Genomic DNA, 129,885 nt, shown 5'->3' with positions numbered 1-129,885 from the left:
GTATTCTTAAGACCCTACTCTTTCATGCCCTGTGTCGGGAAGACGTTGACCACAACGATTTTGGCTTTGACCGCAACGATTTTCCGACCAAGTTGGTCAAAAAGTGGTCGGATCTCGTAAATTTGCTGATTTTGCTGACTTTGGGTGGCCACTGTGTCTAATCTAGTCGCCGTAAAAGGCCTCCCTCGACGTCCTAGTATTCTTAAGACCCTACTCTTCCATGCCCTGTATCGGGAAGGCTATTGACCGCAAATAGTTTGGGAGCAGTAGCCTCACAAAGTTGGTCATGAAGGGTAAAAACATAATGATGATTGGGGGCCTTTTGCGGTCTTATCCACTGGGGCCTTTTGGGGGCCAGTCCGAGCCTGACTGCACTGGGCACTGCGCTGGGCACTACACTGGGCACTGCCGAGGACGACAGGCCGGTCGTATTCAGCACGTGTACGGCGCTGACGACGTCATCGCTCAATCCGGGACGCGACGCGGATCGGCCGCCCCTTGTCGACACTCCATGAAAAATAAGCGGACACCATTTTCTTCGCGTCTCGAGCCCTCTCCGCCTTGACCCGCGCCGAGGGCCTCCGCCTCGGCCTCCGCTTCCACGACGACGGCACGTCGGGCTACTCCGGCATCGCGGACATCGTTTGTTTCAACGTGCCCTCCAGTGTCTCCGACGCGCTCCATCATCGGGACGCCGTCCTGGAGGGCGCGGACCAGCGCCTACCCACGGCGCCTGCAGGGTAGGCAGTCCCGTCGAACTGGCGGCGTCGGCGGGCTTGCCTACCCTCCAGGCGCCATGGCCCCGAAAGTGGCAGCAGTGGCCCCGATGGAGTAACTGCATCGCTGCAGCCAGGATGACGTTGCATCGAGCCTCCGCACTCCGGATCGCCAAAGCTCCGGAAGGGGCAATAATTGGACTGGAATCGCTGAAATAATGAATGGAGAAATGATAGGCCGCCTGGAGGCCAGAGGGTGCGGGTGGCGGCGCGGTGGCGGCGCGGTGGCCGGCGTGTAGTGGTGTGGGACTGTGGGGTGGCAGGAGCCAGATGACCACAGGAGATGGATGATCGGACTCGGACCTCCACCACCCCTTCGACGCCCCCACCCCCTTTCCCCGCTCGGCCGCTATGCACCGATCCCACGCTGAATTCGGGCCGAGCGGCCGCCTGGCTGCCGCCCTCTGGGAAGAGGAAGAGAAGGTTTCCTTGGCGCCGTCCTCGCCGTCCTTGGTGACATCGTGCTAATCCCTGCCGTGTTTTCAATCGCGTGCTGTCCAGGCCGGCTCCAGGCCGCCTCCAGGCCGGCAGGGTTGACGCCCTCGGTGCAGCAGCATGCCCCGCCGGGGGTGGGCGCCGCACCGCCGTCCTGGAGAAGGGCCGGGGGTGGGGGCAGCAGGCTGAAGTGCGCGGCGCGGCGGCGCGGGCCTCTCAGTCCAATTTCGCGGACTTTAATGTGACAAATGGTGGTGGCAACAGCGGCGCGGCCTGGCTGGCCCCGCTGGCCCCGCGCTGACCCGGCCGGCAGGACGACGGGGCGCTCGGGGACGCCAAGAAGGGCCAAAGCACCCCGCCGCGGACACGGCGTCCCCGCAGGGCCCAGCGTCGCCCCGCGCCTCGCCCCGCGCCCCACGACGAATTACGCGTGCCGACGACGACATCACTCAAAGCGGTTTCGCTGCTTTCCCTCCCTTCTCCCTTTCCGAGTCTGTGTCGCCGCGTCCCCCAGTCGTTTTTCTTCTTTCTGCTGACGCGCTGACGAGCTGACGCCGACCTGGAGGCTGCCTGGAGCCTTCCTGGATGCGCCGCCATCACTCAAGCACGCCGACGACGGTACCCGCCGAGCACCCCGCGTCGCGCTTTTGGGGCCAACAAGCGAAACACGATAATATCGGTTGGATTTCTGCTTCGGCCAAGACGAAAACACGACGGAAAAGGGGAGGATCGAAAAAAGAGTGGGGCTCGCCTCGCCGCGGCGTGGTGTGGTTCGCTGCGGTCCCCTGCAGAGACAGTTTAACCCCCTCCCCTCCCTGCCCCGCGGCCTCGCGACCGGGGGTGTAGCACTGATGTCAACCCAGTTCGTCTTCCCTCTCTCTTCCCTCCTCCCTTCTCTTTTTTCTTCCTTTTTTGTTTGTTTCGCTTTGCTGCAAGTTTCTCCGCGGCGGGATTAAGGCGCCATCCACTGCCGCTGTTGTTGCTGCTGTTGTTTTTGTTCTTGCTTCTGCCCTTGTTCCTCTATACATCCTCGCGCGCCTTCTGGTGGCCACTGGGACGCCGGAGGACTCGAGAAGTAGGAACTAGGAACTGTACACGGTGTAGGTTTAGCCGACTCCATTTTTATCTCAGTTTCTTCGCTTCTATTCTCCCGATTCTATTTTTTCGTCCAGCGGAACCCGCGACAGCGGCAAGAGCTTCGTGATCGGAGCGCTTCTTGCCAGTTTGAAATACGGCGTGTAACACCCCAACCCCCGGCCGGCCCGGCCCATTAGGGCAGAAGGAAGCGCCGCTCGCCGACTCGGCCCGCAAAGTTTTCACTTTGTAAATAACGAATGGCACTCCCATTCGGCCATTCGGCTATTCGCCCCGCAACAGCCATGCCACAGCACTCCTGTCGCAAAACGCTGCGATGCGTAGCGGAACCACCGCGCAAAAACCAACAACAACCAAACAAAAACCAGGATTGAAGCGAAAAGTGAAGGCAAAACTCTGCAGCACGCGACCGGATTATTCAGCGTGCTTGTCCCGGAACGGCTCGTGAAGGCATCTCGGCACTTTGATTGGAATAGGGACGGTGGGGTGGCGCCGTGTCGCCGGGTGGGACGTGGCTGGGGTGGCGGAGGCACCGGTTTGCGACTCTCAACTAGTATGAGACCGGAGAAGGCCTGCCGGGCACCGCGACACGGAGGGGGCGGCGGGGGCGGCGGTGAGGCGATGGACTGAGGCGGCCAGGTAAACACGCTGGAATAGCAGGGCCGGCAGAGGCCGCGCCGCCACTTCGGGGCCGCCCGGTCGGCAGAGGCCTGGCAGAGGCCCGGGGCGTGACCCAGCGCGATGTCCGACCAGGAGCCACTTGTAGCCATGTGAATGAATTAGCACGGCTGAGGCCACGGGGCCCTCCTCCGGGCCGAGGCCGTGCTGGAGGCCCTGCTGGAGGCCCTGGCCGCGGGGGTGGCGGTGGATCGCCTGTCAGCATCTGTCAGGGGGCGTGGCGCGGCGTGGCGCGGCGGTGGGGGTAGTGTCGCAGCAGCCTGCTTGGCCTGCTTGGTATTCAGAGCCCGTTACGGCTCGGCCCTCGGAGAGAGGCCCGGCCGCGAATGTGTGAAGGGCCGAGGGGCCGCAGGGCCGCAGGGGGAGGCCGTTCCTTGTCAGCACTCGCCGCCACACAGCCCTCCGTGATCCCCGAGATGACAAGCTGCCGGCCCGGCCGGCCTGCAGCACGGACATTGTAGCGACCGGGACGAACGGCGGGAGTGTCTCTCGGCACGGCGACGAGACCCTCGGCCACAACGACGGCCTCCTCGCCGACCTGCCCTTCAAGCACTGCGAAGGGCTGCCACAGGGCTGCCGAAGACTGTCAACGCGCTGCTGAAGGGCGGCAAAGGGTGGCTGCGACGCGCGGCGACGCGGCTAGTGAGGGGAGGACACCTTGCGGCCCTCCATATACGCCCTCCTCCACCCCAAGCCCCAAGGCACGCCGACAAGGAATTGCTGGCTGTCATTTTGTGGGACACCAGGCCGCGCCAGGCGGCTGCGTCAACGTCGGCGCCTTGCAGCGCTGTGCGCAGGGCGACGCAGGGCGACGCAGGGCGACGCAGGGCACTCGGCAGACACTGCCGGCCTCTGCCCCCCACGACGCCATGACCCTGCTGTAAGTCTACTTTGTCGGGAGGCGAGTCCGTCGAGTCCGGCGTGGCGGGGACGAGGAGGACGAGGGGCAGCAGTCCCTGCGGCCTGCGGAGCCTCGGCGCCTCGGCGCCTGCGGTGCGACGAGGCCGAGTCAAAGCCGGCCTCCTCCCTCGGGAAGGGCCGTCCCGTCCGCGTCCTGGCTGCCAGCCTGCCCGCCTGCCTGGCGGCCAGGACGACGGCCACCTCAGGACCCTGGTCGACCCAGCCCGCCATCCATCAAACCATTAGTGGACGCTGGCCGCCCTCCGCGCCCCCACGGCCCTGGACGCCCCGGACGCCGCCCAGCCCCCGGAGTAGCCCTCGTCCAGCAAGGCTCCCGGCAGTCCGACCAAAGTCTTTTTCACTCTTCTATTTTTATTTTTATTTTCAGAGTTTATGCCCGCCGCCCCTATGCCCTGCGAGGGAAGCACTGCTGACCTCTGGCCCAGCACCCAGCGCCCGGCCAGGACGAGCGAGATCTGGAGGGGTGGGCCTGACCATTGAGTCAGAGCAAGGCACGGTTGCCGAGTGCTGCCGCCACTGGACCGCAGGCTTTTTGCACTCGCCCCCCCCCCTTCCCCCGCCCCGCCCCGGCCGTCTCAATGTTCGCAAGTCGCGGCCACGTCGCGCCCTCGGGCAACAATGTAAGCAACTTTCAACAAAACGCGAAAAAGGGGCAGACTGCCGGAGGAGGGGGTCGTCCACTCTTCTCTCCAGCCACCGCAGGCCGGCCAGCACGCCCCCCCCCCCCCCCCCCTCGCGGAGCCCTGAAAGCGGAGGGAGCGAAATCTGGGGTGCGCACGTCGAACGTGTTCTAATTTGGAAGTGGATACCCGTCCGCCACAGGCCGAGAGGGAGTGAGAGAGAGACGGAGTGAGTGCAGTTCAATAGTGTGTAGGGGCGAGAGTGTACGCTTGTGTGTGAAATTGTGGCCGGAAGAAAACCTGGCTTTGCGTTAACAAGTAAAGAACTGACACTGCACCAGAGGGCGCCCCGTCGCCGTGGGCACGCGGGCGGGCGCGGATCAGTCGTACCAACGGAACGACGAGGAACCGAGGAGAAGGAAGGGAACAGAGGGGTGGAAACGGACGGCCGAAACGTGGACGACAAGGAGCCGGAGCGGAAAAGAGAGAAGCGTCTCCTCTGTTTGAGACATGGCGACCAGGTGTCGAACACCTTGACGAGGGAGGATGCGTGTCGCCCCGCCCGCAAGGCCGCAAGGCCCGGCGCGGCCCGGCGCCTGTCCAAAAGCACGACGGACACGGACAGGGCGAGTGGTTGGCGCCGCAGTCGCGCCGCGTTGGCGTTGCCGGCGTCGCCCCGAAAAGAAACAGAACACAGTGCAGGGGAGGGGAGGCGGTCGCAGCAGTGCCGAGGGTGGGAACACAATTAGGAGCGGATATACGTAGAAGGAGATCTCAACACAACACACATACAACGCAACGTACAGGCCGGCCGGCCTGTCACGCCCCTACAGTGGCGCGGCAGTGGCGTAGCAGTGCGGGGGCGGCTGGACGGCGGGGAGGGTGGGCGTGCGGCCTCGCCGAGGGAGAGCCGGGCGACGGCAAGGACACCAAGGTACCCGAGCGCGCCCCCAGCCTTGCCCGGCCGCGGCCCGGCCTGCCCTAGGCTCGGACCGCGAGGGTGGCCGCGCCGGCTACGCCCATGTCCGCCACGCCTCGCCCCGCCCCGCCCCGCCGCCCCGGCCTGGCTGCCCTTCGCAAGGCTGGCGTTAAGTAGAAAGCCGTGTAGCTCAGCTTTTGATAGCGGCCAAGTCGGCGGAGCGGCCGGGGCGGGTGGGGGTGAGCGATAGGCGCTGCCGGGCGCTGCCCTAACACGCTGACAGCTGACCACAACCCCTCTGTGTGACCAGAAAGAAAAGGGTGGCGTTGCGTGGCGTGGCGGGGCGGGGCGGGGTGGCTGGAGATCGCGGACAGCAAGGCCACGCGGCTCATTCCCGGGGCGGCGTGTTTACAAAACTTGGCCGGCCGGACTGTCGCAGGCTCAGGCTCCGCTTCTGCTGCTCGGCGCGCACCAAGTTGAGTTTGCGGACCGCCACAGGCGAGAGGGGGCGCTCGGTCGTCGAGGAAAAAGGAAAAGGAGCGGGGAATCGAACCCGATCAGAAGCCCTGGTGAAGATGGTGAGCGTTTTATTGCGACCGCCTTCAGGGACAGCCTCGGCGCGCCTCGGCGTGCGAATAAGTGACAAGCAGGCCGCCCAGTGCCCCGGCCAGCAGGGCCAGCAGGGCCAGCAGGGCCCACACGCGCGCGGACTCGCCAAACACCTCTGCCGCTGCTCAACAAATATTTCGGGCGCTCCGCTCCGCCGCTCGCGCGCCGCGCAGTAAATCGCAGAGGACCGCGGCGAAGCAGCCGAGGCAGCGCACCGCCGGATGAAACGGAATATATTCAGGAACAAAGAGGGACAATCATTTTTACGATTCGCACTGAGAACCTCAACAGGCGGGAAGCGTAGCGCCGCGTACGGAGCGGCAGCCTTCTTCTGCAGGCTCCTCGAGTCGAGAGGCAACGCCGAGGCGCGGGTTCGATCCCCACGCGATTCCGAAATTAATTATTTTGCTCGTGTGCGCCACTATTTTGTCCTCCCCTCGGAGCGAGTGCGGTCACGCGCCCCGCCGCCCAAAATTTTTGTTGTACGCCACAACTTTATGAAGGCGCCCCGCTGCTCTGCTCCCGGAGCACGATTCGGCGTGTCCGCCGCTCGGCCCCGGACGCCTGTCTCTCTCGCACTGCGGTCTGGCGCCGTGGGCGCGAGAGAGACGGCCGAGGCCGGGCGAGCAAACACAGAAAAATTATGTCGCCACTGTACCGCGCTCTGCGTGGCGCTGCGGCGCTGCGGGCTGCGGACCAGCGAACTGGCGTATAACACGCGGGGCCCGTCGGCCAGGCGGGGCGGCGGGGCGGCGCCGCAACGACGCCCCGCAGAACGACGCCGACGCCGGCTGCGTGCGAATTAGAATCATGATAGTAAAACGCCAACGCGGCAGGTATTGCAGGCCGCCCCCGGCCGCCCCCGGCCCGCACTCGAAGCGCGGACCGCCGCCATCTTCCAGACCGCAACCAGCAAGCAGTCGGCCACCGCCCCCCTCCCGGCCGGGCCGCCCTGCAAGGCAGACCTCTTCCTCCTCGAGGAGCCACTTCACTTCCATCTCTTTCATCTTTTCGCCCGCTGCTGCCTCCGCAGGTGGTGCTTGTGCCGCAGTAACTTTGCGAAAGGGAATTAAAATTGCCGTCGTGGGTGCGGTGTGTCCCGCGCAAAAGCAGTTCGTGCGTTCACCGCGGCGCGACAGATTTGGACGCCGCGTCCCCCGGCACCGCCGCGGCCAGCACCCCTTGCTGGCCGTGCCGCCGGACAGTCGTATAACGCAAACGTATGGAGATTGCACCGAGCAGGCCGAGCAGACGGAGAAAGAAGGAGAAGAATGCCCCTCAAAGCCAGCGGGCGCCAGGCCGAGTGCAAGTTTTAGTGTTTGCGCAAAAAGCATGTGTGCTACACTGCCCCCCGCCCGTCGCCTCATAAAATGCAAAATTCTTCCAAATAACACACTCGCGCGCACACACACGCATACTCACACACACACACGCTCGCAGCAGGGGCGGGACGGACAGCCTGTTGCTGGAGGACTTTGTTGATCGCGCGCGGGGTCCAGGCGGGGCGGGGCGGGGCGCATTTAGTCCCAATAGTGGTGGAAGATGTAAAGCCCCAGCACCCGCGGCGAGGCTAGTCTAGGCCCCGAGAACAGAGGGCCTGCAAATTGGCTAGTCCGGCCACAGTGCAGTGCCACGCAGTGCCACCACCACCCTCGGGCGGGGCGCGGCCGCGGTCGCCTCCACGGCGGCACAGGTGTATTAAAACGCCGCCGCCCCCGGCAGCCCCCCGCGCCGCCCCCCGCGCCACCCCTCGCCCTCGTCTCCCTTACACACTCGTACATAAGGGCTGCGCAATTTTACGGGCCCGGCTTTTTACGACTGGTCCAACATAATATACGGAAGTGCATGAGATAGCCTCGCGCCACCCCCCGATCCCGAACAGCGCTTTCGTCGCCCTGTCTCTGTCGCACTCGTGGGTCGCCCCGCAAGGCCCGCAAGGGTGCGAGAGAGACAGTGAGCCCACCGCGCCCCGTCTTTCCCTCTGGCTGTCTTTGGCCGCCACTTGCAAGCAGCGCAAGCAGCGGAGCGGACTTTTCCGACCAGCGTCGCGACGGTGGCGCTGCGGCGCTGGCTCAGCACGCGGCGGCAAAGTGTACTTAAAGTTGCAGCGGAGGGAAGGCCGCGAAGCCGCTGGTGTATCCCGTGATTGCCCAGGACAAGAATGTTCAGGTTGTCGCACCGAGAACGAACAAGAGACTATTTCATTTGCGGATGAACAGTGCGGAAACCATAAGTCGTACCGCGAACCTCCCAAGAACGGTCAGGGCATTTCCGATAAATCGTTTTGCCAGCGAGTTCTCCAACCAACAATCGAGGCTGCGAGCTCTAAAATGGTTTGGAAACTTTCTTTTCTTCCCTCGGCTTTCATGAAGGAGCGGCCACTCTGCTCCGGGCCGCATTTGCATTTCCCTCCGAGTGTTCCAAGGCGCAGGACTACTTGCTGTTCGACCGCGCAGAGCGGCGCAGAGCGCACTGCTCCTATAAATCCCCGGCAGGAGCGGCGCGTAAAAATTTTGATGGCACGAGGATTCATTTCATCCGCGCGATAGCCCGCCGCGCTGCACGGCCGCGCTCTCTCTCTCTCTCTCTCTCTCTGCATCCCAGAGCGGAGGCTCCGCGAGAGAGACAGAAAGCGTGCTTCGGAGTGAGCGTGGCCCTGCGAGGTCCGGCCGTGCTGCGCTGTGCTCGCAGGAGGAGGGTACTGTGTAATTTATACGCGGTCATAACGCGAGCTGTTATGCATATCTGGGCCGAGGCTGGCCGAGGCGCGGAGGAGCGCGCGGAGAGCGTCGCCTGCAAGTCGGACAAAATGATTATATTTGGACGCGTTGATGAAATTCCCAGGTGAGCGGTCGCACACTGGGCGCCGGGCGCGTCGTCTGGACTTGCAAGTCCGTCGGATGGAACAGTGAGGAGGACAAGAAGAGAGGCGTCCACGACTGCAGCGCTGCACGGCACCACGGCCCGAGTGAGCGTGGAGCGCGCGCAGTGCGGTGCCGCCATGGCACAGGTGGCGCCTCGTAGCGGCGCGACGCCCAACTAGCATGCCGCCGGAGGGCCTTCCCTCTCTCTCTCTCCCACTGCCGAGGCGGCCGAGGCGAGGGGGTGGGGGAAGCGCTCGGGCCGCCGGGCCGTGACAACCGGCGAGAGAGATAACGAAAACTTTTAACACGGCGGAGCGAGAGCAAGCGAGAGGGAGCGCCGAGCGGAGCGCGCAGCGAGCGGTAGGAGGGGCCTTGTTACAGTATAGAGGGCAGTGCTAAGGTCGACAGTGGCGCCCCAAGCGACCAATCTCTCAAACGTCGGCGGCGCGAGAGAGAGGCGAGCAGCGGCGGCGCCGCGCGCGGGAGTGGGACGGCGCGAGCGGGACGCCGCGGCCGGGTGGCCGGGGTGGGGGCGCAGGGTGGCGGCAGGGCGGCCGGCAGCTGGCTCCACCTACTTGTTGTGTGTCGGAGCACGGCGGCACGGCGGCGTGTTTTTTGCCGGCCTGCCTGTCGGCGTCGCGGCATCGCGGCGTCGCCTCCACGATTAGGACTCGCGGCGCGCGCGCCCCGCCCGCCTCAAACTGCTTGAAACTCAAACGCGCCGCCCGGCCGGGCCGGCCCGGCCCCGGCCACCGAGGGCGCTGGCGTCTTGAAGGATCCCCGGACTCGGCGAGGCAGACTCCCAGGGCCTTGCCCAGGGCCGCGGGGGGCTCGGTGAAGTAAAGCCCTACACGCGGCTCTGCGGCGCCCCGGACACGGACACCACCAACTACACGGTGTGGTCCGCGTCCGCGCTGATACCCGCCGCGGCGCGCCGCCATGTCCGTCGCGGTGGTTCCGCCGTTGCGCCGCTTCGCCGCTCCGCCGTTCCGCGCGGCCCAAGCTGGAGGGCAATAATTTTGTAACGACGGGCATAAAGTGGGAACATGGCCGGCGTGCAAATATCTCTCATTTCGCAGCATTTCGCTCGCAGACCCCTCGCTGCCCCCTCCTCCCCCTTTCTCGCTCCGCTTCTGGAGACGGCGCCGAGGCATTCAGCGGACTGAAAAGCATGGCACGGCGAATTATTAAGAAAGAGCAGCTGTTGGGTGGGAGGGAGAGGGGGAGAGAGGGGGGGAGCGGGAAGCGCCAAGCCAAGAGGGAGCCAACGGCAAGACGAACGACGCGATTACTGCGACATTGTTGGCGATGGCGACACGCAGGGAAGGGAGGGGGGGAGGGATGAGCAGTTTTGCGGAGGATTCTGGCTACATTTCAGACGAGGGCAGAACATCGCAGCGCCACGCAGCGCCCCGCCTCGTCCTGCGACGGTCCGACAGGAAGGAGGAGGAAGTCCTTGAAGGAGGCCTTCCAGCTCGCCTTCCAGCTCGCCTTCCAGCCTGCGACACCACACTGTAGCGACAACGGCCTGCAGGCATGCCTGCCCCGCGGCCCCGCTCGGCCCCTCGAGCTTCGTTCTGACTCGGAGTCCGCGGGACCGTGCCCGTCCAATGGGTGGCCTAGCTTTGCCGCAAACGAGTGAGCGCTCACGTGTGGGAGTGTGAGTGCGAGGAGTGTCGCCTCGCGGATGAAAAATAGATTGTTTTTCCAGCGGTGGGCACTAATGCTGCACCGCTGGCTGGCCACTCGTAAATAATGCATCGGCCGGAGGTCTTTCGGCTTTTCAGCGCGGCCCGAAAAAAAAAAGAAAGAAAAAAACGCGACGAATGATTGGAAAAGCGCGCGGCGAAAAGAGAGCAACACAGTTTGGATCTGTCAGTGACCGCAGCGAGAAGCGCGCACACACCAACACACACACACACACACACACACACTCATACACCGCGGGGAATTGAAGTGACACCGCGCCACATCTGTCAAACTCAATATGAGCGGCGAGACAAGTGAAAAGTTTTTAAAACCGCAGCAGTGTTGAGTCTCTGCTAATGGACGCGCGTTTCGCTTCACTCTCTCGGTCTGTCTCTCTCGCTCTCTCTATATCGGGCTGGAGGCAAAAAGCGGACGCGGGATGTATAAAAACAAATGGAAACAACGCGCGGGCTTGCGCCGCTCGCGCCGCTCTAACAGCGCGACTATTCGATTCGTGGAGCGACAGGGCGGCGAGCGCGTCACAGAATGTTTATGTATGACAGCGGGCGGCCGTGGGTAATAACGACTAGAACGTTAAATGCAGCAGATACATCAGCTGTCAGGGAGAGGCCTGGAGAGAGAGAGGGAGAGAGAGAGGCCCGCGAGCCAGCGGGAAATGGAGCGCCGTGGAACGGTGGGACGGGCAGGTGCGCGGCTGTCAGCCCAAAACTACACAGCGAGTCCATATTCGAAACGGACGCAAAAAAGGTGTGTGTGTGTGTGTGTGTGTGTGAGCGTGCCGGCCGCGGCCAAGTGCGGTGTCGGCGGGCTTAGAGTAACGTGATACGTCACAGCCCATCAAACGCGGCGTCCAGATTTACTTCCCTTAAATGGTGGCAAATATTGACTCCTCCCTGAGTGCCTGCCGGCCGAGCCGCGCGGCCTCCACGACGAGAGGGTGTGAGAACCAGCAGGAACCCAACACTACCCCCGGCCCCGCCCCGAGCCCCGGCCACCGGCCCCGGTCGGCCTCCACCGGGACCTCCTGGGCCACCTTCGCCGCCCTCACGCCTGACTCCGCATAGGTGTGTGCGTGTGTGTAAATTGGCCGCGAGGTGTAGACAAGTGTAGACACGGCGGCCCGGGTCCTCATCGCCCGGATACTCTCATGCACGTCTTCGGAGTCTATGCTTATATCGCTCAAACACACTCACGACACTCTCGGCGGGCGGCGGCGTCCTCTGTGTGAAACACGATAGGTATCGTCAAACAGGCTGTGTCGGTGAGGATGTGTGTGGAACCCCCTCCCCTCCCCGCGCCGCCGCGGGTCAGGCTGCCCGCCGCACTCGTCTGCGTCGCGGTCCGCTGGAAAGCACTAAAGCACCATTACCATTACCATTAAGGGCTAGACCACTCATGATCGTATGCCATTTCGGGCCCGACTCATTCTCGACGCTATTGCTGGCGGGCTGGCCCAAGGGCTGGCCCTGCAGTACGCAATGCTGGGAGGTCGCCGTGCTCGCTTCGCCGGTACGTATGCCAGATTAGCAGCCAGATTCAGAACGGTGCTCCGTCTCCCTCACACGCGTGGCGGGCGAGAGCGGGCGAGAGAGACAGAGCGGTGACGGGCCGGTCGGGGGCGGCGGGGAGAGGCAGCGGCACACGGCAGCTAGGCTGACTAGCGAGAAGCCTAGCAAAATGAGCCTCCTGCCTGCACGGCCTGCACGGCCTGCACCCTGCACCGCCGGGGGCGTGCGGGGCCGTGCGGGGCGGACTAGGAAGACCGTGGCGTTTTGTGTACGTATCGCACTGTAAGCCTTGCGCTTGCCGCCCCCGCCGCGGCCACGCCGCACCGCGCAGCACCGCGCAGGAATGAAATTAAGAAGAGGACGAAAACTAGGCGGCAAAAATATACGGTCGCGTGTATTTGGAAAGTTTGTCGAGTGGAGGCCCGGCGGCACGAAGGCTCGGACGGGCTGCCCGGCCGGCGCGCTGGCGGTGCGCACGCCAAAAGCCAAAAGTGCAGCGGCAGTCGGACAGGTGCGCGAGCAGCACGAGAAGCACGAGGACGCGCATGTCGCCGGGCAACGCCAGAAAACGCCAGGCAAATTACTTTCAATTACAGTGGCCAGCGGGCTGCTGCCGACCGGGGCTTCCGTCTCTCTCGCACCCCTCCGGAGCGCCGCCTGAGTGCGAGAGAGACGGAGCGACGAAAGCTCGGTTCGGCACCAGCGTGCAGTGCAGAGGTCGGCGACGGTCGTGACGCCGTGCTGACGGCGCGACGGTTACTTCAGTTACTGCACGAGTTCTGACGCGGAACGTTCTAATCCCGGTGAGGGTTGCGTGTGGCCGCGGGGTAATCCTGGCCGCCGCGGCACAACCAAGTGACACACGACGTGGCACACCGAGTGGCACACCGAGCGGCAGGCGGGGGCGCACGGCGAGGCGGGGTCACTTTTTCGGCCAGGCGACACCGACCGGCACCCTCGCCTCGCCCCACGGCGCGCCGCGGCGGGGTGCTAATGCCCCAGGTAGGGGGGGGGAGGCACTGCGGATCTTGTTGGCCGTGTCCAGCTCAGGGGAAGACAGGGCATGAACAGATCACTGGTTGTTGGGGCTGCCATCCCGAGCCGCATGGCCGGCCAGGGCTCCCCCCGGGGGGCGTGGGGGGCGTGGGGGCACAGCGCCGAGTGGGGCTTCGCGCTAACACAGGAAGGTCATGACAAGACAAGGTGTGCCGTGCACGGCCGTGCAGCGGGCTCTGCTTGCGGCTTGGGCTCTGCTCATAAGCCCTGCTGACGGGGCAGTGCACTGTGCCGGCCAGGGCGCAGCACGGCCACACCCACACCGGGCGGGCAGCGCGCCGTCACGGCGGGGCAGTCACTCTGCGTGCGCATCGGCGTGGCTGCACTCTCGCAGGGACACTGCACTTGCGCCTCGAGTCGAATAAGTTGCCTGCCTGCCGGGCGGTGGCCGCTCCCCGCCGGCCTCGACTTGCACTGGCGGCGGTCCGCTGAGGCTGCCGCTCCAGTGGAGGGCAGCCCGCTAATCGGCTTGTTTCCCTGACGTGTAAAATACTCGTGGCCCAACAGGCCAAGCCTGGCTCGCCGCGCCGCCCGCGCCTTGCCGCTGACAGGGGTTTAATCATTCTGTTATTGCGCTAAGCACCCTCGGCCAGTGCCACCACCTGCCGCCGGCCCGCCGCTGTCGCGGTGCGCCACTCGCTGTAGCACTCCTTCGCCTCAAAGTGGATCACCGGTACACCGGTGCGGGTTGTTTCGCAAAGTCAGTTGCTTTTCATGTTTGCGGACGCGGTCTCTCCGCTGCAGACAGGGCTCTCCGATCGCGCTGGTGCTCGCTTCAACGCCGAAAGGCAGAGCGGGGTTCGTGACACTCCCCGCACGTTCAACAATGACGTGCAGCTATCGTCGGCTCGCATGACAAAACAGTCTATCTCGTGTTCGAATCGCTCTTCTATCGTTTGCTCGCGTGGGGCGGCATATGGTCGTCAGGGCCATCGGCAAATACACACACACACACACACCCAAGGGACCACGATAGGGACCCAAGGATGCGTGTCACCTGCCGTATTTTTGGGGCCTCGAAAAAAAAGGGACAATCAACAACACGTTCCGCAAACACGGTCGGGGTTTCGCGAGGCGCGCTCTAGTTATCTGGCTGCGTTGTCGAGGACGTCGAGGACGTCGAGAACGTCGTGGAACGGGTGGTGACGGAAACACCAAGTGCAGAGCCTTCGGCCACGACCAGGGCAGGGGGAGCACCGCGAGCAAGCGCGCCGTGCCCTGGCCGTGCCCCGGCAGTGCAGCCCCACCTCCGCGCGGGGGCGGCCATTTTGCCGGCACCGTCCGCGATCGCGGGGGAGGGGGAGGGGAGGGGGTCGGATGTGCCCCGCGCCATGCTGGCCGCGCTGCAGCACCGCTGGCGTCGCGATGCACGCCACGACCGCGGGGCCGCGACGCCATTGGTGGACAGGGCGACGCGACCCGCTCTTCCTTATTCACAAAGGAGACACCACACCTGCAAAAAAAATAAAATCCGTCCGTAGAGCAAACCAAACCAACATTTTTTGGAATTTTTGCTTGCCTGTCGCCGCGAATTTTTCCGCAGTGTGGCGGTAGTGCTGCAGCGGGGCATGCGATGCGGCGCCGGCTATCCGGTAGCACACCGCAACAGGATGCTCTTGACCCGTCCTGCTCCTCGCCGCGCGGCCCGGGAGCCAGGCGCCAGGCACGCCAGGCGGCGGGACTCCTTGCCGAGCAGCCAAGGAAGGAGTCCCTGTTTGGCAGGAAGCATGAGAAGATCGCACGCTGAAGTCAATCGTCCGCCCGCTGCAGGCAGACCTCGCGCGGGTAGGCAGTCCCGTGAAGCAACGGTGCCGTCGGGTTGCCTACCCGGCAGGCCGCAGGCGGTCGCACCCGAAAGCCTCTTTTTCGCGCGCCCTCCCACAAATGACGTTAATGGGGACGGTGCCGCCCCCTCGTTCCCCCCCCCCCTCCCTCCCCTCTCTCGCACGGCAGGTGGAGTGCTGACAGACACGACGGCCCGATGTATAGCCGATGATTAAGACGCCTTGAGCCGTGGCGTGGCTTGCAGTGGCGTGGCGTGCAGTGGCGTGGCGTGCAGTGGCGTGGCGTGCCGGGCCCGTACCGGTGTTCTCACACACGTAACCGGAGCAAAAACCGCCTCGCTGCCGTTGCCGCTCCTTGCGATACAACACCCGCGATCCCTCACCGAGTAGTTCGGCTTCGCTCCTCTGTTTCTTCGTGCTCAAATCAAATCCTTCTTCGATTTCGAACTGCCGCGGCGACGTGCGCCCAGGCACGGCGGTGATCGACCAGCGAGTCCACACCGCCTCGTCACCCGGGTGAAAGGGCCCAGCGAGGACACTGTTCGAAAACATGAATCGGACCGTCGCTGTTATTCTTGGAACGGTTGGCGCCGGCCGTCTGAACCATGAATGGCCAGCCCGGCGCATTGAACCGGAGCCCTGGCTGGAACGCAACGCTCGCGTCAATCAATATATCTTCATTACTGCCAGTTTTTCATTGTATTCATTCATCTTGTCGCTGCTCTTCTTTCCCCCACGTGTTTACCTTGGTTCGTGCGGAATATTTTAAGCGGGCGTTTCGGACGCCGCCGCGCTGCCGAGACACGGCCAAGGCGGCCGAGGCCCCGGAAGCCGGGCCGGCCGCCCCGGAGGCGTCCGGGCGGGGCAGGGCAGGGAAGGCGCGGGGAGGCCCGGCTTGCCGGAGGAAGTGAGCTGTTTGGGACTTGTCTGACACCTCCCGCTTGTCCGGGCCGTCCGGGCTGGAAGGCTGGAACGAGTCAATCAGCGTGGCTCGCCATGGCGTGGAGCGGGGCCGCGCGCCGTACGCCCTCGCCGAGCCCTCGCCCAACTGTTCCTGTCAGCCGTGTGGAGCTCGTCGTTTTTGTTGTTCCGAGGCGGATTAGTACCAGCGGCTCCAACTACTGCAGAAAGAAAGCCCCGGACGGACTCTGCCAGAAAGGTGTTTATTTTCCCCGTCGATGTAATAACACCGAGGTGTGATTAATGCCGTCCGCGGTTCAATAGTTCAATAGCCGCTCCCTTCGTAATCAGCGTGCATTGTTACACGTGTAGCGGCATAAACAATAACACGAGGCGGGCCGGGGCAGCGTAGGGCCGAGGCAACAACAACAACATTGATTCATGGTCCTGCACTGCGAGGGCCGCGTCGCCGCGCGTACAGGCCGTAGACCATCATCGCGACCCTCCGGAGCACGATCACGTCTTATTTTCGAGTGGCGCGCACCGCGGGCATAACTCCGCATTCCCAAAGCCGGGGCTCTGAATGAACTTCCGTCGCTCTGTCTCTCTCGCACGGGCTTGGCGTCCCGGGCGGGTGCGAGAGAGACAGAGCGAAGGGACCCGACCGCAGCGCCATTGACGACAAGCGTCGCGCGGTCGGCTCCCCCCCCACCGCACCGCTGTTATTGCTAACTATTTATTTATTTTCGGCCCGAGGGGCGGTAATTGCAGCCAACAAGGTAATGACGGGGTGTGAGCCGGGCCGCTCGGTCTCTCTCGCGCTCCTGGCAGCGACCCTCGAGAGCGAGAGGGACAGCAGCAAACGGGCTGCACGGCTGTCTGTTTGTCGCCCCGCTCTTGTCATGGCCGTGCCGGCCGTGCCAGTGTGCCGGCCGTGCCGGGTGACCGAGCTCGCGTGCGGCCGTGTCGCCGTGTCGCATTGGTGCAGTGCCACTTGGTGGGGCCGCCGACGGCCGCCGAGGGGGGTCCGGCCAACCCGCCAAGCACTCGGTACTCTGTGGGCAACAGTTGGGAAAAGGCAACAACTAAGGACGACAAACCCACTTCGGGCGCCTGTCTCTTTTAGACGGGAATGGTTAGTAGGAACAAAACTAGGGCACTGAAATTTAGAGTGAACAATTCTCTGCATGACGTTTCCTTGCGTTACCGCCGAATACATCAAGGCACCGGAAGTTGAAACTTTTGCTTTCGCTGAAGAGTCGACACTTCCTATGATGTGATGTTGTCGGATCATGCGTTTACGTTTTACATAGTACCTCCTTCGGCCTGACGGTACGCCCGGTGCGTGTGCGCAGTGCGCTCTAAACGCACAGTCGTTCCCGAAGTCGGTTAGGCTGATGTGCGGGGCTGGCGGGGCCGGCAGGCTGGTCATCAGCACCTCTTTTACCTGCCTAATTAGCTTTTCATGGTAGGATTGGCAGGCCTCCTCTCGTGTCAGCGCGTCCCCCGCCAGTGCCCCGCACCGCCGGCACCGCCACTCAAAATCCGAATTAATTGCATTTTAATTGAGTGAAAATTGAGAGGACGGGTAAAGAGAGGCTCCAGCCACCGCAGACGGTGTGTGCGTGGAGCATGTCGGCCCCGCCCCGCCCCGCCCCGCCCCCAGCGCGCACCTCCCCGACGCGTCGCAGCTCGGCCGATCGCCGATCCCAGCGAGGGGCGCCGAAGTCTGCTTTTCGAGAGCAAGTTAGGCCGCGGACTCGGCGGGCCTGGCTTGGCCGTCCCGCCGCGTCCCGCCCCCGCAGTCGATAGTGGCCCCTCTCTAATAACAGTAATTTGTCCCTAAAAACTGCGGGTGCAGTCACCCCCGAAATGAACAATCCTGCCGATAGTCATCTTCCGGATCATCTCTCTCTCTTTCATTTCGTAAACATAGCCCGGTGGGGGCGGCGGGCAGTGCGGCCGAGCAAATTAATTGAAAGCCGCACTATGGATTCCGAGAAGTGGCCAGTAAACGGCCGCCCCGCCCACACGCCCCGGCGGGGTGCGCGCCCTCCGAACCTCGTTCGACCTCCTCCGACCTCGTCCGACCTCGTTACATCGCTCGCGAGGGGAAAAGTACCGCCTGAAAACAAGTACTTAGCCAGTCTCTGAAGAACAATTAGCTCGGAGTAACGAGAATTTAGTTTTAAAATTCGGTTAATTGACGCTTGCCGTTTGCAAAGTTGCTCTAAAACCCCCTCAGCCTTGGCTAGACTCCGGCTCTTCCTTGCTGACAGACCAGGGCCCGGTTCCAAAAAGCGTCTCCGCCGTGGCGGTCCCACGTGAAATGTGTAACGTAATAATTTGGACTTGGCGACTCAGGTAGTCACTTTTAATTTTGGAGTAATGACAGAGTAAGTATGCGGTCACGCAATGGCCGGGCTGTGTCTGCGACATCTATTCTGGAGATCTGTGGTCGCTAATGACGGCCTTATTGAATTGTAGAGCCGTGCCGTGCGACACGCCAAAGTGAGACATCGCGAGGGCACAGTGTGGGCACAGTGTGGGCCCAGTGTGGCGCGCTATCAGATGCAAATGGTCCGGCCAACCACCTCCAGTGGGACCCGACCCGGGCAGTTGTCACCGTTTTACCCAACTTTGCGGCTACACTGCTCGCTAACTATAAGCCGGCTAAACGCGCGCCCTAGCAAAGGCAATGCACAACGGTCCAAAGATGACCGTTTCGGATAGGGACCAGACTGGATTGGACGCAGTGACCGCTCAAATTCAGCCCAACAAGGAAAATTTCTCATACCCTTGCAAATTTTCTTGCCGAAACGGGTGGCTTTGCCATCGTGCTTAAGGGCAACCCCTTTCGCACTGTGCTGGTTGGTGCGCTGGGTGGCACGGAAGTCCACTTCGTGGCGTTCCCTCCCCAGCCAGCGTGCAGTTCTCAATAACGCGATCGAGAACGGCAACACGCCGAGGCTCTTGTGGGTGTCCTCCGCGTTGTCCTCGCCGGCCGCGCTTAATCCGACCGGCTTTACATACTAAGCGCGGAGAGCGACCCGGCCATGAGAAAAACGGCCCACTTCTCCTGGAAATGGAATGGAAGCCGTGGCGCGGTCGCACTGCAGCAGCGCGGCCAGCTTGGCGGCGCGGCGAGCACGGCGGCGAGCACGGCGGCGAGGGTCGCGGATAAGGAAGCACGTCGGCTTACGAGATGGGAATGAATGTATCCGACAACGGCGGCGAAGGCGGCCGACCTGGCCCTGGCTGGCCTGGCTGGGACGGGCCAAGCCGAAGGGGTTCGCCGAGTGCTTGCCGGCGATAAGCGCATCGCGTCAATGACAGAGTGGTGGCTACCGGACCCGGCGCTGGAAACATTAGCTGCAGAGGCTCGGACAAAGCAGCCACGCCGAGGGCCTTGGAGGTGTGGACACTGTGGACACGGGGCGCCAGCACCGCGGGGCCGCGGCCCACCCGGCCCGCACTGACCCGCATCGCTCACCGAGTCACCACCAGGCCCAGGCCTGGACACGCGCTTTGTCTGCAACCGCAAGCAAGAAAGGTTTTTAAAAAATTTAAAAAATGGCGCCTGTTGTCTGCCGACCTTCGCACTGTCCGGCGTCTTTTCTGGCCTTTTCATTTTTTCGCCAACAATGAGATGAAAGTTAAAATAGCTACGGCCAAAAAAAAATGTGAGGCTAATATTTCTCAGTGGTGGCACGCTTAGCCGTCGCAGTCAACTTGTTACAGGAGTTAGAGGAGAAAGTTTGGCAGAATGACGCGGGATCCTTGTTTCCCCCCGCAAGACAGAGGGCGCCATATGCATGTCCATGCCCGGGATGTCAAGTGAGCAGCCGCGCCGTGCCGCGCCGTGCAGCGCCGCCCCTTCTGTGATTTAATTCAATATATCCCGGATGATGTGCCACCCTGTATGAGGGTGGAGTGCCGGGGCAAGGGGCGCTGACGAGACGACTTGGGAGGCAGGCCGGGCAGGCCACCCCTTCGCAGCCTCACTGGCGCTGCAGATCCAGCGGCTTGGCGACGCAATAAACACACTCGGGATTTAATAAACACGGCCACTACTTTCAGATTAATCGAGGCGGCAGCTGGGACTGGAGTCGCAGGCTGCTTCATATTTATGCCTAATCCCGTTGGCTGTAGCCGTGCCTTGCGGATGTGTCCGGCCATGTGTTAAATTCGTACCACCGTGCGAGCGGATTATAACCTCAAAAGAGATAGGGGAGTCCCCCTTATTAACGACGTGTGACTGCCGACCTCGACCTCACACCCGGGATAGCGACACTACCCTAGCGTTATCCGCCCGCCGCAGTCCTGTCCTGACACACTGGCCGTGCGGTGCGCCGTGAATTGGTGATTTCGTTTCGGGAGGTCACTTTGTTGACTGACATTGTGCGCACTCCTCCCTTCCTGCTCTTTTTTCGAGCTGGCCGTCGGAATGAAAGCCCCTGGGAAAGTCGGCTGCTCTTTTCCTCGACTCTTCGTCATAACAGATACATATTGGGTAGACGAGCTTCATTTGTCGGGACAGCCGCGCTGCCTCACCCCCTCCACCCGCCCGGCCGCCCGGTGGCTCGGTCAAATGGCGCAAGGAGGCGCGGCGGCTTTCGCTGCCAACTTCAGAATGACAAAACTTTTGATCCACAATAAGGCGGTTCGGTGGACTGCGGTGGAGCGTCATTGCAGATCGACGAGCAGGCTGGCCAACTCTGGCTCCGCGCATGCGGCGACGTTTGCCCAGAACTTTGACGTGATTTTTATCGGCGGGAGGCAGCCGGGTCATGGCGCGGCGCGCGGTGTGGTGCGGGGATGATTGACGCGGACCTCTGTCACACCACCGTAATCCCCGGCGGCCCCAGTCCCCGCGGCCAGCACGACGTCCTCGCCGAACTCGCAGCGCTCCCTCGAGGCCGGCCCGGGCGAATCCGAGAAAGGGCCGCTCTAGCCTAACGCGCCAACGGCGCCAAGCAGCGCCAACGCAGGCAGGCCAGGCGGAGCTGCAATTAGCCCACTTATGAGTAGTTGCTTTATGGCCCCGACACGCGTCTCTAGTCTCTGGCGGGGCGCTTAGAGGCAACAGCAGCGCGCTCTAAGGAGTCCCCGCGGAACTAAGCGGGACTACGACCGCACTGCGAGGCTCTGCGGCGCTCTGCGGCCCCGGGGGCAGTTCCGGCCGTTCCAGCAGGAGGAGGGCTACACCGCCGCCCCGACCTCGGCCGCCTCGACCGCCACCGCGGGCGCAAACTTGGCCAATCTACGCGGACTGCATGTAGTTGGTGGTGTTGGTGCGGTCGCCGACGGCGGGGTGGTGTGTTCCGGGGGCCGCGGCCGGCTCCAAGAAAAGATGATGTCGGATCTAATGCTGCCGGCCGTCGACGGCCTGGTGGCGGCGGGGGAGTGCCGGGGGCTGAGGCCGTCTTGTTGTTGGACGCACGCCGCGGCCTCGGAAGTAATTAGCCGTGTCCTCCACGGCGTCCTCCACGGCCTCCCCGCCACTCGACGAAAACACAAACAGCGCACTGCAGTGGCGCGGCCGCGGGGGACGCGCCGCGATCGGGGAGGCGGCGTGGGCAGGGTGGCGGCCGCCGCGGCCACCACTGTCCCGTTCTCTGCCTGCCCTTGTCTTATTCTTGGCGTACGCAGCAACGCACTGAGTGCAGCTCGCGATGCGGTCGTGGTCCTCTGGCAGGTGCCTCCCCGCCCCCCTTCCCCGCCGCCTCCGCATCGGCGCGGACCTCAACTGCATGGCAAACATGGCACTCTATTAGCGGGGAAATAGAAAGGCCTGCGGACGGACGGACGGAGGCAGACGGCCGGACCCACACTACTCGATCGGCTGTTGCTGGCGTTGCTGTTGTTGCTGCTGCGGGGTCAGCGGGATTAATGCTTGACACGAGATGGAAAAGCCAGGCAGGCTGCCACCCCCGTGCCGCGAGGAGGGCGGTGTGTTTTTGTTGTTCGCGGGGCGTCGCGGGGCGGTGACTGAGTGGGTAATCACCGGAGACAGTGACATACATAGTCCGTCTGGAGCAGCGCGGTGCCTTGCTGGTTGCCGTACCTCCCGCCCGGCCCGGCCTGGCCTCGCCCCGCTGTGCCTGTAAATAGTGTTCGCCTTGTCCCGGAATAAATGTTATCCCGGTGGCTGCTGTCAGCCCGCCCCGCCCCGCCCCGCCATGGCTCACCTCGCAACCCTTCTCCGGCGCGCGCGGACGTTTGGCGGCCAAAGTGTCACCGGCACGTCCCCGTCGTGCGCGCGGGGCTTTTAAAATCAAGTCGTACAGTCTGTGGCGAAAGCAAAGGGCAAACGCTCGGCGAGTCCGGTCAGCTCGTCATCGGCACCCCTCGGGGCGGCGCGGCGCGCGGCGCTGGAGTTGCGCTCCCTCGGGAGACTTTGTGCCTGACTTGGCGCGCGCGCCGTCCCTGGAGGCGCCCCTGGAGGCCGCGCGGGCGGCGCGGGACGCCACGGGGTCCTCGCGACATGACAGCGGGACTGTCTCCTCCATCAACATATCGGAGTAAACAGATGACGGCCGTGTCACGGCGCCAAAAAACGGTTCCAAACTGAAAACGTATACAGCCATCCCCTTCCCCGCGGTGGGGCCGTCGTCGCCGTCCCCCAGGACCGCGTCCCGGAAAGCCAGGCGAGCGCGTGTTTATTCTGGGTGTTTATTTCTTTGCCGCCGTATGGCAGTGTGCTCGCTCGCCGCCATGTTGTGCGTGCGTGTACGCGCGCTTATCGCTCCGCGGCTCCGCGGTCGGCAGAGATTCGACAGCGCTCTATCTCTCTATCTGCGATTCGGACATTGTGGCCGCCCCGCCCGCCCCGCCATCCCTGAACGCCGCATGGGTGCCCCAGGGTCCTTACACCCGCGGCCCCGCGGCCCTTGCCCCGCTAGACCTGCCGAGCCCCTCAACTCAATGGCTTGCATAATTTTCCAATTTGTTGGGAGGTTGCCGCGCTGGCTGGCTGGAGGGCGGCGCGGTGCGCGGGCGTGGCAACTCGCGGCCCGCAGTCGTAGATACCCCTCGTCGGCGGGACTCTTTCTCCCGCGGAGTATCGCGTCCATTTCGATTTCCCGACTGCAGGGCCGAAAGCGGCAGCGGCGCAACGCGCGGAGAAGCGGCAGGGCAGGGCAGGGCAGGGCAGGGCGGCGAGAGAGAAAGGGAAAAGTAGCGCGCTGCAGGCAGGCTGCGAACACCGAAATGTCTCTCTCGCACCCCGACGGAACGGAGCGCCCCACGAGTGCGAGAGAGACAGAACTCCGCTCGGAATCGGTGTGCCGGAGCGCATCTTCGCCTGGACCGCCCCCCGCGGCCCGCGCCCGTTCTATGTCCGTTATCTGAATCAGAATGAATCAGAAGAGATCGAACTCGGCGGGACAAAGTTTGCATTGGGATGCTATCGGCCCGGGCTAGCGGCAGGCCAGCGGCAGGGGCGGCAGCCGGGGGGGGGGGGGTCTGGACGCAACACCGAAGCTCAGCCGCTCAGCGATGTAATGCTGTTGAAGCGAAAGTGCCCGCGAGAGGCGCGAGCTAGGCGCGGCGCGAGGGCGAAGGGAACCCGAAGGGGACCCAAAGGGAACGGAAGGGCGGCGGCCGATGGAAGGCAGAGCAGAACTCAAGTAGCAAATGGAAATGTTTTTCTTCCATTACCAGCCCATTTACATATTCCCGCCTCCGAGCGCTGCTAACAGCATAAAGCACGATGAAGTTCGCGCCGAGCCGTGGCGCCGTGGCGACCGGGGCCGCGGCAATGGCGCGGCGACAGCGGCGACCGGGAGCGAGGGGGAAGCGAAACAAATGCTTCCAGGTAGACGACAGCACTAGCGCCAGCCCGACAGCGCCGACAGCCCTAGCTGCGGAACACGAGTCGAGTCTTTCTGAAATTTCCTCCGAGGCACTTTACATTTTCCTTTTGTCTCGGCGGAATCGAGTCGCGCTGCTGTCAGGACGCGATAAGGGTGGCGGGGCGCGGCGTGGCGGGGCGCGGCGGCGCCGACAAAGTTGGAAAGAAAGGCGAGGCCCTGACGCTGGGCCCTGGCGGGGCGGGGCACAGCGGGGCTGGGCGTCGCGGCCCCAGGCCTAAATATTCATGTTTTTCTGATTCAGTTTCTCGTGGTCGCCAGAGAGCGCGGCGTCAAGCAGACAAAGACCTCCAGCCTCCGGATTATTTGGCGGCCCGGCGACGAGGCTCGCGACGACCGGCCTATTAGCCGACATCGTGCAGGGCGCACGGCGTCGCTCCTTGGCGGTGTCCGCTTCCTCCTCGAGGACCTCGGCGCGCCGTTCGCGTGCAACTTTCCCGGTTTTTCTGTCCGCCGCCGCCACTGCCGCTGCGTGTCACGTGCGACATGCGAAAAGAGGAATCATGCTCCGAAAACTTCTCTCTTCCCCGCCCCGTCCATAATCGGGGAGAGATAGCAAGTTTCCCGGAAGCAAATTGTCGCTCGCTGCATGGCGTGATCGGCACGTTCGTGCGCCGAGAGGCACGGCGGCGGCGCGGCGGCACTCACACACAATTACCGCCGCCGTGCGATGGCTCACTTTCATAAAAATGTGGCGGCCCGGTTGCCGACAGTGTAGGCGCGCTATCTCCGTCCCCATATTGACATTGACGGGGACTTATCGCTGCGCTGGGCCTGCCCATGCCAGCCCATGCCGTGTGCCTGTGTCATGGCTGCATTCGCCCTGCCCCTCTCGCACCCACGCGGCGATCCGTAGGGGCGCGAGAGAGAGAACCACTGTAGGGAATCTCGCTGCGTGGCCTGCGCGGTGCCGGTATGGCGGTGAGTGCCTGGCGGCCTGGGCCTTCCCGGCAGGCTGGCTCCGAACGTTGCGTCGCCTCTCTCTCACACTCGCAGGGCGCCCCGAAGCGAGGACGGGGCGACGGCCTGGCGGGCGGTGCGGGCGGCGCGCGTGTGAGCCAGTGTGAGCCGCCTCATCACGCCATAACATGTTGACACTGGATAAACACGCCAACAAGATGGCGGCCGCGGCACCGGCATGCCCATGTGTTCTCAGCACACAGTCATGAAACATTTCCATGACCGGCGTAGGCTGGCGTGCCCGCCCCGCGCCCCATGGCCGCCCTGGCCGCCAGCCAGCCCGGCTGCACCTCGTGCCACTTCCGATCGGCGCCGCGCCGCCGTGAGCTCCGGTAAGCACCGGTCATGACTGGCACCTTCCCTGGTTTCCCATAGACCAGCGGTTCTCAACCTTTCTCGGCTCGCGACCCCAAATTTGAAGCCAAAAATTTCCGCGACCCCCAGGAAAAATTTCGCGACCCCACGGGACCCCTCCTTTAACATGCCACGGCGTCTGATCCGAGGCGGGCATTTTGCTCCCTCATCGGGCAACTGGTCTTTGGACCTTCCTTTAGCATGCCTTTGTTACGGAGTGCAATTATCAGTCTTAGTTTGGGAGCAGTATTGTCTCAAAGTTGGCCAAAACGCTCAGAAATGTCTATGAAAAATCGTGTTTTGGGCTGATTTTAAGCAGCCACAGCGTCTGATCCGAGGTGGGCATTTTGCTCCCTCAACGGGCAGTTGGTCTTTGGACCTTCCTTTAGCATGCCTCTGTTACGGAGTGCGATTATCAGTCTTAGTTTGGGAGCGGTATTGTCTCAAAGTTGGCCGAAACGGTCAGCAGTGTCTTTGAAAAATCGTGTTTTGGGCCGATTTTAAGCAGCCACTGCGTCTGATCCGAGGCGGGCATTTTGCTCCCTCAACGGGCAGTTGGTCTTTGGACCTTCCTTTAGCATGCCTTTGTTACGGAGTGCAATTATCAGTCTTAGTTTGAGAGCAGTATTGTCTCAAAGTTGGCCGAAACGCTCAGAAATGTCTATGAAAAATCGTGTTTTGGGCCGATTTTAAGCAGCCACTGCGTCTGATCCGAGGCGGGCATTTTGCTCCCTCAACGGGCAATTGGTCTTTGGACCTTCCTTTAGCATGCCTCTGTTACGGAGTGCGATTATCAGTCTTAGTTTGGGAGCAGTATTGTCTCAAAGTTGGCCAAAACGCTCAGAAATGTCTTTGAAAAATCGTGTTTTGGGCTGATTTTAAGCAGCCACAGCGTCTGATCCGAGGTGGGCATTTTGCTCCCTCAACGGGCAGTTGGTCTTTGGACCTTCCTTTAGCATGCCTTTGTTACGGAGTGCAATTATCAGTCTTAGTTTGAGAGCAGTATTGTCTCAAAGTCGATCAAAACGGTCGCAAGTGTCTTTGAAAAATCGTTGTGACTATTTTGGTCAACTTTGAGACAATACTGCTCCCAAACTAAGACTGATAATCGCACTCCGTAACAAAGGCATGCTAAAGGAAGGTCCAAAGACCAACTGCCCGTTGAGGGAGCAAAATGCCCACCTCGGATCAGACGCTGTGGCTGCTTAAAATCAGCCCAAAACACGATTTTTCAAAGACATTTCTGAGCGTTTTGGCCAACTTTGAGACAATACTGCTCCCAAACTAAGACTGATAATCGCACTCCGTAACAGAGGCATGCTAAAGGAAGGTCCAAAGACCAATTGCCCGTTGAGGGAGCAAAATGCCCGCCTCGGATCAGACGCAGTGGCTGCTTAAAATCGGCCCAAAACACGATTTTTCATAGACATTTCTGAGCGTTTCGGCCAACTTTGAGACAATACTGCTCCCAAACTAAGACTGATAATTGCACTCCGTAACAAAAGCATGCTAAAGGAAGGTCCAAAGACCGATTGCCCGTTGAGGGAGAAAAATGCCCGCCTCGGATCAGACGCAGTGGCTGCTTAAAATCGGCCTAAAACACGACCCCAGCATCGCCGCGACCCCTTAAAAAAATTTCGCGACCCCGCTTGGGGTCGCGACCCTAAGGTTGGGAACCACTGCCATAGACTCCGTTCATCGACGCGGTCGCCTTTTGGGAGGTGAAAGAGCTGCAAGGGCAAGAGGACCCCGACGTACTTCCCCGCCATTCCGGGCCGGCCTTGCTTCATTTTCCCGCCAAACCTGCGCAAGTCTCCGCCCATCCCGGCGAGCCAGGCGAGCCTCTTCGCCTTTATTAATCCCCCAAACAGGCCATCTTTATGTAAACGACGCGGCCGCTTTTTAATTACGCGCGCGCGGCCATTACCACTTTGTTATCCCATTTTCCCTATTTTCCCGGCATATTTACGGCGGCGTTGACACCTTCCGAGAACACTGGCGTGAATTTACAGTGGCGGCGCCGAGTCTCGCGCCAAACAATTTGGCGAACGCCGCGCCCCCTGGCGGTGGCAGCCCGCACTACCACACTGTGTGACGAATGGGCGACTCTTCAATCCAGGCGCGGGGTCGTCATCAGGAAGCTCCTCGCAGCTGTCGTCGCCCTGTCTCTCTCGCACCCCTGCGCGACGCCCGCAGTGAGTGCGAGAGAGACAGGGCGTCGAAAGCACTGCAGGCGGCACGGCACTCTTGTTAGGCCTTGTTCGCTGACAAGGAGCGTGCTGGCTTGCTGGCGGTGCTAGCGGCTCCAAGCTCGGCTCGCGTCATGCTGGCAGTCATGCCGGCAGTCATGCTGGCAGTCACGCCGGCGTCAATCCCGGCCAATGAGACTCGCGATCGATCCGTGCATGAGCAGGCCGCCGTCAGGCCGCCGTGCTGGGGTCGCTCTCTCTCTCGCACTCGCGGCCCGCCTCGTTGGCGTGCGAGAGAGACGGCGAGCGATGAAGCGCGGCTCGGAATGAGTCCACAGGCCGTGCATGACGGGGCCGACAAGAGGCGCCAAACCAGTGCAGGCTGCTTGTTAAGCAACTATTGATCGGGGGCAACTTCTCGCACTTGCCAATTAGGGACGAATGCCGCCCCGCCCCGCCGGCAGCAATAGCGCGCACTCTTTTGAATGTGGCGCCGTCCGCTTTTTCGGCGCGGAGCCACGCGGAGCTCGCTCGTGGGTTTGTTGACACGGCAAGAGTATAATTCGAGTCCATTTTTGTTTCCTAGCGACTCGGGGAGGGGGCGGGGCGGCGTGGGCGTGGCGGCGCTGTTCGTGATAGCAGCAGCACTAATTACAATGCTGGCGGGGCTGGCGGGGCCGGCGGTGGCCTGGCGTGCGGGGGCGGCCGAATGCACGTACAGGTTGTTCCCCTGCCTTCGGAAATGTTTTCGTCCGAAGACGGTGTGATGTGCCGCCGCGGCCTCGACGGCCTGCCCCCGCCCCGCCTTCTCCCTCGCCTCGTCGAGGTGCTCCGGGGGTTGCTCCTTGTCCACACGTCGCGGGGACGCGGTCGGACCCGGCGGCCCGCGCAGCCAGACGTTTCACGATTTTCCCCGAGGTGAAAGAGATAGTACATCGTCTTCCAGGGCGTCCGCGAGGTCGTCGCCGTGCCGTGCTCTTTGGCGGCACGGCCATTCCCGCTCGAGACAAATATTCCTTCTCTCTCTCTCCCACAGCCAGCGGCCGGCCGCGCACGGGCAGCGCCGAAATGGCCGAAATTACGACGTGTCCGCTCCGGGGCCGCGCCTTCGCCTAGTTCTTATTTAGTGCCGCCTGCCTCTCGTCAAGGACGCCGTGCACGCCGTGCTCCCCGAGGGCCAGATAGCGCTGGTGGCGCCGCGCACCGTTCCGTGTTTTATGTTTTATGCGGTTCCCCCGATGATTTACCGGCCCGTCTTGTCACCCAATTCACTCACGGCCCACACGGCACGGACCCCGGCGCCCTGGCCCTTGGCCTCGGCCCTACCAGTCTCTGACCCCCGTGAAGGTGGCAAGGGGCCGCCCGGCCAACGAAGAGGTTAGCAGGCTGCTGCGGTCGGTTCGTCGCTCTGTCTCTCACAGAGCGACGCTGGGCGTTCCCTGGGGGTGCGAGAGAGACAGTGCGAGGAGGGAGCGTTCGGACGCAGCCCGCAGGTGTCAGTCGGCGGCGGGCCGGGGCGGCCGGAGTGGCCCGGAGCGTCGCCCAGGGTGTCCTCTGTCCTCCGCCGCCTGTCCGGCGTCGCCTCCTCCACGGCCTCGACGGGGTGGCCAGCGCGCTGCCCGCGATTTGTATCGGGAGGGTAAGTTAATGGATTAGGGATTAACGCGAGGAATGCACCGGCCGGCCCCGGAGCAAGGCGGAAAACAAAGAAACTCTCTCTCACACACACGCAGGGCAGTCGAATGCTGCAGGCGTGTGATTAACTGCTGCGCGCGGACAGGTGCATCGAAGGGCTTTCTGTGACGTCGGCCCGGTAGGCCCGCCGTGTACAGCGTACAGTCACACGCAGCAAGAGCGGGACGAACCTGCGCACGACGGCGGAACGATTCCGAGCATCGCTCTGTCTCTCTCTCGGAGTCCGGCCAGCGAGAGCGAGAGAGACGGGGCGGCGACGGCCTGGCGGGGCTGGGCAGGGCGAGCGCCCAATCGCCGAGGCACCACCTGCCAATAACTGTCGCGCTCGCGTTTTTGAGAATAAGCAGAAGGATATGAATGGCGACGCGCAGTGCGTGCCGCGGCAGAGCGCTGCGGAGTGACCAGAGACTGGCCGGGCTGGCCGACCCGGCCCGGTTTATGCATGCTGATCTCATATCTGGCAAGGCTGGCATACTGGAAACAAGGCGCGCAACGAGCGGAAGCAGCGCCCCGCGCATGCGCCAAGCTGCAGGGAACGCACGTCAGCTGCGGAGACATTTCAGGGGTAAAACGAAGGGAAACGACCAGAGCGTCACTTCACTGTACGTACTTCTTGCTAAACTTTTGGGTAAAAAAAATTGCGGTGACTTGGGCTTATATTTCGACCCGTTGCGTTTTGTTCTTGGGATGTGAAAAAGGAAGGGCAGGGACTACTGGCCTTCGCTTCGGTGAGGCCGGATCGAAGAATGATGACACTCGCGTGTGTTGCACCGGACTTTTGGGGAATTGGACATCAACTGCGGCCGTCCGACTGTGTGTGTGCGTGAGTGTGTGTGTGTGTTTCCTCAATCCAGCAGTGGGTCGGGTCGCCCCGCACCCAATTAATTAGTGGCATCTTTTTCTCCTCCGATGCCCCCTTTTTCTTCCTTTTTTCCCCTTTTTCTGCTCCCGGTTCGGGGCACGCGCCGCACGGCATTCCCGCTTTATCCCGGGAATCTCTCCGCTGCAGTCCGCCCCGCCCCGCCCCGTCCCGCCCCGCCCCGCCCCCGAGCCACACACTAGGCCGGCAGCCCCGGCGGCCGATCGGGGCGCCCGACTCCAAATTGGCCGAGAAACGTCCCGAAAGCGGTTTCCGTCCGAAAGGGCTGCCCTGTGCTGCCTGGGCTGGGCAGACAGCAGCTGACGTGCGTGGCACGGCACGGCACGGCAGGCACGGCACGGCGGCCTGGGGTGCGAGTATCAGGAGGTCCAGGGCCTCGCTCAGCGCCGCACCCGTTCAGTTGCGTCTGGAGGCTCGACCCGGCCACTTAGGACTTTCGGCCCTCGCAGCACCCTTCGCTCTCCAGGGCGCTCCGGGAAGGTTCCAGCTCGCTCCAGCGCGCTCCAGCGCGGCGCTGACAGGCGGGACTGCATCGCTGCGATCACTGCAGGTAATTACGATGCCGTGTATTGTAACGAGACGGGAGTGAGATATCGAGCGCCAGTGATTGGAGCGGATATGTGTGTAGCTGTCATGTTTACACAGCGGGGCGGGGCGGGGCGCGCCATTATTGTGAGTCTGTGATCTTTGGCCGCGGCCGGCCGGGCTGGCTCGGCACAATCGACCCTTTTGGTCTGCCTCCCTCCGCCTCTGCTGGAGATTCCAGCGGGGAACAAGCGGCAGCGCCGCGGCCCGCTGCGAAAACAAGCCGGCCGAGGGGCAGCGCACTGTAAGCAGCGCGCGGCGGTCAAGAGCGGAAATATCCGAAATCCGCTGCAGCACAACAACGAGGGCACCGTCCAGGCTGTCGTCCCAATCTCGCGAGTCACTGCGCCGTGTAGCAACGGTCCTCTCCAGGCCGGACACATCCGGCTCCAGTGCGCTGCGGCACCGCGCCCTGGTCGTCCTCGTCGTCCTCGTCGCCTGGCCGGCCGACCGCGTCGCAGTGTCTGTCAAACGGCCAGCGCCTCGAGGGTCTGCTGCCGCTAGGTGCGTCTCAGGGATGACAGGAGGACGGTACTGTGTCCAGAGGAACCCGGAGCAAGGTGAAGTTTATCTTTGGTTCGTCCGTTTGGTCGGTCTCTGAGAGGCACGCACTCTCGTTGGGCCTGTTGATTAGCCGTATTTACGTCGAGCACTACACTGGAGTACAAAACGCTGCAGGAAGCGCTGCGTCAGCCGGTCTCTCTTTTCCCAGCGCAGCCACGTCGTTGTTCGAACACGGCGAGGGTCTGCATTGTGTCAACGGGGCTCTCGACAGTCGGGACGCCGCCGCCGCGGGCGCGGAGTGCGCCGCGCCACCCCGCCCAGGCGGCAACCCGCACCGCGTCGCCGTCGACGGCCACGGCCGGCGTGCAGATAAAGTTGTGAGGCCGAGGCCCGGGCGAGTGGGCCGAGGCCGGGGCGAGGCCCTCAGCGCCGTCGGCCCAGCCCGCGGCCAAAACCAATAACACGTTGGCCGCGAGTGTGTTGCCGGTGCCGTGCCGGGTAATGACGATACAGCGCGCCCCGTGTCCCTCTTGTTCCATATCGTGTTCGACGGGGTAATTTTATGCAAATCGACGGCAGGGCCGGCAGGGCCGACAGGGGGTCCGTGCCGGCCGCGCGTGCGTGCGGCGTGCGTGCGGCCTGCAGGGCTTGCGCGTGCGTGCAGGCCAGTGCAGGTGCAGTGTAGTGCAGCAGGCCCTCTCCGTCTCTCTCGCACTCGCGGGGTGCGCCGTAGCGGTGCGAGACAGACGGAGCGGCGAAAGCGCCCCCACGTCGGGACGCATCAAGGCGGCCGTGCAACACAATATTCGCGGGACTCTTGCAGTGCGCCTCGACTCTCTGGATTAGGGACGTTATTCGGAAGCCGTTAGGCCGTTCCGAGAACCGCGCCCCTCCGGCAGGCTGGCACACTGTGCAGGCTGGGGCGCGACTCTTTGAATCGCGCGGGGGAGGGGGAGGGTGCTTGCTACGCCACTGCTGACATCTCGTCAGCTACACGCCAAGGCTATGCCAGGGCAACACGCCCCGCCACGCCCCCGCCACGCCTCGGAGCGTGAAACGTGAAACGTGCTGCCTGTGTTATCAACGCCTACAACAATACGGGGATCAACAGCCCTCCCTCGCTCCTCTCCCCCTCTCCCTCCCTCCCTTCCCCCCTCCCTCTCTCTCCGCCACGCTCGCCGTCTTTCGCGACAATGGCGACGCTGTTCTTTTCAGCGAGGGCAGGGCGGGCAGGGCGGCCTGGGGGGCTTTATACAGTGAAGGGCGGTCGCGCAACACAAGAATACGGTGTGTAGCGGTATATAGCGACAGCGGCGACAGCGGTGAAAGATCTGCCTCCATTCCCCGCGCCCCTTGCCAAAGCATCGCTGGCACAACATGCCCACACACACACACACGCATACACGCGCGCTCATGGCTGGCATGTGTTGACGTTTCGACGGAGAAAGGCAGACGCTGACGCTTCATCCTTCTGAAATAAAAACTTTCGGGGGCGGAGAAAATTTTGCGTCGTACGGTGCACACACACAAGTCAAAATTGGATTCAGTACGGTTACGGAATCAGACTGCCAAAGCTTTCCTACGTTCAACTTGTCTGTTTCCGTACGCGGCAGGCAAGCTTTGCCATGACGATGCAAGTCTCAAGTTTTCCGAGGGGAGCTTGCCACTTTTCCGACTGCGACTCGTAATTGCTGGCATAACAACGCGCGTTTAGGTCCCCTCGGCCGCCCGATGAGTGGCCGTCCGCCGACAGCACCAGTAGTGCCGCGAGCTGGAGGCGCTGGAGGCTCGCTGGGGCTCGCTGGAGGCACGCTGGAGGCCAGGCACGGCGGGCAGGGCGCCTCGCTTCGCGCTTCGCCACGGTTGGTGGGTTCCGCTCCGGCGCCTCTCCCGGTGTCGCCCACTCCGCTGGAGCGACTCGGGTCCGCTGCCCCCCCCCCCCATTTCGGGTGTTTGACGAGTACCTAGCAGGGTACCTTGCCTCTAGCCACGCCCACAACCGAGGCCGAGCACCCCTCGGGGTATGGTAGCAGCTAGTAAGTTAGATAATTTTCAATCGAACAAAACAAATGTGTCTTGTTGCCAGAGTTTGTGTCTGCTGCGCCACACTGATACGGCGAAGTGCGAAGTTCTTTGGTTGGCGGTGATGCAGCCCCGCGGCCCCGGCTGGTTGGCCGCGGCCGGAGATTGCCGACCGACGGGGCGGCCAGGCAGGGCCATGACGGCGTCGAGGTTGTTACAGGCCGGAGATAAACGGGTAATGCAGGTATTTTCTTTTACGGCGGCTTAAGTTTCCGCGGCGTGGCGTGACAGAAGTCCCTCCATCGCCGTAACGGCGTAAACGGCGGCAGTGGGGTAACCCGGCCAGCTCGCCCCCACGGCCCGCCGAAGGTCTGCCGAAAGGCCTGTCGCCAGAAATCCGGTTTACATTGTGCGCGTGCAAAATCCACGCAACCCGCCTAGGCCCAACCAGTGCTAGCCGACGGCGGCGACGACGTGATGGTGATGGCGGGGGCCTCGCCCGCGCCGCCCGACCGCATCAAGGACACCAGGACACCTTCGCTGTCGTGAATGTTGTATGAGGAAAAGGCGGCCACAGATTCCGTCATGTTGGGAACGTTTCAATCCCGGCCGGCCAGCGAGCAAATCGACTAAAGCCCGCGCTGAGAACAAGCCGCCGCCACACCGCGAGGCGCGCTCTGTCTCTCCCGCACTGTAGGGCGGCGTCCCGTAGGGGTGCGAGAGAGACGGAGGGCGGAGAGCGTCGCTGAAACGAGCTGAATCGCGCGGGACACGCAGCGCCGCCAACCTCTGCATATTCAACGGCGAGCAGCAGCAGCTAGCCGCGGACGAAATAATGGGAAACATCCGAGGTGTTGGCAATGCCAATTATTCCCGAGGATTGAAAAACGCAACAAGATACACATTCGTAGCGAGCCCCGCGATAAGGGAATGCAAAGCGGTTTACATGGTAATTGTATGATTTTATGATTTTCATGCGTTTTTAATGAATACGAAATAAGTCCGGCGCTTGCCGGCTCGGCGCGGCTTGCCGGGGCCTGACGTGAAAAACAGAGGGCAGATATGATCCGCCGCCGCAGATTAGAGGAACGTTGCATTTATAATGCAGCTGAGCCGCGACCGATGTTGCAGTGTAGTACATCTCTGGCGTTATGGTAATGGGTCCTTCGCTGTGGTTCTCTGCGGTTCCCAGTGGCTGGCCGCGCTTCCCAGCCCGCGCACGCCGCGTACTCACACGGCCCGGCGGCGGTACGGCGCGGATTGCAGGTTGATTCTGCACGGCGCTGTCGTCGCTCTGTCTCGCTCGCACGCATGGAGCGGCCCCTCGGGGTGCGAGAGAGACAGAGCGACGAAACACTGCGCGGCAGAGAAGACCCCGAAGTTCGGGAGGGCCGCACGGCGGGCCGCCTCGGCCGGCCGGCACCGGCACACCCCTGTACTGTTTACTGTTGGCACTGTGTTCACGCCGCGGACAAACTTCAGCAAAGTTTGCCAAATTTCTGAGTGGCTCGTCAGGCGTGACTCCGCGCGGTGCGCGAAAGTGCTACCAAGTTTTAACGCCCTGTTGGGAGGCGCGGTCTCGACTAAAAACACATTCCAGGTCATATTCCCCCCCTCCCCTCGCCTATTAACCTAACCAGCAGTTTCATCGCGGTATTCGCTCCAAGCCGCGCTGTCTACTTTATGCTTCCGCCACATGCGTAACCCGGTCGCGCCGCCCGCCGCATTTTTTCTCTCTCTCTCTCTCCTCAGAAAATTAATTCAATTTGTATAGTATGACCAGCGGCAGTTTGTGTTTACCACGATTTTTCTCCGCTCGTATTTCTATTTTTCCTGGCCGCGCTCCTTTCCGCCTCGCCCTCGCCTTTCCGTGCGCCGGAATGCCCGCCTTGCCTGCCTCGCCCGCCGCGTGCACCGCGGCATTCGCATACACCTCGTCAATCCACGCGGGGCTGTCGGGGCGGCTGGCTCGGCTCCACTCGGATTTGTCGGGCCGCCGCGCCGCGCCGCGCTAGGGCACGCCGCGCTATGAGGAGAATGAGGTGGGCTCTAATTATTACGACGCCAAGAAGGCACGTAATTTTTCCCTAGATGGCCCGATACCGCCCCGTGTGGCCTGGCCGCCTGGCCTGGCGCGCATGGACGTTGCCGTTGCACTGCGCGCGGCTGCGGCCCAACAGTGCTTACGTCGCTCTGTCTCTCTCACACTCATGGCAGGCAGCGTAAGGGTGCGAGGGAGATAGAGTGACGAAACGGACGGATAATGTATGCCCGCCCTCTGCCTCTGGACGTCGACAGGCGGCGCGGAGTCCTCTCTGGTCTTCGCCCGGGCCGGCTGCAGTCTGCAGGCCAGTGGTGCCCGATGGGTTGCCTGCACCACCGGCGGTGGCACATCGCTGTCGTCGCTCTGTCTCTCTCGCACTCGTGGAGCGTTGCCAGTGAGAGCGAGAGAGACAGAGCTGCGGAATGGTGTGTGGAACTACTCTTCTGAAGCGGGGGCCGCTGGTGGCCGCGGGCGTGCTGTACCGAGAATAATGATGTACCGACAAGGGCCAGGAGGGCCAAGAGGGCGTCCCCGCCGTGCCCCGCGGCCGCCCTCGGCCCTCGGCCCTTGGCCCTCCCCGCCGAGAAGAAAGACTCCGAGCAGGAAGCAGCCTCGCAGGCAGCAGCGCGCCCTTTGTAACGACGGCTCGTCTACTTCATTACACGCCCCGCTCGTGTCGCCGCCTCTCTCTCGCACCCACTCGGCGCGCCCCGCGAGTGCGAGAGAGAGGCCTGCCGCGGAATCTGCCTGCTGGCTGAGGGTGTTCCGGAAGGCGCGCCGTGGCCGCGTAACTGCCTCGCGCTGTCTCGCGGGGCCGCCGAGTTGCCGGGCTTTGAGCCGCCCGCCTGCCTGCCTGCAAGGCTTTGCAGAGCGGATGAGTCGTGTTCTTCTTTCCGGGACCCGGCTGAACAACGACGCTGGAAAATCGGTAAGGAGCGAACACCAGCAGCGCGTCCAGGTTTACGCTGCGCGACGCTGCGCGGGCTCGGCGGCGAGGGGCGGACCCCCGGATTTCTCATACCGCGCGGCGGCCGCTCTCCCGGGAGACGACGATGCGACGCCGCGACGATGCCGCCGCGCCTTGGCGGGCCTTTCAGGGAGCAAGTGTGAATCACATTATGGCGCCACAAATAGAGGGCGGTGGATGGCGGGGCGGGGCCGGCGGGGCGGAGAAGCGCCGAGTTTCTTTACGAGGTCTCCGAAGGCGAGGTGCCGCCGCCTGGCCGCCCGGCCCTAGCCGAGGAAGCCGAGGCGCTCCCCGGCCCGCTCGCCATAACTTGTATTAAGATACACAGTGTGGCGACACGTTAATGTATGTTGGTGGCTCTTGATGGTGCGATAAACAGCGAGGACTACACACACAAACGCCCCGAGTATGGCCTGGGGGCATCGAGTGTGGCGCGGCGTGGCGCGGCTGGGGAGGCGAGGGAGGCGGCCAGATAGCCGCGTATAGCGAGCAGACCTCGTGCTTCAAACTCGCTCACTTTCCAGGCCACCCTACACTCCGCTACTCTCGGATAGCGGGGTCATGCTCTGCACCGGGTTGAATTTACTTTCAAACCACCACTCGCAGGACATGTCTGAAAGACCTATGGGAAAGGTTTCGCTTCTCCAGTGCCGAGTGTTCCGCGTCCTAGGTGAGCCGCACCGCCGCGCCCGCAGCCCGGGAATGCCGGCGGCCTCGTCGGCCTCGTCGGCGCCGTCCCCGGGGACCCCCCTGCACGCGGTGCAGCTGGCGTGGCATTCCCCCGGGACCTCCGGACCTCCCCGGACCTCCACTGCCATGGGCACGGCAGCACGGCCTCTGCCACTGCCCGCCTAATTGACAAAATGAGGACCGGAAGGGAATAACTCAACGCGGGGGTCCTGCCGTCCTGGCGTCCTGCCCGGGACGCATGCCGATCGTATCGCCAGTGTGTCGGCCTCGTCGGCCTCGTCGGCCTGCAGGCAGCCCGCCCCGGGCTCGCCGTCGTCGCTCTGTCTCTCCACGTCGAGCACCTCGCAGTCCCGGAGGTGCATCGGCCCTGCTGGCCGCGTTGGCCGCGGTGGCGGTGCGCACGGCCTTCCAGCGCGTGCTGCCGCGTGCCGGACTCGCGTTGCCGCGGTCCATGCGCCCGCACTGTAAGCCAGTTTGTTTCGGTGTTGGTGGGCCTGTTGCGTGCACGTCGCGGCGCGGGCCGGGAGGGGCGTGGCGTGGGGGGCGAAAACGGCCAAAACTAGAACCCTTCGCTAGGCCCGGTCCCAGTTCGTTGTTTCAGAGTGAGACAGAGTGCCGGCTCGAAGCGCCTGGAGGGTAGGCAGTCCGGATGCAGCCCTGTCGGCGGGATGGCATGTCGGTGTTGTCGGGCGTTTGCGTCAACTTCTCTCTTGGGCCGTCGCTAGTCGCCACCGCGGTGCGTCCCGCCGCAGGTCGTCGACGCAGCCCCGCGCGGCCCGGGTGCGGTCATTGGTGGCGGCGGTGGCGGCCGACGGGAAGGGGTTGGTGCGCCGCCCCGCCCCGAAGCGGCGGAAAGAGTACCGGGCGGGCGTACTCGGGTGGGGGTGGAGGTGCACCGCTAGTGGCTGCGTGGCGCTGCGTGGCACTGCGTGGCTGCTGGTGGCGCGCCGGCCATGTTGATTTGCGGTGTGGGTGCGCGGCAAGGCGGCCGGACGGGCGGCCTGCTTCGCCTGCTGCAGGGCGCGACCTAATGTCGCCGCGACACGCCACCCGCAGGGCGGGGCGCGGCCAGGCGCGGCCAGAGGCGGCCCGGCGCAGCCATTCCGAAATGTGGAGTGTTACTGACACCCTCCCGGTCGAGAGTCAAAATGTAGGCGGACGTCGTGTTTGGGCCTGTCTTGGCTGCCCCGAAGGTGGACATGACTGACGGTGCACCTGACTCTCGTACTCGCTGGTCGCGCTGGACGTAGGGCCTGGAGTCTCTCCTGGAGTCCAGGTGAGGGGCGGCGCTGGAGGCGGGAGGGGGCTGCTTGTTCACTGCTAGTACCTACACGTGTTGCGGACGCTCGAAACCCTACACGGGAAACACATTACCGCCCCCACCCCCGCCCCCTGAACGGAATCGCCGGCCGTACATCCCCGAGGCCCGCGGGGGTGCGCGTCGGCGGCGTCGGTCGCGTCGGTCCTTAAACCCCGTGGAGACCCCCTGGCCTCCCCCTCCCCCGGCGGCATGATCCAGGTGCCGCAGCAAATGGCGGGGAGGGGCGGGGCGGGGCGGGGCACTCAACCTTACAGCGATCCGCTCCCCGGGGCGTATATGGAGGCCTACATGAAGGGGAGCGCGTCGCGCGTCACGTCCTGATGGACTGGAGGCTGAAGGGCTCGCCGAGTTGCCGGGCGCTGCTGGGGCCGAGTGCGGCGCGGGGGAGAGATGTTCCATATTTTATGCAAAATAACCAGAGTGGTGTTTGTGCGTTGCTTTGTTTCTTTTTGCCTACAAATTCCAGTCCTCGCAGGCCGTTCAGGCGGCGCAGGCGGCCTTCCACGGCGCGTCCCTCAAGTACACGTGCAGGGTGACGAGGCCCTTCGCGCGGGTCCAGTCCAGGAAGCACTGCGGCGCCGAGGGGAACATGGCCTGCGGACGGAAGCACAACGTACAGTGTACAGTCAGAGCGTTCCCCTGTTGCAGAGTCCCCGCCCGCGGACTCACCTGGACGAGGCCGCGTCGCGGTGCCTCGAGCCACCAGCGGCCGAACCAGTTGTGCGACGCCTTGCCGTACAGCGAGACGCCGAAGCCCTGCAGGCGGCCCGTCACGTCGTCGAACAGCAGGAAGAAGGGCCGGTGCTCCTCGCAGGCCATCGAGGGCGACATGTTGTAGGCGTAGTGGCGGCCCGCGCCGCGGACGCAGCCCTGCTTCGTGAAGGCCACGCCGCCGGCGTCCTCCGCGGTGGAGGGCATGGCCCAGTACGAGGCGCCGTTCTCCAGCAGCAGCGCGTCCTGCAGCACCTCGTCGCCGTCCTGCCAGTCCACGCGACCCCCGGCCATCAGCACGCCTAGCAAGCAAGAGTTTTTGTAACAACGCATCTCAGCAAAAAAATTAAAAAATAAAATTATCGTCCTTGTCTGAGTTTTTCTATCGGAAGTATTTTCTTTTTAGCAGTGTCCAGGTCCAATGGTGCAGGTTGCTAAACACTTGAGCGCAATAAGAAGGTACAGTAGTTGTTTTGGTGGCAAGGCCACGCATTACAAACACTCGACACTGCTATCAATAACCCGGGGGAAAGGACGAACGCTGATTGCCGAACTCGCGAGTGCAGGGCTAATCGTCACGGTATTGCAGGGCAGAGTCGCCTCAAGTGGTGCGATTCGAGGCTCACTACACCCCGGCCTGCTCCAGCGCGATCCACCTGTCAGCCCTCTGTTAGATTGCCCGCAAACCACCATCGGGCGAGTTTGATGAGTCACGCCAGTGCCGAAAATAAAGTATTCAGATGCGGTGACGAAGCCCGGTTTATCTGTCGAAGGTTTACTCATCATGCCCGACTTGCGTAGACTCGCGGCCTATGTCACAACGACGGGGGCCCCTTCTTACTCGGGTCGACGAAGAGCGCGGTGGCCGAGAACACTTCGGTGCCGAGCAGGGTGCCGCGCCGCCACTGGGACTCCTCGTGTATGGGGTACTGCTTGGAGCCGAAGGACTTCTCGAAGTCGCTCACCGAGACCTGCGAACCGGAAAACAGTCGGCCGCGTGGAAAAGAGGCGCGGGTCACTCCATCGCCGCGGAGGGTGCGTACTGGGTATGTACTCGCGAAAAGTTTCGGCTGGATCCGCTCCACTGTTGGTTTGCACTCACCGAGACTTGAATCCCCGCCACCACGCCCGCCAAGTCGAACAGCAGGCACACCCTGTAGTCCTTGCGCCTGCACCAGGTGGACACGAGGCCGGCCGTACGCCCCTGGCCGTCGGTCCCGGCCACCTCGGCCCAGCCGGCCTTCTTGGCGGCGGCCGCCGTGAGCGGCAGGGAGTAGAAGCTCTCCCAGCGGAACGGGTCCATGTCGCTGTAGGATGCTGCGGACAGAACGACCCCGTATCTACTCCGCGACTGCAGACAACGCCCCGGTCCTTTACCTTTTCAGGCAGTGCCGGCACCGACAGTGGCGTGCTGCCGTCGCGGTCGTCGCTACACCATCGCCGCTCTTCGCAACCCATACGTACCGATGAGTCGGTTCATGCTACCACTGTTCCCTTCTGCAAGCAAATCGTACATTCTTTCTTTAACACGAAAATGATCGCCAGCGATGGTTTTCATTGATACAGTGCAGCGGGCGGTACGTCGCTTCGATACCTGTCGGGCTGAGCAGGGTATCCGCTCGTCCCTGAGACACCAGCAGCAGGGCGCCCGTAAGCAAGAGGGTCAGTTGAGACGTCATTTCGCAGCGAAACCTCTGACCACGGAAGCAAAGTAGACACTAAGCAGCAATCTTTTGGCTCTTCGTTGCGGTCCGTCGAACCGAATGATAAGGATGCAGTGATATTCAAGTGGTGACACGAAAGTCCGAACAATATGCAACGGACTTGCCTCAAGTGTTTGTGTCGGTGAGACGTGTAAGGCCCTAGAGATCTCGTTATCAGGAGGACAGTTTCCCGCCGTGTTTGAACCTGCCGCGCTCTGCGCGTAGGGGTTGCAAGGGTGGATGCAGGCTTGCCATATTAGGCTGATGAATCGGAGCCACAGCACCGTGACTTGGTCTCTTGTCGCTCTTGTCTCTCTCATTAGAGAATGGTCCTAAAGTATAGGAGAAACTATCGCAGCTAAGAAACAAACTAAACATCGGTAAGGCTGTATTTTGCGTCCGAGCGCCATTCCATGTTTTCGTCTGCTACAGTTGACAAACAAACGTCAACATAACCACAATAAGCCTCAACCACAACATTACTTTCACGTTGTTTGAAGTATTTTCCCATCTCAGGCCATGTCTGGGCGTTTTTGTTACTCCTGACTAGCATTTTCTATGAGAGCATTCTTGGTCAAATTGGATTGAACCGTTCATGAGAAGGCTTGCTTTTGCCATTTTCTGTTTATAGCTAACTGCCCATTCTAACACACATTTTGTTAGCAATGGCAGAATTTGTGCCCGGATCTGCTTCTCTTCCCTCCTCGGAGGTAGAACTGACTTTATCTTGCAGGTACTTGAAACGAAAAAAAATGTTGAATTTTGACAGATTTTGAAATTATTTTGTTAAAGGTTTGTCTTATGATGTCTTTTTGTTCCCTCCTCAAGGAATTTGTTAGATTGTGATGTATTTTCGAAATCTGATCCTATGTGTGTGGTTAAAATGAAGACTGCTGAATTTCCACAGTGGCGAGAAATTTGTAGGACTGAAAAAATATCTAATTCTCTCAATCCGGATTTCACTAAAAAGGTTAGTTGCTTTTGTGATGTAACGGACACATTTGGGGACTCATGCGTGTTTTTTATTTTTATTCTGCTATGTCTGTTTAGGTTCAAGTGCAATATCGCTTTGAAGAACAACAAATATTAAGATTTGAAGTATATGATATAGATACCAAGAATCCCAGTTTAGAAGAGCAAGATTTCTTGGGATATTGTGTGGTAACCCTTGGGCAGGTACGTGGATTCATTTTAGAAAAATTGAAAGGAATTACTATTATGACAACAGCTTGCATTCTTAGTTGTCTTGCAAGAAAGATAAACAATGCCAACTGATTCATTTCAGGTTGTGTCATCTGGGAAAATTACAATGCCTCTATCAGGGATGCCGCTTAATAAGGGAGTACTGATTGTCAGTGCTGAAGAGCTAGCTGTCTGTATGGATGAAATAACACTTAAATTTGTTGGTAAATCATTGGATCGCAAAGATTGGCTCGGAAAGTGAGTTACATAACGGGAATACCTAACTGTTTTTTCTTTCCTGAAAAGTTATTTGATAATCTTAACTTTTTGTTTCATTTCAGGTCTGATCCATTTCTTGAATTTGCCAAAGTAGGAGAAAGGGGAGATTATTCTATAGTTCACCGAACAGAAGTCATCAAATTTACTCTAAATCCTGAATGGAGACCCTTTACTATTGCTGCACGTACACTTTGTGGTGGAGATGAGGACCGGAGTATTAGAGTAACTTGTTATGACTGGAATCGATCTGGTAACCATAGTTTAATTGGTATGTAGCATCAATGTGTACAATTTGTCATTAACTGCATTGGCTGATTATTCAATCGTTGTTACTTTTTCAATTTTAGGACATTTTTATACAAATTTGAGGCAGTTAAATCAGGGTCCTGGTCCAGAAAATCTTTACCGTGTTATTAACCCCGACAAACAGGTACTGTCATGATAATAATAGTTTTATGCATTATTTAGGACTGATTACCAATATAATGAATTAATCTTAAAATCTAGCTAAAAAAGGCAACTGTTTACAAACATTCGGGTGAAATCTCACTAACACACTTTGAAAAGAAAAAACAATATTCCTTCTTGGACTACATTATGAGTGGTACTCAACTCAACTGTACTGTAGCTATTGATTTTACAGGCAAGTGAAAGTTTGTGGAACCATTTTAATTTAGCATGGGTCTCTATGTCGATTTTTGAAGCAGTGTGTATCTTCATATTTACTTAAGATGAATTGAGTACCGCTTTGAATTCACTCTATATAATTCTGTGCACATGTCCATGATGTAGTTCAACCATGCCATTCATCTGTGTGATGACAAATTACTGCATATTTTTGTTTTTATTGTCTGCTCTTGATGAAAAAGTTAACCCTGCATGTTATTTATGAAATTTCCTTTTGTCAAAGTATTTTGATTTTCACTTATGGTATGAAGTCATATGCAGTCTTTGTTCATAATTGTTTTGTTCAAGGCTTTTGTTTTAGCTTTTGAAAATGTATACTTTGTGTGTTGTGTGTGTATGTCCAATAGTGTTTTTCAAGAGATGCATGCCTTTTCTTTTATGTTGTTGTTTCTTGTTTTGTTTTTCATCTTCTGTTTTCTGCAAATATTCTTAAGAATGATGGTACCTGTTATGTGCATGCTTTGTTTCTTTGTTTGCTCAAAGTTTGGTGTCTAGTTTTGTGTCACTAGATGACAAGGTGTTTTTTTGTGTATCACAGCATCCAATGGGGATCCCAATTCACCAACTTCCTTACATTATACTGGATCTCAAGAGCTAAATCAGTATGAGCAAGCTCTTACAGCAGTTGGTGAGATTATACAAGATTATGACAGTGACAAGCTGTTTCCTGTTCTTGGGTTTGGAGCCAGGATCCCTCCCCACGGCCAAGTGTCACACGAGTTTTTTGTAAACATGCATCCAAGTTATCCATACTGTGAGGGAGTTTCTGGTAAGTTGTTACTGTGTTGCACAGTTTTGCTTTCACTATAGCTGTTTGTATCACTCTTTTTCCATTGTCATTTTCAAGGTGTAATTGAGGCATACAAAAAATGTATTCGACAAATCCAGCTCTATGGCCCCACTAACTTTGCTCCTGTGATAAATCATGTTGGGAAGTTTGCTGAAGCGTATCAAGATGGATCACAGTATTTCATCCTGCTTATAATCACTGATGGAGTCATCACTGACATGCCTCAAACTAAACAGGCAAGAAAAATGCAAAAAATTGCAAAAGTTTTTGTTTTTATTCCGTAAAATCTTGAAGTAACTTTGAAATTTTTCAGAAATATTTCACTGATGTTATGTACATTTTTTAGGCCATCATTCGGGCTTCAAACCTTCCCTTGTCCATAATCATTGTAGGAGTGGGTAATGCTGATTTTACAGCTATGAACGAATTGGATGCTGATACAATCCCACTTATAATGGATGGTATAAGAGCTGCAAGGGATATTGTTCAATTTGTTCCTTTCAACAACTTTCAAAGACTCTCTGACAAGGCACTAGCCAAGTCATATTTAGCCCGAGAGGTATTGGCAGAAATTCCAGACCAGGTAATTTTATTTACTATGATACCTACAGTATCTAAATTTATACTTAGCTTCGTTTTTTTTTTTAATTTTTAACCCCTCTAACATTTTTGCAGGTGGTTGGCTACATGAAAAGTAGGAACATAGTGCCTCTTCGGGAACCACGGGATCGTCCTGCTGAAGCTGAAAGTCCCCCTCCTTACACAGAACGGTAAAGTTTGACCATATTATCTTCTTGAGGTTCTCACACTTCAGTGTTAGTGAATATCAGTAGAATGGAACATGATTTGAGCTATGTAGGCAGGATACATAGAAGCCCTTTGATGTCTTACTATTATCATGATCTGATGTTTGCCTTTTGTCATCAAGAGGTTACCTCTTGACTTGAAGGGTCTAACAAAATTCTAACTTTCAATTTGTGTTACAGTGGCAGAAGTGACAGTTACACAGGCTCATGGGGCTTTGTGTAAAGCCATTTGGACTGCTTTTGAGTGAGAATTATCACATCATTGGAATTTACATTTGGAGGAGGCTTCCTTGCCTTCAATAAATTTGTAAATGTACCAAAAATATTGGAATATCTGTACCTGCTAACTTTGCACTCACCACTTTTTGATGCCAATTGTGATTTTGTGATTTATATTTAGGGTCATGACATTTTCTTTGCTCACTGCCATCCCTTTGCAAAGGATTATTGTATCATTTGTTACAAATATTTGTAGCAACCTCTTTTCTACTTCTCTGATTGTAATAAATGGCCACACAGTTTATTGTTACTTATATGCTGCTCTCTGTGTTGCTCAATTTTCCATGACTGTTGCGTAATCTTTACAAGTTGTTGCATTTTTGCTTAAAAAAAAAAATTGTTAAATGTTTGTCTGCTATCCCTTTTGACTTTACATTGGTGCCAGCAATATTTGCCATGTTTGATAAGGCTGTGCTTGTAACCACAATATTTATGTTTGCAGCATGTGTTGATGTACCTGATAATTTTTATACAGTGTAATTTATCTTTTCTTCCTATTCTTGCCAATTTCTCTTTGATAACTGTTTTAAAATAGATGTGCAGTTATTCTGTCTATCCTTCCCTTTTCTTGTAGGTTGAGGTTGTGAGATTTGTAACAACTTTTCCCTGCAAGTATATTTATTTTCTAACTAACTTAATCATGCTAGTACAACCTTCTTGTACTTACAAACGATTCTGAAATTACATGATACTTAATCAAACACCAAAACGTTTTTGTTTCCTGTGGTCTTCCTTGTACACCGAAAGCTCACAAATCATTCATCGCTTACCCATTATTTTATTTTACCGCTTACAAATCGGAAACCCATTCAAACTTTCTCTTTCATACCAGCCGTCAGACAAAAAACACGACGCGAAATTGGTCGCCGGCGAAACGCGAGCGAGACGGCGAGCCGGTTGAGTTGGCATTGCGAGGTGCCACAAAAAAGCTACAATGTTCACTCAAGCGATGGATATGGGAGGCTGGCCCCCGAGTTTCCGCAGGCTGCACCTGCACAGTGTGCACGACTCGAGTCCGAGTCCGCATCGCCGCATTCGTTCGAATTTTACCGCCCCAGAGATCGCACTGACGTGTCCTGTCGTAACAAGGAACGCCGGAACGGAAACGGACGTTATTCCAAGAGGCAACTAGCCAATCGCGGCTCGCCAGCTGGTTTTCGACTGGCTCTGCAGTCAGCAGTGGAAATCAAATCTTGCTTTGCTTAGTATTTCTCAGTTGACGTACACCGGTTCTTGCTGACGTGCTGATCCAACAGGTGCAGCATTCAATTTCACAGGTGGGAAAAAACGTTCAATGGTTGAAGCTTGTTTCCATTTTTGTTGTCATGCACTACATAGTTAGTTTACCAGAGAATATTGCTTCTGGTCTACGTTGCGACGTTTCAAGCGGCTGGTCCAATAGCTCGAGATTAAGTTGTATACTGTATGAATTTTACCGTTTCCCTTTGACATTTATTCCAGTTTAAACTGAACATAGTTTAGAAATAAGTCCTGCCACGAATATTGGACAAATAAAATTTTTCTTTGTATTATGCCAAGTGTCAGTTTAAAGGTTAGGTAGTCGCCCACAAATATTTTGTCTTGTTCTCTAGTAAATTATGATCCAATAAATGAAGTGCCTTTGAGTTCATTTTACATTATGTAAGGCTTTTAACAACTGTGAAGCAATATTCAGGCTGTGTCAAAGGTGACTTTGGTTACCTGTCAGTTTTCTTATTTTCTTCCTTATTTTCAGGATGATTCCTCTAAGGATAAGTTTTGTGCAGCTTTGTCTGGGTTTTATTCTTCTTATTGGAACAATTTCAGCTCTAAGATCCGAAGATTGTGAAGGTAACTTAGTTACTTCTTTGCCTATGTGTCACTTTGCTATTCCTGTCAAGCACTCACTATTAATCTATACTTCATTCTTTCAGTCTGTATCAAGGTTGTTCATAAGTTCAGTGAATCATTATCAGATGAGACACGCAAGGATCCTAAGAAAATAGAAGATGAATTCAAAAAGTTCTGTAAATCATCCAAGAGTAAGGAGAACAGATTTGTAAGTTCCGCAATTTAGATCACTCTGCAATCACTTCGTGAACTGTTCCTGTCTCTGCAATATTAATTATTAATTGTTTCTCGCTCTCTGTTTCTTTCTGACAGTGTTACTATTTAGGGGGCTTAGACGAGTCAGCTACAGGAATTCTTGGAGAGCTTTCCAAACCTCTTTCATGGTCAATGCCTGCAGAGAAAGTTTGTGAAAAGTTGAAAAAGAAGGATAACCAAATTTGTGATCTGAGATATGGTGAGTTCACGATTGTTTCTTTCAAATATGTCCTGCTTTGGTGAGAAATAATCTAACTGACCATTTGATTGCCTACAGACAAAACAATTGATCTGAAAACAGTAGACCTCAAGAAATTAAAAGTCCGTGATCTTAAGAAGATTCTCAATGATTGGGATGAAACTTGTGATGGATGCCTTGAAAAGTCAGATTTTATCAAGCGCATAGAAGAATTGAAGCCACAATATGTACACTCTGAGCTCTAAAAAAATGTAATTGATGTATGTTGTTTCAAGAACTGACTGAGATAATTTTTAAATTGTTCTAAGAGATCTGTTTCACTTTATCATTTTTAAGTTGGGTGCACTAATAGACAGAACAAACAGTATTGTACCAAAAGGCATTGGTCCAGAGCAGATTTTTCACTTCCACTGTGTTCACTCTTGTAAAGTGCTCAATTTGAAATGCCTCACAATTTCTGTTATGAAAAAAAAAAACCAATTTGTTCAGCTTTAAATCTTTTGAGTGGTTTGTCCATCGGTGATTTTAATTCTCTTCTGTCTTGTGCAAGTTAGCATTTTTTGGGTTATTATTTCCTGGATGACTTACTAGCTTCATTACTGATATAAGTTCCTCTTTCATCGATTGGCTATCTATGTGGTCTGTAAAATTCATCTCTAGGTATGTGGTGCACGGGAGGGGATTGACAAACTGTATATTTATAAGTCCATTTATGGACTTGTGTTGATATAAAGTATTGATGTGAAACTGTGAAGTGTGGTGTGGATAGAATTCTAGGAAAGGTGTTCAAGTATGGGTGAATGCCTTTTTGTACATATTTTAGTGATTTGTGATCCTGTATAGACCAGAAGCAATTTTGACATCGCATACCTTACATGAACTCAGTATTTCCCAGTGAATTCTACAGACATACTTAAAATTAGTACACCTTCATGCCAAATATAAGTATAAGTGTGTAAAACGAATCCACATTCAATTATGTCAGAACTTTGTTGTGTAAAGGTGAAACTTTTAATGAATGTCAGCTCAATGACTGAAAAAGAACAAGAATAAATATTTATTTAAAGAAAATTTTTGGATATCCTTCTCATTTTCTTCAAAACTATCAGTTGATTGTCATTGTCATAACACGAAAACAATAAGAATACATCTTCTGTCTGCTCGTACAAAAGTTATTTCTACTTAAAAACAGCTGATGTTTGGAGCCTTACATGGCAACAGGGGTGCTTTCATGCAGTACTCTTCATTCCAGGTTTCTCAAAAAAATTTATGAAGGGTGGTTGTTTTCGTTTTTTTCTTTCATTTTGGTGCAACAATCGCAACAATGCATGAATGACATGATCATGTTGGTGGCGCTGGCGGCGCTGGTGTAGGGAGAAAGAGAAGAATGGGAGGAAGAAGAAAAGTAAACACGACGCAGACGGAGGTGTAGAGGCCGATAACCTCTCATTAAGTTTGTTTTATTTATTATGCTAGTTTTGCAGTGAAAAGGTCTCTTCAATCACTGAAATTTTCACAAACAAAATGCGCCATACAGTTTGGTGGGTATAGCCAGCTATACTTTAAAGATTAGAGCTTACACAAATGTACTATTTTGCTACATCTTCCTTTGCAGTCTGGTTTCAGATTTTTTCTATCCTAATGTAGGAGGAGTTGAAGAACACATTTTTAATCTGTCACAATGCCTAATGCGCCGTGGCCACAAGGTGATTGTGATGACACACTCCTACAATGATAGAGTTGGTGTGCGATATATGACCAATGGGCTGAAGGTATGACAGTTGCTCTTCCATATTCTTTTTTCAAAAATCTTTTACAATTAAAATATTTTTCACTTCTCAGGTGTATTACCTTCCAGTTCGGGTGTTTTATAATCAATGTGTCCTCCCTACAATGATATGCTCCTTACCATTGATTCGGAACATATTTATTCGTGAGTGTATTAGCATTGTTCATGGTCACTCTGCATTTTCTGCTCTAGCTCATGAAGCTATGTTGATTGGTCACTTAATGCACTTGAAGGTTTGTGTTTTTAATGCACGCATGCTGAAATGCATTTTTCCTTATTTTTTTTCCTTTGTGGCTCATATTTTCACACACTCATTTTCAATTATTTTTACATTCATTTGCAGTGTGTTTTCACTGATCATTCTCTCTTTGGGTTTGCGGATACATCAGCTGTCATCACAAATCGTTTTCTACAAATTTCGCTTTTTAGCTGCAATCACTGCATCTGTGTCTCTCACACTGGGTTTGACCTTTCTTATTCATATCTGCTGTCAATTTTAACACTCTTCTCAAGTAAACTTAATATTTTTCTCCCTTTTTTTTTAATAGGAAGGAAAACACAGTTTTAAGAGCAAGGGTTGAAAGTAATCGTGTGTCTGTGATTCCAAATGCAGTTGATACCAAGGCCTTCACTCCTGATCCTACTCACAGATCAGATGATTATGGTAATATTTAAAAAGGATCATAAAAACCTCATTTTTCCAGGAACTTTTTTTTAGAAACAATACACAGCTTTGATTTTGCATAGGTGTTTCCTCCATAAAAATTTTTCTCCCTTTTGTTTCAGTTACTATTGTTACTGTAGGGAGACTAGTGTACCGCAAAGGTGTTGACCTTATGGCTCAAATAATAAAGGAGTTAAGTCCAAAGCACCCTAAAGTATGTTCTTTACCAAAGAATACGTCAATTCTGAAATCCACTTAAAATGTAAATTAAATGTTTTTGTTTGAAGGTGAAATTTATTGTCTGTGGAGATGGACCTAAGCGTTGGCTCATAGATGAAGTAAGAGAACGTTGTGGCCTCCAAGACAGAGTGGAACTTCTAGGAGCACTAGAACACTCTCAAGTCAGAAATGTTTTAATCAGAGGTCATATCTTTCTTAACACATCACTAACAGAAGCTTATTGTATGGCAATCGTGGAGGCAGCATCTTGTGGGTAAGTCATTCTAAGCTTCGCATTCAAGTATGAGAAGACAAAAAAAGTAAACAAATATGTGCCAATTATAATATTCCTTATTAATATTGCATACTAATCGAAATTTTCTGTATATCAGACTCCAGGTTGTGAGTACGAGAGTAGGAGGTATTCCAGAAGTACTACCTCCTGAACTTATTTACCTCACTGAGCCAGATGTGCCTTGTAAGTTTATTCTCCAACTCATAGAATACATGAGGGAAGGGGGCCGGTTTCTTATTAATATGGAAGTATTATTTACAATGGCTACTTTTTCATCAGGGAAATAGCAACATTTATGCTTGGCTTGTATCTAAGTACATAGATTTAAAGTCTTCTTTTGTTTCTTTCCGTTATGTAGCTTTAATGGATGGTTTGGAAAAGGCTATGTTGGATTTGAAGGAAGGGCGTGCTATGCCACCATATGAATGCCATAGGAAAGTTTCATCGTTGTATAACTGGCATGATGTCACTCAACGTACAGAAGTTGTCTATAATATTGTTGCAAGAGATAAGTCAAAAGCACTTGGTTCTTTATTGCAATGGTGAGTTATTTTTGGTGATTCATTTGTGACACCAATCCACCTTGTCTGTCTGTCTTTAATGAATGGTTGAATAAATCAATGGTTTATTTCAGTTATATCACTGCTGGGGTGTTACCCTTCATGCTGGTTGTTGCCCTGTGCCATCTTCTGTTGAGAGCCCTTGAATGGCTAGTTCCATCTAAGGTAAGTTATATCAAAGCATTACCTGGCTTAACTTTGCATTACTTGCTCATGTATAATATTTTACTTGGCAGAATATTGATGTTGCAAAGAATTTCGACAAACAGAAACAACATGCTTTGTAGTGATTTTGTGATTTGATCCTCCAATCATTTTAACTTATGAAGATTTTACCGCTTCATCCAAACAAAATAGTTTTATCCTTCAAGAACAATCACAGTTACCAAAGGTATGTTGGAAAAAAAACAATGAACTGTTTTGTGATACATGCATGCAACATAACTTAATTAGAAAAGGATTGATCAAACAAAAAGGACACACACAACCTTATTGTGATTTGCATTTAATCATAGAAGGCAAAAAAAATCACATGATTATCAGCACACAATCTAGATCAAGGTAATCAATGCAGAGGACATTCTGAACTAAAACTTTTCTTTTGAGACAACTTCTTTGCTTTAAGTCAAGCAAACAAAATTTGTGCTAGTTGACATAAGACGCGCATCAAGGAGAAACAAAGAGTGTCTTAATAAATTAGTTTTACACATTGGAAAGAGTTTATTTAGAATTAGATATGGTAACTTAACTTACTGATATGTTTTAAATAAATTGTGTAAGCAAAAGTTTTTTATTCAACAATAAATTCATTGTTCTCACAGAAGTATCAAGTATCATTTTTCTCCTTCCCTTGGCAAATGTATGTGATCATAGAATGAACCTATGTAGTAGGTCATGTGATATGTTAACGAATTGGTCAAAGCTTATGGTTGTCTCATAAATTGTCAAAGAATGCATCGTTATGGAAGCACAAAATTCCTTCCTTCAACAACAAAACAAGAATTCAACTCCCATCAGGATTAATATTTTGCATTGCTAAAACAGCAAGAGTGGAGAGAAAAAGATTTTAACTGATCTAAGAAATTTTGTTTCAAATCTGAATGTCAATTATGAGTATGCTTTGATTAATTGCACAACAGCTCAATTCTCCTAATGCATAACTGCCTTTCTGAAAGTTTGCAGAGATTTTTATTTCTCAGTTTGGCACATAAGTGTACTAAGAAACATACGTCTACATATGTTGATGAAAACTATTTACATATGATGCCTGAATTCAGGAAGGTGTTAGATGATGAGGGCTTGAATTATGAAAAGAGAAATTCATAAACACTTCCTTGCTGAACAGAATGAAAAACAGATGTTGCTATTGGGATTTTTTAGGTTTTGTCCCATACTCCATTGCACTTTGCCCTGTAAAGGAGAGTCAATATTCATTCACACCATAAGTAAGTTAAGAGGAACAAATTTACTAAAATAATGGACAACACATCAATAAAACAAACCATCAAAAATACATTTCACTTCCATCAATTGTGGGAAGTATAATTGCAACCCTAATCATGATATGTCTCAAAGATTTGATATGTCAATTCAATCAATTCCAAAAAAGTTATTTTCAGAGAAATTGAAAGGCAGGTGGACACAGTAGTCATATTCAAAAATGTAGGTAACTGTGGAAAAACTAATAAATAAATAACATTAAATTCAATTCTACAGGATAGAGTCCTAAACATGTAACAGTAATCAAAATCAAACATGAAAAAAAAAAGCCTCTGATATATGAAAAAGGACAGAAAGTGAAATATCTGCACTCATGTATCAAAATAGATGGAGATTTAAACAATTGAAAACATTCATAAAAATATAGATACAAGAAGACATTAGAAATGTAAATAACACATCATGACAGCATAATGACACTCAAAAATCACAATGATATCTTAAGGGAAAAAGCAGTGAAGCCAAGTGTGATAGAGCAAGTTGACAATAACTACACAGGCTATTTACCCTCACTGGCAGCCTCATCAATATATGGAAAAGTGCGTGGTGCATTTGGTGGACACTAGCTGCATATAAGTAAGAATGTCCTTTAGAGAATCATGAAATACGGTCGTTTACTTTCTTCCTCAGCCCTAAATGCAGCTAGCGCCATCTGATTTGAGCAAAATTTTACATGAAATAGAAAATTACCTAAAACCGATAACTGCTGACTACACTGTCATAGTGTTTTAAATCAACCATGTACTTAAGCTCTGCATCAATTCTGATGTAGGGCTTTACCTTGTACAAGGGACACAGTATACATTCAAACTCCAGCTGGAAAACTGAAAAAGCCTTAGGTTGTCAAAGTCTCAACCAAATGTACACACACACACTCGAGAAATGAGCCAGCCTTGAATCAATTTAAGAAGACTCACAGAATATAAGGTATGTACAACAAAAGATGAATCTATACATGTATCAGCACCATAAGAAAGCTTTGATATGTGCAAGATAGAAATTGATTGTGCATTCAAAATGTTACTGTAAGATAAAGAAATATTTAACCTTGTGACTTTGAAACGAAACATCCTTCAATGAAACCAAAAATGTCCAAACACATTTTCAGTATTTACACATATGACAGCACCAAATTATCTTGAATTATAAGATTTCAACACGAATGCTACGTTTTCTTTCTCATGACTCATTGCTAAGTAGCTGCTGTCTATCAGATAATATTTGGGGTAAGATTTATTTGCTACTGCCTACAATGTTGGGAATAAGCCAGAGGGATTGACATACTAAAACCAACATAACTACGGGACAATATTCAAAGGTGACAGAACAAAATGTCAAAATAATTAAAAACACATGAGTCTGACGCTTTCAAAGACCGTAGACATACAATGGCTGGGTTTTCCCTTTTTTTGCTCTACTGGTCTTATTTTTGGAGGGGGGAGGGGGGTCCTTAAAATTTTATTGGGTACACACACATGCTCAGCACTAACTCTTTGGAGCTGTGAAGTTTCTTTACATCATTTTGGACTAGATTTAAGGACAAAATAAGTTGGAATGTACTGTACAGAAACGAAAGACTCAGACTGCGTAGAAGTTAACTAGTTTTCTTGGCACCATTTTAATTTTATGTTGTGCCCAACTAAATAGAGGTGCAACAGCTTTTCATTTATTCTTTTCAACCTATAATTTTAAGACTTGCTAATGCATTTAATAAAACAATTTAAAATATGTCGCACATGCTAATCTCCTTTTCAATTTTCTTTTTCTGAAAAGGACATTGCCATCATGATACAAATACCTAACATGACATTTTTCATTATTCCTGGGCATTGAAAACAAGAGGCTTTCCTTTGGGGTCATCAAAACGATCCATAGTGTGGATGTTCATCATCATATCTATACCCCAAGCAACAATGAATAGAAGAAGGAAAGTAACAAACAACCCAGACCAGATTGGTATGGTGAAGAATGGAACACAATCCTCTGAAGCAGCAAAGTCAGCTCTGGTTGAACCCATTAAAGGTTGGACCTGTAGCAAAATTAAAAAAAAAAAAACATCGGATGTTGAAGGAGAAAACAAATAAATAAATTGTAAATGTGTTTGATTTAACTTACCTTAATGTTCTTTAACTTAAGAGAGACTGATTTATCAGCAGATTGGAAAGTGGCTGTACTTCCACAGCTGTATGAAAAGTTAATTGGAGCCTTGATTACAGTTGTGGGTTCAAGTAAATGCTTTTGATTGCGAGAATCTTCATATTCAGCCTAAAGAAAAATAAAAAATTATTCATCTGAATTACTTACAGCTCAGTATATTGTTGAAACAATTTTGAATTGAATCTTACCTGAATCAACTGCCAATAACCAGAGTCTGTGAAGTTGAATCTGAAGCGAAGAGTTGCCTTATCAGAGGATGTGTCCACCTTGTACCTAGCAACCATCCTGATGAGGCTCTTCCTGGTATCTGGAGGTCCAACCTAAAACAGTAATTGAAATATTTGATTCGGATGGTGAGGATAGCTGGGAAGTGACATTCAAATTGTTAGTAGAGGTTCTCCAGCATATTTAACAGCTTTAATACATTGAGAGCAGATTTGAAGTCAGAGTCAAAATGAGTCAAAAATCTTATTTTTGTGATGAAACCAATATTTTTTTTGTAAAAGTGCAGACATGCATTTGGATCAAGTATAGCTTACAATAGCACTGATCTACCTTACTTTAAATGAATTCGGCATAGTATTCCAAAATGATACTTACAGCTTCTCCTGAGCTGAGATTGAAGTTTGTGCCATTGATTGTGAGCACAGGGCACTCTGATGTGTAGAGCATGATTTGAGAGGAGTTACCAGTAGACTTTATGACGGTATTGCAGCCAGTTGTTGTAGTTGGCTCAGCATCGCGCCTCACTCTCCTTGACTCTGGAGCAGTCCAGGATGCATGTCGACCAGTGTAGACAGCCAAGACATCTGAATACTTCTCAACCATTTGCTTGAACAATGAAGCGACGGTCTTGTCATGTCGAAGCAGCATTTGAGAACGATCTTCACCTCCCTTCAGGCCACCCAAATTGAAAAGTAAAATTTTCTTGTCAGCCTCAGGTAGAACTTCCCCAGAAACTTCCTCCCACTTGTAGCCCAGCTTGGAGAGCCTGTTGAGTGCCTTCATAGGAGATTGAACAGAAGGGAAGAACTCCAGGCTATTGCCACCCTTGATGGACTGCAGTGCAGGAAAGGTGGATTGAGCTTCGGAGCTTTGTCTGCTAAAATCTTCTACACTCAGCGAGTCTTCAGCAAACAGAGCCACCACAGGACTATTCCGATCCAGCCGCCGCATCAAAACATCAAGGAACTCATCCACTTCCATGGCAGACAAAGCAGCAGGAGTTGCACCATTTGCACCGACACTTGATGATTCCCATAATAATACGGGCACATGAGAATGTGCATTAGTTGAGAATATAGTTCCTAAAATTACAGCTAGAACAGCAGTTAAGTACATCTTGGAAGAAGCCATCTTCATTGTATCATATGACAGCAGAACCCGTGACCCGGATAGTCTGCTGGGGTCCTCTCAAGTTTTCTGCTGCTTTTGTGGTCGCTTCTGGTCGAGGGAAGTTTTTGAAACCATAAATCAGAAAGGAACTGAAAATGTCAAGTGCATGGTTAAAGATTTCAAAAAATAAAATTTCACAACGATGCTGTTTTATGTGAATGGGAAGGTAGAAACGGGCAAATGAAAATATGTTTTTATGCCGTTGTGTTACCACCACTGTTTTTTTTTTCACACTGCCTTTCAGAAAGACGAACTTCGTGCTGAGATCGTCTGCTTTCTTCTTCAACCTCGTCGTCCTCCCGTAGCTGCCCTTTCTGTCGGTACCTAAATTGGCACAGAAATGGCGTTTCAACTTGTGCGACTAAGCTCGAGCACCTTGCGGAGGCTCTCTAAAAATGCCAACCAGGTAGGTCGAAGGTTACAGTTTGTCACTTACTCAAAATCTTGTTCGCAACGCTGTAAGCATAGGTAGCCTAGGATGGTGTCAGCTGTAGAGGGCAGAACATCATATTTCCTCGAAAAAGCTCCTCCCACTTTAGCTAACTTACTCAGACAACTATTATAAATATAAAAAGATTATGTAATATTGAGTTGACATACTAGAGAGGGGTGTTTTATCAGTTTAGAGGGGGCAACACGTACTTAGTGTTGTATGTTATAACCTCTGCTGTTATGTACCAAAATATATGATTACCTAACTATGCCATTCAGACTTGGAAAAACCTTTGATTTTTCTTTGGTTTTTAAGGTGCATGCCTGATTTACCATTTCGGATTTCCTGATGTTATTGTCTTACTTACTGTCATCTTGTGTTTGTCAGGCCCCTCTTCGTTGGCGTTCAACATCTGCCAATCCGCTCATCAGAGATGTTAATGTCCCACCTACATGCGTCACAGCTCTGAATTCTGGTCTGCGAGTCGCCACTGAAGACACAGGTGCCCCTACTGCGACAGTTGGTCTCTGGATTGACGCTGGTTCAAGATATGAATCGGAACAGACCAATGGTGTCGCCCACTTTTTGGAGCACATGGCTTTTAAGGTATTATTGGTCCATAATACTTTGCCAGACTTGCTTCTGTTGGTTTTCTTCACTCATATTTACTAAAACTTATGTTTGTAGGGCACAAGCAAGAGGTCTCAAACAGACCTTGAGCTTGAAGTTGAAAATATGGGAGCACACTTGAACGCTTACACATCCCGGGAGCAGACTGTATTCTATGCCAAGTGCTTGAAGCAAGATGTTCCTAAAGCAGTGGAAATTCTTTCTGACATCATCACAAACTCTACTTTAGGTGAGACTCTTTACAGTACGTTTGATATGTGCTGTCCAGTTCTTATGGCTAATTATGCCTTCTTTATTGATGTTTCAGGTGCCAATGAAATTGAACGCGAACGAAGTGTAATTTTACGAGAAATGCAGGAAGTGGAAACAAACCTCCAGGAAGTGACTTTTGATTATCTCCATGCCACAGCGTATCAGGGAACTCCTCTGGGCCGCACAATCCTTGGGCCAACTGAGAATATCAAGTAACGTGTTCTGTTACTTCTTGCCCTCTATTACTGATTAGGACCACTATTTAACTCATTTCTTTTGTTCCGTAGGAGCATTTCTCGTGACGATCTTCAGGACTACATTAAAACTCACTACAAAGCCCCAAGGGTAGTCTTGGCAGGTGCAGGTGGCGTTGATCACAATGAGCTTGTTAAGTTGGCTGAAACACACTTCCAGAAACTGGACAATCAGGATGGACCTGTTCCAGAAATCAAACCCTGCAGATTTACTGGTTAGTAGTCGTTGTCTCAAGTAGTTGTGGACTTGCCTTTTCTTGTCTGTGTAGGACAGAGGTAACATTCATCATATATTAATTTATAGGATCAGAGGTTCGTTTGCGTGATGATGCCATTCCTTTGGCACATGTTGCGCTTGCTGTTGAGGGGTGTGGCTGGACCGATGCTGACAATATCCCACTTATGGTTGCCAACACACTCCTGGGAGCATGGGATCGCTCACAGGGTGGTGGCGCAAACAATGCCTCCCAGCTTGCTGCTCTTACTGCTGAGGATGAAGCAGCCCATTCTTTCCAGTCTTTCAACACTTGCTACAAGGACACTGGACTGTGGGGAATCTATTTTGTTTCTGACCCAATGAAAATTGAGGTAATGATTTCATAGTGTTATTCTACAGCATTGAATTAAAGACCCCAAATGTCCTTTCACTAAATTTTTTGCTTATCTTTTCAGAATATGGTTTACAACATTCAGAATGTTTGGAAACTGATGTGCACCTCTCTGACAGAGCGAGACGTTATTAGAGCACGCAATCTCTTTAAAACAAATATGCTGCTGCAGCTTGATGGAACTACCCCAGTTTGTGAAGACATTGGCCGTCAGATGCTCTGCTACAATAGGCGAATTCCTATCAATGAACTGGAACAGCGTATTGATGTGAGTACTCAAGTTTTTCTTTCGCATCTTTTGCAAATTGTTATGTAATTGTTAAACTTGTCTTGCCATTGTGATGCTGAAAACATTTTTATGTTAAAATTTTATGTTTCAGAGTGTTACTGCCAAAGATATTATGAATGTATGCATGAAGTACATTTATGACAAATGCCCGGCTGTTGCTGCTGTTGGACCTGTTGAGCAGTTGCCCGACTACAGCAATATTCGCTCTGGACAGTACTGGATCAGATTGTAGGTGGAGAGAATCATTAGATTAAAGGGTTTGTCCTTCTCATCCTCTACCTACATTTCCATCTCAAGAAACTTTAGGATTTTTAAACACAGATTGTGCTCTTTTAACTTCTTTAGATAAAGGCTGTAGACTCTTTGTTTCTTTCACTGTGCTACCGTTGGAGTCAAGCATTGTCAATGACCCAGTCTTAAAAGCTTATAAATCATCTTAAGTTGAAATTATGTAAATAAAGTAAAATAAACTGTTAACTTGTGTCTTATTTATAAGAAATTTTACTTCTTGGAGAGTGGCACATTCCAAAAAAAGTGGGAAGTGAAGATTGAATGTAAAGGGGAGAAAGTCAAATTCCCTTTCAGGGTAAGAAAGGAAACCAAATACAGATTTTCATTTTATTGAAAAAAAAATTGAGCTTGTACTGAGTATATTCAATCTACTGCTAATGACATATAAAACATCTAAAATTATCATTACAGTTGCTGCTTGTCAACCAAGCTATAACTTGACACAAGTAGCAATCAGATCTACAGTTCTCATACCGGAGCCAGAGGCAAGAAAAGATGGCTTCTAAACATGCATACAGGGGAAGTACTGTTAACATTGACACTGAATAACAAATGAGAAGGAATTTAACTGAATGCTTAGAGTTCCACCATAGCCTTTGAGTGAGTGAGCTATAACTCATAAATGCATTCATATGTGAATTTCCAGAAGTATGTTTAAGTCAGGAAAACATCAATATGAAAGCAATAAGATTTAGGTTGACATCCTCAAAGCCGATAGATGTAAAGTCATGATCAAAAGGCACAGGACACATTAGTCCAAATTAGTACTACCTAGGTGATGCTATGAACTGCCCACTTGAACAAGCAGTGCATTTCTTTGAGATATTCATTAGCTCTGGTGCTGTATGTGAACAATAGCACTTCACAGTATTTCACATGGAAAAGAAAATAGAACAGGGCTGATTTTGAGCACTGCGAAGAATCTGTAACATTGGTCAGGTAAAGCCATAGCTTCTTAAGAGATGAAAAAACAAAATGTATATTAACAGCAATCAAGCATTTGTAAGTACACAGAAATTGGCAGATAGCATAAATTCATGAGTACTTCATAAGGTTGGAATTATAGGCGACTGACTAAACACATTTAAAACTAACACAGTAAAGTATCTTTATATCTATATTTTTCTGACATATCAGAGTCAAATAAATTTCTACTTCTCAAATGCAAAATTTGAACTTACATCAAAGACAAAATGAGGAAACAATACAACCACTTGAATGCTCTCAAAAACCTTGAAATGATTTAAAATAGATAAAAGCCAAAGAAATTTCTGGGCTCTAATCTTTTGAGATGGTAACTATATTTTCTCAATCGGGGTAGAGAACAATTGCAACTTAGGTGTTTAAAAAAAGAGCAAATAAATCCAGATTTAACATGGCTTGCACATCTTTGAAAGTAGATAGAGACCTCCACAAAATTACAAAAAATGATCACTTGCATGTGGTCAAAGGAACTGGACCCTAACTGAACATCAACAACAGAATGCAACTAAGTGAGAACAAAATCCTCTGCAAACATAATAGGAACATAAAGGCAGGCCAGTTCCATGAAATAAATGATCCATTGATCAATAGCAAATCAATTCAGATTTTAAATAATTTTACTTGACAAGTGTTATTAACACTATGAGTGCAGTGTGACTATAATATGGCTGCAATTATGCATTTCTCACTCCATTCCAATTCACCTGCCCCCACTCAGATAGACCAACAAAAGATAAAATCAGCTAGAAGTCTTGCTCTAATGAGATTTGTGTTGGTACGGTATGAATTTGATAATTGTTCTCTTTGTTACAAAGTCAAATATTTTAATCTACCACATCTACTAACAGTACCAACTAACCCATACTCTATATTGTGAAGAAATGCTCTATTTACTTTTAAAAATTTAAGACCCACACAAAAGGCTGAAGGTAAACCTACCATACAGCTTCATGCAGCCACAATCCACCGTGCATCAGGTACCAAGAAATGCTTTCAGCACACACATACACAAAAAAAAAGGCTTACAAAAGATGAGGTTTAAAAATCAAATTATCAAAACTTAAACATGCCATCAAATGGAAGAACAGAGAGAATTTCAAAGAAGCTGCTTGCAACAAAAATGAAAATGATCCTGCACAAGTTCAAAAATTAACAAAATAAAAGCTAACATTTAAAAACAAAACTGAACAATTTTTAACTTCAATTTCAGAAATTTCACATGATGAAGGAACAGAGTTTCATATTTACACACACACAAGCCACACCCTTTTCTCATATTACACAAAAGTGCATTCACTTGACAATTGGTAATGTTTCTGAGAGGGGTACCGCTTATAAGCCTGTAAATGTTGAAGATAGCCAATACATAGAATCAGATAAAAGAATAACAAGTAACTAAAAATTAATTATAATTTAAAATTTTTACAGTTGTTTTGACAAGCAAATGATAAAAAAACTAGGTTTACAAGAACCTACAGAGATCAAGATCAATATACACATTTTATCACGTATACAAATGTAAAACTGTACATCACTGAGTTGAATTAATGATCCTACAGTGATGTAACCATACCAATAAAACAAAATATTAGCAACAATTTAGCCAGTTCTTTTCTATTACATGCAAAAGATGACGGACATGATGGTCTCTAAGTCAAGCTTCAAAAAGCAAGTACAAAGTAAGATCCAGAGCACATAACTGCAATCAAGATGAGATAGAAATAAATGGCAATAATGATTAAGCCGTATTAATACTAGCACATTTTTCAGATGTGGAAACACCAATACCCGTAAGGTTAACCAGATGAATTTGTCGGCAAGTCTTAAAATATATGGAGTTTAAAAGTTTCTAAAACTTTGAATCACAGCCTACTATGAGGTGCACCAAACACCGGATCACAAATGGCTGTAAGCTTACTCTGACGAATTCTTAATTTTGCAGCTAGTGCACAGTCAGTGCTATGGCTGAGTAGCTAAGATATGGCTCTTACATTAATGATTTCGCAAGAATCCAACTTCATTGTGATTCCAACTGAAACAAATGTTGCTGTTATGTTATTGCTAAAACTCAAATGAAAACAATTTATTATAATGAGGACATTTAACAAATTCCAACATCATTTGTTGGTTAAGATTATTTTGACTGGAATAGAACTATGTAGAAAACCCTAATCAAAGTAAAAGTGTAACAGTAAAATTCAATCAAGAACATAAATCAATATGTTAAATTTTATAGAACAAAAAACAAGTCAATAAAAACAAAATAAAACATTTAAAATTGCCAATGTTCTTAAATTTACAGGTAAGGCAAAAGTAAAACTTGAGATGAATATAACACTGCGTTATATAGAGGTGCAAAATGGATTAAAGATAAAGGCAGGCTTAAGAAGGCGAGCCCTACTGGCTGTCCAAACAGCAGGGCAGCCTGTAAACTACACCTGGCTAACTTGAGGTGGTGGAACAGACACAGATTGAAGTTGATGATCCTGAAGGTGCGCTATCTGCTCGGAGTGCTGAGGCTGCTGAGGCTGAGGAGTAAGTGGCTGCTGCATTTGAGGTGTTGGAGGCTGTCGCAACCCTGGGGTAGGAGGTTGTTGAAGCTGCGGAAGTTGGGGTGTGGAAGAGGGCTGAGGGCCTGGTGTGGCTGATGGTTGCGGATGAGGTGTTGAAGACAGTTGAGACATTTGCTGGTGATGTTCAGCCATTGCAACTTGCATTTGATGAATGTTCGGCTTCTGTTCTATTTGGTCAGGGTGATATCTCTTAACATGCTCATTAAGATTGGCCCTTTGAGTAAATGACTTTTGACAAATTTTACAAGAGAATGGCTTCTCCCCTGTGTGACGTCGGATATGGCAAGTTAAAGTACCCTGCTGGGCAAAAGTTTTGAAACAGTAGCTGCATTCATATGGCTTCTCACCTGTGTGTATTCGAACGTGAGCCTCAAGGACACCCAAGGTGGTAAAGGGTTTGTTGCAATATGGACATAGGTATGGCTTTTCCCCAGTATGCTGTAATGAGTGAAGTTTCAACCCTAATTCTGTTTTAAGAGTTTTCCGGCATGTCTGGCAAGTGTACCACTGCTTTTCTCCATGAGTCTTTTCATGATATTTGAGGTTTGCTAATTGATAAAATTGTTTGTTGCAAACTGTACATGTGTGGGGTTTTGTACCAGTGTGTATGAGTTTGTGATTCCATAGAGCTCCTGCACTTGAATACATTTTAGAGCACAAATCACAATAGTAAACACTCTTGATGCCACTTTGAGCTCTTTTAGTAGGTACAAACACTGGCCCAGCAAATGAATCTGATTGTTTCATGAGACCTGAAGGCTTTAGGCTGTTGAGCAAAGATGGACCATGTTGCGGTGAGGTAGATGCTTGTGGTTGATCTTCTTGGCCTGCAGAGAACTGAGAAGGGGAAGGCCGTTCGCCATTTTGAACTGGCTGAGCAAATTGGTGTAAGTTAGATATGAATTCTTGCACTGAAGGGGGCTTCCGATCTTCAAAGTCCCACTTAGTTGTATTACTGTCATGAGAGAAAGGAACACTCTTCAGTGTGTGTAATCCTACAGGATGACCTGCCTGTTCCTTCAGAGCATCCTCTTGCCATGTTGGATGTTGGTGAAGCTTTTCAGAATCCTGATGTGATGGACCGCTGTGGCTCAAACTGTCTTGAGATGAAATGTGACGAACTCCAAAAGAAGCATAGTTTTGAGGATGTCCATCCTTAGACAGCTCCCCTTGACTCAGATCCTACAATGAAATGAAAGATTTAAAGTTTGGTACAAAATAATTAAATCTTGGTAGAACTTGTACATACCTCCATGTCACCCTTAGAATTGGCATATTGTCCAGCAGAGGGAGCTGATGAGCTTTGGGACAGATTACTGTCATTTTGTGATAGATTTTGGAGAGCCTAAAATTTATAAGAGTATGAATTACAATACGAAACCTGAATTCACACTCGTTGATGCCTCAGCAGCATAGTGTTGTGGTCCAAATCCAGACACAACTGATAAATGCTCCTGGACCAGTCATAGACCATTCTTTAGATGCCATCATCTACTTCTCTTGCATCTGGATCCGACCAACTACGCTACACCACCTAGGCATCAGTAAGCGTGAATGCATCTTTTCAACAATGCACTGTAATAGCCATAAGCCTAAATCAAAATTATATCTAAGACCGAGTTAAATGTCCATTTTCTTACCTGAGTGTTGGCTGACGGATGGACTTGACGTCCAATGAACTGTCTCAAAGTTGCATCAGATCGCTCACATTGGGTCTTAAATTCAAATGATCTATGGACTTGATTGAGGCAACTGTGGCATATCTTATTCGGGAGCCCATCACATGAAGATACCTGAAACAAATGACAATGAATGAATAAATGGGCGACTCCAGCTGTTTTGAATAGCAATGGTATGAATTGGTCGCAATAATGTGCACAAAAAGGAGCCAAAAAGCTAGTTATATAAGAGGAGTGCTTGTTATTCTCAAAGAAAAGAGAGGTAATGAATGACAGTCTACAGCAGTAGACAGTGTTTGTCAACAAACCGTGACAACTCAACAGTCCTGCTACTACAACCATGTAAATTACACCTCAAAAGCGAGAAAAAGCTAGATATAACATAGTCAGGGAGAGCAGCATCTTAATATTGCACGGAAATTGAACCAGGCTCTCTGAAGTCCTCAAAGAGCGAATGCACAGCACCTCTTTAGGTCGTCAGCTGATGTAAACAAGTGCAGGGCCGCAGGGCCGAGTGTGCGCGTTGGAGGGAACAATCGCACCAACAAGGAACGTGACTTTAACAGCTGGTTTCGTCAGATTCCAAGTTGTCAGACGCATTATTCTTGATACTTTACCTTCAGTGAGGCAATGGTCATCATTTGTTGTGAGAGAGGTACCGCCTGCCTGCCCTGCTTTCCTTCATCAAAAATGGGCACTAGGGAATATTCTTCAATTAAACATAACCGGCATATTCTGCTAAAGTCGGGCGTCATTGCACTCGAAACCGCTTTGAACGCAAATAACCAAAATACATGAAAATGTAAGCCTAAAACGCTAAGCTAGCTAAGCCTATGTTTGAGCTTTCTTCTTGTTCTTCACTTCTCGTTTGGTTACCGGTGACCACAATTTTTGACCTTTTTTTCGCGATAGGGGCTAAGGTGTAATGACATTTTCAACCGTCTCTGATTTGCCTATTTCTTCACTGAAAATAAGTTTGAATGATCCTGGTGTACAATAAATTGCAGAATGCGCGAGGATTCTTTCTGAGCGACTTGAGATAACCTGATAATGGTAAAATAAGTTCAATCGAAAAGATGACGTTGGTTGTGGAGGCTATGTCCATCTTGTTTTTTTTCAATCGCCGCAACGAAAGAATTCGTTCTCCTTCCCTGATGATTTCTGTCTAGGAGGCTCCCAAATATCAATCATCCGTTTGATGAATATTTTTAAAAATTGTCGTTCTCTCACATTAGCCCCAAACTAAGGCGTTTGCCTGCAAAATTTTGTAAAGCCAATTTTTTTCTGCCCTAGCGCAGCGTCACGAGGTGATAAAAAAAAATCCCGTTTCGATACTCCTGCGAAATGGTCATATTTTTCTCAGCAGCTTTCTAATAAATTTTATGGTTTAAATTTGAAGCTTTTGCCGAATTAGAAAGATGATGATGTGTGTGACCGGCGCCAAGGTTCAGTTTCGGTGTTTTGTGGGGAAAAGAAATGAATGAGCAGAAAAAGTGGCGCGGGGGAAAGGGGTGAGGAGGGGGGAGGTTGTCGCCCACCTTTTTTTTTACACTATTTACCTCCTTGAAGACCGCGGCGTTCGTTGCTTGTCATCGGGATTTCGGTCTGGTAATTAATTTACCTTCTATTTATTTAGCTCTTAAATGTGTAGAAGTCTTTCATGCTATTATCAATTTAGTCATGTATCACTGTTTTGGTTTGGTTCCTTCTCATTTGGGAAAAAGATTGCATCTGTATGATCCTGATTCCAATTGACAAGAAAACAAAAAGAGTTAATTGAACGCTTTGTTGCTCATAGTCAGATTATTGAGTGGAACTTCTACACACAGATGTTTCTAGTGTTTATGTCTGCCAAAGTTGGTTTTGTTGGGCTGTTCGCTCAAATTTCTTTATGCAATTTTCGGTAATATTTTTTTCCATAATTTATTCTTTATAAACAATTTTTTGGAAATTTCTCATGTTTATGCTGATGAGGCTTGATATTACTATATTTATTAATGTGTAAATACCAAGCATGATTTATGCTTTTGATATTATTTTACACCAGCAGTTACTCCCAATACATTTTTTTTGAAATTTCTGAATGGAATGTTATGTATTACACTGCAAAACAGAAAACAAATGCATTTCTCTTCCCTTGATTGGCCTCACTAGGTGCATAGAACTACATCTGTGCTTGGTATGTCACTTGAAACCAAAGCTGTAAGGCTGAATTTTATTTTTGATATTTCCTTTGTTGCAGAATGATAAGATTTTATTATGGCATCGGAACCAAAGGTAAGTTAAATGTGTTTTGTTTTATGTAACTTCATGGGTGTTTTATCTAAGCATTTATATTGTTCTTGTTTTAAATTTTGAGACCGTTCTGTGGTGCGTTGTTCCATATGTGCTTGTGATGGATTCTGCAGTTATTCTTGGGGGTTGTAGTTCCTTTGTTGTTTCTTTTACATCAATCTACTTTGTTTATTAAGATTTCATATGCATGTAAATATTCCATGTTTCTTGTGTGTGTGTGTGTGTATGTGTGTAGTTTCGTGAGTGATGTCTGGGGACGTGCATTACCCGGGCTGGTGCTGTCGTCAGATTGCGGCACAGCTCAGCCAAGCTCTCTTCACAATGGCTGATTTACATGCCCAAGTCTCTGACTTAAGGGAGGAAAATCGGCAATTGAAAATCAAGATAGAGAGTATTGACATCCAAACACCTCAGGAGGTAATTTTCAATCATCTTCTTCCATGTTACTTTTCTTTCTTTCCCAGAACTTATTGTACAATGAAATAGAAATATCATTTGTACCTATGATTGAAGAAAATTAATGGATCCAAGAACTTTACCTTTCTTTGTTTTTCTCTTATGATATGGGAGTGGTGTGCTATTCTTCAGCATCTTGTCAAACTTTCTGATTTAAAATTGTTGCTGCTGTATATATTTCAATTTTCTGTAGCTGTACATACTTCCTGTACTGCATCATTTAGCAAGGTTTTCCTCTATCTTATAACAATCCCTGTTGTGTGTTTTTCCTATGTTACATCCTGGAGTTGAATTGGTTTTAATTTTTCTTTTCTAGGATGTTTCTGCTATCAGAAGACCCCTGGCTAAAAAGGCAACCTTGGATCCAAGTCCTATTCCCATAATATCTTCAAATTCAACTAGTATTCAAAAAGATTTTGACCACCCACCAGGGACTTTCAAGCAAGAACTCCAACTGATAAATCCAGTTGAGACTCCTATCAATAGGGAAGTAGATGGAGCTGAAGAAAAAGTTGATTTGAATGGCCCATTGAAGCAAATTTCTGATGAAAGGGCTGGAGAGGCTTCAGATGCAACTTTGTCTCATTCTGGTGGAGACTTAAAATGCGAAAAATGTGAATGTGCCTTTCCGAACTCTGACCTTTTAACTACACATCAAGCTGTTCACTTTGGACGAAGTTTTCATATTTGCAAAGTATGTAATGCTATGTTTCTGCTCAAAGCAGATCTCTACCGACATTGGACCACTCATCCAAATATCAAGCAGCATGTTTGTCAGTTGTGTGGAAAGGCATATACATCAAAAAATAATTACAAACTGCACGTCAAAACTCACACTGGTGAGGGATTATATCCTTGTGAAGTATGTGGCAAAGCATTTCATTCAGAAAATCACTTGAATGTTCATCGCAGGATCCACACTGGTGAGCGTCCTTTTGAATGTCAGTATTGTGAAAAATCCTTTACTCAAAAATCTGGTTTGATTAATCATACCAGACTTCATACTGGTGAGAAACCCTTTTTGTGTCCATCTTGTCCCAAGGCTTTCACCCAAAAGTCAAATCTGAACTTCCACTTATCTAAACATCATCCAGTTCCGGGCAATATTTCATCTAATTAGTGTTTATTAGGTGTTGATGAATACCTCACTTGATACCTCATCATAGTGTTAGCGACGTTTGAAGTTCTACAAGACTGTTGTATGTTTCTCATTAATGTTAAGTTTGATGATAATTGAGGAGTGCTGGTAAATCTCAATAGTTAAAAGATTCTCATTTCCTTTGTTTTCTTTTCATTTGAGCTCTTCCGCCTCAAGTAAATTTCAAGTTGTGTGTGTTATGAATCACATAAGATGTGCCATATTCAATCAATTGATTGTTGCATTTTTTCTGGTTGAATTTTTTCTGTTTTTTCATGTGTTTGTAGAGCAGATATTCAGAAGTACAAAGTTGTCATAGTGCTCACATGTTAGTTTTTGTAAGTTTTATAGTTGGAGTATTCTTGTTTCATGATCTTGTGTTAACTTAATAGAGTTTAAACTCTATCTGTTCTGATAAAATTTATCTCTGTGCTTTGAAGGATTACCATATCTGTTATTGTAAGCTGCTCCAACAATACTTTTTGTTTCAAGCAGTTTGTTAATACTAGAAGTAGTATTAAGGTTCTTCTTTCTTACCAGAAAAGCAGATTTTGTCTCAATAATTGCTTTTTTGAAGGCCTTATAATTCTATTATAGAAGATTCTTGTTTTGAAAATTGATACGTTTTTCTATCTTAACCTTTCTTGTGCTGGTCAAAGAAGAAAATTAAGAGTCTTTTGCAATAAATTACATTTATAACCATCACAATTTTAACAGACAACTGCTTCTTCCACAAAACAAAAATCCAGACTACAATGTTGATAACACTAATAAGTCCTGCAAATTCATACAAAAATAGAGACTTTAGATTAGGGCTAAATGGATTGAGCATAACAAGTACAAGAGGTTAGGAATATGACATGTAAGAAAGACACCTGGTCAAAAGACGGAACAAAATATGATGGAACATACTTTGAGAAGTATCTCTATAGATGAGAAACAAAGCCTCTCTGAAACAGGAAGGAAAATACTAAATGAACACATCTTTAAAAAGAGGAGATTCCACATGAAAACAGGAAATAACAATTGTACTATTGTCACAGTTTTTATCTCTTCTCTACAGATGACTAGCCTTCAAAGGAAAACAACAAAACAAATTAAAACAAAAGTTGATAGTAAAGCATAAATGACACAGAGTTGACATAACAGCATGAGGTATTGTAATAACGTTTCACTCAACACCTTACTATTCCCTGTCGCAACCTGTGATAAAAACCTCTTTAGCTCGTAAATTTATCAGATACTGCAGAAACTGGCGGTCATAACAAAACTTAAATAACTACTGTAACAAATAATAAAAATTAAGACAAACTGTAAAAGAAAACTAAAAGATACAGATCTCTTTGTAACAAGGTCATGAGATAAAATTAGAGATTTTCAAAATATAATATCAATGTTGCTTTATAAAAAATATCATTACGTTTAAAAAATGACAGGTCATTTGAGCAATGAATACAAAAATAAATAAACTCTATTCGCTCACATGTCTATCAAGAATTTCTTTTAATAAAAAGTGCTGCATTACCTATTGCACATGGTACATGCAAGATTATAACAACTCGAGAAGTAAAATCCCTGCTCACTTAACTAAGCTCAACTGGTGTATTTGTTCCTGAACTATTCGTCGTACTGCAATATGAACCACTTGAAGGAGCACCACAGGTTGAACGGTACGTTGAGAGTAAATCAACATAGTGCTGCATTCGTATCCCTTGAATAGATACAAAAAGATTGTCAGCATTTAAATCCTCTGGCAATTTTGTTAAAAATTGTGCTCCAGCTAGAAAGTCAAAGCCTAGCAACAGCTCTTGGTGTAAGTGAAGAACGCCTATAAAATGAAAGAAGACAAATATTAAATAGAGCTAATCGGTGAGCTCACAATCAAGGAATCAGTGCCACCTACTCACCTAGGGCAGTACGAAATAAAAATTCTTCGCCATCCCTTAAAAAGACATCCCAAACTCGACAAGCTACATCAAGGGGCATTGCTTTGGCAAAAACTGTGTAGATCCAATCAAGAAGATACAAGTCTGGTGTGAGGTGTGATTTTATAAAGTGACTATGTATTCTAGGAAGGTTTTCAGCCATCAATTGCTCAAATACAGAGTAATAAGCTTGCATCTGAAACAGAAAATGGGAAATAAAAAACAGCAGTAGAGAATGTTACTAGTGCAGTAAACACGCAGTGTATACACCTACCACAGATTGGTCTAATCTGAAAAATGCCATGTGGCATGGGCGATTGAGAAGATTAGCAAAGCATACAAAAGCTTGCGCTTCTTCCATGTTGAGAATCAAAATTGCAGCAAGGAAGGACATACCCTGAACATAACCAATGTCTGGACGATAACATGCATAAGCCCCCAAAAGACTATGCAATATGTCATAATAAGGACCACCCTAAACAAACAAAACAAAAAGGTATTACAATTATGTAATATAATCATTTTTTTAAAAGCTGCAACATAAAATTTAAAAAAATAATAAAAAACTGCAGTACATTATGCTGAAAAACCAACATACTTTTTGAAATATACATAACTGTGGGAATGTTCTAGAAATATCCAGTTGAATTAACTCAATACTGGCTTGTCTGTCAGGATTATCATTTTCTTCAACAGAATCATTATTACTGGAGGAGTTGCTTACTGCTTTAAGCAGCTCCTGAGCTCTGAAAATTAAATTGTTTACGTCTTGGGTCAATAGAGAACACTCACTGAAATGTTCAGTTGTTGAAAATTTCAATGTATATGACTCATACCTGGATACACAAATCTCATACAGTTCAGGGGTAACATTAAGTTCATTTCCAATAGCAAGTTGCCACACCTTCCCTCTCACACATGGAGGGATTCCTTGCCACCAGAGATTTCTAATCTTACGACAGCTCAAACTGAAATGTAAAGTAAGTATGTTTTAGAAGACTGGAGCAGATATTAAAAAGTTGTTGGAATTAGAAGATAGGACAACTTACACAGAGTTCCATTTGGGAAGAACATCATTAAGCCAAACTTTTGTGGCATGTGCTAATCTTTCCTCTGTCTTAATTTGCTGTTGCTGTTGCTTTTTTCTGATCTTTGCTTCTTGCCGTTCTAGAACAAGGAAAAATGTATTTCAAAATAAATCAAGAGGGTGCTTTACAAGCATCCACAAAATTTCTTCAGATGAGAGGGAATGAGATAAGTACCTCTTTTCTTGGCAGCCTCAACCATTTGTTCATATTCTTGCTTATGTTTGGCTTCTTCATCGATGGATTTGGCAGGCAAGTTTGCTGGTCTGTCATGCAATATTAATGCACTGCTGCTAGCAACTATATCTTCATAACGCTTGCTTCCATGAGCTGACCGTAAACTTGCAGGGGAGCCCAGAGGTCCTGGAGTTGCATTGTTCTGCAAAAGAAAAATAAGAATCATATAAAAACAGGTGATGTGAAACAATACAAGTTTTTTTTAAAAGAAGAGACAGCTTAAATACCTCATCAGAAACACCAGAGGTTGGGGATGCTTGTTCAAAAACAGACTTGCTGAACAGTTTCCATCCAGGAGCACCGGCACTAGATGAATTTTGTGATATGTCCCTACTTTTCCATGAAAAAACACCCCTGGAAATGAAATGATTTAGTAATTTCAAGTAGGGAATACAAACTTATACCTGAGAGTGGCTACACTTACCTGGAGAAAAAACTACTCAAGCCTCTTTTCTTTCTTTTCACAGTGTCATCAACTAAGCTTTCCTCAAGTTGGTGAGATGTTTCACTTGATAGGGAACTCCCATCACCTTCAGAAGGGCTTATGGTTTCTTGAAAAGATACATTGCTCATATCATCCTCTATCTGTTCAATATTGTTCAGCTGTTTATCTACATTCAAACCGCTCTTCACAGCAATACTTTCAGGATCATGTTCATTCATACACTGGTCTTCTTTCGAGGCACCGCAAGTTTCAATTGTAGTGCTCTCTTGTTTAGGGTAAATGATATGAAGTTGTTTTGTTAACGGGCTATATGCCAACGGTATCTTCTCCAAAAGCTCATTCAGAGGGACTGACTTTCCTCTGTTAGTGACTGGACAAGGAAAAGAGCCGTTGTCCATAGAAAATTCGGATCGATCTTGGAAGGTTTTCTTGGCATTTTCTTCAGGCATTTCATGGGAAAATCTATTTTTAATCATAATAACAAATACATGGCAGCCTGAACATGAAACATTTTGGAAGTCTTGCCTGCTGCAGTGATTCTAAGAATTCCATCTAAACAGGCTATGGACAGTCAAAATAGATGAGGAGAGCCTCACTGACAAAGACCTCAAAGACACTGTTGAGGAGGCACCTTGTTAGGTTAGGATTAAGTCAACGATTGGTTTCTTCGAAATTCATTCCGCGACCATATAAGCACGAATAAAACATCAGTTTGGACGTGACTGATTTCTCCGAGGGACCTCTATTTACGAAACATATGATCAAATCGAGATGGACACAAATATGAACGTAGGCTTGTTCTTCATTTCTAGTTTCCAAGTGACAACGCGTAACGTAACTTTACTGTAGGTTTCCTATTTTTGAAAGGTTCGACAAACGCCCAAGTAACTTTAAGGCAATTCCACAAGTATCTTGGTTTTAAAAGTCCTCTTGTCAACCTTGCTTCTTGCTGTCATAATAATGAAGCCTTTCAATTCCTACCAGGTTCGAAATAAACCATATTGCTGTTGGACTCACCGAGACCGAGACTATGAGCCATGAGTATGAAAAATTGGACCTCATGTCGGCTCCGTATCTCTTGGCATGTCATGACCGGGAACTGAAACAAGAAACGGCGTATTTGTCTATTCTTTTTGCGTTGTTCTCTGATTCCCGCTGTCTAGCAAGAAATAAAAGCATCTCTTAGAGAAGTTCTCTATTCGAGAAACGCGCTGTTGCCGTTGCCGCGTCATGAGGCGCCGGCGTCGTCTGTCACCCCCACTCCACTTCCACTTGACGCGCACGCGCTCGCTCGTCATCATTCCATTCCTCCATTCCATTCCATTCCCAACTGCTCGACGCCGCTGTCGCCGCGCTCCACGTCCTCCCCGGCCGACTTTTCCCATTTTCTCCTGTCAAACCCTCACTGACGTAAATCTACGATGGTGCACCACGTGAAGGACCAGGTTTGTAAACAGGATGCAGCCATTTATGTCGCGGTCCCTGACATTGAGGGAAATTGATCTAGTTAGAGGCGGTCCACACCCCTCGCGCCTTATCTCTTTTCTACCTTTCACTCTGGGCCGGTGTTAATTTATGGTTTATGTTGTCTCGATCTCACGGTGCTTGCTGTTTCTTTTTAAACTAATAAAAAATAGTCAAATAGTGGTCATATTTGAGACGCTATCTCATTTCTTGGCGCCTTTTTCCCCTTCTAAAAGGTTGGGATGGCCTCTTGAAGCTTGGTTAGTAACCACGCTACGTTGTGCGTTCCTGTAATTGCTCGAAATCGTTTAAAAACTTAATTGTCCTTTCCTGCTTCTGCTCTTAGGCCTCTGCCTATGGTGGAAGCCGGACTGGGTCTTTCCATGTGGAACACAAACTTTTCCGTGTCATCATTGTCACATATGATTCATAGGAAGTGACCTTGAGCTACCTACATTTATGCAACACCTCTTGTGCTCTTTTATAAATTGTCAGTGAATTCATTTCAGAAGCTTGCCAAGGTCATTTTATTGCACAATTGTTGTCAGACTGTCATTTGAAATTTACTTGCACCTTTCTTCCCTGGTCTGGAGTTTTTAAGAAAATGAAAAGAAAGACCATGTACAAAGTTTCCATTTCTAACAACTGCTATGTTTTGTCACAGGGAGATTTGGAGGCGAAGTTGACTGAGGCGGGTAGTAGCCTGGTTGTAATTGATTTCTTTGCCACATGGTGTGGTCCGTGCAAGATCATCGCTCCCAAACTTGTGGTGAGTTTTCATTTACCCTTACTTTCGAAAAAAATTCTTTACCAGGCAATGCGCACTCTTTGCGTTTTATGTGAGAGTATATGGGTAATATGCTGAAGGGTTGGGTGCTTGACACATTATGATCTATTTTCTTCATTTGTGTAATTATAATGATCCACTTACACTTTTACTGAGATGCTAATTATAACCATCTCCTACAAATTTTTTTTAGATGTATTTATCGTTGTTAGGAATATTTCTCTTTTTCCATTAGTCTAATTATTTTTTCTTCATGGATGACAATGCCTGGTTTTACTTTATCATGTAGTGTGTAAATGGCTGATTAGATAAGACAAGACCTGAAAGGCGGGAAGGGTGATAATTGCCTTGTTCAAAGTAAGTCTTCATCAAAGGGCTTACAATTTTTTCATGTCTTGTTCCAGGAACTCAGTGCTGAATATCCTGATGTTGTATTTCTGAAAGTGGACGTTGACGAAAATGAGGATATTGCCACAGATTACAACATCTCTGCCATGCCCACTTTTGTCTTCATTAAGAACAAGCAGAAGGTGATTATTTATGTTTTTCCAACGTGCTGAAAACTTTCAAGGAAGTAAAATAAAACTACTAACTTTTTTTCGTTTTCAGGTTGAGTCTTTCTCAGGAGCCAGCTACGACTTACTGAAGGAGAAGGTTCTTAATCTTAAGTAAATAAATTACCACATTGCACCTCAAGTGCAATTTTTTTTTTCCACAACCGTATGCATTGTTTATACATTTTTTTATTCACTTTGCTACTTTCTATTACTGCTGCATAATGTTTCACGTGTGTTGTGTGCTGGCCACATGTAAGATTAGGCCTGTATATTTCTGTTAAAGTATATTTGATTCAAGAAGTATTTTTAAAAATTATTGCGGAATAGTACAGCCTGGATACACTATGGGACCTGCTAGATTGCTGTTTGTTTTAAACATGAAATAAACTTCACCATCACTATTTTAATTCATTCTTATTTTCTTACAAAAGACCACCTCATAAAAATTTTAAGTGTGCAGAAAAATCTATTTTGTTGCATGAACAGACCTTGCCTCTTTACCTGCCATATCCAAGGCATCCTGACCAATACCTATAAAATATAATATCACTGCATAATTCTGTGCATGAGTTCAAACAATTCAGATTCATTTTATTTCCACTTACCAGCATCTGAGACTTCAACAAAGCTAAGCCTTTGGCAGTTGCTTTGTGATGAATGCTCACTCAGAAGTTTAAGCTCAGCAGCTGAAAGTTTCTCTCCAAGCTGCCTCAGGGCATTAAGAACTTCCACCTGGCAGATTAAAATTAATTATATCTATCCGAATTTAAGTCAGAGAAACATCTAGAACCTTTATTTATTACCTTCTCATTTTCTGCTGAGAGACCTCCTTTGCCCAATTTAATATCCCGTTCAATATCTGACAATCTTTCACGAAGAAGCCCTGGTTCTCTTCTGGCAAACATCCTAATCACAGCTGGGGTTCGGAAAGCAGCACTTATGGCTGCTTGAGTAGCCTAGTGGAAGTTTGATAAAATGGAGTCACAGAATTCAAATTAAAGAATAAAAAATAAAAGCTGGCGAAAATTTACCAGCTGCATGGCGCTTAAATGGTCCACAAGTGTCATGTCTCCAGACATCATCTTCGATAGGCTCTCGTTGAGCTCCTTGAGTTGCTCTAGCGTATCATTTTTTGTGTCAGTATATTCGGATTCATCTAATTCGCTTCTGAAACAGAAACATAAACCGACAATTTTTGGTTACACAAAAATAGTAAAGAGGTAGGAGTGTATCTTAACCTAATCTTACTTGCACGACTCTAAGTCTTCCAGCTGCTGAACCAGTCTATCAAGTTGTCCTTGAAGATTTTGGCGTAGCTGCTCAGTTTCGTTGCGCCCTCGCGATGACATGGTAGCAATTAAAAAAGAGGAGAAGTCTGAACTGAACCAGATAATCAACAGACCGGGGCGGGGGATAGTGTCAACAATGTTATTATCCTCTAGATCTGAATTCACTGTCTTGGTAAAGTGCTCTTGATGAAAAATGAGTGAATATTACTGAAAGTTTCAAATGCTGAATACTGAGAAAATGGTCAGCATTATTTGACTGTTACGCAGTCACTGTTTGTGCCCTTTCAAATGTCAAATTATGTCAACAAAGCCGTCTGCTGTAGTCTGCTGGAAGCGGATCCGGATGTTTAATTTTCATACAACTCGCGGGCTCTGGTTTCCTTTCCTTGCGCTTGCACGTGGACTTTCTTAAGTTGCGCTTGCACGTCCACCAAGAGCTCCAGCTTGCTGCACAGAGGCAAAAGTTTAAATACCATATCTGACTTGAATCAATTACTCATTCACCAAATGATTTTGAAGGGTGTCATACACTTGCACGCACCATGGAGAACGAAGTACCCAGTCATTCCCTTTTCCGGGTGGCAATTATTTTACTTTTTAAAACATTTTTCTTCAACTTAATTACTTAACTGCCGAAGGGAAAAGTGTTAACACGTGCAGGGCTTAAGTACTTTCGCAAGGGTGATCTGTCTCAACATCAGTCGGTTGTACGCTCATTGGGTCGCCTTTCCCCGTCATCGCCCTGACCAAAAAAAATCGACGCATCAAGCAAGAGCACAAAGACGCATCGGTCGCAAAATTCTTCCTTCAGTTCAGACCAATTAAACCTCCGTTCGATTCAGTCCTTAAGCCCATATCATGTGAGATATGCCGAGAAAGCCGAAGCTGATAACGACCACCGTCCTCACTGATGTCATGCACCGTGACTAATCACCCGACATGACTAGTCACGGTTCGTTCGATAACGCCTAGTCACAGGAGTGAGAGCAGTGAGAGAAACCCAGAAAGGTTGCCAACAATGAAAAAGAGGGATTAAGCAGAGGCTGCACTTGCAGCTAGTTTCATGAAAACTTTATTATAATATAAAATAACAATAAAAATACAATAATTATTGAAATGAAAGTGAACCATATGAGAAAGCATTATCAGTGGAACGAGAAATGACCCGGTGATGAACCGTGCCCGAGTGATTCTTCATACTGACTTACGAGATAGAGGCGGGGGGTCATTTCTCTTCCCATTGGTAGTAGCCAAGAAAGTATTTCTGAGGACTCTGATTCTTAGGTTCTTAGAAACCACATAAGGTGGATAGGTAACATTGACAACACATCACAAAGAGCAAAATATGCTATATGGTATCTCACATATAAGTAACATGAATATAAATGGAAAGATTCTTTTCACACAGAATACTACAACATAATGAAAGTTAAGAGTTTTAATACAAGTGCTTAGCAAGAAAAATGTAAACAAGTACAAAAACAAGGCTACTTTGGGGAGAGGAAAAATTATCAGGAACTTCAAAAATGTGGGTTAACACATCAGTCTTGAATCCTTTGAATTTCAATGCAAATAGTAAGCTCAAATATTTAATAATATCAATGTAATGACACCAAAGAAGCCCTTGCACTGCCTACACTGCATAGGGTCCGCCCATAATGTTTCAAAATATTTTAAAGTGAATGTGTTTAAAGAATCAATCAAAATTGTGAGTAAAATAAAGGCAAGATAAATGACTTAAAACACACTCACACAACTTCAAAAAGACACAGTGGTGATGAAAGCGTGGCTCAAGGCCCAATGGCTCCAGGAGCCTTATGAAGAGAAGTCTCCTTAGAAAAATCTTAACATGGCACATTTTTACCAATTTGACATCTCTTCTCTCCAGTCCTTAACCTTTCTTAGACTACTTATGTATGGCCCCAGAGCTACTAGCGACTTCGAAGGGGAGAGCTGCCTTCTCTCTTCATGAAGTGCCAGAAGGGAAAAAAAGACAGTTCATGCAGCATTTATCTTGTGTGTATTCTGCACACAGGAAGTTTCAAAACATGCTGAACATATTCCTATAATTTTATGAGAGCATATGAGAATTTTGTTCTTGTGTGGCAGCAGCATAGATGTTGCTTTGTTTGTATAATTAAAACGTCTTTTGCATCTTCTTTGTCCAGATCCAACTTCAATACGGGATCACTCAGCATCTTGATTTTTTAAGCAGCATTCACAGACTGTGAACAAAAAGAATTTTAATTAGTTATTAAGTTGATAAGGTGATGATATACAAGTTAATCAGTTAAAATTATATTTCCAACCGAAGTTTTAATTTTTACAAAGAGCATGTTGACAAGCTAAAAGAGGCTGTTACAAGATAAATTAATTATTAAACAAATACAAAACTATTGATAGAAAACTTCAAGAGGCACTTCAAAGAACAGAAAGGAGGCTTGGTGTAGGAAATGAAAGTGCAAGCTATGCAATAAGCCAATGCAAACATGTGTCAAAGTGTGGACCTGTGCTACAATAAACATCAACCCTTCAACAAGTGAAACAAGATATTTCAAATTACTGTGTAAATGATATCTAAAAGCAGGCAACTAAAATACTACAATGATTTTGTTTACCAAAAAATTGTCAAAGCAAACATTTTATATGCATCCCATGCTTATTGGAACATAACTCAAATAAAATTCAGTACATACCAGATTAAGTAACCACTCTTGCACCTTATTTTCTGCAGTGTAAGTAATGTGCCTAATATGTGTCTTTACAGGAAGTATACAGACCAAACTAGGTCCACAAGATTGGTTAACCTTTTAAAAACCTTTGTTTGCAGAACATTAAGTAGCGTTGGACATGTTTGTTGAGTTTATGAATATGGATGAGACGTAGGAAATCTTAATGAGAATGAATGATAGAAGCAGTTTGCTAGAAACCATAACCAGCACAAAATAAAGCTAGTGAGTGAGGCGAACAAAACTTGGAAAGAAACACAGACCAAATCAATCTGAGGTAATAAGACATAAATGTCCACATTGACAGTGTATTTTAACTTTGTTACAAATCGAATTGATTAATTTCTCTCAATTTATTAGAAAAAGATGGGAAAACAACATGCAATTCTAACAAGAATCATATGGACAACTCAACATGCACATAGACCATGGAGACTTATGTCTCCATACATAAACACAATTTAATAAAATTTTACGTTAGAAAATTGATAAATATTGAGGGGGGGCTGAATGCCATCAAACATCAGTAAGCCATAGGTTACAATACATCAATACCAATATGAGGTGTCCATATCAGAGAGGAGCTTTGATGTCTTCAAGCCAAATCCTTTAGAAGGAATGAACAAACAAAAGGGAATGATCCTATCAAAACAAATTGACATAGCATTTCTTGAACTGAATAGTAGATGTGTTACACATTTGTACGGCCTACATGATTACCGAAGTAGTCTTCTAGCAACACTTATAAACTAGGATTAGAGCCAATGTTAAAAAAATTGATGATGAGGTTCTTACACTTTAAATTACTTCAGTTAAAAAAATACAACATTAGGTGAAATTAAAACTAGGTCTTAAAAACAGTGACCAAAACAAATATGAAATGGTAGGAAGTAGCTCCACGGTGCACATTCCAAAATGTTAATCAGTCAATCAATATTACTGACTACCTCTGCACTTAAAAAATATTCATTTTTGTTTAGGAAAATTTGTTGGCTACCATACAGTTTTGAAGTTCAAAAATATAGGTGCCTTCCATGTCATTAACTCTCTCTACCAAGCATCAAAATTTTATTTCATCCTGATGAGAGGATTGAGTTTTAAATGCTGAGAGGGAAAAGAACCAGATCAATAATATTACTGACATACTTGACATGGTCAAATACGAAGTTTACTTTTAAGAACACATTGTGAGTCACTAATAAATTTGCAGCATTTCAAAAAAGAGCAAGCTGTCAGTGCCGCGACGGCCCGCGGGGGCGGCGGGGCGGCGGGGCGGCGCCGGCGTCTATGTATTTATTGCCTGACACATGCTGAATGCTTTGTTTACAGAAACTAAGCTAATTTTGGGTTGCTACTTCAGCACATTCAAAGTTAACTGTGTGTTGTCATTAAGAATGTGAATCAGAGGAGGAAGAAATGGGAGTTCAGGCTTTGAATGGTTTCAAAGTAGTTGGCTTGCGAATGGTTGACGTCACATGGCCATACAGGTGAACACGTACCTTATGGACACACTGTATTAAATAAGTAGTAATCAGTATAACTAACAAACAAAAACCAACAACATTCAAATATAAAAGATTAAAAGAAAAGCGAGTCGGCACATTTTGAAGATAGACTTCAGGAAGATTTTAAAAAGGTTGGAAAGTTTAATCACAAAACATGTTAAAATAATATGAAGATAAAGATTTTCAGGATGAAAAAATATATTAAAAAGTTAGTAGGTAAAAGCAAACTTTTTAAAAGCTGAGCACTTGTTTCTTTACAAGGAGCATGCTGTTATAAATGGCAATAGACCATACATTAAGATAATTATTTTTTATGAGCAAAAAGAACTTATCAAGGGGAAGTATTTGTTGGCTGTTGCTGAGCATTTATATTAATAAAACAAAGCGAATTAATAAACCACATGTCGCCACTGTCAGGTACAAAAGTGGTCCCAAACTCTGTAAAAATACTTTTCAATTCAGTGTGTTTAGAAAGGCGTGTTTCTTCCAAAATGGGCCCAAGCAGATCAAGGCAATCTCCGGGCTACGAGCAATGTTATTTAATCATTGCTCGCCCACCGTTTATATTCTTTTGTTTCAGAATCATACCATATATTATAAAAAATTCTCTGCTAACCATAAGAGACAAACAGCTTTAAAACAAAACAAAGCTCTTGTATCCTTATGATTTTCAGAGACATATATAAAAACATAAATATAGTGCAGGTAACAATGAGACTAGATAACACTTGACAAAACGATGGCTCAGCTGAACCGTGCATGGCTTGAAGCATAGCTTGCTTGAAGCATGGCTTGCTTGAAGCATGGCTTGCTTGAAGCTAGAGTGGCTGACTAGTTCTGCTAGTTCCGTGACCGAGGCGCGGCCTCACGTTCTTTGCCACTGATGGAGGAGAGCATGCGTAAGCTGACAGGAGGCGGGGTGCCGTGCGTAGAATGAGAAGTGGCATGGGAGGTGTGGGCGGGGGTGTGGTTATGCCCGGGACCAGGGTTTGGTGACGGCGCGGGGGAGGGGGCGGGAACTCGCGGAGGCAAGATGGCAGCAGATGCTGTTACCTTGGCGATGTCTACGCCGGTCATCTTTCGAACCAGTTCCGGCACGGTGGCGACAATGGACAAAACTTCGCCTGTCAGCTTGGCAGCACCAACCTCCCCAGTACCACTGGACACCATGGTAATCTTCTTCGCCTGCGATAAAGGAGCTGCGACCTCAGCTGCAACCTGAAGAATAGAGATTCACAGTCAGCAACAACTTGAAGAGTAGAGGGAAGGGACAGGTAAAAATCAAAAGGGCAATATATCTTACTTTGGGCAGGGCGTCCAACAACATATCCACCATAGCAGCCTCCCTGTATTCTTTCCAGGCATCAGCTTTTTTGGACATTTGTTCAGCCTCTGCCTTCGCCTTTGCTTCAATCGCAAAAGCTTCAGCTTCCCCACGCATTCGCACAGCCTCAGCTTCTGCTTCTGCTTCAAGAATGACACGCTGTTTGTTGGCTTCTGCCAGTTTTTCAAGCCTGAAATGACAAGATAATTTTGAAAATGATATGTGTGTGGAAACTTGAGGTAACGGAAAACCCACATTCCAAGTTACTCTCTGACGTCATGCTAGACTATGCAGCAAACCTTCGTACATGCATGGCAACATTTGGCGGCATAGCAGTGTTATTGAGACGTCAGAAGGCACCTTCTTCAACTACCTAGAATAGAAAAAGACTTCGGACATACTTGTATTTTTCAGCTTCAGCAGGACGTCGCACAGTAGCATCTAGTTCTCTTTGTCTGCGTTGAATTTCCTGATCTTGCACCAAAATTTCTTGAGTACGTTCAACAACTTGAATTTGCATCTGTTCTTCCTTAATTCGTTGCTTAGTCTTAGCTGCTTGAAGTTCATAGGCCATTTCTGCTTCCGCTTTCTGCAAGAGACATTTAAGGAGATTAATAAAACTAAATTTATGCTCCATATAAGACTTGATGTTTTTTTTTTCACTGTTCCTCTCATGTTTTCACTTACTTTGGTTTGAACTTCCACATCATAAGCAGCTTTTTTCAACTCAAAGTCCCTTTGAGCTTTAGCAATTTCTGTATCATTCAAAAACCTGAAAAACACAAGAAAAACACGTGAGGCCTCTCAAAAAAGAAGACAGAGAGAGATAAACATATTTTGTCCTCTATTGTCAAGAAAAATAAAATCAATTTTGCAGCAACAACAATTACCTGGATGCCATTCGTTCTTCTTCTGCAATAGCTTCTTTTATCTGTGCATCACGGCGAGCCTCTGCTTCACCAATCCGTGCGTCTCGCTTCACCTCTGCTGTGCGAGCCATTCCCAAACTCTTGAGGTAACCCTATAAGGGAGAATTCAAAAAAGTAAGGCACAGTCAACACACAATGCTTGTTTTACAATTGTTTTGATCAGTTAGAAGGGGGTCAAAGATGAAGAATGTAGTATATTAAAACCCTGGGGTGACATGTAACCAAATTGCACAAAAATCTGAATTTGTCATTATTTTTAACAAATAATTTAAACCTTTTTAAATTTCATACACTAGGGAATATATTAAATGAAATGTGATCATGAATGTAAAGTATTAGTCAGAGTAGGGGTTCCAAGAGTTATCAACACAATGAAATTAAGATGCTGCATGTGTTAAACTACATAAGATGTACCAATCTAAAACGGAAAAAAATAAAATGTGCATTCTTCTACGACTATTCCATAAGCTTCAATGAAATATTCTGAAACTTAACAGTTCTAGAAAGAAAAAAACAAGCACCCTGAATATATCAAAGCCCTTATGTTTTGATTTTAAAATTAATGTCCTTTTAAAAGAGCACAAACTAGCCAAAAGAAAAGAAGTGAACAAAAAGATCCAAATTTTACGGCCATGCATATGAGACAACTAATAGTACAGCAGGTGGTCAACAACAAAGCGTGGCAGCAGATTTTCTTTCTATGTCCAAAACTCAAACATGGTAGGTGTAGTAACTAGAAAACCTCCAAAAGAACAATCCTACAATAAAGGTCAGATTTAAATATGGTACACAGACCAGAACTGCCCTACTCAATGTTTTAATGCTTAACAACCTGATTGATGAGTAGTTCTCATTGGACTGTAACAGCCAAGGAAAGACTATAGACAACCAGAAAAAGCATTCATCAGAATGGAAATAAAAAAGGAGTCATTCGACTCCCAGCAAGCCATTGCATTATCATTTTTATGCAGTTAATTTTAATGCATCTAAATTTGTTTGGCTAGAATATAAACCAATACAGTGCTATAAGCAGATCTCTGAGTATTTTCAAATAATTAATTAATGAAAGAGTTCTAATGCAAGCCTTTCTAAAACTACAAAAACACCACATGCCATGGGCCGTAAAAATGGACATACCTTAGCACCCTTTGTAGCGGAACATGAGGCACTATTAGTACTCAAGAATGAATTTTGCACACATATTACAACAATGATGATAAACAAATAGATCACAAACATAAAATACAAGTAGACAAGGAAGGCGAAACAACAAAAAATATCCACAAAAAAGCCCATACATCAAATACAAGATACAAGAAACTATATTTGACGTAGGGAAAATACAAAAGCTGAGGGCAGGTGTTCAAAGTGTACTTATTACCTGATATGACAAAGCATGAGAAATTAATTTTGAGCCGTTATTTGATTCCCGATGTCATCCTATTTACTTCCAAATGAGCCCTTTCTAATTACGAGAACACACAACAGGTTAAAGCTAGCAATAGAAAAGGTAATTAGAGAGGATAAGAACAAGCATGCTGCTGAAACTACTCTTATGAAAAGAATCTACACACTTTTAGAAAATGTAGTATAGAAACTGAAGTCTACATTGGATTGTGAATAAATGAGAGTTGGAATTTAAGGCAAAAAAAAAAAAAGAACAAGTCTCAAACCTACATGTTACTAGCTGTGGCTAAATTTGAATACGCCCATCAGTCCTTGGATGCAACATTTACAAGTAAAGTATATCAAAAGCGTTGTGAGTGAATCCCCCTCTTTTTTTTTTCTTTATAATAGGAAATTATCATTCTTTGTCATAAACTGCTGGAGTTGTACTACCAGAAAAATATTTCAAAAGAAATTCACTAGCCAAATTTTACACAAAGGAAAATAATGCCCTTCAGTGTAGGAGTGTCTGATTAATTTCAATAGGAACCAGTAGTGGGCTTCTCGTTTCAAAGTGTGCATTACAAAGTATTACAGTGGCTATACAGGGCAAGCCAACATATCCGTGCCAGGCCAGGAAGGTTTCGGAGACGGGCGGACCTTGGCGTGCGGGGGTGGTGCACTCGGCAACCAGCAACCCGACCCAGCCGTGCAGCCGACGCAGCTTCCTGTGTTCCGTGCTGCGCCGCGCTGCGCCGCGTTCAGGCTACTGCTGCTGAGGAACCGGCCCCGCCGGCCTCGCCCGCCGCCGGATGGTTGCAAGGCCCAGGTGACTCACCCTCTTCAAGAGCATTGCCACTCCAAACACATAAAATGTCCCAAATTGCAACTAACTTAGGCCATATAATGATACGTACACTTATGAGTTACACTTATGAGTTAATGTGCAAGTGTGCAGAACAAGTTTAACTGCAAGTGGTGTATGACATGTCTTTCTCACTAAATGTTTGGCAGTGAATGGCAGTGTTTCAAATTAGTTTGCACTTGTAATACATAATGGCAGAGAGCTCTGCTCTATCACAGCTAAGAACGAGTTACCCATTACCAGTAAGACAAGTACACCGAGTAGCAACATAATTGAGTAGCAAAATGCAACAAGAACTCCACTTAAAAGAATGAAATATGCTTACCTCTTCATCTCGAATATCCTTCAGAGTGTATGAGACAACTGTGATACCCATATTCACTAAATCAGACGATGCCACTTCAAATACTTGCTTGCTGAATTTCTTTCGGTCCTTGTATATTTCCTACAAGTCAAGAGCAAAGAAAAATTAAAACCAAAAATAATTAAAAATCTTGGAGCCAAAAGTCATGACTATGATCAGATAAAGAGAGCACAGTAATATATTTATAGATATGATTTACCTCAACTGTCATACTGCCCATGATGGCACGCTGATGTCCTTCCAATGTGACGAGGGCAATATGTTGAATTTCAGCTTCAGTTTTGTCAAGGAACTGTTCACAAGCAGCCAGAAGCATCTCTTCATTTTGGCCTTGTATTTTCACCTGCAATCAATAACAACAATCAGAAAAATTCACACTTTCTAAAAATATGGGTTGAAACAACAAAAGCTAAACTTGAAAAATACCTGTGCTATGCCTGTAACTGATATCGGCACTCCTTGACTTGTGTACACAGTTGGGCTTTCCACTTGCAGTGTCATTGTGTTCAAGGATATTCTGAGGAAAGGTACAAATCAATTTGTAAACAACTTTCTAAACAATATGCACAGGCAATGTTGAGTTTGTGAACAGCTTACCGTTGAACACATTGAATGGATGGCCATACAAAGGCTCTGCCTCCTGGCACCAATAATGGTTTGCCATAACAACATCCTGGAGGAAAAATAAATACTTTTATGAATACTAAGCAGATGAACAGGAAGCAAAAGGAATACTACTAGAGAAAAATCATGAAAAAGTGGCATGCTAAGTCAGATTAGACGCAAGTCTTGTCAATCAACAGAGGAGCCGCTCTGCCAAATGATTCCGTTAGTCACATGACAATTTTCAAAACTGAATATATTCATGAGAAAAGTTCAAAAATGACTTGGACTGACACAAAGAATTACTGGTTGTAAGCAGAGCATGGTAGTATCACTAATGACCATACTAGCGACCCATTTTTAAAAAATCAATGAAGTGTGGTTATGGCGCTCTGGCTGACAATTAAGTAATAACGATGACAAGAAGTCAAAACTTATTTTAAGATCAAACATGAGGACTAAAGAAGCGCTTTCTTTATTTTACTTCAAACAGTTTCACGTGACTAAGGGGCAACCACTTGACACGATTGGCTCAATTGACAAGAATGTGTGTGGTTCGTGACAAGCCGTGGGCGTTCTTCTACCGACTCCCCGCCGTGCCGTTCTCAGTTATCGCAAAAAAACGTAGAATGTAGCCTATATTTACCGGACACTACGAGGGCCTCGTTGGGTCCGCAAGTTACGAAGCCCCACGTCATGTTTCTCCGATTTTTCTGCTTTGAGTACACAATCTTGAATTCGTCAAACTAAAACTCAGCGGAAGGAAAATGGCAGTGGCAGACGCCTCTGACGCATCGACCGCATGCGCATCGACAACAAACACTACTGACCAACCAGCAGCCGCGGTTGTTCGCTCATTTACCCCCACCCCTATTTCCTGAAGCGCTGTTTCTCTGCCCCACTACTAGAGGGCAGCAGCACTCTCGTTCGCGGGCCCCTTTGAAATGTGATTTCGCTTGACTACACTGACTACACTACACGTGACGACTACCCGTCAACGCTATATAAACTATAGAACTATAAGAAACCTCAGGAACAATGGAACTGAATGGTTTATTTAAGAAGGTTCTGGTTCAATAAGGATTATAAAAACAAAACAAAAAATGAACAATGAAAATTCAGGCATTCATTTAACGACATTTATGTCTCATTTGAGTTTAAATACATTTTAAAATATTTACATTTACAATTTTCCTAGAAGATCTAAGCTTTGGGAGGTTTCCATGCCTCAATTTTAGGGCGAGTCGTGCTGTAAGGAACATAAGCTCTCTCAGTCCCCGTAGGATTTTCTTCATGCTCTTTAATCCATTTATACTTTGGACGAGTAGGATCCTACAAAAAATAAAACAACAGTCACATAAGAGTGAAATCTCACAATTCTTTTACATGCCAACCAGCTTCTACTCACTTCACTCGGAAGTTTATCCGTTTTGTAGTGCATCCAACCATACCATTCAGCTGGAATCTGGCTACCGTCATAATCATAGCCATACCTGTCTGAGTACTCAACCCAACGGTTACGACCTGTGCAGAAAAAGAAATTAAACATAGAAACATTGATAGTCATCAACTTGAACAGTAATGCAGAACGTAAAATTTTCTGAATCAGATGAATGAGTTATTAGAATGTAAATATTTAAAGCATTGCTGATGGGTTACTCACCTACGAAGTACAAAGGATTCTCATAGTACTTGTTTCCAAATTTGTCTACACCTACAAGTTTACCCTCTTTCACATCATCAATCCTGAAAAATAGAGACAAGGCCGAGTTAAGTGAAAACCTTCACAGGGCACCTACGGATCAGTGACATTTCAAAAAACTAACAAAGAAAAAATTAGCATACTAAAAGAGCTACTAGAAAACTCTCCCAAAATTGTCTTACAGGTGTCTTTCTCAATCTTTAATGTCTTAAATACCACTTCATAATGGTGTAGGTTATGGATAGCAAACACAAGTTACCTCTGCAGCCTCAAAAAGAAGCCTTTCAGGCCGCCACTCTGATCGACGATGCGTCGAAAACGTTGGATTTTCTCAGCTAGAGTGCCGGCCCTCGGCAAATTTCCAGCCATTTCCGTGAGGCTGGAAACGAAGGAATAAGAACGAAAATAAAGATACTTTAAAGACCACTGAGCAGAAAGTTAAAGTTAACAGCTGACGACTTTCGACCTTCAACAGCAGCCAACTGCGGCATGTCATTTTCGAAAACATGTCTCGGAATAGAATTTACTTTTCCAGATCCAAAACTGAAACCTTCGTTTTTCTTTATTTTCTTTCGTTGAAACAAATCTCATTGTGAGTTCCCGATTGTTACCGGAGGACAACATAGATGTGAGTGTCATGTAATATTGGCATCATTGGTTTTGAATGTACCGCGGGAGAAATGTGTCCAAAACTTTTTCATACAAGAGATTGACTGACTGTTGTCAAAGCGAAAGGGGTAAGGATTTAAAGTAGTAAATTCTAGTGTTTTTACTCAGTGGGTTTTTATTTTTACCGGAGCCCACTATGTTGTAGTTCATAGCTCGTTGCCTCAGATCTAAATTTATATTGCTTTGTTGCAGTCGCCGTTCAGACAATCGGCAATCGGCTCTTTAACCTTACCTTCATTTCTACCTGGAGGCAAAATGATTAAAACATTTTATGAAGGGGGCATGGGCCTCACCAGTGAGAAGCAATCGGTTGTATTTGATTTCGGAGTGCGATTTACCAAGTAAGACATGTTGCCAGATCATTGTCTTTTATGTTGCCACTTGTGTCCCCAGAATTTTAAAAAAATGTTTAAAAATTTTTGTGCTCTATATGCTATTTATCGTTTTCTTTCAGGGCTGGTTTCGCTGGGGAAGCTGCACCTCGCTGCATAGTACGAACTGAAGTCCGCTGTTCAAGAAGTGGTCAAATGCGAAAAGTATTTGATGCGCTAAATTCTGATGAGCAGTATGATCTTCTTGTTGATTTCATTCACAACCTGTACTTCAGGTAATGAAGGTTCTGCCATTCTTTATTTTAACCTAATGATATTTTTACTCTCATACCGCCTATTTTATATTTCAGGCACTTACTTGTTAGCCCCAAAGACAGAAGAGTAGTGGTTGTAGAGTCAGTCCTCTGCCCTACAGCTATTCGTGAAATGCTTGCTAAAGTTCTTTTTATGCATTTTGAGGTAAATAGTTACATTTAATTAAAATAGTAATTCTCATCTCACTGAGTTATTCTGGCTTGAAAGTAACATGTTCTGACTTAAACATTGACAGGTTTCTTCCCTATTGTTTGTTCCGTCTCATGTGGTTGCTTTAAGTACTCTAGGGGTTAACACTGCACTTGTTGTCGATATGGGTGCAGTTGAAACTGTTGTCATTCCTGTTCATGAAGGAGTTGCTGTGTTGCATGCTTGGCAAGCCCAACCCCTAGCAGCAAATGCAGTTGAAAGGTGTGGTTGGTTTTTGGTCTTAAGTGTTTAATTCATATGCAATCTTTCTTTTTTCCTTTTATTTATATCTGACTTGTATTTTGTAGTCAAATTAAGGAGATGCTCTCGGAAAGAGAGAAATCAAAACCTTCTGAAGGTTTTGCAAACCTCACAGAAGCAAATATTGAGGATATCAAGGGTCAGTTCTTATATCCATTTAGAGTTATGATATTGATATTGTTAATGCAATGTTTAATCATGTACTTTGTTCACAGTACGGGCGTGCTTTGTCACAACACTTCAGAGAACTCTAAAGGCAGAAGAAGGCAAACCATGTCCCAGTCCTCCAAGTGTCAAGTACTTGGTTGGACCTGATAGCCACATTTTGAATATCAGTGGTGATATAAGAGAAAATTCTTTTAATGTGCTCTTTCAGCAGGATGCTGATCAGATCAGTGTTTCAACAATGATACTTGATGCGATCATAAAGGTATGAATCTCTGATTTTGTTTGATCCTTACACCAATTTTTACCAGACTTTTAAGCTAAAAAAAATTACAGTGTCCCATTGATATGAGAAAACCATTGGCTGAAAACATCCTTCTAATTGGGGGTACTTCCATGGCTATCGGCATGGGGGCTAGAATAAAAGAAGAATTAGAATTTTTATCTGCTTCCCCACAGTACTCAGAACGCCTCAAAATCCGCTCCTTTCAGTTCCATTCTCCTCCAGCCAAGGGAAATTACACTGCATGGTTAGGAGGTAAGACCCTTGCATTCACTAGCTAATTTTCATAATCTTAAAATTTTTTTTTTAAAAAAGGAAACTACATTTATTATCTCTCTTGTTGCAGGTGCAATTTATGGTGCAACTGATTTTGTCACAATAAAATCTTTATCGAAAGAAGCTTATTTGAGGGAGAGGAAAGTTCCTGATTGGGTCAGTTTAATTCATAATACTTACAATGCGGGAACAAAGAGATCTGTCTAAACCATTTACATACAGTATTAACAAAATCTTTCCCCAAAGAAACCACAAATGAATTTTTTAAAAATTGTATGCCCTCCTGTTTCTATTCAAGCAGAGGTTTTTTTGCACCTCAAATTGTTTTGTTATGGCTAATTTTTGTTTGTTTTTAATTTTTGTATGTATATTTAAATAATAAAGTATATTTATTGTATAATGACTGTGTCGGTGGCTCTTGTCCTAACAAACTAAGAAATTATCTACCAACTCGATGGGCCCATGGACACCTCTCACAGGGAAAAGACAAACGCCCAAAGCAATACCCTCAAAAAATTTAGTACAATGGCTTCATGTTTGCGAGCAACAGAGCTGTGAGAGCTCCGAATCATTCTAAGACCCTTTTCCCCTTCTCTGAATTCAGACCGATTCACACCATCCGATCCGAGTCACTTTAAAAAGAATGGCGCCGCACCTTAGACCGGACCGGAAGTTAGTGGTCGGTCGTTCTTCTTCCCTAAGGAACGTGTCCGTACGGTCCATTCGTTTCCGGCGGCTCGGTACTCAGCCATTTCTTCCCCTCCATGCCGATCTAGGAGCGGGTGGCGCTTTCGTGGTGCAACAAAAATATTGTTATTGTGTTGTTTTCATGAAGTGGTAGTTCCAAAAAATCCGTAATCATGGCTCGATACGGGCAACGTCCTGAGAACGCTCTAAAAAGGGCAAATGGTAAGTACTCGTTGGACAATATGTGACCTGGGACCACTTAGCCTACAAATTACGCCAAAGGTTTCCATTTCTTGTCATTTTTAGGAGTAACCGTGTCGCGGTCTCTTATTACCCGTTAATCAATTCCTCTTTTTTGTTCACCTGACCGCTTACATTTTATTTTTGGCATCAATTATCCAATTTAAACGGCATTCGGCATCCCATTCTTTAAGACCATAACCTCTCATTCGTGGTACTGTTTTGAATGACGTCTGGTGTCTTCAAAGTTACTAAGTTATTTCTCGTGATTGACCCTTACTCTTCCGCTAGTTGTTTTCTAGGCTCTTTGATCGATTTTCTGGTCCGTGTCTAAAGTCTTTTCTCATCATCATTAAATTTTTGTTGTTCTTGTAGCTCTTATCTTAATTAATATCTGTTGTTACATCATGTATTTTTTATGATTACAGAGTTCATTGAGGTAGGGAAGCCTGCCCGTGCTTTGGACACTTTGTATGAAGTATTCAAAAACAAAAAATGGGCGTGCAACTGGAGCGAAACTGTTCTCGAGCCCATCATGTTCAAGTACTTGGACCTCTGTGTCGAGCTCAAGAAAAGCCACATTGCAAAAGAGGGTCTTTTCCAGTACAGGAATATGTTCCAATCCGTAAGTTTATTGGTTCACATTGTTTTAAAACCTACATTTCATTTATTTCTTATTTTCTAACTCTCAATGTGTGTTCTTGTCAGGTCAATGTCGGATCACTTGAAAATGTTATCAGAGGTTACTTACGGACGGCTGAAGAACGTACGGAAGCTGCCCGTGAGCAATCTCAACAAGCCGTAATTGATGTGGAAGATCTTGAGATGATAACTACTCCTGAAAGCATTTTATTAAGGTAACATAGAAAATCACTTGTTATTATCAGCAAATATTACACAATTTTTGTGAAAGTGCTCATATTTATTCAATTGGTCTGAATTCTTTTCCCTGTTCAGTGCTGTCAGTGGTGAGGATGCTCAAGATAGATCTGACCGCACAATTCTCACTCCATGGGTCAAGTTCTTGTGGGAATCCTATTGTCAATGTTTGGAGTTGCTGAGGACCAATGCTCATGTGGAAACCTTGTATCATGATATTGCACGCATGGCCTTCAACTTCTGCCTCAAGTATAGCCGCAAGACAGAGTTCAGGAAGCTGTGTGATAAGCTGCGCAAACATCTTGAGGATATATCCAAGCTCCCAGCTCAAGTTTCTAATGTGTCAATTAGTAAGCCTGAAACTCAGCAGCTGAATTTGGACACCAGGCTTGTACAACTTGACTCTGCGATTCATATGGAACTCTGGCAGGTTTGTTCACAGTAGTATTCAAAGGGCAATTTATAAATAAGCTCCAGCTGCCTTCATAAAATTCCCGGTTTTCTTCTTGCAGGAAGCCTACAAAGCAACTGAAGATATCCATGGCTTGATGAATATGTCTAAGAAGTCACCTGTGCCTAAGACCATGGCCAATTATTATCAAAAATTAGCTCTGGTCTTTTGGAAGGCCAACAACTGTCTCTTCCATGCTGCTGCTCTGTTCAAGTTGTTCCAACTTTCCAAAGAAATGAAGAAGAACATAACTCCTGAGGAACTGCAAAGGTGATTAAAACATACCAACAGGACCGTTTCTGTAATCTTGAGGTGCCTTTTTATAGTTCTAATCTCACTTCTCCTTGTTAGAATGGCCTGTCGTGTTCTCTTGGCAACTTTATCCATCCCACTTCCATCTGCTCACCCTGAATTTGACCGTTTCATCGAAACTGACAAGAGCCCTCTTGAGAAGGCCCAACGCCTTGCCACATTGTTGGGGCTCCCCCAGCCTCCCACTCGTGCCTCCCTGCTGAAGGATATTGTAAGTATTAGACTGTTTAACTTTTTGAGTCATGTCACTAGCATGCTTAATTTCTCTTGCTTTGTTTCAGGTGAGAGTGAATGTTGTTGGCTTAGCAGCTCCCCAACTGCAGGACCTGTACAGCTGGCTTGAAGTTGAGTTTGATCCTCTGAATCTCTGCACTCATGTTCAAAGGGTTGTGGAAAACTTGCAGGCTGAGGAAAACTCACAGCTTGTTCAGTATGTCCCAGCTCTTCAAGATGTGACCCTTGTTCGATTGATTAGGCAAGTCTCTCAAGTCTATCAGACTGTCAAATTTGCACGCCTGTTGGAATTGGCTCGCTTTACTGACACCATGCATTTGGAGCGTCTCCTGGTTGATTGTGTCCGACATAATGACATGCAAATTCGGATTGATCATGGTGCTGAATGCATCCACTTTGGTATGGACTTGGCTGAGAGCCAGCGTGAAGATCATCCAGAGGGCCCTACTCTCCAGAGCATGCCTAGTGAACAAGTGCGTAACCAGTTAATCAATATGGCCTCTGTTCTTACAAGAGCAATCAATTCAATCAACCCTGCCAAGAAGAAGGTAGAAAGAGAAATCCTTAGACATAAAATGGTTGAACACTACCATGCCACTAAGGTTGATGAACATACTCAAATATTGAAGCGGCAAAGGGTTATTGAAGATCGCAAAGAATATCTTGAGAGAGTCAACATTCTCAGAGAGGAGGAAGCTGCCAGGCGACAGGATGAATTGGCCCGCCAACAAATGGCTGAAGAACAGAAGAGGTTAAAGATGGAGTTAGATGAGCGTGAAAGAAAGAGGCAAGAGAATGAAATTCAGCAGATCAAGGACCGTCACCTCAAAGAAAAAATGCAGCAAATTTCTCAAACTGCACATGGGCAGAAAATTCTCAAGAAACTTGATGAAGATGTGAGTCTTAGAAATCAAATATTCTGGATTTATGTTACCTTTTATTTATATTTTACTAACATATTTTTAATTGATCCTTTAGACCCTTCAAAATATGGATGCTGATCAGATCACAGCTCGTGAGATGGAAGAGTTACAGAAGGAACGTAGGGAAATGTTACAAAAGCTGAAATCTCAGGAGAAGAAAATGGACTACTTCATTCGTGCTATGCGCATTGAAGAAATACCCCTTCTGCAGAAGTCCTTTGAGGAGAACCAGGCAAGCACCCATGAACTACAATTCTGAATGTGTGGCTATGGCTCGTTCTTATTATGTCATGTCTGACTGGTGACGTTTTGTTCCTTCCAGGTCAAGGACCGCCAGTTCTGGGAGCAGCAGGAGAAGGAGCGCATCGAGAAGCTGGTGGAGGAGCGCGAAGTGGCGGTGCAGCACCGCGAGCGCCTCGCCCGCATGTACGAGGACAAGGAGGAGTTCCTGAACCAGCTCATGAAGGAGAGGAACTCGGCCTTCGAGGACAAGATGAGCGCCTTCCAGGAGCTGCTCGAGTCCGAGCGCAAGAAGCGCCTGCAGGAGCGCCGCGTCAAGCGCAAGAACGACCGCCGCGAGAAGTACTACCGCCAGAAGCGCGAGGAGCAGGAGCGCAAGGAGCGAGAGGAGCGCGAGGAGAAGGAGAGGAAGGAGCGCGAGGAGCGTGAGGAGAAGGAGAGGAAGGAGCGCGAGGAGCGGGAGGAGCGCGAGAGGAAGGAGCGCGAGGAGCGCGAAGCGGAGGAAAAGTGAGTTTGGGTCTTGTCCGATTTGTCGCCCCACTGTGCCTTGGCACCAGGCGCTGACGCTCTCGCTCGTGTGTTGCAGGAAACGCAGGGAAGCCCTCGACCGCCAGGCCAAGATCCAACAGGAGCGTCTGGACGAGATCGAGAGGCGCAACCGGGAGAGCGAGAAGGCCTCCGCACCCTCCTCAGCTGCTGCCCCTTCCAGTTGGCGCCGGTGAGTGTCAGTGCGGCGGCCCAGCGGCACCGCTTTGGCGTCTGGGCTGCCGGACGAGGGCTTGACGTCGACTTGTTTTGCAGAGGGGGCGACCGGGACGAGCGCGGTGGCCGCGACGACCGGCGGGATGACCGAAGGGACGAGCGCAGGGACGACCGCGACGCCCCGCGCGGTGGGGACAGCTGGCGCCGAGGAGGCGAAGGTGGTGGCTCCGAGCCCGCCAAGGAGGCCTGGAGGCCAGGTAAGTACCCTGTCGCGTGTTCGCGTTCACGCACCCCTTGACTTCTGCTCTCACACTCTGTCTCCGTCTTGCTTGCAGCCCGGCTCAGGGAGGGAGGCAGCGACTGGAGATCGCGCGACGCTGCCGAGCGTGAGGGCCGTGAGGGCGGCGATGCTGGCGAGGGCGGCAGGGACGCTGATCGCGACGCTGGCCCCCGCGACATGGATCGTGGCGGCCGCGACCGCTTCGACCGCGATGGCCCCCGTGACCGCTTTGACCGGGATGGTGGTCGCGATCGCTACGACCGTGATGGTGGCCGCGACGGAGGCCGTGGCTACGACCGTGACGGCGGCCGCTATGGCGACCGCGGCGACCGCGACCGTGGCTTCGGAGGCCGTGACCGCCCCGCCGAGTCCGGCAGCTGGCGCCGTGGGCCCGCCCCTTCAGCCGGTGGCGAGGACGACGACGACCGGCGCGGACCTCGACGCGACGACCGCCGGGACGACCGTGGCGGCATGAGGCGGGATGACCGGAGGGAAGCCCCAAGGGAACCTGGCGCATGGCGCAAGGAGGCCCAGCCCCCAAGGAAGGAGGAGTGAATGGGTTCAATCATCAAAATCTGGACTCTCTGAAACATTGTTCTACCTAGTATTTTCATTGTTTTCATATTCTTATTGGTCGGAATTTTTTTTTTCTGTCGCTGTTAGTTTTGGAACTGAGTTTCGCAGATGTGTGCTGATTGTGCTGGTTGGACATCCAGCAAGCTTCGGCTCTTACTGGCTTCCTAGATGTTTATTTCCCCCTGCTCCATTCCAATTATGTCGCCCTTCCACGAGCATCCTTGGCACACATCTATTTTTAAAAAACTAACTTTGAAACATGTTTATATGACCGTGGCCCAGACACTGACCGTTGACCACCTCAGCCCCGGAGCATTATCTGCTTTACAGATTTGGGGGAAATGTTCAAATAATACTGAATCGCCACCTGCTCTAGGCATTGATTGCTGCATGATTTATTCTTGTTTGTCATTTGTGATTGTAATTTGTTCTTGTTGAGCCCAAAGGGTTCGTCTTGACTCTTCCCTACTGTCATTGCCACATTTTGCTTCATGCCTGTTATGTTGAATTATGCTATTATTAATTATTCAGACGGTTTCAAGTACTAATTACAAATGCTATTTTTAATATGGGAGTTTTTCTCTGAAAGGATATATTTGGCGGTACTTTGTGTTGGAGTCTATATAGTTGTAAGAAAGGTTTGTCCCTTCACTTTGTATTAAATTATGGGAACTGTATTAGCATGTGTTTTCATTCATCTCCCTTCCTTTTGTGATTGTGGAATGGAAGGTTAAATATTATTGCCATTCCTCTTTTATTACTTAATTCACTTTTATTCTTAATCACATTTACATCTGACACTAATTACTTTGTGCATCACCTCACATAAATATTTATCTCCAGTGTCATGCAGAAAACTTAGAACAATTTTCCTCTTAAAAATACCTAATCTAGAATCAGGGATCGGATATTATTACAATTAGCCAACAGTATCAGTCTTGCACCAACCCCGTCATGAGTGATTCTGGACTGCAAACAGAGGTGGGAAATGGCACATCTTAATTACAATTATTTGTTTGGATGCTAAGACTAAGTACACTTAACTTGATGAGGAATACAGGAGTGTATTTCACAAAGGAATGATGACTATTTTTGTTAAATAATGAGATTAATTAGTGACAATGATGCCTATATTAGTGGGAATTTAATGACCGGTAGATGCTGGTAGAGCTTTGAAGTTATCAAGGTCAGTTTTCTACTACACATTCACATGCACAATGTGAATCACATGTTGAAAACATGATACAATCCTACCAGACACACTTGAAGGTGAATATAACAAATCTACTTTTAAAAAGGCTCTCGTAAATCCAAATCTTAGTTTTATGCGAACCGGAAGCAGTAATCTAAGACAGGTGAAAGAAATCCCTCTAAAATAAAGCACTCCTTACGAGATGAATGGCTGTTGAGCAAACGCATGAAGGAGCCGTTCTTGTCCTTGGGGTGCCTACTTAGGTGGACACTTATCGTATACCTCGGCGAGCATGGGGGCTAGACAAACATGAAGAAGGCTTATGGTAAGAGATCTGTGCCGGCTACGCTCTCGACGCTCAAGGAGTGTGTACTTCTGGACTCAGGGTTCTCTGGCAGTTCATGAAGGGGGTCTCCACTGCCCAATGTGACTTGTCGCTAGACTCGGAAGGTCTGCCAAACTGGGGGCTTCGCTAGCTTCGCCGGCTCCAGTCTGGGCCAGTCTAGTACAGCATGATGGCTCCGTTGCCCTTCTCCTCCAGCATGGGCGCGGGCGCCGTCTTCTCGCGCGGCTCCCGGGTGCCGAAGTAGATGGCCGTCATGTTGAGGGCGTGCACCACTGCCGCGCCGACCACGAACCTGCAACAACAAGAGACTTTAATACAGGTTGGCTCTCCGACCCCAGAACACGAGCTTCAGACAGTGAAGGGAATACCGACCAGAACGAAGCCCCGAACGTAGCCATGTTGGTGGAGACCCAGTAGTTTTCTCGGTCCTCGCGTGTCATCACGTTGAACTGCAGCTTCTGGTGGAACTGCACCGCCCACAGGGCCACGGCGCCGAGGTCCAGCAGCACTGGAATCAGAGATGAGAGTTACAGCTGGTGCTCCAACGCGGGGTGGAGGCAGAGGGCACAGGGCACTCACTGGCCAGCGTGTTCCAGAGGTAGAGGCCGGGCACCCCCGTGATGGCCCCGATGGGCGTGGTGGCCGTGTTGATGACCGCGAACACCCCGGCCATGGCGCAGAAGAGCAGCGCGCCGCCCAGCGAGCAGATGGTGGCCACCCACAGCCCGTACAGCAGCAGGTCCTCCTCGGCCCTGGCCAGGTCCACCACTGCAATCACAAAAGAGAAGGAGGGTCAAAGATTAGAATCACGCACGGCAAAGCGGCAAAGCAACACACATACAGGGCTTCGTCGCCGTCTCTCGCACCCATACGGAACGCCCCACACGGGCGAGAGAAACAGCACGTCGAAAGCACTCGAGCGGCGAGCGAAGTGATGCACAAGTAGCCGGCTTGGCTTGGCAAGTGATTCAAGCCCCGGTGCCCTATGGTGCCCGGTGCGCCTCCTCGTCCGTGCAGCGTTGCAGCGGTGATGGCCTGCTACCGGAAAGGACCGCGGCTCCGGGACGAGGCTCTTGCCGGGCTGCACCGAGAGACCGAGAGGCTTGCCGAGAGGCGAGACAATAGTGTGTCGAGCCTTTTGCATGCGCTAACGGCCCAGCGGGAGGGGGAGGGGGAGGTCACCAGTTGGAGGCAAAGGCAAGGCGAGAGGAAATGAGGAGTACAAGAAAGGGACTCGCAGCATCGCGGTTGAGACTTGAGCGACAGCGACGCCCCGATGCGTCCGTCCTTCCCGTCCCTCCACGCGTCGTTAGCCGCCACGCTGGAGACGCTGGAGACGCTGGAGTGGGCGGCGGCCAGGCCGCGGTACAGTACTTTACGGCGGACTTGCGCAAGCAGCGAGCGCACCGCAGCCCACAGCCGCGCTAGACACGGGGACCGCACTGGAGTGCATCTCTTTGGCCGTTGGCGCGTTTCCGGACCGACAGTCGCTCGGCGCAGCTAGGCGCAGCGCCCCGCCAGATTCGCAGAGGTTGATACGGAGTCGGAGCGGGCCACGCGAAACGCGAACATCGTCCCGCGTTCCCGCGGCCGGAGGGTGATTCAACAGGCATGGGCCATCGGGCATGGCGCCACCCCGCGCCACCCCGCGCCACTGCACCGGCTAAAGGTCAAAAGTCGCGTCCGGAGCCGATCCTGGCCTGCGCCTTAGGCAGAGTGCTTCAGAGTGCCGGTGTCAAGCGGCCCGAGCCAACAACCAAGTCTACGACGGCGCGGAGGCCTCCTCGCGGTAGCCACGCTGGACCACCGGGGCGTGCGAAACGCCAAGTGGGAAGAGCGAGTGAAGCGGCAGGCTCCTGTCCTGCCTGCTCGGCGGAGGACCCTTAACCCTTCTCGTCGGGCTGTCGGCCTGTCGGCCCGTGGGAATGGCGCGTCCACAACGCGGACGACGTACACGTGCAGCTGCACATTTTTCGGCCGCCGCGACGGCAGCTCTCGTGCGGCCGCGTGGCCGCGACGACGTAACGAGAAGAAAAGGGGGGAGGGGAGGGGGATGCCTCCACGTGTGATTCTCTCGCGCCCACTAGAGGCAGAGCGAAGCGCCGCAGCGCCGCTGGAGCGAGAGAAAGCGATTCGCGGAAAATGCGGCTGCAGCGCGGCCAGGCCGCGGCCGGGCCGATCTCCAAAACGCGGCCCGTCCGTCGCACCGCACCCCTTTTAATTTGGCCCCGGCCCAGCCCACTCGCCTTCTTGACGCGCGGAGAGGGAATGACCAGCAGCGGGTTCGGCGACGATCCCCACCGGTCCCCACGCACGCCTCGTTCGTGCACACTGCGAGTCGCCGGCGGACTCGCCTTCATTTCCAGTGGCGTGCGCGTCTGTGTGTGTTTCTGTCTGTGTGTGTTACGCCGAGGCAGAGCGCGTTGCCGCAGGCGTAATTCGGCACCAATGGGACCTGCTGGGCCGGGCGGCCGGGCTAGTCACTGCGCTAGGCTGTGCTGGCCTGGGCTGGGCCAGGGTAGGCCAGGGCGGCTCGTAAGCGTGATCACGCTGATGGCGAAAGTGCGACACGCAGACACGCGGCGCGACGTGCGAATCGGGCCGCTGTGTCTACAGTCTACACTGTGCACGGCATTGTGCTCGGTGACGCCGTGACGGCCCGACGGCCCGGCCAGCGAGGTAGGCAGCCCGCAGAGGGTGAGTGGTAACCCGGCAACCCGCAGCGGTCGTTCCCCGCGGCCCGTCCGTTGCCGGCCCGCCGCGTAATTGCTCCCGGCTCCGATGGGCCCAAATTGGTCCAGGTGGGCCCACAGCGGCACAGCCGCCAGCACAGCGGCCTAGGACGGCAGGACTCCAGCCGCGACTCCAGCCGCGACTCCAGCCGCGACTCCAGCGGCCCAGCAGACAAAGCCGGCGTCTCCAATCAGCCAATCAGGCCCGGAGTCTGGAAATAATGGCACTGGCCGTTTTGCGGGCAAGCCGGGGCAAGCGGCGCACCGCGGCGCACGGGTCTCGTCGCGGGGAGGGAGGGGCGGCGCTCTAGGATTCATCTAATTCTCTTTTAATTGAGTTCGTTGACTACTTCGGCCCCGGGGCAGGCAGGCGAAGCAGACGACGCAACGCCCTAATCCGCAACAGTATCGGCCCGCTTCCCCTCGTTATTCAATTATAACGTCACGAGGATGGCGGCCGATGGCGGCGGAGTGGCGTCTAGTCTCCGGCGGCAGGCTGCTGGGCAACACCAATTATTTCATTATCGGCAGCGCAATAAAAAGCGAGGCGCCGTGGCCATAGCGTGGGCGGCTCCACGGCGGCAAGGAGGAGGAGGAGGAGGAGGAGGAGGCCACCAGGCTGGTGACAAACTACCACCTGCCGCCACGACCGCGCCACCGAGCACGCCGCAGCCTCGCAAAAGTTTCACTCGAACTTTGGCCCCCCGCGTCACTGTGGGTAGGACACAGAGGCAGGAGGCAGGCAGGCGGTGCGTGGCGACGGCGCCGCGGGACCGCACCGAGGTGGAACGGCTTGGAATGCTCACGGAATCCTCTGGAAGGCGAAGACCACCGTGCTCGCGGACAGGGGACACGGGGTGGCCTGGAGCTTGGCCTGGAGCGTGCTGGAATCCGCGAAGCCGCCCCCTCGGCAGCAACCCCGTCGATGTTTGCGATGCTTGCGATGCTTGCGCCACGAGTCGTGTGGTTTGGCCTGCCGGCCTGCCCGCCCCGCCGCGACTCGGCATGCGGGATGCGGTTCATTGCCCCCACCACCTCCCCAACCTCCCCGACAGCACTAGTCGTAAAACAGGCCGCAGTAATTTTCTAACCAAAGCAATTTCCTCACGCGCCACCGACCTCGAAGGTAAAGGTATTAGGTATTGTGACTTGCGACACTGCCAGTGCCAGGCACCAGGCGCCACTGGCTGGGCATGGCAGGCACGGCGGGGACCGCGGCGGGGACCGCGGCGACAGCAGCCGCGGGCGGCAGGGCCCTTCGCGCTTTCTATCGCACTCCTTGTTCTGTCACCGCAAGCGGGACAGTCACTATGCGTAAGCACTGGGCCGCACTGGGCCAGTCTGGGCCACCGAAAGCCTTCTCGGCCACATTTTATCCCCCCCCCCTTTCCCCGTCCAGCCGCGCACTGCTAGAAGTGCTAGATGTGGTTTCGCTGGACAGCCGCGGCTCAGCTCTTCTTCCTTATAAGTGTTTTTCTTTTCCTTTTCTTTTTTTTTCGCGGCGGCGCGGTGCGCTTAGACAGACACGGTGATCCCGCGACACCTGTCACTGGCCTGCCGGCCTGCGAGCCAGCCCCCGCGGCCCCGCCACCCCGCCCGGTCCCTTGCTCTGCTTCGTCCGTGCTTCTTTCATTTTCCTGGATCCCGGATGTCGGATCTTTTTAGGGGGCTGGCCGTGCCGGGCTGTGCCGCTCCCAAGGAGGGAAGTGAGTTTCCCCTTTTCGTCGCGTTTTTGCCCTGCACTGGTCGTAGATCTGCAAAGCACGAGCACCCCCACTGGAACTAGGCCCAAGGGAATGCCACGCGGATTGACACGGGAAGCCTTTTTCCACCCACGTCGCGCAGGGTCCCTGCAAGGGCGCATTTGACGGGCTGCCCTCCACAGTGGCTCGCCTTCCGGTCCGGCAAAGAACAAAACAAACACGAATCGGACGTGTTTGCCAAAGCATAGCTGCGCGCTGCGTTCAAGTCACTGCACCGTGGCGCTGTAGTGCGCGGGCCGCAGCCTTTATTGCTGTTTCCGGCGAGAACGGCAGACGGCGGCGGACTTGGACGCACTTCCGGAATGGCCAAGGGCCACGCCAGCCACGCCGCGCCACGGCGAGGCTCCGGGGAAGGGCACAAGTCGGGACGGGAGAGTCCGGGGCGGCGGCGTTGCCGGGCTGGCTGGCTGGCTGGCTGGCTGGCTGGCTGGCTGGCTCGGGCACCCGCCACCCGCCGGCCGGAGCCGAGGCAAGCCGCCGAGGCGAGTCAGCGGAGCGCGGAAGGCAGACGCGGCGGCAGCGAGTCCACCCACACAATCACTTGCACACAGCGTCACGGCGACGGGGGGAACCCAGAAGGTCTCCAAGCACAGCCCGGCCGAAAGCACGGCGACAGGGCGGCGCCGTGCCATAGAGCGCTGAGTGCGCTACACGAGTGAGCTGCACGAGTCCGAGTACGGGTTCCATTACCTACGCCATGCCCCCTTCTGATTAACATGCCCGTGCGATGGCCGTGCGCCTCGGGCCATACACTGTACACGCGCATACGCACGCGCTGTTCCGCGAGGCTACGCCGGCTGCGCGGGGCTACGCGAAGCGTGCCGCGCCGTCAAGCGCGCCGTCAAGCGTGCCAGACTCATTCCGGAGAGGCGTTGCGTTTCGCCGCTCTGTCTCTGTCGCGCTCGTGTGGCGCTCCGTGGGGGTGCGAGGGAGAGAGGCAGAGCGACAAACTGGCGGCCGAATGAATTGTGTCGCCCGGAAAGGGTAGAGGGAGGGAGAAGGAGAGAGGCTGGTCGTGTCGTGCGGGCGGAACCGACGAACCGACGCACACACTAAATCTCGACTCGTCTGCCCCACGCGCACGGCCGTCGCCGTCACGACCTCATCCCACGTCGCTCACGATGCGCGGCCTGCCCGAGTCACTCTGTCTCTCTCGCGCCCCTTAAGCGCCCCGTGAGTGCGAGAGAGCGAGACCCTGGGCGGGCAGCCCCTAGTGTGCGCAGGGTGCAGCATATCTGTGTCGCCGCGCGGCCCGACAGTGGCGCTGCACGGTGTGCGATTCACTTGATGGTCCTCTCGGAGCCAAAAGTGTTCCAGTGGCACTCGAGCGGCACTGCAGCCTCTGCAGCCGGGCCACGCGAGGTGTCTACCAGTGTGGTGTCGCAACGTCCCGACAGCCTCTCCGTCGCAACCCTTGATCCCACACATGGCGACGCCGTTTGGCAAGAGCAGCGAGACGCGCCCTCTGGAGTCTGGAGGTGAGGGCCCTGGAGGTTCCTGGAGCGGAGCGGTCCGGCTCGACGCTCGACACACGTCTCGCTTCGTCTCGAGGCGCGGCTCTTTGAGACGCTCTCGACCCACTCGAGCACATCGTGACACCGCGGAATCACTTGGCGGAGGACGGCCCGGAAGGCCCGGGTGGGGGCGGGGGAGGCCGACGGGAAGGCCCTCCGCTCCACGCCGTCCTGGAGTCCTGGGCGACAAAAACCCGCACGGTCTTGGCCGCAGTGCAGCCTCTTCCTCGGCCCAGTTCATCATTTCGGTCGCCAGCGGCCGCCAAGGAGTGGGGAAACGCCGCAGCAGCGGCAACAACCAACGAGGACGATTTGTCGGCGGTGACCTTGCGATGCAGTGCAGGGAAAGTGAAAGAAGCTTCGTCCAGCGCGGGCGGCGCGGCGGCGCGGCTGGAGGCTGGCGGCTGCATCATCGCGGGGCTGCGTCGCGGGGGACCCCTCGCCTCGGACGCGGCCCGGCCCGCCCCGCCGCGGCAATCGTTTGGGCATCACGGCGGAGAGTCGCCTCAAAAAATGTTTTCCCTGGCGATCGGCGAGGCGGATCTTATTCAACGGCAGGCACGGCCTGGCAACGGCCATGCTGCAGCGCGGCCGCGCGGCTACGCAACGCGCCCCCGTGGCCTACTACCCCGCTGTGCAACCGCCACCCCGCCACCAGCGCAGCGAGCGCAGCGAGGCGGCGTCAAACACTGCGACGAGAATGGCATCGCGTCGTGTGTGTCTAGTCTTTGTCCTTTCGCGCGACGCCACGCCGATGGCGCAGTCACTGCCAGGCAGGGGCCTGAGCGTCCACACACCACTTCCAGACTCCCAGGCACCAAACCCCTTGGCCAGCTTGCACACGCCGATGCACGGGCGAGACTAGAGGCGAGATTTTGAAAAGGTGAAAACGGAAACGGAGAGAAAAGGTCTGGGCAGTGTACTAGCCCAGTGGCCGCGGGGTTGTGTTTGGGTTGCACGCCACGTCACGCGGCCCGCGCACGCGCGCACGCACGCAACGCACATGCAGGCACGCGAGCAGGCACGCGCTTTTGAACGAGCAAGGTGAAGGCGAAGTGCGGTGCAAAGCAGAGCGTGGCGCCACGGAGAAAAACAATTCGGTGGTTCCGTCATAATCAAACAAATTTGCTCGCAGAACCAACAATTTGTCGGTATATCCGTTGGCGGGGCATTAACCTCGATGAAGGGACAAAGTCGAGATTTCCTTTCCGTTTGTTCCGCCAACGGATTGTTTGTTGTACCAGCAAATGATTCGTCCCGCGGGGAACTTTCTTTGGCGACAGGGGGACTCTGGGACTCTTCGGCACAGTGCTGCACCGACCGCGGCCATTTTGAATTAGAACGGCAAGACAGCCGTGTTGCCGGTTCCGCTCCTTGCCGGGCCGCGCCGCCCGTGCCGCCACGCTGTCTTGCGCCTCGTGATGATATCGCTGGCCGCTGGGCCGGGCTGCCACGGGCTGCCATGAGGCACCATGAGGCACCATGAGGCTGCCAGGCTGGAACTAAACGCACTCGCCTGCCCTGCATGACCTTGGCAGTGGCTGCCCGCCAGGCCCGCCGCCCGCATGGACGCCACGGGCCCACACCCCCACCCCCACACTCCGCTGACCGTTGGGTTGGCCGTTGGCCCTGCCAGTGGCCTGCCCTGCCAGTGGCCTGCCCGGCCGGCCGCTGCAGACTGATTCCGAGCGTCGTTTCCGTCGCTCTGCTGTAAAGGTGCGGGAGAGACAGAGCGACGAAAACGACTGCTGACTCTTCTTGTCTTTTCGAGGGGGTCTTTGCGGCGAGGCGGCCGGGCTGTCGCCGTTGGTTGGTCTCCACCGGTGGCCACACGACCGCACCGCTCTAGGCTGCAGTGCAGCAAGCGGAGCGGAACGCCTCCGAGCAACCCCCTTGCCGCCGCTGCTGCTCTGCCCGTCCAGCATGCGGTGCAGTCGTGACAACGATGACGCAACGTCGACTTGTCGACGTGGTCCTCCGTGTCCACGTCCCCGGGGTCCTTGCCGTCGCGCAGGTTGCCGAACCCGCGCCGCCGGCCGCCAGGTGCCAATTGTCACACGGCCCCGCCGCGCTTTAACGGGAGGGCCGACGGCGGAAGACCAAAGACAGTACCGGCAGCGTGGCACGGCGTGGCACGGCGTGGCACGGCACGGCGGCGCCAAGGTCGTGGGCGGTGGGGCGTAGCGCCGCGCAGCGCGTCGTGCCGCGGGGGTCGACGAGGGTTTCCCTGCCTGGCGACCGCCTGACGCGGTGCCAGTGTGCCAGCGCAGCGTGCCGGCCTGCCAGGAAGGGACGCACGATAGCGTCACTCCGACTGCAGCACTGGAAGGCACGGCACTGGAAGCACGCTGCACTATCACGCCTCCCGATCAGCCACTCCGTGTGCGTGTGTGCATGTGTGCATGTGTGTGTGTATACACCCCGCATTTTCGAGGGACTCGGCTGCAGCGATCCAAATAAGTCAGGTTGCCGCCCGGGCCCGAATTCATGAGAGAAAACGCCTCCCCGAGGCTGGGCCGCACGCGTGCAGCGGCCGGCATGGCAGCGGCCACACAGTGCAGAGGAACGAAACGAACTAGACACTAACTGGCCGGCTGGGGCTCCTGCTCCCAGGGTCCGCGAAAAGAGTTACGACCCTCCACCGGCACTGCCACGGCACTGTCCGGGCAGAATCGGGAATGTTCTGCAGCTAGAAAGGCGAGCGGCCCGACGCCGGCCCAGTTCCGGGACCAGCCCGCTTTAGCTCTGCTCTCCACGCGCGCCGTCGAGTCTGTTTATTCAAATTCGAATCCGCTCCAAAAGTCGGCGCCGCGCCACACGCCACAGCGCACGCGCTTAATTTCTGACCAATCTTGTTTGTACATTCTGATTCTGGTTTGATCGTATTACTCCTGATTCATCGCGGATGAATTCTCATGTCGAACATGATCCTTTCATTGTTGGAGTTCGTGGGAGAGGGCCGCGTGCGTGTTTGGCGCGTGCGCGTGCCGCATGCGTGCCGCGCGGCAGTGAAAGTCACGGGACCTTTCTGTCGCGAGCGTCATTATTCAAATCGGATCGGCGTAACGTCCCGGCTGATCCCACGCGGTGCCGTGCCGTGCCGTGCCGCGCCGCACGCCTGTGGGGGCGGGCGCTGGCTGGCTGGCTGCATGGGCTGGGCCACACTGGCCACACCACTATAAGAGGTGCGAAGTTGAGGTTATGCTGCCGCAGGTTTCGTTTTCACACTTATCCAAGAGCAGCGGCGGCGTTCTTTTGTCAGAAAAGCTCGCTAAATGGCGGCTCTTTCCCACCAGGAACGGGTTCCACTTTATGGGCGCGCCTGCACTGTAATGAAGGACCTGACAAAGGAGCCAGGGAGGGCATTGTTCGGAAGGAAAACACGTAATTGGGAATCAAGCGACTGGTAATCAATCACGGGACGGTTGTACGGCTGATCTATGTCGGGCACTCACAGTGAATGCGGTCTAGAAAGCTGCGCGCCCGAAAACACACAAGGTAATTTTTTTTTGAGACGCGGGAACCGGTCCTCCGCGCTCCGCAGCGGCCGCTGGGTCGGTGCGTCCGAGCGCTGCATATACGACCGTCCGCCGTCGCCGGGTCGTCGTCGCCGGGCCGAGCAGGTTTTTGTATCGCCGCAAGTTCATCGCCACCTTGACACTCGGTGCGTCCGCCGTCCACTTTGTCTGCCCGACTCGCTAGAAATGGGGCGGGGAAAGGGGAAAAGGAGCGTCGCCGACGCATTTTACTCGACGGCGAGAGGAATGTCAGACAATCCCGGATGGCCACGCGCATTAATTTTTCTGTTCGAATTCTGCAAATACGCCTCGGGCGCGTTGCGCGCCTGAGATGCGCGCGCATCCCCGATGGGCAGACTTATGTCACCACGGTCATCTCGTCTTGACCGTTTCCTTCTTATCGGCGAATGCAATGTCTCGGTGCAGCAGTGCCGCCGCGATGCCGTTGCGCAATGTGAGTTAGAGGCGACACAAGTCGTTGCCGTTTCCACAGCCGTCCAATTAGCTACTCTCAATTTCCCATCGTTACAACCTGGCATACCGCATCACAGCTGGAGGTGTGTGAGTGTGTGTGTGCCGGGAGGCTGTTGCCCGCCATTGTCCGCGCCAGGCTTGTCGCCGAGAGGCGTTCTCAGGCCGTCTTTCAGCATTTCACTAATTGCTGCAAGGCTTCGGCCGCCTGGCCGGCTCCGCCCCTCCGCCCCCATCGCCGCCACACACCTGTCGTCCCCTCCCACGGCCCGCCCGGCCCGCCCGGCCCGCCCGCCAGCCAGCCAGCCAGCCAGCCCGGCCGGCCGGTGACACCAAATTCAGTCGAATCAGTCAGTGGGCGGTGCGGCCACGCCCGCCGCGCGCTCGGCCGGCCGGCCACGCACCGCACAGCGCACAGCGCGCAGCCACGGCGCGACCGAAACCGCAGCAGCAACCTCAAGGAGGGAGCCTCAAAGAGGCCGACCGCGACGAGGCGAGGCTAGCGAGGCCGTGGCACGGAAAACGATCACATTTCATTAGGACGCGACATGGTGACATGGTGCAGCAGGCGATCCGCGTTCTTCCCGCCAATGGCGCTCGGCCGCGGCTCAGCACGGCACGGCACGGCGCGGCACGGCGCACGCAGAGGATGTTTATCGCGGGCCGATTCATCATGTTCTTGTGACGCGCCATTCCACAGCGAGAAAAACGAAAAGGGGCAGAAAACGAAATGGGCGGCGCTGCGGACTGGACTGCGGAGCTATTCAGGCGCGGCAGCGCGGCACGACAATGACGATGCTATCGCACTGCTCTGTCTCTCTCGCACCCCTACGGAACGGCCCTCGAGTACGAGGGAGACAGAGCACTGTCCGCAATGGGACAGCATGGGGCCAGCAGGGGGCAGTGGCTAATTAAACCAGGTGACGCTGCGACGCCGCTTCCTCATGACGGTGTGCCGGCGTGCCCCACAGGGCCGCAGCGTGGACTCGACTCCAGGGCCGGCCGCTGGAACGCGGCGACACACGACAATCTGCAGGCATCGCTCTGTCTCTCTCGCACTCATGAGGCGTTCCCCACCGGTGCGAGAGAGATGGAGGAGCCAGTGTTCGCAATCAGCCTGCCGCCGGCCGGGCGTTCCGGAGGAAAGCAGCAGGCCGCCGTGGCGTGCCCCGCCGCCATCAGGGCCGAAACCCAACGCGACGGTCCTGCCGGCGGCCACCGCCCGCCCTGGCCTGCCCTAACCGTTGTTGCGCGGCCGCGTCGCCGTCCCAACGTCCCATCCCCGCGCAATTTGAAGCAGTTATGATATACTTTCCCTGACGTGACGAGGTGCCCCGCCCCGCGCGACTCCCACGCGCCCCGCCACTGCATGCGGCGCCTGGCTCACTCTCTCCGGAGCCATCCCTTTATTACGGCCGTCTTGTTGGTGCCTGCACTCGCAGCGGCCAGTGCGCAGTGCGGCCAGTGCGCTCGTTGGGCGCCTTATCGTCCGCCCCGCCCCGGAGGAGAGCAAATTGCGGGGTAATGATTATGATTACAATGAGGCCGGCGCGGCTAACAGGACCACACGTGCAGTGCGGCGCGGGCTGCAGGGCAGCGACGCCGGAAAATGGATTCCTCGTTGGCCAGCGCGTGTGGCGATCCGTGAGGGTGCGAGAGAGACAGCGCGCTGCCCGGAAGCAGACTGCTGGACGTGGAACGTCCGCGACGGGGACCGCGCGCCAAAGCCCACATAGCTTCCCCCTCCCCCTCGCCCTCGCGAGGAATAAGATTTAAATCAGGTATGGAGTGGAAGGGGGAGGCAAGAGCTGCAGACGTAGGCACGTAGCGGACTCCGGGCTGCGCCGCTGCGGGGCGTGGCGGTGGCGCGGCGGCGGGGCCTGGCCAGGCCTGGCGCGGTGCCGAACTTGACCCCGATACCTCGGAGATGATCGTACCCGGCCTGGCTGCCTGCTGGCTGCCTGCTGGCTGCGTCGGGACACACGCTGGCAGGCATTCCGGCGCTTCGCTTCCAGCGAGGCTTCCAGCGCCTCGCCGTCTTCCAGGGTTCCAGGGGCCCACGCGGGGTACCTTCCACTGTCCGGCCCGGGTGGACACCTGACGGGGGGCCTGACCATGCCGAGCCACTGGGGGAGAAGACAGGGGGAAGATCCCGGGAAAATGAGTTTTGCAGAAATCCCTTAAAAATTAAAAGGAAAAAATTTAGTATTTTCGTTCATACTAGATTTTAGAACAAGGAAATATGGATAGGGATGGCTATATGATAAAACTGAGGTCCATATTCTCAAGGAGAGCCGCAGATTATGGGCCTTACGTTTTAAACCCACACTTCGTTCCTGCACCCCCCTTCCGGTGATTTTTCATCTTTATTCATATGCCATTATTAACGGGTATAATGGAAATCCTTATAAATCATAAACCTAGCAAGCGGGGTTAAAAGAGCCCTTTTACCGGGCCCTGTTCAGACTACAGCACACGATGGCGCTCGCGATGGTGCCTCGCGTTCCGCTTCATGACTGGGGGGGGGGGGGGGCGCTGGTCCGGGCATTGCCGCCGCATGAACGGCCGGTCCGCCATGATGCTCATTGTGCCGGCGAGGCGGTTCGGCCGGAGAGACGCGCGCCGCGGTGCGAGTCTTGTCACCTCGGCGTCGTCGTCCTCCTCGTCCCCAGGGCCTTGTTCCGGCGCTGCCGCCGCGGTCCTTTTATTCGCCACTTTCACTGCCCCATTCGCCCCTCGGGCCGTTAGGGGCCGCCCAGCGGAACAGCGACACGTGTTGCAGTGTGCCTGCCGAGCTGCAGAGCGGCAGAGCTGCACAGCAGGGCAAGTAGTGCACGCCGAGTGACACGCTGCGCTTTCTTCGCGAGGCTGGCCGGCATGGACCCGGCAGGGACGGCAGCGCCCGCAGCGCCCCGGCCGTGACGGCGACGCGGTGGCGTGGCGGCGATAATGAATGTTCGCGCCGCGCCGCGCCGCATCAAGCAGGCGAAGCAGGCCTCTCGCCTGGACGGCCCGACGGCCGGGCAGGACGATTGGAGGCAACGAGCTGCGCAGACCGGCAGAAGCGGCGAGGCGCGCTTGGCGGAAAACGCCTGCGGGGTAGGCCAGCGCGGGCGCCTCCGCGCAGCCGTGCGCGGGGGTTGCCTGTCGGCAGCCACACGGCGCTCGCCTCGCCGCTCGGCCACAGCGACACCGACGGCGTCCTGGCCACCACACCGCCGAGGCTGCGTGTTCCAGCGCGGCCCCGTGGCGCTCCACTTGATCACGAAGCACGGCAAGCGGCTCCTGCTCCGCGTGTTGCGTGCGTGGGCCGCCGTCGGGCTGCTTATGGTGGAGTCGTGAGTCCGCCTGGCCGTGCGTATGTGCGCCGGGGCGGATTGGCTCCTACAGTGCAGAGCGCACGTCTGCCCTATCCTTTCCGCTGTCAGCATGTCGGGCTGGACGCAAACTAGCGCCTGGCGTGGATAGGCGTGCCGAGATGCGCTGCCCGATGAGAGTTTCGGCAGGCCGCGGAGAGCGCGAGGCGCGCCGCTCCATACGCCTGTCTGGCCCAGGGCGGCCAGGCTGAGGAGGCAGGGAAAGAGAGAGAGAGAGAGAGAGAGAGAGAGAGAGAGAGAGAGAGAGAGAGAGAGAGAGAGAGAGAGAGAGAGAGAGAGAGAGAGAGTGGTTGGCTTAACCCACTGACGACCGACGCCGCGCTGCCTGCCGCCGGTAGCGCCCCGCCAGTGCCACGCCTCGTCGCGGAAGGCAACTGCCTTCTAGCTCAGTCGTTGATCCGTGGCGGAATATTCAACTTTTTCTCCCGGCGGATTCAATGGCCCGCCGCAGGCTAAAGGCCGATTCCGCACAGCGATTCGTCGCTGTCTCTCTCGCACCGCGAGGGAAGGGCGCCCTTTTCACACGGTCGCACACCATCATTGCGAGAGAGAAGGCGCGACGACGCCGACGTGCGGAATCATTCTGCTCGGAAGGCCCTCCCAGGCGTGCACTCGACTCACCGTTGACGTCGTAGGACCGCCAGCCGTAGGCCACGTTGAGCTCCTTCTTGCCGTGGAACAGGCCGAGGGCCACGCGGCCCTGCGACTCGTTGGGGTTGGAGGTGCGCACGGCCTTGGCCGTCACCCACTGGCGCGTGGTGAGGGCCGCCACCAGCAGCCCCAGCGCCAGGCACGCGCCCAGGAAGGTGACGAACACCATGCCCCGCTTCCACAGGTTCATCGTGGGGGTCCTGGGCTGGGCGCGGTGCGCGGCGGTGGCGGCGGAGGCGGCGTCACGTCAGTCCGGCCCGGCCCGCGCGCCGCGCGGTGTGCATCGCGGGGACACGACCTGCAACAGAGAAAAGAAAAAGGGTTCACGATCGCGTCTCGAACCCGCGACCCGCGACGCGGCAACATTCCTCGTTGCGCGTTGCGGCGTTGCGTGTCCGGGGATCAAGTTTTGATGGGACAGGTGCGTGCCGCTGCCGGCCCCCAGGCCCCCAGCACGCCGTGGCCCCCTTGTCGATGATGAGCCTCCTGCTGGATAAGTAATAATGTCGTCCCCGGCGCGATGCGACCTCCTTCGAGGGGAAGAAAATCGGTAGATAAGGCGGCGATCTTGATCGAACCAGACGACACTAGCGGCCAGCAGGCCGACACGACAACGACGTTAAGTCGTTAAGTCAAACCGACAATGGTCTTGTCGCCCGATGCCTATCTGTGTCGTGGGCCGGGCCGGGGCCTACACGACGCTCAGTATGGCGGGCGGCGCGCCGGTAGCCGCGTGGCCGAGGCTGCCGAGGCGTGCGCCGAGCGTTTGGCGGCCTGCCGGGCAGCACGCTGCACGCTGCACGGTGGCGCCTCGCCTCGACGTGACACTCCCACGCCGCCGGCCGCGGGTAGACGCCCTGACCTGCCCCATCGGCGCGCGCCTTGGCCGCCTTGGCCGCCCCGCAATCGATGCCGTTCGACTCTGTCTCCTTAATTCAGGTGGCCTACTTCCCTTCCAGCCTTAGCACCACGAGCACGGCGCGCTCAGCGGTTTGCCTGTTTCCTCGGCGCTTCCGCGCTGCCGCAGACGTGCCGCAGACTGTGTGCGTTGCGTTCTGCGTTCGTTCGGCGGAGGGCAGCGATGGGATGGCTCGCCACGCACCGCCACGCCAAACGAGACTCCACGGCCTCGGACCAAAGTGCATACATTTACACGGCAGCGCGCGGAACCTGTTCCACCCCACCCTGCTCCCCCCGCCCCGCCCCACCCGGCTTTCTTCCTGCGCATTCTTCATCTCCAGGCTCTGCTTACACAAGCACTCGTCTTTCCCTATTCGCATTCGAAGGCAAAGCTCAGCGCGCTCTATCTGCTCGTGATGGGCGCTATTGGAACTACTCCAGAGGTCTGTGGCGACTAACCCCAACACAATTTTCACTTTCTTATTTCGCTTTGTCACTTTAAAATCACTCTCCAGCACAAATATCTAAGTCACCAGTATTGTGAAAATGCCTTTCACTTAACCCAGTTTTAGGCTCTTTGCGTTTTTTGACGCTTTCAAGTCTAGAGGTCCCATGGTGACGTCACAGCCGACGGTGTCGCGCTCTGACGCCTTCGAATGCGAATTGGCGGAATGCAGCAGAATGTATGCCGCTGTAACATCAACATGGCGCGCTTCCTCACTTCCCCGGTCACTACCGGTCACTGCGCGTCGCTCCGGCTACCGGTACGGCACCGCAGCCTGGAGAATCTGGATCTCCCCGACGAGCAGGGTGAGCAGAGACGGGCGGATGCGTGCTGGGGGACTTCCAAGCGCGCTGCTGGACGTGCGTCCGCGTCCTGGAGACTTTCTGCGGGTCCTGGAGGCTGGGAGGCACGGAGCTTGTCTCTCTCCAGCTGGCGCGCTGGCTGTGTGGGCCGGGCATCGCGTTTGCGTGCCGCCGGGGACTAAAGGCACGCCGCCGTCCAAAGGCCAGTCCCTTGAATGGCACAGGCACGGCCGGGCCTTCCAGATCAAGGCTCCGGCCAGAGATTCGCGCGGCCTGCCTGCCTGCCTGCCGTGAGAAGCGAAACCCACCACCGGCGTGGCACTGCCTGCTGTGCTCCGCTGCCATTCCAAAGGTTCGGCCTCGTTCTGAGACTCATTAGGCGGCGCTGGGCCGGGCGCCGCAGTATTTTCGAGTGTTTGGATATGCAGGCGGGAGCGCTAAATGGAAGAGCACTGTGGTCCTTTCCCACCTTTCCCTGGAGCAGAACGACGAACGGCTGCGAAGACAGTGCCGCGTGTGTTCGAGTGAGTGAGTGCGTGTGTGTGCGCGTTTCCGTTAACACCGTCATTCCAGCAGAAGCCTCGGGGCGCCGTGCCGCGCTGCCCCAACAAAACGCCTCGGTGCCTTGTCCGCCGTGTCCGGCCGGCCCGGCGGTCCGCATGAGCGCGCAGCGCGCACTGCAGACCCGCGGCCCACGCCATGCGCCCCGCGGCACACGCACAATGGGCCGCGTAGTTAGTTCCGAGTGCGGTGGAGCGGTGGTGCGCAGCGCAGCCCACCGAGAGGAAGAAGTGCCCCGGAGGCCCGGAGGAGGGTCGCGGCCTTGGTCGCGAGGTCACGGCGCGGCCCGGGTGAAAGGGAAGCCCCATCTTCGGCGGCCATTTCCCCCCATTTCCCCGCGGCGGTGACAACAACAACAACACCGACAACAACAACAGTAACAAGAATAGCGCGGGCGGGGCGCGGAGCACGGACCGGGCGATCGCTGTGGGCACGCCGTCGAGGAACAGCCGGAGGAAAGCGGGAGTAAGGACTCCAGGGGCGTGCGGCGGGGACGGCGACGACGTGCTGCTGTGTGTGTGGACTGGACAGTGACCGGCCGTCCGCCAAAGAACGCAACAAGAGGAGGCCTTCCCTGCCTACGAATTAGAAACAATGGCTACGGTTTTATGAGCCTGCGCCCTTTTTTGTGCCTCTTCTTGCTTTCCCCCAATCAGATGCCGCGATGAGAAAAAACTTTTAGGCAAATGTCGGCGCGGCGCGGCCTTCCCCGCGGTGGCTCATTAAAGGCGCCGGCCCGGGGCGATAAAAATGAGCACCCGCTGCTGACGGGGCACGGCACGGCACGGCGCGGCCAGACGTGGATGAAAGTTCTGTGGCGGGGACAGCTCCATCGACAAGACTGCGACCCCGACCCCTCCGCGGAGAGGATCGCGATGCGGGGTCGCCTCCGAAAGCTGCCCCTGGCCTTTCCTGGGCGCCCCGGCGTCGGGACGACCGGGTGCTTGCCTGCCCAGCCTGTCCTCAGCGCGGACGACACGGCCGACGTCGCGGACGCAGCCCGACCGGCGAGTCCGAGTCCCGCCTAGAGCCCTGACCAGGTCACGCCGATAGGAATGGCAGGACACTGGGACACGGCGCCCAGCTTCGCCCAACCCAGCTTCGCCCGGCCCAACCGGAATCCAGGCGGAGAAATCAACGCGAAAACGAAACCATTCGCCCATTGGCCGGGCCGCCGGGCCCGCCAGGTGCTTTTCCTCCTCTTCCGAAAATAAAACGCGACCGCTGGGTATGAGTCACCGAGTCACTGCACACACCGGGCTGGACGTGGAGTCAGTGCACCGAGGGTGAGGACGCTGCGCCGCTACGCCGCCGGCAGAACCCGGAGAACCGCGGCGATGAGGTTCGCGTACCTATGTGTGGTGCAGGGCCGCGGCGCGCTGCTCCAAAAGTGGATAAGGTGTTAATCCTGCGTGGACGGGGACGACGCAAGCAGCGCAAGGCTCCGGGCCGGTCGGGGCTTGCAGTGCACCGGAGAGGCTGCCCTGCACGCCTACACTGCAGCAGCCAGGTGAGGGGCACCCCGGCACACTGGACACCACTACACTCGCGTGCACTCGCGGGGCGGCTCGTCACGCGCGCCACTTGCAGCTCGCACTTGTTGTTGCTGCGCGGTGCGGTGCGCGACGTGGAGACGCGGTCACTCCGGGGACGGGCGTAACGGTGACGGTCTTGCCGCGTCCGTGCACGGCGCCGCGTCGGGACCAACTAACTGCCAGGCAGGGAGGCAGGCAGGCAGGCAGGCCAGGGACCAGGGGCCGGGGTAGGGTGTCTCACCTGCTTCACCTGCCTGCCCCCTCTTCCCCCGCCCTGCCGCCCCCACCCACCCCCTCCGCTCCAGCTCCAACGGCCGGCTGGAGCTTGGAGCCTCCACGCTGGAGCCAGCCCAAGCCCACACGGGCCGGGCCGCAGCTAGCCGCGGCCTCAACCACAACCACGTCGCCGGGGCAGGCGGGGAGGGACGGGGAAGACTTTGTCCGTCCCGGCCGGAGCACCGAGCACGTCTTCCGTACCCTCAGGCTTCCCTCCGCGAAGTCGCAGAGCGCGATGGGTTGCCTACCCTCGCGGGGCTCAGAAGGCTTACGACAACGGGACGGATTCCTGTACTTTTGGCTCCTGGTAGTTTCTCAGTGTCAGCTCAATTTTCAAATGAATGAATTTGAATATTATGATTTATTCACTGCATTCTTCTTAAAAACTGATCACCAATTGAAGAATGAATGCTTTGAGGATTAAGGAGTCCAGTATTGTTGACAAATGAAATATACTTAGGGGAAAAGATCAGTAATGAACTGAAAATTAACAAGAGGAGCGCTGCTGCTTTTATTGCTTCAATCGTTTTTAATAACATTTCTAATGACAATATGTAAAGTTTGTGTACATTCACTTACAACAACAAACAATAACACTCCATAAAAAATGAATGACATAAGACATACATAAAGCGCACAGCGCTACAGTTTAATTAACCAATGAAATACAAATCACAATACCGGGTAGGCGCAAGCCTGAAATTGACTAGGCACAGCAAAGTATTAGGTTTCATTTCATAGCCAGCAAGTGTCTTATAGGAAGATAAAACTTAAACTCCATTATAAAGGCGAGGATTCGAATCAAATTAATAAATACTAATAAATAAAATTTCAATACTGTTTGAAAAAAGTAAAATGGAGTCACAATATGAACAAAAAGTCATATTTTACAAGGTGGGACATAATATCAACCTAATCACTTCATGCTAGGTTTAACGTAGATTGTTAATAATAGCATAGGTGAATTCTTGGGTAGTAGCTTGCCCGCCCAAGTCTTTGGTACGAACCTGCAGAAGATGAAAAGAATTAAATTAAATGAAACTTGAAGTCTAATCCAAACGTACCAAAACAATAGGCTTACCTTTCCACCCTTCAGAACCTTGTCGATAGAACCTCGGAGCATGTCTCCATAAAAGCGTAGATTAACATGATTCAGCATTTTGGCAGCACACAACAGCATGGCAGTGGGGTTTGCCACATTCTTGCCCACAGCTTGGGCAAATGTGTGCCGTGCACCCTGTTGCATTGAAAATTTTGACATTAGCCAACAATCAAACTTTCGATAACTACTCCAATCGAGTCGAGAAACTTACAGGCTCAAAGACCACACACTCTGCGCTGTAACTGGCGCCACCAACAACACCAGCTCCACCAACCAGGCCACAGGCCAGGTTATCCAAAATGTTACCATACAAATTAGGAAGCACCATTACATCAAACTGATGAGGGCTTGACACCATCTGCATGGTACAATTGTCCACAATCATAGCCTCAAACTCGATTTTAGGGTACAACTTAGCAATCTGCAAAACAGTGCACATGATTAAGGAACATAGGTAAAGACGTAACAAATTTTACTAAGAGAAAACAAAAACACAAAAAACAACAACACATCAAGTGAAAGCTTACATCTCGACAGCTCTTCAAAAACAAGCCATCACCAAGTTTCATGATGTTGGCCTTGTGTACAGCTGTGACCTTCTTACGACCGTTCTTGGTAGCATAATCAAATGCAAACTTAGCGATCCTCTCAGATTTAGCTCTTGTCACAATCTTCAGGCATTCAACAACACCCTAAAATCAAAGAAAGGATATATGAATCCACAGTTTATCATAAGAAATGCTAAGACCGATACTGTCTGCTCCCAATAGTCTTTTTTTTAAAAACAAACCTTGACGCTCTCATGCTCTAGAGCCGAGTATTCACCCTCTGTCATCTCACGGATGATGATGGTGTCGATGTTTTGGTGCCTGCTCTTAACGCCCGGCAGAGACTTCACATGTACAACATTAGCATACAGATCAAGAGTACGCCGAAGCTTCATGTTCAGTGTCTGCAGCTCACCAACGTTGGAGTAGTCAGGTGACGCCAATACACCCTGCAAATGCAACAGTCTAGAGTAAGTGTAGGGTAACATTTAAAAAAAATAAAAATTACAGGACAATTATGATTCTTGACAGCTATTCATAGCATCAATCTCACCTTCAGACAAATGCCATTTTTAGTAATAGAGTTGGTGACTTGATCCAGGGTGGCACTGAGAGTTGGATTTACTTCAGAAAAGAAGAAGGGTTCAAAGTCAACAGGAACACCAGCAGCCTGTGGAGAAAACAAAATTAACAGTTACACAAAGCAAAGTAGGGCAGGTACAGCTCAAACGCTCAGTGCACTTCTCCAGTCATACTTTGAATACTTCTTGAACTGAATGTACAAGCTCGGGGCCGACACCATCTCCTGGAATGAGGGTGCATGTTGTACGTCCCTCAGGTTTTGAGACTTCAGCTTGCTGGAAAATCCAAGAGAAAAATCATGCATGTTACCTTACTATCGGCTCCTGTTCCCACCATCGAGTGAGATCATGCTCATACTTACAATGAAAGCCGGTGGTGAAGAATGAATTAACCGGTTGCAAGGAGCTGCACACGCTGCGGGCACATTGTGAGCAACCTAGGCAAAAATAATGGGGGAAAATTAGAGGACTGGGCTGAGAGATAAAAATAAGGAAAGACTTTCTTCCAAACCTATCGTCTCAGATAGATCAATAAATAAATATTTTGAGATCCTGGAAATTAACAGTGAGAGTGACAAGAACGATTGCGTATAATGCTGGTAAATACAGAAAATGGTGAGCTACGACCTAGTGAATGGCCAAGAAGGGGACCTAACCTCACGCACTTGAGAGGACGAGAGTACAGCTGATTGCAGGCGCCAATGGCATTGCAAAATCAGTAGAAAGATGCAGGTAGACGAGATGATAGATTATGTGTATAGAACAAATAGGATGACAAGCCATTTGACAGGAAAAAGGGTAGAGGGAAAAAAAAAGACTTCAGCTACACAGAGGGGTACTGCACTCAGGGACAAGTCGAAACGAATTGATGTCATGACAACTCATGAATACTTTCAAATTTCGCGTTCAAAGTAATAATAGCTTAAGCTGTACCAGCAAAATAGGTAGACATAAATTTACCTTTGATAAAACACACCACAAATTCTTATTCCAGAGCGCCATGGTTTCTTTGGTCCCGCAGACTGCAACGAAAGGACACAGGAGCCCTCTAGTGGCGGAAAAGGGTACTAAAATGAATGAAAAACAAAAGACAAAGGTGAGTCTCGAACCTCGACTGTCGATCTCTGACAGTTTTCTTGTCGTGGTTTGGTTGGTCGTCCTCTTGTTGGTGTTATTGTGATTGACAGATTTTCTCAGTTACCGACAGCTAGCCGCCCACCATGGGGAATTTCGGGAGTTGCTTGGACAATGTAAACATCCCGCCTTGCGTTTGGTTTGCCGGGGGAGAGAAGCGAAATGCTGTAGCCTCAATGGTCGCTGGAACTCTGGTAAGTGACTCAGCTTCAGGTCCTTTATTTTGGGATTCCGGTTTTGGTATTTTCCATTTTCTCTGCCCTACTTGTTTCCTAGCTAGGTCTATCTTTCACCGATCAATTGATATCATTGCTTCGTGCCTTGTTTTAATTTCATGGTGGTACCTGAGGATGTTTACCTTTCATGGAATGAGTTCACTAAGTAATTTCTTTTGTTTTTGTCCACAGTTTTTCATGGGCTGGTGGTTCATTATTGATGCTCAATCAGTATACCCTAAATACATGTCCCATGCATACCATGTTTGCGGAGTTTTTGGAACTCTGTCTCTCTTCATGTAAGTCATGTCAAATCTTTGAACGGAAGCTATTAATTATGACAATGTTATTTAAACATTCTCATTTTTTCAGGATCAATGCTGTATCAAATGCTCAATTAAGGGGTGATGCGTACAATGGTGGATTTTGTGGTCCAAGAGGGGCAAGATTGTGGCTGTTCCTAGGCTTCGTTATGGGCTTTGGTTCTGTCATAGCATCATGCTGGATTCTATTTGCAAACTTCGTAAATAATGGTGAGTTGTTCCTTTTGCATTTCATAAATATACAATGTTTTCATTGAAACTGGTTTCTCTAATTAATCATTAATTTTGTTGGTGATCTCCATTAATATTCATTTGTACTCTCCCTTGCCAGATCAAATTAAAGCCAACTGGCCAGGATTTGCACTCTTCTTCCAAAACATTTTTATTTTCATGGGCTCCCTCATCTACAAGTTTGGAAGAGTTGAAGACCAATTTTGAGAAGATAGGGTTTCCATGATTTATGCCACAATCCGTTAGGCATTGAGCACGAGCTGTGTGGTCCAGTAAGCTTTTCTTTTAACTAGTTCTGGTTTTTTATTTTTTATCTTGAAAATTTTATCTGCTTGTGGCTTTACCTGTACTTTCTTAGTAATCACTACATTTAGCTTGCCAGCAGTCTCGTGCTCAGTCATGGAACCCCTTAAGTAAATCAGGAAACATATTTAACTATCACTTAGAAATCCTGTGTTTCATAATCAACTTTAATATTTTCAACAACATTCTTTTGATAGGACACCAGTGTGATATATAATAACATACATTTTGTTTACTATTTTATATTTATTACCTCAATTTATTTTACTGTAAGAAAGTTATGTAATGAGTTATGGTGGTGACTTAATTAATGTTTTTCATCTTCTTTTCAAGAAGTAGCTTTGGCACCATTTCATACCAGATAAATCTCACAAAGTGTATTCTCCTTTACTGTTTGTATTAATAACTGCGCAACTTTTTTTTACTGAATCATTGTGATTTTATTGGAACAAATATTGAGAGGTTAAGCACAATATTGGCTGCTATGAAATACTTCCCATGGTCAATTTATCTTTGTGTTTTTGAAGTTTTCTGTTATTGTTGAGAATAAAAAAAAGAAACAAACTTGGCAACTGGGAGGCTGTCGAAAGCTTGTACCGTGGTCAATACAAAGCTTGCACCTTGTTCACTAGTTTGAGATTTTGTGGATTAGATTGTTTGAAATTCAATGAGACTGTATACTTGTAAGTACTAAAATTACAATCGAATAAAAGATTCAATTTTGAACCATCATGCATTTCATCATTCGCTTTATGAAAAGTCCGTTTCCCTTGACTCTCGGAGGGCCTGGCTGGAATGACTGGAATTCACCAGCAATCACACATTCAAACGTTCCCGCGTCCAGCATACCAAACAAGCAGAAGCAGACGACGTCTGAGATGAGAAATTGGGAGGTCTTGTGTTTTGTTAACTTGGACAGTTAATTTTTGAAACAAAATGTTTTTAAAGCTGTTATCATGATACGACAGTTTTCCAAAATTTCACAAGGTGTACGAACGTTGAAATTCCAACAAACAAACCCCATATCAAGTTGGAATGGGTTGTGTTACCATCCTATACAACACTGTGAGATACCACATTTAAGGTTAGGTCTTCCAAGGTATGTAGTAGCGACACCAGTTTTCTTTTTTTTTTTTCGATTTTTCTTTGGTTTTCCTCGATGAAGAGTGCATTTATTTTATTATGAAAATTTGTTCAAACGTAGATCTAAACTTTATCTCAGCCCTTTTGTAAATGTGAACACTGGTGACTGCCTGTTGGGCCGGGTGCGTTATCAGCTTTTTAATATTTCTTTTGATGTATCTCTAGATTCTTCAGCCATGACGGTCCACATTATTCTAAATCTGATGACCCCAACGAAGTGCCCCTGAGTGATATCCCTGTCAGTCACATACGTAACTTTTGCATTATTGCTCATGTCGATCATGGTAAAAGCACGCTCGCAGATAGGCTCCTAGAATTCACTGGAGCATGGAGCCCATCAGAACACCAAGGCCAGCCAGGGGCTGGAAAAACACAGCAAGTCTTGGACAAACTTCAGGTTGGTTTCAGAGGTAGAGAATTTACAAATTTAAATTAATCTCTTGTGGGTCACTGTTGAATCTGTCTTTTCTGGCCAGGTGGAACAGGAACGTGGGATTACAGTCAAAGCCCAAACTGCTTCTCTGCGATACACTCACAATAATGAAGAGTTCCTGCTGAATTTGATTGATACACCTGGTCATGTCGACTTTTCAAATGAAGTGTCGCGTTCATTGGCTGTGTGTCAGGGTGAGTCAGATATGCCTCTATGAGCATTTTTCGATTCTTCTGCTGCTGAAATTAGAATTTTGAATAATTTGCAATGGCATTCATTCAGGAGTCATATTACTAGTGGATGCAAATGAAGGGGTTCAAGCTCAAACTGTGGCTAATTTCTATTTAGCCTTTACTAGAGAGCTTGCAGTTATTCCTGTTCTTAATAAATGTGATCTGAAGGCTGCAGATCCTGAATGGGCTGCCGGACAGCTTGAAAACCTTTTTGATATCGATCCTAAAACTGTTCTGAAGGTGGGTGATGGTCTATTGATCATAGCGATGTAGATGATAGTTTTTCTGTTGCCGGTACTCTGTGAGGATTTCCCGTTTCCTTCATTTTTCAGATTTCTGCAAAGACTGGAATGGGAGTGGATGACGTACTGACTGCTATTGTAGAAAGAATTCCTCCACCCCAAGTAGATCGAGAGGCACCATGCAGGGCTCTTGTGTTTGATGGGTGGTTTGATCGTTTCAGAGGATTTTTGACAATGCTTTATGTTGTTGATGGATCTCTGAAAGTGAATGATGAAATTTATCTCACTTTGCCTGGTGAACTTGACGATAAATTGAAAAAGAAGTATATTGTTAAAGGTTTGGGACTCTTACAACCAATGGAGGAAAAGACTGACCTCTTGTAAGTAATTGTAATTTCTTTTCAAAATAAGGAGCAACAACTACAACTCGCGTGTTTCTCTGATTAAACAATTCCATTTCTCTTTTCAGAAATGCTGGACAAGTTGGGTTCATGTTTTGCAATGTCCGTTCAGCAAGTGAGGCAACACTAGGTAGTACAGTTCATAGATGCAAAGATGCAGTGACACCATTGACTGCATTTCCCCCTGCTCATCCCATGGTGTATGCTGGACTTTATCCTATTGACCAATCCCAGTTTCAAGCACTACGAATTGCTTTAGACAAGTTACTGATAAATGATTCTGGAGTAACAATGGAAACTGAGACAAGGTGCCTACTTTTGCTCTCTGCTGACATAAAAATTTTGACTTGAATGTGTCTCTTTACTTGAATTTATTTGGTTTCAGTGCTGCACTTGGTACTGGTTTTCGTTTGGGATTTCTAGGCCTCCTTCATATGGAAGTGTTCAGTCAAAGGCTCGCACAAGAATTTGGTACTGAAACTATTGCAACAGCTCCTAGTGTTCGCTACAAAAGTAATAATAATGATTTTTCTTACATTTTCCTTGACAGAAATGTGTTTTTTGTATTATTTATTGACTTATTCTTTGATTGTATTTTATTTCTAGTGAAAATATTCGGAGAGAAATCCATCAAGAAGTACGGTGGAGACACTATCGTTGTTTCTAATGCTGCTGACATGCCAGATGGGGGTATCATAAAAGAAATGTTTGAGCCAGTAGTCAATGCGACCATTATTACTCCAGGTTTTATTTTCGTCTCCAATTAGAATTTTTTTTGGTATTTAAAAATTTGTTCATAATCTTTGATTTTGGTTGTTTTACTCTTACTAGATTCTTATATTGGCCCGATTGTAAAACTGTGCTGTGAGCGTCGAGGAAGAGAGTCATCTTCACCGACATCTATTGATAGCAAAAGAGTTATGCTGAGGTATATCTTACCTCTAAATGAAGTTGTTATGGATTTCCATGACACACTAAAATCTCTATCATCGGGTTATGCTAGTTTTGACTATGAGGAGCATGGATATGAGCCCACAATGCTTAGCAAGGTACAGTATACTGCATTTTAATAGGTTACCTTCAGTTGGGAATTTTAAATATTTTTTTTAGATTTATGTATTAATTTTACTATGTGTTTATGTAGGTGGACATTCTTTTGAATGGCATTCCAGTCCAGGAATTGAGTGTCATTGTTCATGACAGCAAAGTAAGAGAGGAAGGGCGGAGATTAGTGGAAAAACTTTGTGAAATTATCCCCAGAGAACAGTTTCCGGTAGGGTCAAAGGACATGCTGAACTTGATTCTAGAACATTCTTAAACTCTCAGTTTTAAATGATTTAAATGATTTACAGATTGCTGTTCAATCTTATACACGAGGAAAAATTATTGCTCGAGGAAATATTAAACCTTACAGAAAAGATGTTACAGCTAAATTGGTGAGTTATTTGTATTTATGCACTCTGCTACCAAACCATTGCCACTATTTAACTTTTACCAATCTTTTTCAGTATGGAGGAGATGTAACACGCCGAAGAAAGTTACTAGCCAGACAGAAGGAGGGAAAAGAGAGACTCAAGATGGTTGCTAACATAGGTTTACCAAGAGATACATTCATCAAGCTTTTAAAAAAATAATTTGTAAAAAAAAAATATTTTAATTAATAAAAGTATAAAAAAATCACTATCACAGTTCATCCTTGGTTGATTCGATCTTTTTATCCTCCTCCATTTCACTCTCATGAGCAAGCAAGGACCTCAATTCTTCATAAATTGAATCCCAAAGTGCCATTCGCTCTGAATAAAAATCACGTTCCATCATAGAAAGTTTCCCATTAAGGCCCACTTCAACAAATGAAAAATTTGCTCCCTGAGCTACAGGCCATTCCAAATAGTCCAGCTCTTCCTCTTTTTCTGGAGTGGGATCCCTGAAAGACCAAAAAATATAAAAGCCAACAGACACAGCTTAATTTTCACTGATTGTTGTGAAACAACGATGAACTTACTCAGTGGTAACAAAGTTGGAAATAAGCCTTATCAATTTTTTAGACACAGGTATTTCCTCTTTAGTTAATTTTGACTTCTCGTTTGCAAATATTGCTGGAAACACAAGCTCAGCATCTGTTCCTAAAGGAACACCTGTAAAAAGAATTTTAAAAATTAAATCAAAACTATTTATTTTTTGCATTGATTACATTTTTTCTATTCTTACCTAGCACACGTGTAGTGTCCTCATGTCTATCAAAACCAAATCGATAGACCAGTGATAAGGATCTCTTAGCAGCGGACTGCAGAACAACTGTCCTATACAAACCATAGTTGTACAGCGCATCTGATGTTAGCTAAAGAAAACACGTGAAACAAACAAAATTAAAATTTTGCACTCTAAACTGATCTTTGCAACACAAATCAGCGTAACTAACACGATACAGAAATAGCTGTCTGTACTCACGTCGATGAGCCCCGACAGCGTGCCCAGGCTCACGGACTGGTTGCCGGGCAGATAGTGGTCCCGCAGCCGCTGCGCCGCGTTGCGCTGCCACTCGGGCCCCGCCGCCTGCACCGCGTGCCGCAGGCCCAGGTAGTCCCAGAGCGTGTCCTCGAAGTTCTCGTTGAGCTTCTGCAGCAAACCCCTGAACACCATCAGCTCTGCGCACCGAAACAGAAAGAAACATTCCCGTCAACACGTGCCCGGGGTAGCGGCCGCGGAGGACGCGAGCTCGGAACTCACGCAGCGCGTGCGGCAGGCCGTCGTGCGTCGTCACCCCTGCCACCCAGGTCTTGGGGGACAGCCCGCGCGCCCCGGACTTGAGCGTGTCCTCGGGCGGGGTGATCATGAAGGGCCGGTTGTGGCCGTCGAAGCGCTCCACGCTCGGCACGAAGGGGAAGGACAGGTCTGAGTGCCAGTCCTGCAGAAAGGGGCCGTCAGCAAGTCAGCACACTGGTTTAGCGGTGGGGGCGGGACGGCGCGAATCGTACCAGCACTCTCTCGCTGGCCCGGACGACGGCCTCGGCCGGCTTGGTGCGGAGGCAGCGCACCACGTCGGCGGCCTTGACGTGCTCGTCCGCGACGCCGGTCTTGACACAGCCCAGCAGGCGGCCCAGCTTGAGGGCGCGCCGCGTGGCCTCCGCCGCGGGCAGCACGGCCCAGGGCGCCAGCGCGCTGCCGGACAGCGACAGCGTCTGCTGGAACAAGTCTGCGGCCAGCGGCGAGTAAGAAGCAAGAAGCTCATGCAGGTTCAGAAAGGCCGTTCGCGTCAAGGGGGCAGCACTTGCTTGGTTCGCTGGAGGACAGCGGGCTGAGGGCGTGCAGGTGCGCCGCCGCCCCGCCCGCCTGGAAGCCGCCCAGGGTCACGTGGCCGGGGTGGCCGCCGAACTCGGCGATGTGGCTGTGCACGAAGGACAGGACCGTGAAGATGTCCTTCATGCCCGCGTTGCCCACCGCGGGGTGCTCGCCGACGCTCAGGAAGCCTGGAGCAACAGGTCTGGGGTTAGAGTACCGTCGTCGGATGGACTGTCAGAGCGGGCAAGCTGCTCACCTAGCGCGTTGAGGCGGTAGTTGGGCACCACGAGCACGATGTCGTTGTCGTCCATGAAGCGCTCCGGGCCCACGTCGTCGAAGGAGCCGGAGCCATGCTGGAAGTTGCCGCCGTGCAGCCACACCAGGACGGAGCGCAGGCGCGGCACCAGCTCCTCCACCGGCACGGAAGTGTCCTGCGTCTACCGAAGGCGAAGAGCAGCGGTTACTCAGCACTCTCGGCCTGCACGTCGCCAGCGAGGGCCAAGGCGAACCGCACTCACTTGGTGGGTGTAGATGTTGAGGTAGAGGCAGTCCTCGTCGCCCTCGTACTGCCGCTCGGGGTAGGTGAGCTGCGGACACTTGGGCCCGTCTTGGACGCACTCTCGCACCCCCTGCCAGGCCTTCTCCTTGAGGCGCCGCGGGAACTGCAGGCGGAAGGGGAACGGGCGTCACGACCTTTGCCGTCACTCTCACTCACACCGCGACGAGCCACGAACCTTGAAGCGGAGGTCGCCGACGGGGGGCTCCGCGTAGGGGATGCCGAGGTACGCGAAGTACTGCCGTCCGCCGGCAGAGGTCAGCACCTTCCCCCTGACGCGGCCACCCCAAGTATCCAGCACCGGGGCCTCGGTTGGCAGCGTCGGCGTCGAGGCCACGCTGTCGTTCACGCCCTCCCCGTCGTCGTCAAAGCTCAAGTCCCACTCGTCGTCGTCGTCCTCGTCCCAGTCGTCCTCCTCCTCGACGCCATCCTCGTACTCGTCCACGCTGGTGTCGGTGTTGGCGCTCGTGACCGCGATGGCCGCGGCGGCCAGCAGCAGCAGCAGCGCCGCCTTGGAGGGCGTCATGTCGTCCCGGCCGGCTCGCCGTGTGGCCGTGCGGCAAGCCGTGCGGCTGGTACTATCAGCCGGCTTGGCCGGGCTTATCGCGCCCATCGACGCCGTCCCTGTCCTCCCCGCGTCCTTCGCGCCAGCCCGCCAGCCCGCCGGCCGCGTCCTTATCGCCCAGGGACCTCTCCTCCCGCCCGCCCCCGCCCCGCCCGCACCGACATGCCGATACCGGGCAACACACCGCCGTGTCGAGTTCTTCTGCTTCCTTCGCCAACAGAAAGCGCCTGGGAGGTAGGCATCCCGGATGCAGGAGCGCCGGTGGGTTGCCTACCCTGGGCTTTGCGGGCGCTTGAGGCCGCCTGGGAGGTAGGCCGTCGGAACACAGGAGTGCCGGCGGGTTGCCTACCCTGGGGTTTGCGGGCGCTCGAGGCCGTCGGAACACAGGAGTGTCGGCGGGTTGCCTACCCTGGAGTTGGCGGGCGCTCGAGGCCGCCTGGAAGGTAGGCCGTCGGACGACAGGAGTGCCGGCGGGTTGCCTACCGCGGAGTTGGCGGGCGTTACCCCCTGCTCCCCGCCGCACCGGCCGCCGGCCGGCTGCATGCTGTCTCGTCGTCCGGAAGGGGGCTGCCAGGCTGCCTTCCGACTTGGCTGTCCGGCCGCTAGAGGGCGCGCGGTGGCGCGGTGCGGCGGTGCGACGGCGCCACCCTCCGCCGCGCTGGAACCGCTGGAACTGGAACTCGCCAGTACAGTTTTGGTTGCGCCGCGCCGGCAAGCGGGCAACAGGCAAGCCAGCCTCGCGAGCCGCGCTGCCTGCACCCTGCGGCTTTCGGCACTCGCACGTGTCTGGCCGCGACGGCTCGGCGACGCCGCGCCGCACTCCCCGCACCCGATGCACCGCGAGCCCCTCTAGTCCGTCCTCGGGACCCCCGTCTCCCCGACTCCCCCGCGCCGCCATGCCCGTCGCGTGGCCGCCGCACCGCGAGGCCTAGTTCGCGCACCGCGGACGCCGTCTTCGCGCGGGACCTCGCCACGCACTGCTTGATGGTGATGCCCGACGACGACGTCCTCGCCCGTCGCCGTGGCGGAGGAGTGCAATCCTCTAACCGGCCCGGCGGGCCATGAGCCGGACTCGGCCACAGCCTCCACTGCGTCCTCTGCGTCCCGCGCCAAGGTGAACTCTTCTGCTCTGCGCGGGAATGAAACATTCAGGCTGTCGATAAAAACAAAAAGCCGAAGCGCTGTGTCCACCGCGGCTAGGCATGCCAGCCGCAAACAAAAAGAGCAGATATTTTTTTTGTGGCTCGCCTGCCTCGCCGGCAGTTGGAGCGCCGAGGGTCTCGCGCATTGAGTGCAGGGCTGCAACACTGAAGGCCCCACACGGCCCACGGCCCAAAGGCCCGGCCCTCCGGCCTCGCCCGCCACTTTATTGTGAGCAATAAAAGAAATGAGTCGACGCTGCAGCTTTCCCACACGAGCCTGTCAATCCACGCTTCGCTTCGCCAGCTTCGCCACCAGGTGGCGCGCCTCACACCTCGCCTCGCGCCTTTTCCCGCCCTTCTCCGCCTCCATTCCACGCGTGGGGAAACGACCGCTCGGCCGAGCACTTGGCCGTCGGAACCCTCTCGCCCGAAGTTGGCCGGGATGGTCGGGATGGCGAACGGGTCGCTATAAACGCTCGTTACGATGTTGTTAGCCCGGGTTGGGTTGATCGATGCGGATCGGAAGCAACTTTCTTTCTCATTGTGTGCCAGGCCGGCGCGACCACCCGTCCGCGCGACAGTGCAAACAACGCGCGGTTCCGCCTTGGCCTCCTTGGAAATAACTCAGCGGCTGACACGGCCGCCCCACTTCCACCTACGCCAACCCTTCGCAGTGTGCCGTGCGCCGCAGTACGCACACCTCCAGCCCCATTTGTCTGATGAATATGCCTCGCCGCCGCGACACGACGACTACGACGACGACGTCGGCGGGGTGGTGGTGGTGGTGGCGGCGGCGTCGGGTCTCGGGTGCGAGGAGGGCGCCCCTCCCAGGCGATTGGCTCGTGCAGTCCAAAGGCCCCGCCGATGAGACCGATGCGTGGCTGTGAGCCAGCGTGGCTTGCCTGCTGTACTCCTTGATCAGATTAGAGTCGAGTATTGTTCACGACCCCGCCGCACCCCGCCTCGCCCCGCCGGCAAAGAGAAGATCCATCACTCCGGGAGGGGATGATAGGGGGCCGTGCGCTCGGGCGGACCGACATAAGCTGTTGGGTGTCGACAGCCAGCCAGCAGCAAGCAGCCCGTCGGGTCGCGGCCATCGCTGGGGCTGTCTGAAAGAGCTCCCGGCCTGCCCCTGGCCCGCCCCCGGCCTGCCCCACGGACTTGGCTCGGCCTCCGCGAGGATCGCAAAGGAGCCTTCCCAATCCGGCCGTTCCAGCGGCTCCAGCCGCTCCAGTCCGTTGTTGCCCCCGCACCTTGATCGCCTTAAGACTTTGAGCACTTCTGCTTCGGCCCCGCTACCTGGCTGCTGCTGCTGCTGTTGCTGCTGCTGTTGTCGTCGGCCAACTTCTCGGCTGCGTGACGATTACAGTGTCCACGCCACGGCGGCCAGGCTAGGCCAGCACTGGTGAAAGAAAGGCATTAAAATTATGCCCTTAAAGGGCGTAAACGATTTACGCCTTTAAAGGGCATAAATCGTTAATGCCTTTGGGAAGGGCATTAAAATTTTGCTTGAAATTCCTATACCATTTACGCCCTTTCCAAGGGCATAAACGATTTATGCCCTTGCAAGGGCGTAAAAGAGTATTTATGCCCTTAAGGGCGTAATTTTTATGCCTTTGTTTTACCAGTGAGGCCGGGCGGCTTCCGCGAAATGGAGGGCGGAGCGGTTCGCTCGGCTTGGCTCGGCTTCGCTTCATCGCGCTGGATCTGTAATTAGCACCCCCACCCCTCCGTTCGTGTCGCGTCAGACTCCTCAAATGACAGGGTGGCCGTCGGGCCGCTGGGCCCGGCCCGGCCCCGCCCGGCCCGGCCAGGAGGGTGTACAGGAAGTCCATTATATTCCCGCGCAACCACTGCATGTTGGCGCGGCGGCGCGGCGCCAGGGACGTGTCGGGATGATAAATAAAACAGAGAATCAAGCCGGACAAAGGGAGCCGACGCAGTGCTCACTGTTTCACATTCGCAACAATTTCGGCCGTTTATTAAATTTCGATCCGCCTGCACCGCTCTGCCAACCCGTGGCGCCGTCTCTCTCGCACCTTCGCGGCACGCCCCGTGAGAGCGACGGGGACGGAGCGATGCGAAAGCACTGCTCGGAATGGGCCGCCTGGTTGCGCTAGGGTGCGCCCGGGTGCGCCTGGCTGCTTTGGCGGTGCAGGAGGGCAAGCAAAGCTCCCACAGCCTTGGCCCGGCCCGGCCCGGCCCGCGTAATGGAATTGCCTTATCAGATTCGCAGCGAGTGAATTCTGCGGTTGTGGATCAGACCCGCCCGCCTCCCCTCGCCTCCCCGCCTTGGTCATGCACTGCTTGGCCACCTGGGCGTTGCTGCTCCTCTGTGCTGACCGCCGCATCCCCATCCCCTCGGCGGCGGGGCCGCCCGGGCCGGAGTGGCGGTCGCCGCAGGCCGGCCCCCTCCCCCTGCCCCTCCCCCTCCCCCTCCCCCTCCCCCTGCCCGTTCCGTCGGGCTGGCTGGGTCAGGTCAGGCCCGCATCGCACGACGGCCGCGGGGCGCCTTTTTTTGCTGAATCCGTTGCTGAAGGAAAAGTAGCGGAACAGAATCATTTGTCAGAGCGCGCCGCCTCCTGACGGCCAGGTGGAAAACAAGGCCCGCCTGCGTCGTGGCGGGGCCAAGGTCGCACTCGCCGCGCACGCCGCGCGCAACGACGGCGAACCAAGTGCGAACGCCCAGCCCACGCCCACGCCCACCCTGAGGTTCTATGTAATGACCAGCGGGCTGCAGGCGGGGCTGACCCACGGCAAGCCGCAGCGCGCCGCAGCGCCCCGGGCCGGGTTGTCGACCTGGTCGCCGACCGCGCCAAGGACCGGGCCGGGGCCGGCAGGGCCGCCAGTTAGCACGCACTGGCCGCCAGCGCCATGAAGATTTACCGGCGAGGGGGCGGCGGGCGGCGTCTTAGTGGGCCGTGGAGGGCCTTCCTTCGCGGCCCCGCACCCGCGACCCGCGCCGCGCACTAAGCCCCTGCACGTGTGGGACATCCTGATAGTGGCGCGGGCCGGGCCTGGCCGGGCGGGCCGAACACGGGGACCCGTGTCGCCGTATGTCTCGAGTGCGCGGACACTGTGAAGAGCGACGGCCGGACAGATTCCCTGCCGAGGCCCCACATGGTTCCCACGGCCGCTGTCAGCCTCACATATGTATGCAGAGCCCTCGACCCGCGGCAGCGCGGCAGCCAAGTCGGCGTGTGACAGCGCGACAGTGTGACAGGCTGCAGACATGTGTCGCGACGTCGCGACTTTGGCGCCACTTTTACGGCGTCGAAGCCCCGCGTTGAAGCCTCGCGTCGGCGCCACCCCGCCGCGCAGTGCGCAGCCAGCAGCCAGCCCGCCGCCGACCCCGCCAACCTTCTGCTTCCGGCGGTGCGCGGTCTGCGCGTTCTGCGTTCCGGAACAGGAAGTGGCGGGTTTTAGCGCAGCCTCAGCGTTGCGTGTCCCTGGGGAGCC

The 129,885-nt window shown here is 51.5% G+C and overlaps 20 protein-coding genes across 40 annotated transcripts; 10 read left to right on the top strand and 10 right to left on the bottom strand.

Annotated features, from left to right (window-relative positions):
• Positions 1-38,381: 38,381 nt before the first annotated feature.
• On the bottom strand, positions 38,382-40,451 carry LOC117652938. Its single transcript, XM_034398155.1, has 6 exons — positions 40,266-40,451; positions 40,136-40,168; positions 39,774-39,988; positions 39,513-39,642; positions 38,630-38,973; positions 38,382-38,554 (listed from the first exon to the last, which is right to left on the bottom strand). The coding sequence occupies exons 1-6, from the start codon at positions 40,348-40,350 to the stop codon at positions 38,441-38,443; spliced, it is 921 nt and encodes a 306-aa protein (XP_034254046.1). The 5' UTR covers positions 40,351-40,451; the 3' UTR covers positions 38,382-38,440.
• LOC117652932 (copine-8-like) lies at positions 39,570-45,098 on the top strand. Of its 3 annotated transcripts, none has more exons than XM_034398130.1 (13): positions 39,570-39,717; positions 41,006-41,107; positions 41,203-41,344; positions 41,425-41,550; positions 41,660-41,814; positions 41,898-42,103; positions 42,183-42,265; positions 42,343-42,478; positions 43,061-43,291; positions 43,370-43,548; positions 43,659-43,895; positions 43,988-44,082; positions 44,299-44,341. In XM_034398130.1, the coding sequence occupies exons 2-13, from the start codon at positions 41,040-41,042 to the stop codon at positions 44,339-44,341; spliced, it is 1,701 nt and encodes a 566-aa protein (XP_034254021.1). In that variant the 5' UTR covers positions 39,570-39,717; positions 41,006-41,039. The 3 variants fall into 3 exon arrangements, with proteins under 3 accessions (XP_034254021.1, XP_034254022.1, XP_034254020.1); XM_034398131.1 differs by lacking the exon at positions 39,570-39,717 and adding an exon at positions 40,354-40,754; XM_034398129.1 differs by lacking the exon at positions 39,570-39,717 and having other exon boundaries at positions 40,355-41,107; positions 44,299-45,098.
• A 419-nt stretch (positions 45,099-45,517) lies between these two features.
• Positions 45,518-47,752, top strand: LOC117652940 (mesencephalic astrocyte-derived neurotrophic factor homolog). The gene is made up of 5 exons (XM_034398157.1): positions 45,518-45,674; positions 46,133-46,227; positions 46,311-46,435; positions 46,540-46,681; positions 46,760-47,752. Exons 2-5 carry the CDS (start codon positions 46,134-46,136, stop codon positions 46,924-46,926), a joined length of 528 nt encoding a protein of 175 aa, XP_034254048.1. The 5' UTR covers positions 45,518-45,674; position 46,133; the 3' UTR covers positions 46,927-47,752.
• Positions 47,753-47,883: 131 nt separating this feature from the next.
• Positions 47,884-51,034, top strand: LOC117652934 (N-acetylglucosaminyl-phosphatidylinositol biosynthetic protein). Of its 2 annotated transcripts, none has more exons than XM_034398135.1 (11): positions 47,884-48,222; positions 48,329-48,453; positions 48,524-48,703; positions 48,814-48,932; positions 49,019-49,134; positions 49,257-49,348; positions 49,422-49,627; positions 49,746-49,831; positions 50,007-50,190; positions 50,283-50,373; positions 50,445-51,034. In XM_034398135.1, the coding sequence occupies exons 2-11, from the start codon at positions 48,370-48,372 to the stop codon at positions 50,493-50,495; spliced, it is 1,209 nt and encodes a 402-aa protein (XP_034254026.1). In that variant the 5' UTR covers positions 47,884-48,222; positions 48,329-48,369; the 3' UTR covers positions 50,496-51,034. The 2 variants fall into 2 exon arrangements, with proteins under 2 accessions (XP_034254026.1, XP_034254025.1); XM_034398134.1 differs by having other exon boundaries at positions 48,297-48,453.
• A 493-nt stretch (positions 51,035-51,527) lies between these two features.
• On the bottom strand, positions 51,528-55,267 carry LOC117652936 (V-type proton ATPase subunit S1). The gene is made up of 4 exons (XM_034398137.1): positions 54,466-55,267; positions 54,054-54,185; positions 53,824-53,973; positions 51,528-53,737 (listed from the first exon to the last, which is right to left on the bottom strand). The coding sequence occupies exons 1-4, from the start codon at positions 55,225-55,227 to the stop codon at positions 53,525-53,527; spliced, it is 1,257 nt and encodes a 418-aa protein (XP_034254028.1). The 5' UTR covers positions 55,228-55,267; the 3' UTR covers positions 51,528-53,524.
• A 242-nt stretch (positions 55,268-55,509) lies between these two features.
• Positions 55,510-58,042, top strand: LOC117652933 (mitochondrial-processing peptidase subunit beta). The gene is made up of 8 exons (XM_034398132.1): positions 55,510-55,666; positions 56,081-56,299; positions 56,381-56,552; positions 56,631-56,787; positions 56,863-57,044; positions 57,134-57,417; positions 57,502-57,705; positions 57,818-58,042. The coding sequence occupies exons 1-8, from the start codon at positions 55,601-55,603 to the stop codon at positions 57,956-57,958; spliced, it is 1,425 nt and encodes a 474-aa protein (XP_034254023.1). The 5' UTR covers positions 55,510-55,600; the 3' UTR covers positions 57,959-58,042.
• A 288-nt stretch (positions 58,043-58,330) lies between these two features.
• On the bottom strand, positions 58,331-64,035 carry LOC117652931 (zinc finger protein 1 homolog). Its single transcript, XM_034398128.1, has 4 exons — positions 63,871-64,035; positions 63,215-63,367; positions 62,824-62,919; positions 58,331-62,756 (listed from the first exon to the last, which is right to left on the bottom strand). The coding sequence occupies exons 1-4, from the start codon at positions 64,006-64,008 to the stop codon at positions 61,434-61,436; spliced, it is 1,710 nt and encodes a 569-aa protein (XP_034254019.1). The 5' UTR covers positions 64,009-64,035; the 3' UTR covers positions 58,331-61,433.
• Positions 63,771-67,772, top strand: LOC117652937 (oocyte zinc finger protein XlCOF26-like). Of its 15 annotated transcripts, none has more exons than XM_034398139.1 (5): positions 64,169-64,306; positions 64,653-64,861; positions 65,496-65,530; positions 65,784-65,965; positions 66,321-67,771. In XM_034398139.1, the coding sequence occupies exons 4-5, from the start codon at positions 65,795-65,797 to the stop codon at positions 67,122-67,124; spliced, it is 975 nt and encodes a 324-aa protein (XP_034254030.1). In that variant the 5' UTR covers positions 64,169-64,306; positions 64,653-64,861; positions 65,496-65,530; positions 65,784-65,794; the 3' UTR covers positions 67,125-67,771. The 15 variants fall into 15 exon arrangements, with proteins under 15 accessions (XP_034254038.1, XP_034254042.1, XP_034254032.1 ...); XM_034398138.1 differs by lacking the exon at positions 64,169-64,306 and adding an exon at positions 64,431-64,560; XM_034398147.1 differs by lacking the exons at positions 64,169-64,306; positions 64,653-64,861 and adding an exon at positions 63,771-63,908 and having other exon boundaries at positions 65,837-65,965; positions 66,321-67,772.
• Positions 67,773-67,817: 45 nt separating this feature from the next.
• Positions 67,818-72,076, bottom strand: LOC117652930 (TBC1 domain family member 12-like). The gene is made up of 9 exons (XM_034398127.1): positions 70,814-72,076; positions 70,617-70,743; positions 70,330-70,531; positions 70,117-70,234; positions 69,904-70,035; positions 69,666-69,813; positions 69,342-69,542; positions 69,050-69,263; positions 67,818-68,970 (listed from the first exon to the last, which is right to left on the bottom strand). Exons 1-9 carry the CDS (start codon positions 71,308-71,310, stop codon positions 68,726-68,728), a joined length of 1,884 nt encoding a protein of 627 aa, XP_034254018.1. The 5' UTR covers positions 71,311-72,076; the 3' UTR covers positions 67,818-68,725.
• A 46-nt stretch (positions 72,077-72,122) lies between these two features.
• On the top strand, positions 72,123-74,049 carry LOC117652942 (thioredoxin-2). The gene is made up of 4 exons (XM_034398159.1): positions 72,123-72,279; positions 72,963-73,067; positions 73,490-73,615; positions 73,695-74,049. Exons 1-4 carry the CDS (start codon positions 72,256-72,258, stop codon positions 73,755-73,757), a joined length of 318 nt encoding a protein of 105 aa, XP_034254050.1. The 5' UTR covers positions 72,123-72,255; the 3' UTR covers positions 73,758-74,049.
• Positions 74,026-75,834, bottom strand: LOC117652939 (protein LZIC-like). The gene is made up of 6 exons (XM_034398156.1): positions 75,473-75,834; positions 74,891-75,378; positions 74,674-74,809; positions 74,446-74,598; positions 74,248-74,374; positions 74,026-74,173 (listed from the first exon to the last, which is right to left on the bottom strand). The coding sequence occupies exons 2-6, from the start codon at positions 74,989-74,991 to the stop codon at positions 74,109-74,111; spliced, it is 582 nt and encodes a 193-aa protein (XP_034254047.1). The 5' UTR covers positions 74,992-75,378; positions 75,473-75,834; the 3' UTR covers positions 74,026-74,108.
• Positions 75,835-75,987: 153 nt separating this feature from the next.
• On the bottom strand, positions 75,988-85,468 carry LOC117652935 (flotillin-1). The gene is made up of 11 exons (XM_034398136.1): positions 85,283-85,468; positions 84,631-84,706; positions 84,460-84,550; positions 84,233-84,376; positions 83,995-84,114; positions 81,380-81,510; positions 81,177-81,261; positions 80,891-81,078; positions 80,469-80,679; positions 80,219-80,383; positions 75,988-77,156 (listed from the first exon to the last, which is right to left on the bottom strand). Exons 1-11 carry the CDS (start codon positions 85,332-85,334, stop codon positions 77,139-77,141), a joined length of 1,281 nt encoding a protein of 426 aa, XP_034254027.1. The 5' UTR covers positions 85,335-85,468; the 3' UTR covers positions 75,988-77,138.
• A 272-nt stretch (positions 85,469-85,740) lies between these two features.
• On the bottom strand, positions 85,741-86,810 carry LOC117652941 (probable NADH dehydrogenase [ubiquinone] 1 alpha subcomplex subunit 12). Its single transcript, XM_034398158.1, has 4 exons — positions 86,598-86,810; positions 86,300-86,382; positions 86,045-86,160; positions 85,741-85,968 (listed from the first exon to the last, which is right to left on the bottom strand). Exons 1-4 carry the CDS (start codon positions 86,705-86,707, stop codon positions 85,840-85,842), a joined length of 438 nt encoding a protein of 145 aa, XP_034254049.1. The 5' UTR covers positions 86,708-86,810; the 3' UTR covers positions 85,741-85,839.
• Positions 86,811-87,006: 196 nt separating this feature from the next.
• On the top strand, positions 87,007-89,228 carry LOC117653423 (actin-related protein 10). Of its 2 annotated transcripts, none has more exons than XM_034399077.1 (9): positions 87,007-87,075; positions 87,200-87,348; positions 87,462-87,614; positions 87,690-87,798; positions 87,890-88,065; positions 88,152-88,243; positions 88,320-88,534; positions 88,606-88,807; positions 88,899-89,228. In XM_034399077.1, exons 2-9 carry the CDS (start codon positions 87,263-87,265, stop codon positions 89,033-89,035), a joined length of 1,170 nt encoding a protein of 389 aa, XP_034254968.1. In that variant the 5' UTR covers positions 87,007-87,075; positions 87,200-87,262; the 3' UTR covers positions 89,036-89,228. The 2 variants fall into 2 exon arrangements, with proteins under 2 accessions (XP_034254968.1, XP_034254969.1); XM_034399078.1 differs by lacking the exon at positions 87,007-87,075 and adding an exon at positions 87,096-87,114.
• Positions 89,229-89,554: 326 nt separating this feature from the next.
• Positions 89,555-95,029, top strand: LOC117653422 (eukaryotic translation initiation factor 3 subunit A). The gene is made up of 12 exons (XM_034399076.1): positions 89,555-89,737; positions 90,184-90,380; positions 90,464-90,612; positions 90,713-91,064; positions 91,147-91,355; positions 91,437-91,608; positions 91,679-92,527; positions 92,610-92,786; positions 92,877-93,301; positions 93,381-93,512; positions 93,596-93,753; positions 93,832-95,029. Exons 1-12 carry the CDS (start codon positions 89,689-89,691, stop codon positions 94,329-94,331), a joined length of 3,369 nt encoding a protein of 1,122 aa, XP_034254967.1. The 5' UTR covers positions 89,555-89,688; the 3' UTR covers positions 94,332-95,029.
• A 75-nt stretch (positions 95,030-95,104) lies between these two features.
• Positions 95,105-110,129, bottom strand: LOC117653771 (clarin-2). Of its 2 annotated transcripts, none has more exons than XM_034399656.1 (4): positions 109,887-110,129; positions 96,470-96,658; positions 96,263-96,398; positions 95,105-96,182 (listed from the first exon to the last, which is right to left on the bottom strand). In XM_034399656.1, exons 1-4 carry the CDS (start codon positions 110,104-110,106, stop codon positions 96,047-96,049), a joined length of 681 nt encoding a protein of 226 aa, XP_034255547.1. In that variant the 5' UTR covers positions 110,107-110,129; the 3' UTR covers positions 95,105-96,046. The 2 variants fall into 2 exon arrangements, with proteins under 2 accessions (XP_034255547.1, XP_034255546.1); XM_034399655.1 differs by lacking the exon at positions 109,887-110,129 and adding an exon at positions 105,355-105,658.
• A 4,353-nt stretch (positions 110,130-114,482) lies between these two features.
• On the bottom strand, positions 114,483-117,307 carry LOC117653370 (isocitrate dehydrogenase [NAD] subunit beta, mitochondrial). Its single transcript, XM_034399004.1, has 9 exons — positions 117,187-117,307; positions 116,589-116,663; positions 116,401-116,502; positions 116,199-116,315; positions 115,888-116,094; positions 115,625-115,789; positions 115,309-115,518; positions 115,077-115,232; positions 114,483-115,002 (listed from the first exon to the last, which is right to left on the bottom strand). The coding sequence occupies exons 1-9, from the start codon at positions 117,226-117,228 to the stop codon at positions 114,928-114,930; spliced, it is 1,149 nt and encodes a 382-aa protein (XP_034254895.1). The 5' UTR covers positions 117,229-117,307; the 3' UTR covers positions 114,483-114,927.
• Positions 117,308-117,327: 20 nt separating this feature from the next.
• Positions 117,328-119,159, top strand: LOC117653371 (transmembrane protein 50B). Its single transcript, XM_034399006.1, has 4 exons — positions 117,328-117,554; positions 117,768-117,874; positions 117,948-118,108; positions 118,230-119,159. Exons 1-4 carry the CDS (start codon positions 117,447-117,449, stop codon positions 118,334-118,336), a joined length of 483 nt encoding a protein of 160 aa, XP_034254897.1. The 5' UTR covers positions 117,328-117,446; the 3' UTR covers positions 118,337-119,159.
• Positions 119,160-119,283: 124 nt separating this feature from the next.
• Positions 119,284-122,550, top strand: LOC117653367 (translation factor GUF1 homolog, mitochondrial). 2 transcript variants are annotated; one of them, XM_034399002.1, is made up of 12 exons: positions 119,284-119,516; positions 119,741-119,972; positions 120,052-120,202; positions 120,291-120,481; positions 120,574-120,863; positions 120,953-121,192; positions 121,270-121,397; positions 121,491-121,628; positions 121,716-121,933; positions 122,029-122,157; positions 122,237-122,320; positions 122,393-122,550. In XM_034399002.1, exons 1-12 carry the CDS (start codon positions 119,389-119,391, stop codon positions 122,516-122,518), a joined length of 2,055 nt encoding a protein of 684 aa, XP_034254893.1. In that variant the 5' UTR covers positions 119,284-119,388; the 3' UTR covers positions 122,519-122,550. The 2 variants fall into 2 exon arrangements, with proteins under 2 accessions (XP_034254893.1, XP_034254892.1); XM_034399001.1 differs by having other exon boundaries at positions 119,285-119,531.
• Positions 122,516-125,274, bottom strand: LOC117653369 (venom carboxylesterase-6-like). The gene is made up of 10 exons (XM_034399003.1): positions 124,898-125,274; positions 124,682-124,825; positions 124,420-124,600; positions 124,157-124,351; positions 123,860-124,077; positions 123,612-123,789; positions 123,333-123,529; positions 123,093-123,222; positions 122,887-123,019; positions 122,516-122,808 (listed from the first exon to the last, which is right to left on the bottom strand). Exons 1-10 carry the CDS (start codon positions 125,243-125,245, stop codon positions 122,568-122,570), a joined length of 1,965 nt encoding a protein of 654 aa, XP_034254894.1. The 5' UTR covers positions 125,246-125,274; the 3' UTR covers positions 122,516-122,567.
• Between the last annotated feature and the right edge of the window lie 4,611 nt (positions 125,275-129,885).

This window comes from Thrips palmi, unplaced genomic scaffold (assembly GCF_012932325.1).
Source record: "Thrips palmi isolate BJ-2018 unplaced genomic scaffold, TpBJ-2018v1 HiC_scaffold_8, whole genome shotgun sequence".
Lineage (NCBI taxonomy): Eukaryota > Metazoa > Arthropoda > Insecta > Thysanoptera > Thripidae > Thrips > Thrips palmi.
Note: the sequence above shows the minus strand (reverse complement) of the source record. Positions and strands in the feature narration are given on the sequence as shown.

What these genes read in the sequence shown, in the direction of transcription:
- LOC117652938 (XM_034398155.1), bottom strand. Translation starts at nt 40,350, where the DNA reads ATGACGTCTCAACTGACCCTCTTGCTTACGGGCGCCCTGCTGCTGGTG. An exon ending in TGGCGGGGATTCAAGTCTCG is followed by an intron (nt 39,643 to 39,773) that starts GTGAGTGCAAAC and finishes TCCGGTTCGCAG; the next exon opens with GTCTCGGTGAGCGACTTCGA. An exon ending in CGCGCTCTTCGTCGACCCGA is followed by an intron (nt 38,974 to 39,512) that starts GTAAGAAGGGGC and finishes CTTGCTTGCTAG; the next exon opens with GCGTGCTGATGGCCGGGGGT.
- LOC117652932 (XM_034398129.1), top strand. Translation starts at nt 41,040, where the DNA reads ATGGCAGAATTTGTGCCCGGATCTGCTTCTCTTCCCTCCTCGGAGGTA. An exon ending in ATACTGTGAGGGAGTTTCTG is followed by an intron (nt 43,292 to 43,369) that starts GTAAGTTGTTAC and finishes GTCATTTTCAAG; the next exon opens with GTGTAATTGAGGCATACAAA. An exon ending in TGGCAGAAATTCCAGACCAG is followed by an intron (nt 43,896 to 43,987) that starts GTAATTTTATTT and finishes ACATTTTTGCAG; the next exon opens with GTGGTTGGCTACATGAAAAG.
- LOC117652940 (XM_034398157.1), top strand. Translation starts at nt 46,134, where the DNA reads ATGATTCCTCTAAGGATAAGTTTTGTGCAGCTTTGTCTGGGTTTTATT. An exon ending in AAGATCCGAAGATTGTGAAG is followed by an intron (nt 46,228 to 46,310) that starts GTAACTTAGTTA and finishes TCATTCTTTCAG; the next exon opens with TCTGTATCAAGGTTGTTCAT. An exon ending in AGAGTAAGGAGAACAGATTT is followed by an intron (nt 46,436 to 46,539) that starts GTAAGTTCCGCA and finishes TCTTTCTGACAG; the next exon opens with TGTTACTATTTAGGGGGCTT.
- LOC117652934 (XM_034398134.1), top strand. An exon ending in GTCACTTAATGCACTTGAAG is followed by an intron (nt 48,704 to 48,813) that starts GTTTGTGTTTTT and finishes ATTCATTTGCAG; the next exon opens with TGTGTTTTCACTGATCATTC. An exon ending in ATCTGTGTCTCTCACACTGG is followed by an intron (nt 48,933 to 49,018) that starts GTTTGACCTTTC and finishes TTTTTTTAATAG; the next exon opens with GAAGGAAAACACAGTTTTAA.
- LOC117652936 (XM_034398137.1), bottom strand. Translation starts at nt 55,227, where the DNA reads ATGAAGATGGCTTCTTCCAAGATGTACTTAACTGCTGTTCTAGCTGTA. An exon ending in GTTATTGGCAGTTGATTCAG is followed by an intron (nt 53,974 to 54,053) that starts GTAAGATTCAAT and finishes ATTTTTCTTTAG; the next exon opens with GCTGAATATGAAGATTCTCG. An exon ending in TTAAGTTAAAGAACATTAAG is followed by an intron (nt 53,738 to 53,823) that starts GTAAGTTAAATC and finishes ATTTTGCTACAG; the next exon opens with GTCCAACCTTTAATGGGTTC.
- LOC117652933 (XM_034398132.1), top strand. Translation starts at nt 55,601, where the DNA reads ATGGCGTTTCAACTTGTGCGACTAAGCTCGAGCACCTTGCGGAGGCTC. An exon ending in TCTCTAAAAATGCCAACCAG is followed by an intron (nt 55,667 to 56,080) that starts GTAGGTCGAAGG and finishes TGTGTTTGTCAG; the next exon opens with GCCCCTCTTCGTTGGCGTTC. An exon ending in AACTGGAACAGCGTATTGAT is followed by an intron (nt 57,706 to 57,817) that starts GTGAGTACTCAA and finishes TTTATGTTTCAG; the next exon opens with AGTGTTACTGCCAAAGATAT.
- LOC117652931 (XM_034398128.1), bottom strand. Translation starts at nt 64,008, where the DNA reads ATGACGCCCGACTTTAGCAGAATATGCCGGTTATGTTTAATTGAAGAA. An exon ending in TGACCATTGCCTCACTGAAG is followed by an intron (nt 63,368 to 63,870) that starts GTAAAGTATCAA and finishes CATTTGTTTCAG; the next exon opens with GTATCTTCATGTGATGGGCT. An exon ending in ATTCTAAGGGTGACATGGAG is followed by an intron (nt 62,757 to 62,823) that starts GTATGTACAAGT and finishes ATTTCATTGTAG; the next exon opens with GATCTGAGTCAAGGGGAGCT.
- LOC117652937 (XM_034398141.1), top strand. Translation starts at nt 65,795, where the DNA reads ATGTCTGGGGACGTGCATTACCCGGGCTGGTGCTGTCGTCAGATTGCG. An exon ending in ACATCCAAACACCTCAGGAG is followed by an intron (nt 65,966 to 66,320) that starts GTAATTTTCAAT and finishes TTTCTTTTCTAG; the next exon opens with GATGTTTCTGCTATCAGAAG.
- LOC117652930 (XM_034398127.1), bottom strand. Translation starts at nt 71,310, where the DNA reads ATGATTAAAAATAGATTTTCCCATGAAATGCCTGAAGAAAATGCCAAG. An exon ending in TTGAGTAGTTTTTTCTCCAG is followed by an intron (nt 70,744 to 70,813) that starts GTAAGTGTAGCC and finishes TTTCATTTCCAG; the next exon opens with GGGTGTTTTTTCATGGAAAA. An exon ending in TGAGGCTGCCAAGAAAAGAG is followed by an intron (nt 70,235 to 70,329) that starts GTACTTATCTCA and finishes TCCTTGTTCTAG; the next exon opens with AACGGCAAGAAGCAAAGATC.
- LOC117652942 (XM_034398159.1), top strand. Translation starts at nt 72,256, where the DNA reads ATGGTGCACCACGTGAAGGACCAG. An exon ending in TGCACCACGTGAAGGACCAG is followed by an intron (nt 72,280 to 72,962) that starts GTTTGTAAACAG and finishes GTTTTGTCACAG; the next exon opens with GGAGATTTGGAGGCGAAGTT. An exon ending in TCATTAAGAACAAGCAGAAG is followed by an intron (nt 73,616 to 73,694) that starts GTGATTATTTAT and finishes TTTCGTTTTCAG; the next exon opens with GTTGAGTCTTTCTCAGGAGC.
- LOC117652939 (XM_034398156.1), bottom strand. Translation starts at nt 74,991, where the DNA reads ATGTCATCGCGAGGGCGCAACGAAACTGAGCAGCTACGCCAAAATCTT. An exon ending in ATTTAAGCGCCATGCAGCTG is followed by an intron (nt 74,599 to 74,673) that starts GTAAATTTTCGC and finishes AACTTCCACTAG; the next exon opens with GCTACTCAAGCAGCCATAAG. An exon ending in TCTCAGCAGAAAATGAGAAG is followed by an intron (nt 74,375 to 74,445) that starts GTAATAAATAAA and finishes TTAATCTGCCAG; the next exon opens with GTGGAAGTTCTTAATGCCCT.
- LOC117652935 (XM_034398136.1), bottom strand. Translation starts at nt 85,334, where the DNA reads ATGACGTGGGGCTTCGTAACTTGCGGACCCAACGAGGCCCTCGTAGTG. An exon ending in CGAGGCCCTCGTAGTGTCCG is followed by an intron (nt 84,707 to 85,282) that starts GTAAATATAGGC and finishes TTTTTCCTCCAG; the next exon opens with GATGTTGTTATGGCAAACCA. An exon ending in CAGTTACAGGCATAGCACAG is followed by an intron (nt 84,377 to 84,459) that starts GTATTTTTCAAG and finishes TATTGATTGCAG; the next exon opens with GTGAAAATACAAGGCCAAAA.
- LOC117652941 (XM_034398158.1), bottom strand. Translation starts at nt 86,707, where the DNA reads ATGGCTGGAAATTTGCCGAGGGCCGGCACTCTAGCTGAGAAAATCCAA. An exon ending in TTCTTTTTGAGGCTGCAGAG is followed by an intron (nt 86,383 to 86,597) that starts GTAACTTGTGTT and finishes TCTATTTTTCAG; the next exon opens with GATTGATGATGTGAAAGAGG. An exon ending in CGGATAAACTTCCGAGTGAA is followed by an intron (nt 85,969 to 86,044) that starts GTGAGTAGAAGC and finishes TATTTTTTGTAG; the next exon opens with GATCCTACTCGTCCAAAGTA.
- LOC117653423 (XM_034399077.1), top strand. Translation starts at nt 87,263, where the DNA reads ATGATTAAAACATTTTATGAAGGGGGCATGGGCCTCACCAGTGAGAAG. An exon ending in ATTCACAACCTGTACTTCAG is followed by an intron (nt 87,615 to 87,689) that starts GTAATGAAGGTT and finishes TTTATATTTCAG; the next exon opens with GCACTTACTTGTTAGCCCCA. An exon ending in TTACACTGCATGGTTAGGAG is followed by an intron (nt 88,808 to 88,898) that starts GTAAGACCCTTG and finishes CTCTTGTTGCAG; the next exon opens with GTGCAATTTATGGTGCAACT.
- LOC117653422 (XM_034399076.1), top strand. Translation starts at nt 89,689, where the DNA reads ATGGCTCGATACGGGCAACGTCCTGAGAACGCTCTAAAAAGGGCAAAT. An exon ending in CGCTCTAAAAAGGGCAAATG is followed by an intron (nt 89,738 to 90,183) that starts GTAAGTACTCGT and finishes TTATGATTACAG; the next exon opens with AGTTCATTGAGGTAGGGAAG. An exon ending in ACTCCTGAGGAACTGCAAAG is followed by an intron (nt 91,356 to 91,436) that starts GTGATTAAAACA and finishes TCTCCTTGTTAG; the next exon opens with AATGGCCTGTCGTGTTCTCT.
- LOC117653771 (XM_034399655.1), bottom strand. Translation starts at nt 105,643, where the DNA reads ATGCGTCGGCGACGCTCCTTTTCCCCTTTCCCCGCCCCATTTCTAGCG. An exon ending in CTTTCTAGACCGCATTCACT is followed by an intron (nt 96,659 to 105,354) that starts GTGAGTGCCCGA and finishes TTGTGATTGCAG; the next exon opens with TGGTGGACCTGGCCAGGGCC. An exon ending in CCTCTGGAACACGCTGGCCA is followed by an intron (nt 96,399 to 96,469) that starts GTGAGTGCCCTG and finishes CTCTGATTCCAG; the next exon opens with TGCTGCTGGACCTCGGCGCC.
- LOC117653370 (XM_034399004.1), bottom strand. Translation starts at nt 117,228, where the DNA reads ATGGCGCTCTGGAATAAGAATTTGTGGTGTGTTTTATCAAAG. An exon ending in TGTGGTGTGTTTTATCAAAG is followed by an intron (nt 116,664 to 117,186) that starts GTAAATTTATGT and finishes ATTTTTGCCTAG; the next exon opens with GTTGCTCACAATGTGCCCGC. An exon ending in AAAATGGCATTTGTCTGAAG is followed by an intron (nt 116,095 to 116,198) that starts GTGAGATTGATG and finishes TTGCATTTGCAG; the next exon opens with GGTGTATTGGCGTCACCTGA.
- LOC117653371 (XM_034399006.1), top strand. Translation starts at nt 117,447, where the DNA reads ATGGGGAATTTCGGGAGTTGCTTGGACAATGTAAACATCCCGCCTTGC. An exon ending in CAATGGTCGCTGGAACTCTG is followed by an intron (nt 117,555 to 117,767) that starts GTAAGTGACTCA and finishes TTTTGTCCACAG; the next exon opens with TTTTTCATGGGCTGGTGGTT. An exon ending in TGCAAACTTCGTAAATAATG is followed by an intron (nt 118,109 to 118,229) that starts GTGAGTTGTTCC and finishes CTCCCTTGCCAG; the next exon opens with ATCAAATTAAAGCCAACTGG.
- LOC117653367 (XM_034399001.1), top strand. Translation starts at nt 119,389, where the DNA reads ATGATACGACAGTTTTCCAAAATTTCACAAGGTGTACGAACGTTGAAA. An exon ending in AAGTCTTGGACAAACTTCAG is followed by an intron (nt 119,973 to 120,051) that starts GTTGGTTTCAGA and finishes TTTTCTGGCCAG; the next exon opens with GTGGAACAGGAACGTGGGAT. An exon ending in TCCTAGTGTTCGCTACAAAA is followed by an intron (nt 121,398 to 121,490) that starts GTAATAATAATG and finishes TTTTATTTCTAG; the next exon opens with TGAAAATATTCGGAGAGAAA.
- LOC117653369 (XM_034399003.1), bottom strand. Translation starts at nt 125,245, where the DNA reads ATGACGCCCTCCAAGGCGGCGCTGCTGCTGCTGCTGGCCGCCGCGGCC. An exon ending in TCGGCGACCTCCGCTTCAAG is followed by an intron (nt 124,826 to 124,897) that starts GTTCGTGGCTCG and finishes TTCCGCCTGCAG; the next exon opens with TTCCCGCGGCGCCTCAAGGA. An exon ending in CTACCGCCTCAACGCGCTAG is followed by an intron (nt 124,352 to 124,419) that starts GTGAGCAGCTTG and finishes CTGTTGCTCCAG; the next exon opens with GCTTCCTGAGCGTCGGCGAG.